The sequence below is a fragment of the Erinaceus europaeus genome, chromosome 3 (assembly GCF_950295315.1).
Source record: "Erinaceus europaeus chromosome 3, mEriEur2.1, whole genome shotgun sequence".
In the NCBI taxonomy this organism is placed as follows: domain Eukaryota; kingdom Metazoa; phylum Chordata; class Mammalia; order Eulipotyphla; family Erinaceidae; genus Erinaceus; species Erinaceus europaeus.
Genome location: NC_080164.1, coordinates 76,745,026 through 76,889,204, shown reverse-complemented (window position 1 = coordinate 76,889,204; position 144,179 = coordinate 76,745,026). Strand labels below are relative to the sequence as shown.

The 144,179-nt window shown below is 42.8% G+C and overlaps 1 protein-coding gene across 1 annotated transcript; it reads left to right on the top strand.

The window, feature by feature from the left end:
* Positions 1 to 49,582: 49,582 nt before the first annotated feature.
* EVA1A (eva-1 homolog A, regulator of programmed cell death) lies at positions 49,583 to 123,606 on the top strand. Its single transcript, XM_016194381.2, has 10 exons — positions 49,583 to 49,609; positions 50,797 to 50,888; positions 52,181 to 52,262; positions 57,278 to 57,339; positions 63,133 to 63,305; positions 64,445 to 64,718; positions 96,760 to 96,876; positions 99,191 to 99,305; positions 101,499 to 101,655; positions 122,358 to 123,606. The coding sequence occupies exons 1-10, from the start codon at positions 49,583 to 49,585 to the stop codon at positions 122,732 to 122,734; spliced, it is 1,476 nt and encodes a 491-aa protein (XP_016049867.2). The 3' UTR covers positions 122,735 to 123,606.
* The last annotated feature ends 20,573 nt before the right edge of the window (positions 123,607 to 144,179 follow it).

Sequence of the window (144,179 nt, the reverse complement as noted above, 5' to 3'; positions counted from 1 at the left end):
TACAGGGGAGAAGCTTCATAAATAGTGGGACAGTGCTGTAGGTCTTCTGTGCTCTCTCTCTCTCTGTTTCTTTCCCCCTCTTTTGCCCTATTTCTCCCTGTCTCTATCATAAAAACATAATAAAACAAACAAACAAATAAGTGTGGGTTTTGTGTGCTGAGACCTCAGAATCTTGCCTCATGGACTTCTGAGGGCCGGTGGCCATGGGCAGACACTAGACTTTTCATCTTCCTGAAGAGGAGCTCACTAGAGAGGTTAGATTCTGAAATGCAAGACATCCTTAGAAAAGGAAAAGACCACAGAACATTTCCACATTACCAATATTGCTTGGAAAAGGAAATTAAAAAATAATTATTTACAAAATGGAAATATTAACAAGGCCATAGGATAAAAGGGGTACACTTCCATACTATTCCCACCACCAGAACTCCATATCCCATCTCCTCCCCTGATAGCTCTCCTAGTCTTCATCCATCTGGGAGTCTGGACCCAGGGTTATATGGGGTACGGAAGATGGAAGGTCTGGCTTCTCTAATCGCTTCCCTGCTGAACATGGGCATTGGCAGGTCGATCCACACTTCCAGCCTGTCTCTTCTTTCCCTAGTGGGGTGGGGCTTTAGGGAAATGGGTCTCTAGGACTCATTGGTAGGGTCGTCTGCCCAGGGAAGTCAGGTTGGCATCATGATATCATCTGGAACCTGGTGGCTGAAAAAGAGTGAAGATACAAAGCAGAACAGATTGTTAACTAATCATGAGCCTAAAGCCAAGCATATTGCAGATGAAGATTTGGAGTCTTCGATTTGTAAACAGCTTGTAGATCTATTTTAGATATATATATTTTTTAAACTTTTTATTTAAGAAAGGATTAATGAACAAAAACATAAGGTAGGAGGGGTACAACTCCACACAATTCCCACCACCCAATCCCCATAACCCACCCCCTCCCATGATAGCTTTCCCATTCTCTAGCCCTCTGGGAGCATGGACCCAGGGTCGTTGAGGGTTGCAGAAGGTAGAAGGTCTGGCTTCTGTAATTGCTTCCCCGCTGAACATGGGCGTTGACTGGTCGGTCCATACTCCCAGTCTGCCTCTTTCTTTCCCTAGTAAGGTGTGTCTCTGGGGAAGCTGAGCTCCAGGACACATTGGTGGGGTCTTCAATCCAGGGAAGCCTATCCAGCATCCTGGTGGCATCTGGAACCTGGTGATTGAAAAGAGAGTTAACATATGAAGCCAAACAATTTGTTGAGCAATCATGGATCCCAAGCTTGGAATAGTGGAGAGGAAGTGTTAGGGAGGTACTCACTGCAAACTCTAGTGTACTTCTGCTTTCAGGTATATATTTTGCAGTAGTTTATGGATACGTGTGCACATAAGCTCTCTCTCACAGGAACTGGTGTATATCTAGGTTATGGGACTTTGTTAGAAAGTGAACTACCTGAGATGAAATTAGAGTGTACTATAAAAGAAAAGGTCTCACCTGAGTAATGAAGCTGAAGGGTTGTCATTCCACACGTGAAGTCTCTGGATACAGTCTGAGGTGAAGCATGTTGAGGTGGCAATCGTTGCGTTGGTTAGGTTGTGATCGGCGGATGCAATATTATTTGGTTTGGATTGGGAGGTGCATATGGGAAAGTGGGCCCTATCCAAGGGTTCCAGGACTGGGGGAAGTAGGGGCTCTATAGTGGAGATGTGAGGTTCCTGCTGTCTTAGGGTTCAAAAAGACAATCGATAGTTAATGTTATCATCACATTATTTGTTAATTGGGTTAACTTTGAAAAGTCCCTTTGTTATGGTTTGCTGTACAGTATCCGGTATCTTGTATATAGCTGTGCTATTGGATGCTTCTAATCTACTTGGTCTAGGCTTTTGAGAGAGTCCGCATATCAAATACATAGCCTATATATTAAAAAGATTCAGTTTGTCTTTTGAGAAACTTTGAGACATACAATTGATTTCCCCCCTCTCATATTAATTAACTACTGATTTATATGTCTACATTTTGCTAGGAGTGTACATAAACACCATTCCCACCACCAAAGGACTGTGACCCATCCCTCCCGCCCACTCCCACCCCCCACTGGCCCATGAAGCTGCATGTCTTCCCCTCACCACTGGGTTTTTACTTTGGTGCCCTACTTACAATTTGATCAGGTCCTGCTTTTAGTTTCCCTTTCAGATCTTCTTAGTCAGCTTCTGTTGATGAGTGGGATCATCCCATACTCATCTTTATCTTTCTGACTTAGTTCACTTAACATAATTCCTTCTAGCTCTGTCCAAGATGGGTCAGAGAAGGTGGGTTCATTGTTTTTGATAGCTGCATAGTTTAGATATATTCTAAGGGGGCCCATGACCCTACTAGTTTTTGCCTGAGCCTAACATCTGATATGCAGGTGACCTAAGTTATTGTCTGGGAAGATGGTGTCATAGTTGGAAAAAGGACTAGAAAGCTGGATATGGGAAGAGAGTAGCTTCCAAATCTGGAAAAAGTATATAAATATTGTTAACTGTAAACCCCATTGATTTGGTCTGGGCCCAAAGGAAATTTATGTAGTCCAAAAGATGGCACAGTGTATAAAGTGTTGAGACCCTCAAGAATGAGGGCCTGTGTTTGATCCCCAGCAAAAAGGAAAATAATTGTATATCCACAAAAGTACAATGCACATCAATCTTACTTACATCTGCTGTACTTAAATATCTGAATTGTAATGTGGAAATAAGCACAAATCCTAGATGTTGTGACATTGAAATGAACAAACCACGGGTGCTTCTTCCCTGCTCCTTTTTTCCTGCCCTCTCCACATTTTGAGCCCCCTTGGGAGATTGTTTCATAATCCTTCTCCTTTCTGCATTTGAGGACCCTAGGAACAGGATATTCGTTGTGTGAATTCTGCACCTGCTGATCTGGCCCACACTCAGCAGTGAGCACTCAGGCAAGACTGAATCAGGGAAGGGCTAGATGAAGGCATACCCAGTAGAATGGTTAGGTTATAGCGTCCAAGGACCCAGGTTCAAGCTCCTGATCCCCACCTTCTGGGGGAAAGCTATGTGAGCTGTGAAGTTGTGCTGCAGGTGTCACGCTCCCTCTCTATGCTCCCTTTTCATCTCAGTTTTTCTTTGTGTCTATCCAGAAACATATAATTGAAATAGAAATCTTTGAAAAATAGCAAGTTATACTGTTAAAAAAAAAACTGAGGTGAGGAAAGTTCCATCTAGCTGGTTTGTTAGTGGTGCGTGAGAACCCTGGAGCCAGGGATACAGAGATTCTCAGTTTACTCATTTGCTTACTCCCTCACTCACTCACCCACCCACCCACCCACTCACCCAGCACAGTATCACACACTCCACGGGGTGGCCAGCCCTTCTGTCTGAGAAGCCCCCATTCCATTCAGCTTGTATAGATAGTCTTTTAAGTCATCAGTTTTCAGATGAGACCACTATTCCCAGCTGTGAGCATCGACTGTGAGCTCAGACTGACAGGGACTCAGAGGTTACACAGGTTCCTGTGTTAAATATGAATAGATATAGGCCCTAGGTCAGATTAATGAAGTTTATAAGTAATGTTACTTAAATACTTTCCTCATATTTGGGAGCCACTTTCTGCCCTAAACCAGCATTTTAGTCCTATTTTCAACGCTGACACCACCATCTCCCCAGACAATACTTTTAGTCCACCTGCATGTTAGCTGTCAGGCTCAGGCAAATATTACTAGCCATGGGCCACAGGGAACATACTGAAAATAGACTTCTTAGCTTCTCTCCACCCTAAGACCCCTACTTTTATATACTCTATTCCTATCTCTGGGTTCCTGATTATTCAACAGTTTGTTTTGATTTATAGCTTACCACCTTTCAGCCACCAAGTTGCAGATGCTACTATGATGCCATCCTGACTTCCCTGGGCAGAAGACCTCACCACTGTGTCCTGGAACCCCACTTCCCCAGAGCCCTGCCCCATTAGGGAAAGATAGAAACAGGCTGGGAGTATGGATCGACATGCCAACACCCATGTCCAGTGGAAAAACAATTACAGAATCCAGAGCTTCCACCTTCTGCACCCCATAAAGAATTTTGGCCCATATTCCCAGAGGGATAAAGAATAGGGAAATTTCCAATGAAGGGGATGGGATATGGAACTTTGGTGGTAGGAATTGTATTCCAGTTATTTTACAATTTTGTTGATCATCATTAAATCACTAATAAAAAATTGGCAGAGTGTAAGGAGGGGTCCTGTTTGCTCCATAAACTTGGGTTCATATGTGGGTGGGCCCCTATCATGCCCTCAATGCATGGCAACCTACCTGTTAGCAGACAACGAGACCTGCCCTGGGAGATCTGCTGTGTCCATCGCTGCCTCTGCGGGCGCTACCACGCGGTGGCGCTGTTGAAGGCCCTGCGCTCCCACAAAGCGGCTTTTGTGCGCCAGCACAGCCGCTCAGGTTGTCCCCCAGGACGACCAGATTCCCTCTGCGGTAACCTCACCCAGGGGTGACCCCCCACTTGAGCTCACGAGGTCGCAGCTTAGCTGAGCTCTGCCGCCAGTTTTCTTTCAGAGCCTCCGTCCAGGTGCCAGTAGGTCCCAGGAGCCCCAGGGTAGCACAGGCTCCCAGAAGCCTTTGTTTCCCAGAAGTCTTTTGTTTCCAGCTCAGAACACAAAGCATCCTGTTATCACCTGCCCCTCCCTGGACAATGGGGCTTGCAAACCCTCTAGTCTTTGGAGGGCTTCACCCTCACCGACTCCCCGCGGGGATTCCAGGGTGCCCCACCTTAGGCAGGCAGGCTCCGCAGAAGCCAGGCCGGTTTTCTGTGGGAGTTTAAGGCCAGGAAGCGCTTGGCAGTTCACTCAGGAAAGAAAAGGGCGGGTTTAGTGGCTAGAGCACTGGATTTACATGCGAGAGGTCCTGAGTGCATTCCTAGCGTGTCATGTGGCAAAGAAATGCTTTGGGGCTGGCTCTCTGTCTGTCTCTCCTTAATCACACACACACACACACACACACACACACACACACACACACACACACACACACACACACACACAGAGAGAGAGAGAGAGAGAGAAACCAGAGCATGGCTCAGCTCTAACTTATGTTGGTGCTGGGGATTGAACATGGGACCTTACAGCCTTTTCACATAACTATTATGCTGTCTCCCCAGCCCCCTCCTCTGTGCTTGTGTGTGTGTGTGTGTGTTGTTAAAGAAAGGGACTACAAGGGGCTGAGTGGTGACACACTTACTTGAGCTCACATATTACCCTAATGTGCAAGAACCTGAGTTCAAGCCCCTGGTTCCCACTTGCAGGGGGAAGCTTCACCTGTCAGCGGTGAAAAAGTGTTATAGGTACTTCTCTTTCTCTGTTCCTTTCTGTCTTTGCCACCACTTCTCAAGTTCTCTCTGTCCTATTCAAAAAAAAAAAAAAAAAAAAGGCTTCTGGGAGTAGTGAATAAAAGCAAACAGCAGCTCTTGCCAGTGCTTCACTCCAGTGTTCAGACGCAGGAAAGGTTACTGCGTGAGGCGGCCATTTTTGCTACCTCCATGTGGCCCAACCTGCCTCTCTAGCACCCAACTCTGAGGTGCCAGCGCAAATAAAGATTTGTGTTTCTTCTTCGCTCCGGACCCCTCCTCTCTCTCTTCTCCACGGCCCGCACACAACAACAGGAGGGATGGGTCACAGTCTTTTGGTGGTGGGAATGGTGTTTATGTGCACTCCTAGTAAAGTGTAGTCATATAAATCACTAGTTAGTTAATATGAGAGGGGGAAAATTAATTTTATGTCTCAAAGTTTTTTAAAACACAGACTGAATCTTTTTAATATATAGGCTGTGTATTTGATAGGCGGACTCCCTCAAAAGCCTAGACCAAGTAGATCAGAAGCAACGAATAGCATAGCTATATACAAGATACTGGATACTGTACAGCAAACCATAACAAAAGGACTTTTCACAGTTAACCCAATTACCAGATAATGTGATGATAACATTAACTATTGATCGCCTTTTGAACCCTAAGACAGCAGGAACCTCACATCTCCACTATAGAGCCTCTACTTCCCCCAGTCCTGATACCCTTGGATAGGGCCCACTTTCCTGTATGCCTCTCCCAATCCATATAAAATAATATTGCATCTACCGATCACAACCTAATCAATGCAACGATGGCCACCTCAACATGCTTCACTTCAGACTGTAATAAAAAAAAAAAAAAGCAAACAGCAGCAACAAAAGAGGGGATGACAAGTTTAACTTTTTGACTACACCCTTTGGGTAAGTCACTCTCCAAAAAGAACAAAAATGTGCTTAGCATACTTTTAAGTTCTGGCATAGTCTATGGGTCTGACAGAGCTGGCCTCTGGGAATACAGTGGAAATGGCGTGACAGCTGGACACCTGACTGTAAGGCAATGCCTTGACATTCCCGGGGCTTGCTCATGCATGGCAATTAGTGTTTAAAGCTTCCAAGAGTAGAGAGGGTAGACTCTGACAAAAGTGAATGGGCAGCCCAGGGCTGTGTTGCAGAGATGGATGTGTTAGGGGGTGCTAGATGTTAGGACAAGCCTTACCTGTGCTGAGTGACCCAGGCACTAAGGGAGCAGGGATTCCTGAGCTGGGACCATACACCCACAGTTCAGGACAGCAATAGCTACCAACTCTGAACACAGGCTCCATGCAAAGAATTGGGGTGGGGTCACTCTTGCATAGACTTTTAAAAAAATCCAGATGACAGCTATGTGTGGTATATTTACACCCCCTTTTACATAGGAGAAACATGTGGCTCAGAGATGGTAAGTAACCAGTGTGGTGTAACACAGCTAGTGATGAATGGAATTGGAACTCAAACTCAGGTCTCAGGACACTACAGTTCATTCTCTTCCCATGAGTCTATACTGATTCTCAAGAATGATATCTGCCTTGGAAAAAGCTTGATAAAAAAGGTCAGTGGCTGGGAAAGGTTCTTATCGTATTGTGAGATTTTAGTCAAATGTATGAGTTCAGTCAAAAGACAGTATAAGTCCCCTGGGAAAAAGAGTGGGAGAAAAGAGCACAGAAACATTTTTCAATATATTTTAAAAGATTAGTGCTCCAATCTATTCTCAACACAAGTTTCAGAATAAACTTGTTTAAATGTTAAGTCATCATATCATTCAAAATATTCCAAAATTGTCTTCTAGAACTTATTACCGCTCTGCCTCCTTATATACTACTTTTTAATTTTCTTTATTCTCTTCTTTCTTTCTTTTTAAAAAATATTTTCAGCTTCTTTAGGTTTATATCTTTATTCTTCTTCTTCTAGCGTTTGCCCTTCTTCTGTAGCCAGTCAACAGCATCAGGTTGAGCCTGATGTAAAGTTTCGAGACCTCCTTTATTGAATATCTTTATTGAATATCTTTATTGAAAAGCAAAAACTAAAAACTGAAGTTCATGAGAAATCAATAAAATAATACATTCATGTCTTACATCTTTACTAGCAAATAATCTTGTTTTGGTTTCTTAACTTTATTCTTTTAAAATCACTTTTTAAAATATATATATATAATGAAAAAATTAGAGAGAGAGAGAGATTGAGAGAGGGAGAGAGATAAGGAGAGGAAAGGACACTGCTCAGTTCGGACTTATAGTGCTGGGATAACAACAGAGCCTCAGATATGAAGGTCCTTTTGCATAACCACTATGCTAGTTCCCCAGCCCTTAGTTTAATCTTTATTTTATGTTAAAAAAAAAAGAGCACAGAGTACATCTGGCTACTTCTTTTCTCTGGCCCTGGGATGGCCTACTCTCCACCTTCTCTGCCTTTGCTCCCTCCACTTCTGTGCCTAGAGTCTGTTTCACCCCCCAACCTGCTCCACTGGGGGTGGGAGTGTGAGTGTCCCCTCTGTAGAAGAAGCCTTTCTTTTCCTACTGGCTTCCCCACCACACAGGTGGTGGCAGGCACTTTCTCCTCTGGCTGCTGTTTTTCCAGGCACCAGCACAACAGGATTTGTTAAAGGCACAGTCATTGTTCAGTACTGGGGCTGCCTCCTGGGAGGGGAGTTCTCTCCAAACCAGGCCAAACACAGATGGAACCATCAGTGATGAGAGCCCCAACCACTCCAGAATTATGGTGGCGGTGGTGGTGGATCTCAAAGGAGTCTGCAGAACCCTAAGCCAAAGTGGGTCATGGCCTGGGGGGGAGGAGCCTGGGGCAGGGGCCAGGCACCTGGAGAGAAGCCTGGGAGAAAACACTAGCAAGTCAGACTTCAGGCGTGGCATGCAGTGTGGGGCCAGTGAATAAAAGTGTCCCCAGAAGTGGGTGAGGGGTGGAGGAGGCATGAACAGAGTCCAATAAACATCCCTTATTATACCAAACCTGAGGCAGTATTTGTCACCGGCAGTTACTCCAGGTTGGATCAAAGTAAGAATCCTGGAACCTTCCCCTTCTTCTTCTCCTCCTTCTCCTCCTCCTCCTCCTCCTCCTCCTCCTCCTCCTCCTCCTCCTCCTCCTTCTCCTTCTTCTTCTTCTTCTAGCATTTGCCCTTCTTCCGTAGCCAGTCAACAGCGTCAGGAACCTTCCCCTTATATTTCCCAACTTAATTCTCCAGGAATGTGACTGAAGACTTAGTCCACTTGAACCAGTCAATCACACAGACAGCCATCCACCATACTGAGCAGAGTTTTTCCTCTCCAGCCTCCCTCCCCAGCCTGTTTTGCAGAGCTGGGGACAACCCAGCCCTGCATGGTGTTACAGGATGACTCACCCCCTCATTTGGGGGCAGCCATTATTCCTGGCCAGGGATCTAACTGTGCTCAGCAACCCCTTGTTTTTCTAACTGGGTGTTGGGAATTTCCTTGGTTAAGCCGCCAGGTCTTCCCTTCTTCCGGATTTAATGAGCTCATTTATTTTTCTTCTTCACTTAGCAGATTTTTGGGGCTGCTTAATGAGTGGTGGGATTCTCTTTAGAAGCCAAGTTGGAATGGAGCTCATGGCACTTTCCTTGCTCTCAAGTCCCCAGCGCCTCTTGAAGTCTCTCCCCATCTCTGGCAGTCGCTCCCCTTGGTACACTTTCCATCTGTGGAAATTTCTGGACTACAATGACACAGAGGCCTCTGGGTTTTTGCTTTGTTTTTCACACATCTTCCCTGAGACAGTTGTTTTAATATGAGCTTGTGCATTCTAAAGAGAAGAAACATTTGTAGCACCAGGAAAAGAAATCCATTTCTTTTTCTTTTTCTTTTACTTTTTCAAATCCAACATTTCCTCTGTGGTTTTTGTCTGGAGATTTTGGTAGACTTCAGGATGGGGGCCCTGGTTGTGAATTCCAGGGAGATGTGCCAGAAACTGTTTGTCTCCTCTGTGTGAAGCTTGTTGCAAAGTGTTGCCAGGAGTTAGCACAAATAGGAGGGAACTTGGAAACCTCACTGCGGTGGTGGGTGCTTGGGAAATTTTCAGCCCAGACGGAATGAGAAAGAATGCAAGGTCCCCACCACAAGAACTGGGAATCTGTAGCTCACAAGAGCTGACTCAGTTCCTAGAAGTTCTGAGAGGTGATAACTTCATTGCTGCTTTGTTGAGTCATGCACTGTGGACAGGTCAGCCTAGAGAGTCTCCTTGTAATTTCTCCATCCATGTAGCCATTCAGTGTGCAGTAGAGGTTTCAACTTGCTGATTCCTGGTGGAGAGGTTTCCACCTGTGGCTCAAGTCAGTCATACACACTGATGATCTGATTTATAAGAGGAATTTACATTATAAGCACGGAACTTACATTAAAAGCATCTGCATTCAATGGTTGGTAAAAGGAAATACAAACCATTAAGGTGCAATTTATTTATTTTTTTAAATCTTTATTTGTTTTGGATAGACACAGAAAGAGATTGAGGGGAAGAAGGAAATTAAGAGGAGAGAGAAACAGAGAGACACATGTAGCTCTGTTTTACCACTTGTGAAGCTTTCCCCCTACCCACTCCCCCCTCATGTGGTGATAGGGGCTTGAACCTGGGCCCTTGTGCATTATAATGTGTTCATTCAACCAGGTGCACTACTGCTTGGCCCCAGGTGCAGTTTATATAGTCAGCAAAAGAGAAATTGTATTTAGGGGTTGGAAGTCCCATTGTTGGGAACTTCAGGTTTGTTTTTTTTTTTTTTTTTCAGAGCACTGCTCAGCTTTGGCTTGTGCTGGCACTGGGATTAAACCTGGGACCTTTGGTGTCTCAGGTATGAAAGTCTCTTTGCATAACCATTGTGCTGTCTCCTCAGGCTGGAAACTTCAGTTTGTTGGGGAGGGGAGTGGTAATGACAGATCTGGAGAAGGCTTCAGAAACCCCATCACACAGCACCCCCAGCATCTCAGACTGCCTTATTTCAGCTTCTGTATTCAGATTGCTTCAGAATATCAATGCAGTCAGATTTAAAATACAAAAAAGTATCCTTGCCTCAAATGTCTCTCTGACAAGGTCCTCACCAACAAGTGGCCACTCTCCTTCCAAATGTTTAGCACAGGTGTCTCTGTTTCAGTTATACTAATAATTACTAATACTGATAAGTGCATATTGAGCAATTCCTAATTGTATAGGACAAGTACTAACCTATACATGGCAGGAAAACGAATTGAACACATTCTAATGAATGACCACAGGTCATCGCTACAGACTTGGTAGAGGGTTGTGGGAGGTCTCAGACAATGGGAAGGCTGGAGAATGAATCACAAAAGCCCCGCACAGGAGAGTAGAGGACCTGGCCTGCAGAGTGGCTGTCAAAGCCCAGTTTTCATAGGTTTGTTCCCCACCATGATGCCATAGCCCTCCATCTGCCTCTGTAAGGGGGCCAGGCTGCGGGTGACAATGAGATCCTGATGTGCTTGCACCCTGTGTGAGAGTCCAGGCCCTCAGGGCCGTTTCTCTGCAGCCAATGCACACATGTAGGAGCTTGTCATGACCTGACTCCCTCCTCTACCCAGAGCAGGCCAAGAAAGGAGAGCTTGGCTGGGGGAGGCAGCCTGTCTCTCCTGCTGGGCTGCTGTGGGCAATATTTGGCAAGGCCACCATAACTCACTGCCACACACTGGGTGGCCCAGACATCAGATGTGTGTATCTCACAATTTGGGGGAGTGAACTTCCAAGACCAAAGCATCCTAGAGGTGGGCGCTTCTGAGGGAGAAGCTTTTTCTCACCTGGCTTCTGATGGTTGAAGCTGGAAACCCTTAGGCAGACACTGCTGCCCACTTCTGTCTTCACTTCCACCTCTCTCTCTCTCTTTCTTCCTGTGCGTATGTCTAGACTTTCCCTTTTTGAAGCATGTTGAGTCAGGGCTCAGCCCAATGATTTAACTCTGATTTAACACATTGGCAGCAACCTTATTTCTAAAAATCTGATGTATTTGGAGCTTAGACTCCAACACATGAATTTTAGAAGGAATCAGTTTAACCCATGGCCTGACGTTCCTAACTTTCTTCTTCTTCTCCTGACACTGGTAGTGTATAATGGAGAGGAGTCCAGAACCAATTCTGCCTCATGAGGGTCAGAGCTGGTGCCCAGGAGATATTGCCTGGCCTAGAAGCAGTCAGGCACCAAGGGAAGAAACAGGTAGCAGCTGGTGTGAGGAACAGCACAGCTTAGGAAAGCCTGGTGGTGGGGATGGGGGGAAGGTTGCAGAGACACAGAGCGCCAATTAAGGGTGCAGGGCCCTTCCCTCTATTCTCCTGTGCCAAGGGCATCTTGCTGGGAAGGAGACCCCTATGTAGGATGTGTTTGGAGGAAAGCAGGGTCCCCAGGATCTGGGAAAGTCCTTGAGGGAAAAGGGAGAAAAGCAATAGGGATGCAGAGCCCTGGGGAGTCTTGGAGCTTTCTGAAGGGCAGGAGACAGAGCATGAAGCTTCAGGGGGCACCTTCAGGGATGGGCTGTGGCAGTGACTTGGTTTCTCCAGTGGAGCCAGCCCGACTGCTCTGACAGGCTCTAAAACCATGGCTTCTTGGACATGTAGACAAATTTAATTAAAATACATAATTATTGTGGGGTGCTGTGATATGGTACAGTTTGGTAGATAATTTTAAAAAATAATGGAAAAAAGAACATTTGCTTCACCAAATATTAAAAATCCAGAATAAATTATCATCAGATACATACCATGTTTGGGCAGTTGAGTGAATAACTCTGTGAAATAGGCTAGTGTTTATGTAGTGTCATAGGCCAGTGGTGAACCAAGAAAATTATAGTAAATAAAGGGTGAAATAAAAATAAGGAAAAAAAAAGGTCCAAAAAGGATGACAGAGGACCTAGTGGGGGTTGTATTGTTATATGGAAAACTGGGAAATGTTATGCATGTACAAACTATTGTATTTACTGTCGAATGTAAAACATTAATTCCCCAGTAAAGAAACAAAAAAATAAGAAGAAAAAAAATGAGTAAGGCACTGAATTTGCAGGCATGAGGTCGCATGTTTGATCCCCAGCATCCCATGCACCAGGATGATGTCATCAATCTATCTATCTATCTATCTATCTATCTATCTATCTATCTATCAATCATCTATCTACCTATCATGTAATTATAAATGAAGAAATAATTATTTTAAACATAAAAGAAAAAAGGAAACATGTTAGATTTTAGAAATAGACTGCAATGCTTATAAAGGTGACAATCCAGTTCAGTGAGGGACGTTATGACAGATTCATAAGGTGGTGTTGACCTGACTGGTTTCCCCTCTGCTTTTTTTCAGGCTTGATCTGAAGCTCACTGGTTGCCCCCTTCAGTGGACACACCTCATTCTGTCACTCAAGCCAATTCATGCAATGGCAGTGTGATTTTTCTCAGGGCCAGTGAGAGAAGGTGTTCATATTACAATACCATCAAGTAATTTGATAAGTAGTAAAAGGTGGCAGAAGGAGTAGGAATCCCAGTGATGAAGAAGCCCTAGGAAAATGGTAGGCTTGAAGAGGCAGGTGGCCACTGAGCAGTCCCGAAAGGAGGATCTACTTATCGTGGATGAGGACCCTTGAAGAAGGCAACTTTGGCTGAAGGAGGCTCTGGGACGTGAGTGTAAGCCACAATGTGTCTCAGTCTTGGCCCAATCCACTGTCCAATTCTTTTTTTTATCAGATTTAAAAAAATTTTATTTTAATCTTTATTAGTGGTTTAATAATAATTAACAAAACTGTAAGATAACAGGGATACAATTCCACACAGTTCTTACTATCTGAGTACAGCTTAGAATGTTCTTTGCTATGATCACAGAATGAGAACCCAGACCTACATGGATGCAGAGGCTATGGGCTCCAGATCAAACTGTTGGGGCTTACAATTCATGGTATGTATATACTTTTCCCATATTTGGGAGTTTCTTTTTGCCCTGATCCAGCTTGTGACACCATCTCCCCCAAACAATACCTTTAGCCCACCTGCATGCTAGCTGTTGGGCTGAGACAAAAATTAGTAAAGTCATGGCCCCCTGGGGGAATATACCTAAAATAGACTTCCTAGATTTTTCCAAAATGGAGAACCTACGTCTCATCTACTATATGTTTACATTTAGGTTCCTGAATATTAAATGATTTGTTCTGCTTTATATATATGTATGTATATATATATTTAAAATATTTATTTATTTTTTTCCTTTTATTGCCCTTGTTGTTTTATTGTTGTAGTTATTGTTGGATAGGACAGAGAGAAATGGAGAGAGGAGGGGAAGACAGAGAGGGGGAGAGAAAGATAGACACTTGCAGACCTGCTTCACCGCTTGTGAAGCGACTCCCCTGCAGGTGGGGAGCCAGGGGCTCGAACCAGTGTCCTTCAGCCGGTCCCTGCGCTTTGTGCCACCTGCGCTTAACCTGCTGTGCTATCGCTGGACTCCCTCTGCTTTGTATCTTAATGCTTTTCAGCCACCAAGTTGCAGATGCTACCATGACACCAAACTGACTTACCTGGGAAGACAACCTCACCATTGTGTTCTGGAACCCCACCTCTCCAGAGCCCTGCCCCACTAGGGAAAGAAACAGGCTGGGGTTACAGATCAGCTTGCCAATGCCCATGTCCAGCAGGGAAGTAATTACAGAAGCCCCCGCTTTCTGCAACCCACAATGATTCTGGGGTTCATATTCCCAGAGGGATAAAGAATAGGAAAGCTTCCAATGGAGGGGAAAGGATACAGAACTCTGGTATCAACCCTTCATATCCTACAATCTTGTTAATCATTATTAAATCAATAACAAAAATGAAAGGAAAAAAAATCACCAGGACCTAAGAATATCCAGACAAGGGTGTTTATAGAAGCACTGTTTGTTGTGGCAGAATATTGAGCAACACAGGATTTTCCATCAATAACAAAGCATGGAACAACCACGATGCCTCCACACTGTGGGTATTGTGTAGTCATCACAAAGAAGATCGAATGACTTTGTGCTATCAGCATGGCCAATACTTATTAAATGTAAAAGCAAGCTGTGGAAAAATGGATATTATAATCCCCTCTCTCTCCCTCTCTCTTTTGGTAAAATATCAGCACACACATAAAATAAAATAAAATCTAACAAATCTAACACACATGCCTGTCCCATGTTTATGTGCGTGAAGCAGATGTGGCCTCAGGGTATAGGAATGAGGAGTGGTTTTCAACTTCCTTTTTCTATATCTTTGGCTGTTTTGCTTATTACAAGAATCACATTTTGGCTTTTACAACTAAAAATAATTATATACAGGCGATTTTAAAAGGGGGGATACAATGTACTTAACACACTGGTATGGCTCATTGGGTCCTCACAATATAGTACACTCTCTTTAGGGCTAATAAAATAGCTCATGAGTGCTGGTTTGCCATGTGCTCAACCCAAGCCACACTTGAGCCCAGCACCCACTGTATTAAAGAAAGCTGAGAATGTCAGGCACTAGAAATACAAAGAAGTGGGGGGTGGGAGGTTAGACTCAATGGGGAGAGGTTATTCCTTGAATGCATGAAGCCCTGGGTTCAGTCCTTAGCAGTGCCCCTGGCTAAGCAGTGCTCTGTTCTGTTTGTCTAGCCTGTCTCACAAAATAAGTCAATACATCATTTTAAAAAAAGAATAGGATATATACAGAAAACACAAACTCTGCCCTCAAATTGCATGGTTGAGAGATAGGCATGTAAACAGCCAGTTATAATAGCGAAAGATAATTATTGTTGTGGGGCAGAGCTACCCAAAATTGCCTGGGGGAAGCCTGGAAGTTTTCACAACTGAGGAAATATTTAGTTAAACATTTGAAGGGTGAACAGATATCTACCAGGAAACTAAGGATGGAGTGATGTTTTTGGCACAAGAACCATTCCCTTGCAAAGGCACTGAGGCGTGAAAGAACAGGACATAGTCTGCAAGCCTCAAGAGATTGAGTACTGCTTGAGCATAAAGTTCAAGGTTGAGGAGAGGAGGATGGATGATGACAAATGGAAGCTGTTATACCAGAACCAAACTGTGCAGGTAGGTCCCTGCAGGTCATAACCATGATTGGGGTGCTTATCTGGAAGGGTAAAGATGAAAAACTACCAAAGAAGACTTCTGGTCACATTGGCAGAGTGTGAAGGATGGGCATGGTAGCAGGAGATGAAATCAGGGGCTCGGGAGATTGCATAATGGTTCTGCAAAATGCTTTTATGCAGGAGGCTCTGAGGTCCCAGGTTCAATTCCTAATACCACCAGAAGCCCAAGTTGAGCAGTGTTCTCTCTCTTTCTCTTTTTCTCTGTCTTCATTAAAAATAAATAAATAAATGATTCAAAAAAGAGAGATGATATCAGATGAAGGGAGAATGATCAAAAGCACAGCAGAGAGGAAGTTAATGCAACCCTCCCCCCCCCCCCAAGAGCCCTCAGGGCTCAACAAGGAAGAGACTGGGTTCAAAGGAAGGCCCAGCTAACATGACTAGGTTCCTGAAGGGCTGGCCTGGACCTGTGGGAGAGGGGGAGTCAAAGCAGACTCTAAACTTCTGATCTGGCCACTTGCTTCATTTACTAAGATAGAAATGATGGATGAGAAGAGCCCTGCAGAACTTGCTCATTTCCTAGGGTTGCTGAGTCCCCACACACTGGCTTAACGACCACAGACATTTCTTCACCCAAGTCCTTGAGGCTGGAAGTTCACAATGGAAGTGACTGTAGGGCCAAACTCCTTGGGCAAGCTACAGGGGAGACATGTCTGGATATTCTGGGTACTTCTTGGCTTCTGCTGCAGGGCTTCAGTCTTTGCCTCTGATGTCACACGATCTGCTCCCTGGGACCTGTCTTCATATGGCTTTTTGAAAGGAAAGTGGTCATTCTGTAGGAAGGCCTACCCAAATGACTATATTTGGATATAAAGACTTTGCAGATGAACTTCAGTAACTTTTCTTTTTAAATGCTGCTGCTGGAGATGTGATTCAAAGCCTAACACTACATTTATGTTTTCTTTATAGATAAATAATTTTTTTAGTTGCTTCTAAGGTTATCAACTGGGGCTAGGTGCCTGCCAATGAGTTCACTGCTCCCAGTGGTCATCTTTTAAAGACATTTTTTAAATTTTATTTGATAGGACAGAGAGAAACTGTGAAGAGGATAGAGATATAGAGACAGAGAAACACCTGGAGCATTGTTTGACTATTTGTAAATCTCCCCTGGGGGCTTGAACAGGGGTCCCTGCACATGGTAATGTATGCACTCAGCTAAGTGCATAGCAGCCTTGCCTCTGAAACGGTAACATTGCATTTAAAGAGACATGGCACCAAGACGTCTCTGGATAGATAGTGTGAGGGCTCAGGAGCAGGTGTTGGCTGCTGTGTGTCATTATTTAGAATCTTACTAGCAAAGGGATAATGGCCAGGGATGCCTCTAGTAACCAACTGGCTTAAGAGGAAAGACTCTGGAGAAAGTTAATGAGTTGCAAGGGGCTAACTGAGAAGGAAGAGCCAGTCTGTGTCTTTCTGCAAAGGACACTGTAGGCATGGTGGGGCCTGAGCCAGCCTGAGCCCAGTTTTGCTGGGGGCTGATGGTCATCCATGTGCTTGCCAGACTGTGTGACTCCTGTGCAGCCTTTGTCCCATCTGAATCCTTGCTCCCTGCTTCTCATGGCTTTGCTTCCTTACACAGGAAGTGGTGGAGCCCTGCAGCCATCCCCCGGCTAAGAGTCAGCAGGGACATTAGAAGCTGGTGTGGGAGCAGCCACCTCCCTAGAGCCGGCACTACAGTACAGCATTGATGAAGCAAACAAGGGCAGCTTGTTTGTGTTTTGCAGCTCTTCAGAAATGAGCTGGCAGCTTTGTAATAACACTTTACTGCATCATCAAAACATTCCCATATGGCCATGAAAAGTGTGATCCAGGCCCTACATAGTCTTTCTTCTCAACAACACCCGCTCCCCCCCCACCCCCCTCCACAACACACACACACACACACACACACACACACACACACACACACACACACACACACACACACACCCTTTATGGAAGGCTACAGGTTTCCAGCTTTCAGGTGTCAGAGAAAGAGGCAGATTATTTCAAGCTGTGAAACTGAAGGTCATGGAGGACCAGAGTGACACAGGCAAAGGCCTCTGAAACATTTGCTTTTCAAATAGGGTTGGAAGTTTGGAGGGAGAGAAGGTGCTCTGCAGGAAGGCAGGGCCTTGGCTGGCCTTATCCTTGCTGTAACCTAGTATCTGGTAGGCCAAACACTCAGCAGATGTCTCCTGGCCTTGGGTGGCCTGGGATGCAAGACCTCTGTCCACAGGGGTTAGTAAATGACTCAGCCTGATGCTAAGTTAGCAGCAGTGAGCTTTTATTCTGTCCTGGGGTGTGTGTGTGGTGGTGAGGCTGGTGGTGAGCAGCCAGGCCTGCTGCACACGGATGGTTCTGAGCCTCACACTGCTTGTGCCCACAAGCGCTGCCTTCTCTGGTTCTGAAAAATTCATGACAAACAGTGGCAGAGTGGCATTTGACTTAATGAACATATGACTAGCATATATCAAGTGCCCAATAAAAAAGGGGAATCTGTCTTAACTGTTTTTCTTTCTTTCTCTCTTCCTTTCCTTCCTTATTCCTTCTTTCTTTCCTTTTCCTTTCTCTTTTTTCTTTATTTCAGTATTTATTTATTTAAATTTTTTAAAAAAATTATTTTAATTTACTTGTTGGATAGAGACAGTCAGAAATTGAGAGAGGAGGGGGAGATAAAGAGAAAGACAGAGAGACACCTGCAGCACTGCTTCACCACTCGCAAAGCTTTCCCCCTCCAGGTGGAGACCAGAGGCTAGAACCTGGGTCCTTGTGCATTGTAACATGTGCACTCAGCCAGGTGCGCCACAACCCAGGCCCTCTTTCAATATTTATTTATTTACTTTCATGGAAGAGAGAGAGAGAGAGAGAGAAGCTTAGACAGGGACACCAGAGCTTTGCTCAGCTCTGGTACTTGGTGGTGGTAGGAATTGAACCTGGGACCTCTGGGACTTCAGGCCTACAGGTCTAATGTCCTTCTATTACACTATGCCCTCAGCCCTAAGTGCTGAAAGTTAAGTGCTTTCTTTACATTATCTCAAGTTGAACTCCTGCCAAATCTCTATGAAGTAGGTACTATTGACACTACCTTAAAACAGGCAAATGACATTTAAAATAATGATGCCACTCTACCCAGGTCTCACAGCTTACAAGGGGGACTAGGGGTAATTGAACCTGGCCTGCCTGGCACTGAAGTCCACTCAATGAAGCCATTCATTGTGCTGTGAGCTTTGCCAATATCTCGGTGAGATTTCTTGTCTCCACCTTAGTGCATGCTTAGCTTATAAATCATCGCTCAAGAGATGGAACAAGAATGAAGTGGATGGTTAAAGCGCCCGAAGGGCAGCTTCTGTCAGCTTCTAGGAATTAGAATACAGCTTTGGCTTTGCGGAGAAAACCAGCTGTGAGTTAGTGGGAAATGCAGAGCAGTTAAGGTGCTCAGGGTCATCACTGCCCAGTGAGCTTTGCATGTCTGCTTGACTGAGCTCAGCTGTCATCTTGTGCAGACTTACTAAAGGCACAGACTGGCAGACTGGGCTTCTTTGTCAGTCAGCAAATTATTCATCAGAGCCTGTGACTCACAGCCCTTAAAGATAATCCAATTTGTGTTCCCGGAGGTGGTGCAGTGGTAAAGCTTTGGACTCTCAAGCGTGAGGTCGCGAGTTCAATCCCTGGCAGCATGTGTGCCAGAGTGATGTCTGGTTCTTTCTCTCTCCTCCTATCTTTCTCATAAATAAATAAAATCTTAAAAAAAAGATAATCCAATTTACCTCCTTGATTTCACAGGTGAGAAACCTGAGGCCCAAAAGGCAGATTAAAAGTGGTTGCAAATTCTTTGACATTTCTCCATTGCAAGTGAGCACGATAGCCTGCCCTTTGACTCTATCCTGATTTAAAGAACTGAAAGGTGCCTAACAGATAAGACCAGTTTCTGAACTCAGGTTCTAGGAACCTGAATTGCTGGTTGCTTCCACTTGTTATTCTGTGAACACAGGCTCTCAGGAGCCAGATACTGTGCTGTGAGGAAGCCCAAGTAACCACGCTGAGATGAAGTGGAGAGGAATTGAGGTTCCTGGTCAACAACTGCTGGAGATAGTCAACATTTTGTGATCAACATGGAAGTGGGCCCCTTGGTCCCAGTCAAGCGCCCCCTACTGGAAACACACAGATCAGGAATAGTCATATTCCAAATGCAAATTCAATGTTTGCTGTCATTTCAAGCCAAAACTATGTTTTGGAATGGTTTGCTAAGCAGCCATATTAAGAAAAGGACCAAGTAGTTAGTGTTGTAACCCTCAGCCACTGCTCCCTTTACCTCACTGCACTGGTGTTAGTGACTTCCTTTGTATGCTCTAGCTGACTCACTGGCGGCAGAGACCTGCCATGCTGAATGCCTTCAGCAAAAGTTACCACAGCTGAGGGTCATAAGAGCCTTAGCTGTGTGGGAGGTGAGTGTTAAGATTTCTGAGGGAGGTCCATCCCAGCTGTGTATTGAATTAGAATCCTTGGGAGAGAGACTCAGGCCTTTCTTCCTTCCTTTCTTTCTTTCTTTCTTTCTTTTTTCTTTTTCTTTTTTTTTTAGGGTTTCTCAGATTTCTCAGGTGATTTTAATGGTCATCCTCTTTAAGATGCTATTGATCATGGAGCAAGTGTGAGAAATGGGAGAAACGTTCTAGTGTGAATTGTGTGTATACAGCATCTTAAAGTAGGCAGTTAAGATTCCTGAGTAGGATGAGTTATTTCTACTCCTTGGCTAACTCTTAAGTTCTTAAAATAATTGCCCTTCATTTACCTTGGTATGGGCACAGGATACTCAGTGTAAATGTCTCCATTGACCCCTCGGCCAAGCTAATATGTGTGAATGATTAGTAAGAACCTAGCAGTCTTCAATGTTGCTTGATAAATATTTATATTTTTTTCCTCTTTTCAGCATAATAGGATTTGCATTTTCTGTCCATCCGCCTATGACATGGGATAATATAACTGGCTCTGGCTCATGAGCAGAAGTGATATGTGTCACTTCTGGGCCAGCACGTTGTATTACACACACAAAACATTCCAGCTCCTCTCTATTTCCATTTGCACCATGAGCAGCAATGTTCTAGAGAGGGGCTTTGCTGTCAGCACAGGTTCCTGTATGACAATGATGCCTGGCACTTCCTTGCTGGTCTGTATGATTTAGCAAGAGAGGAACTTCCATTGCTTGAAGTCACCCAGACTTGTATGTATGTTACAATACAATAACTCAGCCCAGCCTGACCAATGGAACCCTGAGCTATGGTACACTTTTTAAAAAAATATTTATTTATTTATTTATTTATTCCCTTTTGTTGCCCTTGTTGTTGTTTTTTTACTTTAGTTATTACTGTTGTTATTGATGTTGTTGTTGTTGGATAGGACAGAAAAAATGGAAATGGAGAGAGGAAGAAAAGACAGAGAGGGGGAGAGAAAGATAGATACTTGCAGACCTGCTTCACAGCTTGTGAAGCAACTCCCCTGCAGGTGGGGAGCGGGGGGGGGGGATTGAACTGGAGTCCTTATGCTGGTCCTTGCGCTTTGCACCACATGCACTTAACCTGCTGTGCTACCGCCCAACTCCCATGGTACACTTTTAACTTGGAAGTTTCCTCTCTCTTTTGTGTCTACTGAGTAGGAACATGTCTTACAACCAGTTTGAATTTGTACACGTTTCCACTTTAAAGAGTTGCTAATCAGTCTTCTTCTCATTCTTGCATGAGTGAACAACCCACCCCCGCGTGGCTGGTAGGGACCTGTCAGTATTCTCAGCACAGTCAGCAAGTGTTGAGAACATGATGTTATCAATTAGAAAACAATGACTTTTGTTGGCCTAGCATATGGGACTTTGATAATTATGAATGCTGGGGCATAAGCAGTTTTAAAGGACACTCTACTTAAATTCTTAAAATGTTCTGTGGAAGGGGTTAAGCACACTAGTATGAAGTGGAAGGTCTTGCTCAACGATCCTGGTTCAAGAACCTGGCTTTCCACCTACTGGGGGTGGGGTGGGGTGGTGGAGTCGCTTCAGAAGTAATGAAGCAGGTCTGCAGGTCTCTATCTTTCTCTCTCCCTGTCTCCCCTTCCTCTCTCAGTTTCTCTCTGTCTTATCAAATGGAAAAACAAATGGCAGCTAGGAGCAGTGGATCTGTAGTGCAGGCATCAAGCCCTAGCGATAACCTCGAAGGCAAATAAATAAATAAACATGTTCAGTGGAATACTATCTCTCTAAAGGGCTATCTTACAAGGCATGTTGCCCAACTTACCTGAACTATGAGTCAACTGCTCTATTGGTAAAATGAATGTGGGCTTCCTACACTAAACAAAGTTGTGGTCTGTAACTGGCAAATAGCTTACTTGGAGGGTGCACTGCTTTCCCATGTGTGTGACCCATGTTTGAACCTGGCCTCCACCACATAGAAGGAAACTTTGGTGTTGTGAAGCTTCTCTTTTTTGTCTTTGTCTCTATCTGAAAAAGTCATCCAGGAGTCGTGAAGTCCCAATGATGACAAAAAAATGTTTTGCTCTATATTGAACTTTATTTATTTATTTATTTATTTATTTATTTATTTATTTATTTACTATTTTAGTAAAGAATTTATTTGTCTATTCATGAGAAAGATAGGAGGAGAGCGAGAAAGAACCAGATATCACTCTGGTTCATGTGCTGCCAGGGAATGATCTCAGGACCTCATGCTTGAAAGTCCAATACTTTATAACCACTGTGCCACCTCCTGGACCACTATGTTGAACATTAATTTCAAAAATCATTTTCTCTGAAATGCCACAGCTACAGGATAGTGTGGCATAAAGCATTGAAATACATGAATCTTTGCACACCAAAGTAAAAGTCTCTGGAGTGGATGGGTGGGTGGGGGGAGAATACAGGTCCTGGAAAAGGATGACAGAGGACCTAGTGGGGGCTGTATTGTATTGTTATGTGGAAAAATGAGCGATGTTATGCATGTAAAAACTATTGTATTTATTGCTGAATATAAAACATTAATCCCCCAATGAAGGAAAAAATAAAAAATGACAAAAAGAAATACATGAATCTGTGAAAAATAAATTTAGTTAAACTGTTGCTAAGACATTGTGAAAACTATGATTGTTATCCTTGGAGTAGCTGGAAGAGTTTGGGGTGAGGGTAGGAGAAGAGCATAGAACTGGGTGCAGTGTGGGATTAAACTGTAATCATATTATCTTGTAAATCATTAGTTAAATTAATAGTAAAATAACAACAAACACATTATAGTTACAACCAAGATTTTGCTATTAAGAATGTGACCACAACATGAGAAACTAATTTGAAGGGATATAAACACACCTATACTTATAGGTGCTTTTGTTTATAGTAGCCAAGGAATGGAAGCAGGACAGAATGTCCATTAATAGACGACTGGATAAAGAAGTTGTAGGACATACACTCAACGGAATAGTTCTTGTAATTAAAAAAATTATATTGTGGGGGTACCAGTGGTGGCACCACTTGGTTGAGTGCACACATTACCATATGTAAGGACTAGGGTTTAAGCCCCTGCTCCCCATCTGCAGAAGAAAAGCTTCACAAGTGGTGAAGCAGGTCTGCAGGTGTCTTTCTCTCTCTTTATCTCCCTCCCCCTCTCAATTTCTCTCTGTCCTACCTAGTAAATAGAAAGAAAAAAAAAGGGGGGGGGGCTGCTGGGAGCAGTGGTTTCGAAATGCTTGCACTAAGCCCCAGCAGAAATCCTGGTGACAAAAATAAGATAAAAAATAAAGTTAAGGGTTAAGCGTCCCAGTGGTGCAAAGTGCAAGGACTGGCGTAAGGATCCCAGTTCGAGCCCCCACTTCCCCACCTGCAGGGGAGTCGCTTCACAGGCGGTGAAGCAGGTCTGCAAGTGTCTTTCTCTCCCCCCTCTGTCTTTCTCTCCTCTCACCATTTCCCTCTGTCCTATCCAACAATGACGATGACATCAATAACAACAATAGTAACTACAACAATAAAACAACCAGGGCAACAAAAGTTAATAAATAAATATTTAAAAAACTTAAAAAAATAAAATTAAAAATGACAATATTGTGTTGTTCAGGATAAAATGGATGGAACTGGAGGTGATTTTGCTTAATAAAGTATGGAAGTAAAAGAAAACTACTAAATAGTTTTGCTCATATGTGGAATACAGAGAAGTGAAACAAATGAACTTGCAAAGAAAGAAGGAGGAGGAGGAGGAATAGGAGAAGAAGAAGAAGGAGAAGAAGAAGAAGAAAAGAAGAAGAAGAAGAAGAAGAAGAAGAAGAAGAAGAAGAGGAGGAGGAGGAGGAGGAGGAGGAGGAGGAGGAGGAGGAGGTAGAAGGAGAAAAAGAAGAAGGAGGAGGAGAGAACTAACTAGCCAAAGTATCTCTAAGACTTTGTGAGAACATGATATTTATCACTGGGGCTATGGGGGACAGAAATTTGGTGGTAGGTGCAGTGTGAAACTATAACCCCCTTTTTTCTAATCTCATAAACAATTATTAAATCATTTATAAAATATAGCTTGAATTATATTATAATAAAATGTGACCACACACATTTTTTATAATACGACTTTGTGTACAGTAAACTTCTCCCTCTTTCCCTTTCTCTCTCTCTCTGTCCCTTGGTGGGCACGAACTACAATAAAGTTTTCTCTAGAGTTCATAGGGAAGTAGAGCAGCTTTGTCAAAGAATCTATGCTTTGATTTTAATAGATATTTCTCAATATTTCTCCAAAGTGATTGGGTTGTCATGTAAGACATTCATTTTCCCCCTATATTTTTGTCATCATTTTCTACTAAACTTCTACTCAGGAATTGAACACAAGACTTCATTTTCATTTCTCCAAATAGTCAGTTGGAGTTGTTTTATATTTACTTTTGTAAATTGTTTAGATTTTTTCTCAGTTTTCTGTTGAATTGGTTCTTTCCCCTATATTTATAGGAATTCCTTATATACTTTGCATTTGCTTTGTCTGTAGTATTTATTGCAATTCTTTGAGTATATCTCATTTATTTATGTATTTATTTGCTTGTTTTTGTAGCACAGAGGATGAACCCAGGTGAATGACCTCCCTGGAAGGTTTTTTTAAAATATATACTTTATTCTAGAGAGAGTAAGGGGGGAGGGTAGAAGTTGAATGCAAGAAGGGGAGAGATAAAAGCACTTCTCTCAGCACTGCTCCACCACCCAGGGACTTCCCCAAGTAGTATGTCTCTTTCAATTTAGTGACATCTTTTTTCCTGCTTACCTCATTACCTCTGTTTTTCATTCGCCACATATTACTCCTTGACTTTATTTATTTATATATTTTTAAAAAAGGAAACATTGACAAAACCATAGGATAAGAGGGGTACAACTCCACACAATTCCCACCACCAGAACTCCGTATCCCATCCCCTCCCCTGACAGCTTTCTTATTCTTTATCCCTCTGGGAGTATGGACCAAGAGAAATTATGGGATGCAAAAGGTGGAAGGTTTGGCTTCTGGAGTTGCTTCCCTGCTGAACATGGACATTGACAGGTCGATCCATACTCCCAGCCTGCCTCTCTCTGTTTCCCTAGTGGGGCATAGCCCTGGGGAAGTGGGGCTCCAGGACACATTGGTGAGGTTTTCTGCCCAGAGAAGTCCAGCTGGTATCATGGTAGCGTCTGGAACCTGGTGACTGAAAGAAGAGTTAACGTATATAGCTAAACAAATTGTTGACTAGTCATGAACCTAAAGGCTGGCGGTGGCTCACCTGGTTAAGCACTTACATTACTCCTTGACTTTAATCCTTCTTGGTAACGGTGTTAGCGGTGTTAGCTTTCCTTACACGTCTTTAACTTGTGGTTGATCCTTTATATTTGTTTTTCCTCTGTTAATTGCTAAGCATACATCCCCTGCTTCCAAAAGCTGTGTGGGCTGGAGGGAGCGGGAGAAGGACAGCCTTTAGATAGATGTGCTTGTATTGCGGAGTGGGGAGGGGCATATCTCTGCAGGTGTGTGACTTACCTAACTTGCAGGGGGCCATCAGCAGTGGATGGCAAGAGTCTGTTTCTCCATGCAAACCAGGTGCTCTCTGCTCACCAGTGAACATGGGCAGCCCTATTGCTTGCTGCCAGACCCAAATGGCTCACTCTACACAAGAAGAAGGGGTAGAGAGATGAGAGAATACAGGAAAAGAAGAAATCCACACACCCTGTAGCTCTGAAACTTCAGGTGCCTGCCCGTCCAGCTAGTAACCCCATGTGGTGGAATGCCACCACCCCCAGGCAATGTCTCTTCACTGACTAAATCAGCTTTTGTAATATCTTCCCCTGCAAGCATTTTGCTTATGCTTTTCTTTCTTTCTTTCTTTCTTTCTTTCTTTCTTTCTTTCTTTCTTTCTTTCTTTCTTTCTTTCTATTTTTTAAAATATTTATTTATTTTCCCTTTTGCTGCCCTTGTGGTTATTGATGTCATTGTTTTTGGATAGGACAGAGAGAAATGGAGAGAGGAGGGGAAGACAGAGAAGGGGAGAGAAAGGTAGACACCTGCAGACCTGCTTCACCGCTTGTGAAGCGACTCCCCTGCAGGTGGGGAGCCGGGGGCTCAAACAGGGATCCCTATGCGGGTCCTTGTGCTTTGAGCCACCTGTGCTTCACCCACTGCACCACCGCCTGACTCCCTCTTTTTTATTTCTTTATTTGGGGGGTGGGTTTAATAGCTTACAGTCGATAGTAAAATACAATGGTTTGTACATCTATAACATTTCCACACAACAATACAACCCCACTAGGCCCTCCTCCGTCATCATGTTCCAGGATCTGAACAACCCCCCACCCCTCGCCCCAGATTCTTTTACTTCGGTGCAGTAAACCAATATTACCCTTTTCTTTTTTCACCCAATCCTGCCAGTATTTCATGTTTCAGATTTTGTTCCCAATTTCTGGTCCACTGAGGGTACATCTTATTTCCCATAATGGATTAGCCTTTGCAAGAATTTGCAGTGAAGGGAGAAGCTGTCATTTGGAATTTGTCGAGTTTGAACCAAAAGATCAGAAGTCTTCCTGCCTGGTTTAGATTGCTCTATTTAGTCTGATACTATAAGAAAACATTATTTATCTTTATGAGAGAGAGAAATATGGAGGAAGGTAGGAGGAAGAAAGAGAGAGAGGGAATGAGAGAGAGAAATAAATATCAGAGTGCTACTCAGTGCTGACATATGGTGGTGCTGGGATTGAACCCAGATCCTCAGGCATGAGAGTCTGGTGTACTATGGTTACATATCCCCCTGGCCATCCTGATAAGTCTGATTCATTTAATGCCTCTCTTGAGCTCGAGAGGACAGAGGAGGATTGAAGAGTTTATCTTATTAATGGCAATGAGTTCATCTAGCCATAATTGGTGCTAAATTTATTATTTATATAAACTCAAGAGGTCAACTAAAATAAAGGAACCCAGAGAACATAACAACAACAACAAAAAAAAAACAACCCTCTGTTCAAGTTCTGTTCTCTGACGACATCATCTACTGAAATTTCCCTAAAAGCCCTTTCCTGACTTACGAGAAGCATGTGTCAGTTGTGTTTGAATATAATTTCCATATTCATATTCCAGTCATTTTTCTAGTTGCAACAAGCCTACAGCTCTCACTCACTAACAAGTCCTCTGGAAACACAACTGTCCTCTGACAAACTTGGCTGAGTTTAGTGGCAACAAATAGGCCATGCATCACATAGCAGCCTTTGCTTGTGGCACGTGGCTCGTGGCTCAGGGGCAATATTATTGTAAGTCAATCATGCCCATGAGATATGCGTGTCCCTGTCCCTTGCAGCTTCTCCTTGGCCAGCCTCTGCTGCAGGTGGACAGGGAGAAGCCTGTGCTTGAACTTGGGCCTGGGCAAGTCTTCTTTCTCTCTTCTTGGCTTTCAGAGCCCCTGGCTCTCTAGCACTTCTTCCTCATACCTCTGAGAAAGTTAAAGGATCCATCCACAGGACCAATTCTTCTCTGTGAGTTTCAGTCATAGTTACTTATGGGGAGGCAGAGGGTGACCTACTGGGTTATGCCCCCTCCCTACTTAATATAAATGATGACCTGGAGAAATCGGATTCAGGTGTCACACATGGGTCACTCATATTAAAACCAGAACTGGCATCTACATTTATGTTAAAGGGATGAAGCCCATTAATCTTCTACAGGACAATTTTTTCTCTAGTAAATTGTGTATTATAATTTTTTTTTTTTTTGCAACTGAGGTTATCAGTGGATCTCAGTGTCTATAAGGTGAATCCACTCTCTTGGTGGCCTTTTTTTTTTTTTTTTTAAAAAAACTACATTTTTTTAAATAGGTACACAGAGAAATTGAGAGGAAAGAGGACGTTAGAGGGAGAGAGAAGAGAGAGAGAGAGAAAGAAAGACATTTGCAACATTGCTCCACCGTTAGTGAAGCTTTCCTCCTGCAGGTGGGAAATGAGGCCTTGAACCCAGTTCAAAACTATAATGTATGCTCTCAACTCAGTGCACCACCATCTAGCCCCTATTATTTTTCCCTTCTTCTTTCTTTTTTCCTTTAGTTTCCCTTCCTTTTCCCCTCTTTCCTTCCTTCCTTCCTTTCTTTTTTTTTTTTTGCTCCATTATCACACACCCATGATTTTACTATTCTAGCTTCACTGATCCATTCATTGATTCATTCATTCATGCCATAGCACAGGAGCACCTAACTAGGGGCTCAAAGCAGTGCTACTTGTTTGACAAGGCAAACACAATGAGCTATTTTTCCTCTAGGCCCACACCAGCGTTCTCACATAATGGGAAAGAGAAAGTGAGCAAGGCTGAGGTTTCCTCAGGATATAACCTTGAGAGACATTTGAATAAGTTGTAGCAGAGAACACAATTTTTCCTTCTTTTTTCTATTTTGCCTTGTCAAATTTTTTTTTTTTTAATTTTGTTCTCAGGTCCAGAATTTGAGAAAAATCAATATAACCTAAGAGTCTCCATTATTAGGCTTCCAATGGCTCAAATAATTTTATTTTTGGTGAAAAGACTATTGGACACATTTCCCTTGAAACTGTGAGAAGAAAAATCAATAATCTCTTCAATTCCTTGAATTGAATGCAGACACTCAAATTCCAACAGGACACAATTCACTTTATCAGGCTGCACCAAGTTCAGCAGGAATATATATACATTTGCAGAAATTGTTGATACTTAATGAAAATGAATTCAGTGTTAGGAGAAAATTGTGTGTTAATTATTATTTATTTATTACCAACTTTTAAAATTTACTTATTTATTGCTAAAGCACTGATCTGCTCTGGCTTGTAGTGGTGTGGTAGATTGAACTTGCCACCCTTGGTGCCTCAGGCATTAAAATCCTTTATGCTATGTCCCCAGCCAGAGTCCATGGCATTTTAATGCATATGAATAATTTTCAAGTTCCTGTAGCTACTCTTAGAGGTAAGACCTCATGATACTCAGAATTGCCAAAACTTAGCTCTGACAGTATGACTGTCTGGGTTAAAAATGACAAAAAAAAAAAAAAAAATCATCCAACAGGAAGAATTCACAATGCCCAAGCTTGGAGACAGGGGTGTGATCACTATACTAAATTGTAAATATGTGCCACAGGTTTGACAACAGCATGCTGGGACCAGTTCTATCATTAACAGGGACAAATTGAACTGAGAATAACAACAGGAGAATGAAATGTCAATTCACCAGGAACAAAAATCCCTCATCAGATTAAAATATGTTTTGATTTGCCTTGAGATTAAGAAAATACAAACTCTTATTTATTTATTTATTGTGCATGTACAGTATTACTGAGTGTACCCCACACCCAGTCCAATTTTCCTCTTTGGCAGCAAATCATATTATTGAAGAAAATAATGATCTACAAGATAGTTGTTTTCACATGTGCACAGTTTCTTTTTTTATTTTTTAATTTCTTTATTGGGGAATTAATGTTTTACATTTGACAGTAAATACAATAGTTTGTACATGCATAACATCTCCCAGTTTTCCATATAACAATACAACCCCCACTAAGTCCTTTGTCATCCTCTTTGGACCTGTATTCCCCCCACCCCCACCCCCACCCCAGAGTCTTTTACTTTGGTGCAACATGCCAATTCCAGGTCAGGTTCTACTTGTGTTTTCTCTTCTGATCTTGTTTTTCAACTTCTGCCAGAGAGTGAGATCATCCCATATTCATTCTTCTGTTTCTGACTTATTTCACTTAACATGAATTTTTCAAGGTCCATCCAAGACCGGCTGAAAACGGTGAAGTCACCTTTTTTAAAAAAAATTTCTTTATTGGGGAATTAATGTTTTACATTTGACAGTAAATACAATAGTTTGTACATGCATAACATCTCCCAGTTTTCCATATAACAATGCAACCCCCACTAGGTCCTTTGTCATCCTCTTTGGACCTGTATTCCCCCCACCCCCACCCCCACTCCAGAGTCTTTTACTTTGGTGCAACATGCCAATTCCAGGTCAGGTTCTACTTGTGTTTTCTCTTCTGATCTTGTTTTTCAACTTCTACCAAAGAGTGAGATCATCCTATATTCATCAGAGGATACTGACCTCATTATTTTGTGCTTCAGCCTTTGGGGGCTTTTAGCTGCACTCTTGTCCTGGTTCATTTGTCCAATATTTCTTTTTGTTGGTTTAACCATTTTATATAGTATGTTATGAAGTCCCTCTCTCAGGACCTCTCAAATTACTGATCACTCTTGCCAGGATTGACTTGTGTCTAAGTAAGGTAATTAAAGGGTACACAGTTGTGGAAATTGACAGTTGTTTCAATATTATTTTAATTCTTGAGTTGGAGCTCAGTGGCTTAAAAGCCTCTTTTATTCTTTTTCTTCCCTGTAGGCTATGGGAACCTGAGGGTTTTTAAACTATAAGTAGGCTTCTTAGCTTAATCATTGACTCCTGACCAAGAGATAAAGCAGGGTGGGGCAGAGATAATCCAATGGTTATGCAAAGAGACTCTTAAGTTCCATTGCTAGGCACGGAGGTATAGATCTTTTCCTGAGTTTCCTGGTTAGTTCTCTGTCCCCTGGTGTCAGCACAGGGCCTCCCCACGACTTCTCCAAATTCTGAGAACAGTAGCAATGGAGACTCACAGTTGCATTTGGTGAGTCTTAGGGGAGTCTTCTGCTCCCTTCAGCCATCTTTTTGTTGGTGAAACAGACTGGTGGTGGTGTCTCAACTGTAAACTGCCGGACCGTTAACAGCCACTTAATCTCTCTCTCTAGCCTCCTCTCTGTCCATGAGCCACAGGTGTTTGCACTCACTGGTGATTTGCTGGGTTCCTGAAGTCGTTCTAGTCCTGTCTGTCCCAGGTAATCTCCTTTGGAATTCCTAGTTGACCTGGGAAAGGAGAGAAGAGAAACACAGCTGCTGCTGCTCCATAGCCCCGCCTCTGGAAGTCTAAACTCCTATTTCTATCTAGCACACAGGCATTAAGCAAAGCTTATTTATATACAGTTTGCAGACATACTAGGCCCATTGCTAGAAAATCAAGAGGTATAGCAGATGGGAAGCCTTTAGAGGATTTCTGACTCATGGATGGTCTCTGTAACAGCTATAGGGCTTCTAAATATTTGCAGATGGTGGTGCAGGATGGACACAAGTGGAAGTTTGGGAAGTGGCTCCCTCAGAAGCATGCATACTTTGCCTTGCAGAGAACCCAGGTTCAAAGCCCAGACTACCAAAAGGGAATACTTGCACAGGGGACATTTCACGAGAGGTGAAGCAGTGCTGTACTGGTTCCCTTCTCTGTCTCTTTCACCTCTACCTCTCTCTTTATCTTTCATTCTCTAAAAAGAAATCTCTTAGGAGCAGAGGAATCAAAGTAAAATCCCAGCAATAATTCTGGTGGTAAAAAACAAGACACACAAGAGTTGTTATCATTTGGTCAGACTATTTCCCCCCAGATAACTGGGGTGATCACATTTGTGTCTAAGATTTTGTTTAATTCATCCTTCTGCAAGGCGCTGCCCCAGGGGAGGGAATGACAGCTCATCAGACAAAGGCTCCCCATGACACAATGCCATCTTGTATGTATGCTCTGTGTTCCCTGTTTTGCCATGGCATTTCAGCTCTCTCTCTTGGATTGTCTCTTTTCTGTATCTGACTGTTGCATGGAATATTTTTGGTAACAAGGCTTTAATCTTTGTTCTGGATAAATGCCATCCTTAAGTATATGCTTTCCAGCTTGGATTATTGCCACACTTATTTTTTTTTTTACAAACATTTGTCTGCAATGTGATGTAATTTTGGGTTTTTGTCCAGGGTCGGTGACAGACTAATCCCTCCCCCTCTGGCATTGTTTTCTGTCTTCCTATGAGGGACACTCATCTCTAGTCAGGCTTTCTCTGGCACAGCACACTCTTCTGTCTTGCAGGCCCTTTTGCCTCTAAGCTATTTGTGACTGATTAGAAGCACATAGACAATCCCCCTCCCCCACCCAGCAATAATGGATTTAGGTGTAGTTCATGAATTTTTTTTTTTTAAATCCTTGTGAGTTGTTTTACGCTATGCAATTTTCAGACTTTCATTCTCAGTCTTTCAACATTCTGTAATCTGCCAAGGCCTGGGGCAGACTGGAGAGAGACTGACCTCTAAACTGTTTACATAATGAAACTAGCTCAAATATTTACATAGATTTTTTTTATTACTATAGAACTAACCTGTAACTATTCAAGAAAATTAGAAAATAGAGAAAAAAGAGCCCAGTATCCAGAGAAAGTTTGTATTAGTTTTGAGTGTCTTTTTTTTCCCTCCATTTGCTTAAATTGAATAGTAATTAGGGCTACAATTCAGCTTTTAAAATTTTGTATTGCACCATAAGCATTTCCTTATGTTAATACCAACTCTGTAAACTTTTTTATGCGATGGCTTCAGTGCATTTGATCATAGAGATGTACTATAATTGAACGACACTTATGTTTTGGAACATTTTGTCCCTAAAATTTTTTCTTTTTTTTTTCTCTCTTTCTCTCTTTCTTTCTCTCTTTCTTTATCCCTTTCTTTTTATTTTAAAATGTTTTTAAATATTTATTTATTTCCTTTTTGTTGCCCTTGTTGCTTTTTTATTGTTGTTGTAGTTATTATTGTTGTTATTGATGTTGGATAGGACAGAGAGAAATGGAGAGAGGAGGGGAAGACAGAGAGGAAGAGAGAAAGATAGACGTCTGAAGACCTGCTTCACTGCTTGTGAAGTGACCTCCAGCAGGTAGGGCTCCGGGGGCTTAAACAAGGATCCTTATGCTGGTCCTTGAGCTTTGCGCCACGTGTGCTTAACCCGCTGCTCTACCACCCGACTCTCTCAAAATTTCTTAAGTCTACATAACAGCCTACTGATCACCTTTGTGCACATGGCTTTTAAAAGTATTTTCCTAGGCTAGACCCACAACAAGTGTTAGTGACATAAAGCTGAAATAATTAAAGATAAAACACAGGGAAGTCTAAATAAGATCTTACATAATTATGCTACATTTAAGACATCTAAGAAACTGATGAAGCCTCCATGCGTTGACAAAAACATATGCTTTTCCTAGATTTCCCTAGGTTTTTTTTTTTTTTTTTTTTCTTGCCTCCAGGGTTGTCGCTGGGGCTCAGTGCCTGCACTAGGAATCCACTGCTCCTGGAGGCCATTTTTCCCATTTTGTTGCCCTTGTTGCACTGGTTGCAGTTGTTATTGTTGTCATAGCTGTTGTTGTTGGATAAGACAGAGAGAAATCAAGAGAGGAGGGGAAGACAGAGAGGAAGAGAGGAAGACAGACACCTGCAGACCTGCTATACCGCTTGAGGAGCAAAGTGGGCTTGCCTAGTTTTTTTTTTTTTTTGACTTCTCTAGTTTTTTACTGACATCTTTTTTTATCTGTTAGAATGCAATCTAGAATAATGTTTACATCTCTGTCTCTATTTTTATCCCAATCTAATTTTTAGTGAGGTAAAATTGTTTTGCAAGGCTGTATGTTTTAGGGTATAATTCCACACTCTTGCTTACCATATCTTAGTAACACCTTGTTACCATATCATCCCCATCACAAATATACCTTTCACCAAAGTCTACTGCATCTCCTTCACTGTTACAGCCTCTCCTCTCGTCTTTAGTGACCTCAATTCTGCACTCAGTATCTATGAACTTAAAAAAAAAACTTTATTGGGGGATTAATGGTTTTTAAAAATATTTTATTTACTAATGAGAAAGGAGGAGAGAGAGAAAGAACCAGACATCACTCTGGCACATGTGCTGCCAGGGACTGAACTCAGGACCTCATGCTTGAGAGTCCACTGCTTTATGCAGTATGCCACCTCCTGGACCACAGGATTAATGGTTTATGGTCAACAGTAAATACAATAGTTTGTACATGCAGAACATTCCCTGGTTTTCCACATAACAATTCAACCCCCACTAGGTCCTCCTCTGCCATCATGCTCCAGGACCTAAACCTTCCTCGACACTCCAGAGTCTTTTACTTTGGTGCAGTACACCAGCTCCAAACATGGACTTGTTTTTCTTTGCCTCTGTTCCCTTGCTTTATCTTTCTCTATCCCACATACAGGTGAGATCATCCAGCTGGATACTGTATTTATTATTTTTTTTACCCAAATCACTCAATTAAGGGAAATACTGTTTTACATGACAGTTGCAGACACATGGGTATGGTTCTTATTTTATTTGTGAATTACAAAACTACAAAATAAATCCCCACACCTGTGGACATCTAATCTTTGATAAGGGGGCCCAAAGGATTAAATGGAAAAAGGAGGCTCTCTTCAATAAATGGTGCTGGGAAAACTGGGTTGTAACATGCAGAAGAATGAAATTGAACCACTTTATCTCACCAGAAACAAAAATCAACTCCAAATGGATCAAAGACCTGGATGTTAGACCAGAAACAATCAAATACTTAGAGGAAAACATTGGTAAAACAGTTTCCCACCTACATCGACATCTTTGATGAATCAAACCCAATTGCAAGGAAGACTAAAGCAGAAACAAACCAATGGGACTACATCAAATTGAAAAGCTTCTGCACATCCAAAGAAACTATTAAACAAACAAAGAGACCCCTCACAGAATGGGAGAAGATCTTCACATGCCATACATCAGACAAGAGAGTAATCACCAAAATATACAAACAGCTCAGCAAACTTAGCAACAAAATAGCTAAATGACCCCATTCAAAAATGGGCAGAGGATATGAACAAAACATTCACCTCAGAGGAGATCCAAAAGGCTAACAAACATATGAAAAACTGCTCCAGGTCACTGATTGTCAGAGAAATGCAAATTAAGACAACACTAAGATACCACCTCACTCCTGTAAGAATGGCATACATGAAAAAGGACAGCAGCAACAAATGCTGGAGAGGTTGTGGGGACAGAGGAACCCTTTTACATTGCTGGTGGGAATGTAAATTGGTCCAGCCTCTGTGGAGAGCAGTCTGGAAAACTCTCAGAAGGCTAGACATGGACCTTCCATATGATCCAGTAATTCCTCTCCTGGGCTTATACCCCAAGGACTCCATAACACCCAACCAAAAAGAGGTGTGTACTCCTATGTTCATAGCAGCACAATTCATAATAGCTAAAACCTGGAGGCAACCCAGGTGCCCAACAACAGATGAGTGGCTGAGAAAGCTGTGGTATATATACACAATGGAATACTATGCAGCTATCAAGAACAATGAACCCACCTTCTCTGACCCATCTTGGACAGAGCTAGAAGGAATTATGTTAAGTGAGCTAAGTCAGAAAGATAAAGATGAGTATGGGATGATCCCACTCATCAACAGAAGTTGAGTAAGAAGATCTGAAAGGGAAACTAAAAGCAGGACCTGACCAAATTGTAAGTAGGGCACCAAAGTAAAAGCCCTGTGGTGAGGGGTAGACATGCAGCTTCCTGGACCAGTGGGGGGTGGGAGTGGGTGGGAGGGATGTGTCACAGTCTTTTGGTGGTGGGAATGGTGTTTATGTACACTCCTAGTAAAATGTAGTCATATAAATCACTAGTTAATTAATATGAGAGGGGGAAAATTAATTGTATGTCTCGAAGTTTTTCAAAACACAAACTGAATCTTTTTAATATATAGGCTGTGTAATTGATATGCAGACTCTCTCAAAAGCCTAGACCAAGTAGATCAGAAGCAACCAATAGCACAGCTATATACAAGATACTGGGTACTGTACAGCAAACCCTAACAAAAGGACTTTTCAAAAGTTAACCCAATTACCAAATAATGTGATGATAACATTAACTATCAATTGTCTTTTTGAACCCTAAGACAGCAGGAACCTCACATCTCCACTATAGAGCCTCTACTTCCCCCAGTCCTGGAACCCTTGGATAGGGCCCACTTTCCCGTATGCCTCTCCCAATCCATATCAAATAATATTGCATCTGCCGATCACAACCTAACCAACACAACGATTCCCACCTCAACATGCTTCACTTCAGACTGTGTCCAGAGACTTCACATGTGGAATGACAACCCTTCAGCTTAATTACTCGGGTGAGACCTTTCCATCATCTCAGGTGGTTCAATTTCTAACAAAGTCCCAAAACCTAGATATACACCAGTTTCTGTGTGACAGAGCATATGTTCACATGTATCTGTAAACTACTGCAAAATATATACCTGAAAGCAGAAGTACACTAGAATTTGCAGTGAGTACTCCCCTAACACTTCCTCTCCACTATTCCAAGCTTTGGGTCCATGATTGCTCAACAATTTGTTTGGCTTTGTATGTTAACTCTCTTTTCAGTCACCAGGTTCCAGATGTCATCAGGATGCCGGCCAGGCTTCCCTATACTGAAGACCCCACCAATGTGTCCTGGAGCTCCGCTTCCCCAGAGACCCACCCTACTAGGGAAAGAGAGAGGCAGACTGGGAGTATGGACCAACCAGTCAACGCCCATGTTCAGCAGGGAAGCAATTACAGAAGCCAGACCTTCTACCTTCTACAACCCACAATGACCCTGGGTGCATGCTCCCAGAGGAATAGAGAATGGGAAAGCTATCAGGGGAGGGGGTGGTATATGGAGATTGGGTGGTGGGAATTGTGTGGAGTTGTACCCCTCCTACCCTATAGTTTTGTTAATTAATACTTTCTTAAATAATTAAAAAAAAAAGACAAAATAAGAGGGTTTCACATTGTTCCCGCCACCAGAGTTCTGTGTCCCCATTCCCTCTATTGTAAACTGCGGCAGTGACATATGAAGGTAGTAATATTGTCATGAGTGGTTTGGAGGGGAAGAAAGGATTGGATAAGGGAAAAAATGGGGGCAATTATGTATAAATGTGGACAGATAGTTGTAGAGATGATGGCTGGCCCATATCTACAACCTTTCGGGAACTTTGGTGGATTGCAGTGGGGTGAATGAATTCAGAACTCTAGTGGTGGGAATGGTGTGGATTTAAACCCATGTTGACATGTAATTTGGTAAAATAAAAAAATAATAATAACAAAAGAAAACTGCAGTAGTCCTCTTAAGGTCACAGATGTGGATTGACTATATTTTTATATGTATGTATGTATGTATGTATGTATGTATGTATGTATCTATCTATCTATCTATCTACCTACCTACCTATTTTTTGGTCATTTTACCTATGGTTTGCTCTCTTTCTTTTCAAGTCACACCTACACCTGTTACTACATCTCAACGTCCTTCCTTTATTCATCTTCTTTCTCAAGGTCCCGATAGAACCAGGTCTCAGAGCCCCTTGTTATCTTCCCCTAACATATCCTCCCCCCAACATAGTTCCCCCTCTATGAGTATGGATCAAAATTCCTTTTTGGGGTGCAGAAGGTGGGAGTTCTGATATCTGTAATTGCTTCTCTCTGGACATGGCCATTGGTTGATCCATACCCCCATCCTCTTTCTATCTTTCCCTAGTGGGGTAGAGCTCTGGAGAGGTGAGGTTCGAGGATGCATTAGTGAGGTCTTCTGCCTATGGAGTTCAGGATGGAATCATAGTAGCATCTACAACTTGGTGTCTGAAAGGCAGTAAGTTATGAAATAGGACAAAATGTTTAATAAATAGGAACCAGAAAGTAGGAATAGAGTGAGATTAGGAATTTTTTGATTGTTATGGGAAATATTCATTGTTTATTATATTCATATATAAGTATTAAATTGAATGCCATAATCCTTAAAACAATCAAATTTGTAAAATACATCTTTTAAAAATCATTTTATTGGAGAAATAATGGCTTACAGGACAGTGGTTGATATATCAGTGAATCTTTTGTTTTTTTTTAAAATAATTTTTATTTATCAAATGGAAACACTGATAGGACCATAGGATAAGAGGAGTACGATTCTGCATAATTCCCATCACCAGAACTATGTATCCCATATTCTCCCCTGATAGTTTTCCTATTCTTTATCGCTCTGAGAGCATGGACCCAGGATCATTATGGGGTGCAGAAGGTGGAAAGTCTGGCTTCTGGAATTGCTTCCCTGCTGAACATGGGTGTTGACAGGTCAATCCATACTCCCAGCCTGTCTCTCTCTTGCCCTAGTGGGGAAAGTAGGATTTTAAGGTTGTAAGAAGCTAGGAAGTCTAGTATAGGTATGTTCTTAGGGGCCCCTGACTTTAATGATTTTTGCCTGAGCAACATGGGAGTGGGCTAAAAATATTGTCTGGAAAGTTGTAGTCAGGATTGAGAATAGACCTTGAAAACTGGATTAGCTCCTAATCCTAAAGAAAATATATAGGTAGTTAACTGTTTACCCCATCGATCTGACCCAGGGCCCATATATATTCATTCATATGTTTCACAGGAGCCTGTGTAACCTCTAAGTCCCCTTCAGTCTGAATTCATAGTCTGTGGTCACAGCTGGGAATTTTCCAGGTTGCACTCATTTTAAGACCAGTCATCCTTGAGTGGCAGAACTGGCTGACCCAGACTCCATTCGAAAAGTGGAACAGTCCAAATTGATACTTTATAGTGAGGGCAAGGTCTTGAAGTAGCCTACAAGAGAGCTTATGATGACATTCCTGATGGAAGTGAGTAGTGATGGAGGAGAGAGGGGTTTGTTAGAGGTCTAGGCCCATTGTATTTATGGTGGAAGCCTAGGATTTCTTGCAGGCTTCAAATGATGGGGTGGCCTGGTACTGACCAAAGAGGCCACCATTAAGTGAGCCAGTCTCTTGTCCTTTTCCAGTTTTTGTAGTTCCTTCTTTATCTGACTAGCTTCGATTTTCTCCCAGATGCTAAAGCACTGTCATTTGTTGTATTCAAGTCAGTCTATAGGGTTTGGCCTCAAGTTAGGGAGGAAATACACTTAGGATTTTAGTTTGAGCCCAAGTTAGCCTTGAGTTTTAGTGCATTTACTTGTTTGATGATTCTGCTAAAGGTTGTCATAGGGAGAATTATCTCTTAGTTGATATATTTTTTTTTTGCCAGTTGACGTGAATTCAAGGGAAATACATATATTAAATCCATTGCATCTCTTCTTCTTCTTATTATTATTGGTATTTAAAAAAATTACTAGATAACAGGTGTACAACTCCACACTGTTCCCACCTCCAGAATTCTGGATCCTCAACCCTTCAGTTGTAAGCTACTCTCAAGAAGTTCTCTCAAGGTTGTATATAGTGGGTTGACTATTATTTCTATAACTATCTGTCTATATTTGTATATGTTTGCCTACTTTTTAAAGTTCTCATCTCCTCTTCTTTTCCAGGTCACATATACATCTCTGATATCCAAATGTCCCTCTATTTTCGTCCTCTCTCTGGTTCCTAATGGAATTGGAGTTTAAAGCCATCTGGTCTGCTTCTCCCTGCCATTTCTCCCCCATTGAGAGTATAGATCAAAATGATTTTTGGGGTGCAGAAGGTTGAAGGTCTGGATTCTGTAATTGCTTTTCTGCTGAACATGGACATTGGCAGGTTGATCCACACTCCCAGTCTGTTTCTAACTTTCCCTAGTGGGGTAGAGTTCTGGAGAGGTGAAGTTCCAAGACACATTGGTGGGGTTGTCTGCCCAGGGAGGTCAGGATGGAATCATGATAGTGTCTGCAACTTGGTGGCTGGAAGACAGCAAGATATAAGGCAGGACAAAGTGATTAATAAACAGGAAACAAAAAAGTAGGAGTAGAGCAGATAAGAGCAGGTGGAAGAAAGCTAGGAAATCTATTTTAGCCATGTTCCTAGGGACCCATGACTATTGTATTTTTTCTTTATTGGGGAATTAATGTTTTACATTCAACAGTAAATACAATAGTTTGTACATGCATAACATCCCCCAGTTTCCCATATAACAATACAACACCCACTAGGTCCTCTGTCATCCTTCTTGGACCTGTATTCTCCCCACCCCACCCCCCCACACCAGAGTCTTTTACTTTGGTGTGATATACCAATTCCATTTCAGGTTCTACTTGTGTCTTTTTTTCTAATCTTTTTTTTCAAGACTATTGTATTTTTTGCTAGAGTTTGATAGCTCACATGCTGTTGGACAAAAATATTGCCTGAGAAGATGGTGTCAGAGTAGAGAAAAGGGTTAGAAAGCTGAATTAGGGCAGAGAATAGCTCCGAATCTTGCAAAAAAAAAAATCTAAGAATAAAATTAACTGATTATCCCATCCACTTGACCCAGGGCCTGTACATTAATATATAGGGACTCTGAGTCACTAATGGTCTGAGCTCGCAGTTCATGGCCAAAGCTGGGAACGTTGCAGGCTGTGCTCATTTTAGGGCTTGTCTTCCTAAAGTGGCAGGGCAGGATTATCCAGCTTCTTTTCCGAGACTGGGGTAGTCCCTACTGTGCTGCTTTATGGTGAGGGCAAGGTCCTGGAAAGGCTCACAAGAGAGTCCATTGCATCTCTCCAGGAGCAGAATTTCTGCCTTCTCTCTGTCCCTTTCTGGATCCATAGGCTCATTGTTTAGTTCCTGTTATTGTCATCTCATTCATGGATGTGCTTATCTTGGGAGTATACTTTATTTGACTGATTTTGTTTTTCAACAACTGTGTGAATAATCTTTAGGTCAGAAGAATTTCAAACCAAATAGCACAGTATTAGGTGTGATACATTGACTAAAAATCTTTCACATCCTGTGTTGGGTTATATATGATCAGCTCAACACCAATACCCTTTGCTTCCATGCAGTCCCTGCGTCTCTCAGGAAAGGTCAAGAATGAATTTCTTGGGAGTGGGGTGGTAGCACAGTGGCTTAAGCGCATAAGGATCCCGGTTCCAGCCCCCGGCTCCTCACCTGCAGGGGAGTCGCTTTACAGGTGGTGAAGCAGGTCTGCAGGTGTCTATCTTTCTCTCCTCCTCTGTCTTCCCCTCCTCTCTCCATTTCTCTCTGTCCTATCTAACAATGACGACATCAATAACAATAATAATAACTACAACAATGAAAATCAACAAGGCCAACAAGAGGGAAAATAAATAAAAACAACAACAAGGGCAACAAAAGGGAAAAAAATATATATATAATGAATTCTCTCTTCCTTATGATCCTTGGGTAGTGTCAATAAATGGGAAGCATTTGATTGTGACTGGAGAACAGAGGAGGAGGAGAAGCCAAACCTCCTTTTCTGGAAGCAGATGGGAGATCTCAGCAGCGTCAGGGGATGATGTGTGAATGATCCTCTTTCTAGACAGCTTGGCTGATGTTAGGCTGATCTCAGCAGTAGGCTAAACTGAGCCAGTTTATCTTCACAGAAATCTCCCACTACAAAGTTTCTGGCTAAATTGTAGGAATTTCTTGAAGTTTTCTGATAGTTGAAGTAGCTTCCAAGTAAACTCTCCAGAACCTCTTAAGATGGTGATACAGAGGTAATCACAAATGGCCTTCTTGACTTGTGCTCTCCAGTCCTGTCAATAGCTTTGGAAGCCCCAGATACCTTATTTTAGAGTTGTCAGCTCTTGGAAAAGCTCAAAGACCATGGCAGCCAGTCTTGACTGGGTGACTGTTTTTTTTTTTTTCCCCCTGGTATTCATGACTTTGTTGAGATCCCCTCAGACTTAATCACCTATGGATTTGAATAATCTACATAATTAGACAGAAAGTACTGGGCATGACTTCCAAGCCAGATAATAAACGGAGACCCCACATCTTCATCTGCAATATTCCTGCCTTTAGGTTCATAATTAGTCAGCAATTTGTTTGGCTTTATATGTTAACTCTTCCTTCAGCCACCAGGTTCCACATGCTACCGTGATACCAACTGGACTTCCCTAGGCAGACAACCCCACCAATGTGTCCTGGAGCCCCACTTCCCCAGAGCCCTACCCCACTAGGGAAAGAGAGACAGGCTGAGAGTATGGATCGACCAGTCAACACCCATGTTGAGTGGGGAAGCAATTCTAGAAGCCAGACCTCCCACCTCCTGCACCCTATAATGACCCTGGGTCCATACTCACAGAAGGATAAAGAATAGGAAAGCTATCAGGGAATTTGATTTGGAGTTCTGGTGGTGGGAATTGTGTAGAGTTGTACCCCTTTTAGCCTATTGCTTTTGTCAGTGTTTCCTTTTTATAAATAAAAATTAAAAAGGAAAAAAAAAGACTTGCTCAGGAAAAAGCCATTTTCAATTCAAAAGGACTTTCTGGGGAAACTCACCTGATAAGGAACTGAGGCCTCCCACCCAAAACCACTAACAAATTGTTACAGTGTGAAGGAGCACTCTAGGGGGCTCTCCTGTCCTAGTCAAGCCTTCAGACGATTTAAATCCCATCAAACTCCCAAAGGGGCTCTCAGATTTTCCCAGTTGAATCACTTTCAAACTCTTGATCTATAGAAACCATGACAAGCAATACATTATTATTTCTGTTATAAGAATCTAAACGTAGGAGGGTGGTTATGCAGAAATAGTTAACTGATACAGGTAGTTTCTATTTTAATAATCCAATTCCTCTTTAAATTATTATTATTATTATTATTATTTGCCTTCAGAGTTGTTGTTGGGATTCAGTGATTGCATGATGAATCAACTGCTCCTAGTGGCCAATATTTCCCCTTTCTTTTTCTTAGAGACAGGGAGGGAGGGAGGGACAGAGGGAGAGAGAGAGAGAGAGAGAGAGAGAGAGAGAGACAGAGGGAGAGAGAGAGAGAGAGCAATAGAGATACCTTGAGTACTCTCAGCCACTTGGAAAGCCTCCTTCCCCGCCACTGGGGACCAGGGGTTTGAACCTGGGTCCTAGTACATGATACCATGTGTGCCACTACTTGGTCCCTAAACAGCTTTTAATATTTACTATTCCCAAATTGTTTTGTGCATCTGCATAGTCATTGAAGAGTGGAACTAGACCCTTTGCCATTTTCTAGCCTGGAATAGTTTGACAAGCCCAGGCCATTTGTATATTTCAGGCTGGCTGCCAACTTCCAACTGGCAGACTTGCTAGTATTCCTCACAATGATCACTATGCCCATGGCTTGCACTTCCTACAGAAAATCAGATGGTGGGTTAGAGAGAGGTCAGAATACAACTGACTGAATCCCACCTCTACAATTTTCTGGCTGTATAATCTTAAGACACACTTCTGAGATTTTCTATACTTTAGTTTTCATGACAATTAAATGTGAATACCAAACAAGTATCCACTAAACAAGTCCATCAGCAGATTAAAATTTAAGCATATAGAAAACCTATAACAGTTACTAAGGGGAATTGTAACCACCACACGGGCATAGTGATGATTAATGGTTTTTGGTGATTAATGGTTTTTGGTGAAGCGGTCATTTTGGCACTCAGGATTTCCCCAAAGTTCCTTTCTCTTTCAATTGTCTATTTTACATAAGACACCACTTTCCAGATCTGTGCTTATCAGCAGAACAGTTTCACAAGCTCAGAATTCTGTGGGTTGACTGGGATTAGCTGGTGGGTCTTCTGCTCCATGTGGCGTCAACTAGAGTAACCTGTAAGTTTGATTGGGTTGGAATATTTAAGATGAATTGTTCAAATGACTGGTCTTAATACTCTGGTGACTGGGAGCTTGGCTGAGGCTTTGATCATAGAGCTAATGCATGGCTTCTTCATGTGTTTCTGATTTCTCATAGCATGGTGGCTGTGTTATAAAAGACAGTTCCGGGACAAAAATTCTAAGAAGCAGAAAGTGAAAGCTACTGATTTTTTCTAAAGTTTAGCTCCAAAAATTGGTGCAGATGATCTCTGTTTTGTTAGTCAGCCACAGAACTAGTCTAGATTTAAGACTAGGAAAAGTGGGTCAGTGAGATAATATATGGCTATGTAAAAGACTTTCATAGAGGTTATGTAAAAGACTTTTAGAAGCTCTGATGCCCCAGGTTCAATCTCTAGCACCACCATAAACCACAGCTAAACAGTTCTTTGTCCCCCCTCATTAAAATAAAACAAATAAAAAAATTTAAAAAAGAGAAATATTCTGTACACACAAAGTAATACATTTTCTTTCTTTTCCTTCTCCTCCCCCTCCTCCTTCTTCTTTTTAAAAAAATATTTTATTTATTTATTTTATTTTTGAGAGAGATGCAGAGAAAGACACAGAGAGAAACACCAGAGCACTGCTCAGCTCTGGCTTATGGTGGTGCGGGGGATTGAACCTAGGACTTAGGAGCCTCAGGCATGAGTCCTCCTTCTTCTTGAGACTAGAAGAAGCAACATTTACCTCTCTCTATGGAGATGGTGAGAAATAATTTACCATCATCTTTAATCTACAACATTTCCCAATTTCTTCCACATACATATCAAATATCCTCTTAAGGAGATCATTGGCTATTCTTTACCTCTGTGTTCAGGGCATGTCTATACCCTTCTCTCTCTCTCTTTCTCTGTCTGCCAAGGTAATTGCTAGGACTAAGTGCCTATATGACTCCACTGGTCACAGAGGCCATTCTTTTCCTTTTTCCTAGAAAGAGGCTGAAAGACAGAGAGTGATAGACAGGGAGAGCTAAATAGAGAGAGGTGAGACACTGCAGCACTTCCTGTAGTGCAGGCACTCCCACGTGTGGCCTGAGGCTCAAGCCTAGGTCCCCACACATGGTAACATGTGTGGTCTAATGGGTGAGTTACCTATGAGCCTTCTCTCCATTTTATGAGCCAGAATTTTACTTGGGGTCACTTTTTCATTCAGGTAGAGATAGAAAAGAAAAAGTGGAAGGAGATACGACACAGTGTCCTGGCACTTCAGAATGTGGGAACTTAAACCTGGACACATACACGTCAAGTCAGGCACTCTACCAGTTGGGCTATTCCTCCACCACCAAACCCACCTCTTTTCATACAGATTTCCCTTAGATATACTTACTCTCTGGGGAGCCCTGAGGACTGAGTATCAGGACTGGCCACTGAGTGGTGCCTCTTGTGCAAGTTTATGACAACACATGTACTTGTTACTTGACACTTTCCAGACATGAACACTCATTTTATGTGTAGTTTTTCACTGAGTGGGTTTTTATATGTCTTGGCTTTGTTCAAAATACATGTACAGATCTTATATAAGCCAGTGCTTTGGAAATCTGTCCTGAATGCCGTACTGAGGTGAGGCATTTGGGGGAAGGAATTGACCTTTATTGAACATATAGAACCAAGTATTATGCTGAGTTTACACTTGCCATTTCATATATTTCTCATAATCATCCTATAAGAGGAGGAGGATTCTTCCTCTCTGTTGGGTGAGGAAACTGTGTCCTTATCTTGCCTACATTCACAAACAGTAAGGAGAAGATCCAGAACTGAATATGCCCCAAATCATTCTCTTTCGTTGCTTTTATCACATCTACAACTACATTGAAATGAAACTATCTTGGGAAAGAGGGGAAAACTTAATAACTATATGACTTCATGGTTCCTGGTGGCCATTTTTCCTTCCTCTAGATGGCGGGGGACAGAGACAGACAGAGAGAAAGAGAGAGAGAGAGAGAGAGGCAGAAACTGCAGAAAGTCGAGTTTCTGGAGCATTTGAACCATAAACTCCTCATGATGAGGGCACGTTCTTCAGCCTTCTTGCATGCAGGCATTTGCCGCCACAAGGTACCAGAGCTAACGATTAACCCAGCCCAGCTCTGTTTTTGATTTTTGGTTTTCAAATTCATGACTCCCAGTGGCTTTGGTCACAGAACCTCCCTGCTATAATCTGCTTTCAAACAGCTTCTGGGTATCATGAGGACATTTTTGGAAACACCATGGCATATCTGTGGTAATTAAACTTTCCCGAAGCTACTGGTTCTGCTGCTTCCACAGGTCCCCTGGTTCCAGCATCACTGGGGAGCCCTGCTTAGGCCTTCATTTGAGGATTCTCAGGAGAGTACTTATGGCTCTTTCCCCCCAGCTTCACATGAGAGAAAAATTGCTGGCCAAGCATTTCCAGAGGGTTTCAAGGGGATCAAAGAGAGAAAAGCAAACACTGAGAGAAAATGTGCTATTTATTCTTGAAACAAAGTTCCACTGGCAGCTTTCTCTTCTACAGTAATGCTTGTTTTCCTGAAAGGATTACACACACATTTGCTTCCTCCCATAGGAATTAACTACCACTCAGCTCCCAACCTGCAGCTTCTATCTCCTGCCACCTCCCAATCAGGCTTTCAGTTTTCTCACAGGCTGGGCAGAAATGAGAGAGATTAAAATCATCCATGAGAGAAAGTGGGTTAGTGCAGCTGCTGTGAATGGCCATGTCAGCAATCCAAGTCAGCAGTTCCAGTGAACTCGGCCATGTGAGAGGTATTTCTGGGCCAAAAGTTAGGAGGATCCCAGAGATTTTATTCCTTCCTTGGGGGGAAGGAATGAGGAGGCTTGGGCTGAGTGTGGAAGGCTGCCAGGTGGAGGTGTCCTTTTTTTGGGAGAGCAAAAGAAAGAGTGTCTTTCTTTCTTTCTGCCACCGGTGTTATCACCAGGGCTTCAGGGCTTAGTACCTGCATGGCTCTACCACTCTCAGTGACCATTTATTTTTATTTCCTCTAGATAGATAGACAGGGAGAGGGAGAGGGAGAGGGAGAGGTAGAGGGAGAGGGAGAGGGAGAGGGAGAGGGAGAGGGAGAGGGAGAGGGAGAGACTGAAGCACTGCTCCACTGCTCATGAAGTTTTCTTCTTAAAGGCACTCCCATGTGGTAGCCAGAAGTTGAACCCAGGTTCCTGTGCATGGTCATGTGTTCATTCTACTGAGTGAGCCACCTGCTGGCTCTGAATATTTGTTTTTAATGAAGTAACTAGACAAAAATCTGTGTTGGTCTTGTGGCAGAATAATTTATGAAGCTATCCTGTCCTCTGCCTTGCTCTCTGCTATAGGTCTTCTTTTTACCAATCTACCTCCAGAAGGCCAGGAGATCCTGGCATGACCTTATCTGTGTGTGTGTGTGTGTGTGTGTGTGTGTGTGTGTGTGTGTGTGTGTGTGTAAGAGGCTTTTGCTGAGAAGACACTGCCATCCCTGTTTTAGGTCTGGCTGCCTGTGCTCAGTGTTCAGTGAGGGGACAAGACACCACCATTCCTGTTTTAGGTCTGGCTGCCTGTGCTCAGTGTTCAGTGAGGGGACAGTACCAGTCTGGGCAGGGATGGGTTAGTGCACAACTTGGTGGGAAGCTAACACAGTCCCTGAAAAGGAATGAAACAAAGGCTCTCTGGGAGGCTCATGAAGTGTGAGCACCTAGATCTTGTCTACATGGGGTGGGGAGGAGGAAGGTTGCTGCTGAGGGAGAAGATGGGGCTGGGGACAGACAGGAACACACAGTGAGGGGCCCTGACTGTGAGAACCTTCTAGGAAAAAAAAATCTCCAGATGCAACTTCCTGGTTCTGGGTGCCATGGCTAGTATAGATGGAGTCTGAAATTGCAAGTTCTGCTCTTCTAAGTCACCAAAGATCTCCACCCTCTGCCTCTCTGGGAGGAGGGCATGTACTCACAATGACCAAGGTTAAAGTTCCCTCTGGAGGGAGGAAAGAGTTCAGAGTAAATTCAATTAGAGAAGGAAAAGAAGTATGGAATTTCTTGAACCCATTGGCAGTAGCCTCTATGCCCATCTCTGGAGACATAATGTCAAATAAGTTCTCACCATCTTCAAAGGGCTCAGCCCCAGCTGAGACAACATAGAGCACAGCTCACTGTGAAGCCATGCCACAGACACCAGGGATCTGGAAGGAAGCATCCCCTTGGGAGGAGGGGGTAGGAAGACTTCTCAGAATGGTTTACCTTTGTTTTGAGTCTTCAACCTCTCCCCACCATATTGGGCAATTTATGGGTTACTGTACAGTTGTTGACACAGGTATAACCTCTCATCTTCTCCATGATAGATGTCTGCAAGACACTCTCTTCCCCAAACTGAGATCCTTTTCCACCACTGTGAACCAGGATCCCTGAGCTCCTCCATCCCCCTTTTTCCCCTCCTTCCCCAGAATCCTTTGCTTTGGTGCAATACACCATGTTCTAAGTCTTTAAAGATGATCTGGAACTCCTCAAGGAGGAGGTGAATGAGAGTGGATTTGTGATCCTTCTGACATGTTTGGGAGTCTAAAGAGGGTGCTGGGGCAGATCATAGGCTGTCACTGGATGGGATGCCCAGGGGCCCATCGAGGTTCTGCATCCCATGCTGAGGAGTCTGGACTCCATTCTATAAGAGGTGACCATCCCTGCAAAATCTGAGTGGTGGGAACAGATGTTTGTCGTGAAGTAAAGCCAGTTAAGGAAGGTCGCAAAGTCAGGGTGATCACAGGGGCAGGAGGTGGTCTGTGTAGATGGGGAAGAGTGGAGTGGAGAGTGCAGAGTTGTGTGGAGAAGGAAGTGACCAGTGCCATAGGGATGTCATCAGCTCAGGGTCAGCCACTGGATTATAAAATTTGGAAGCTACTGTTCAATGAGGGCAGTGCATGGTGTACTAGAGACAGAAACCAGACTACTATAGCAAGTTTAGGATTAAACAGACAGTGGTGGTCATAAACTACCACTGGTGGTAGTGGTGGTCAAGTAGTTTGGCCATGAGAAAGAGATAGAGATATGGAAGAAATATTTGCATTATGTCATTTAGAAGGAGAATTTCATCCTCATCCTCATCATAACTATCATCATCTATCAGTTTCAAATAAGAGGGCACATTCAAGCTCCTTCAAGGTCGAGAGGGGAAGCAGATGGTAAAATCACAGACAAGGGAAAAGGAAGTAGAACTGGGGAAGAAAGTTGACAGTAAGGACTCTGAAGCACAAAGAAGTCCCTTAATCTGATAAAAATCCCCCTGTGTTTGAAGTGGGGTGGGGAGTGGGGGTGTGTGGAGGTGGTGGTGGTTAGAAGTTATACACTGCAAGTTTTGTCTCCCTGAGCATCTTCTTACAAGCAAACCCCAGGGGGGGATTATTTAAATATTTTTGAAAATGAAAAAGTATTAGTGATTTAATAGTGATTTACAAGGTTATAAAGTAATAGGGGGTGTAGTTTCACATCACTCCCATCACCAAAATTTCTGTGCCACCACCAATAACCACTGTAGTTCTCCCAAGGTCTTTGAGACAAAGCTCTATGTTTTTCAAAAAGCAAAGGAAACCATTAAAAATCAATCATATTAGGATTCTATGAACATAAGTATGCATAGAGCTCTTTGGATGGGTGTTTGTTTCCTTGGGATATATCCATAGGAGAGGAATTTCTAGGTCATAAGGTAGGTCCATTTATAGTGTTCTGAGAGTTCTCCAGACTGTTCTTCACAGGAGTTGGACAAATATGCATTCCTACCAGAAGTGCAGGAGGGTTCCTTTACACATTGCCACTTCCCCAGCATTTGTTGTTACTATCCTTTCTGATGTATGACATTCTTACAGGAGTGAATTGGTATCTCATTGTTGTCTTTATTTGCATTTATCTGATAATCAGAGCCCAAACATAGAAGCAGCCTAGTTGTCCAACAACAGATGAGTGGCTGAGTAAGTTGTGGTATATATACACTATGGAATATTGCTCAGCTATGAAGAATGATGAATTCATCTTCACTTCTTCTTGGATAGAGCTTGAAGGAATCAGGTTAAGTAAGATAAGCCAGAAGGATAATGATGAATATAGGATAACCTTACTTATGGATTAAGAACTTAAGAAAAGAGAACAGCAAGGGGAAACATAGTAAAACTCCAACTAGTTTATTTATTGTGCCAAAGCAAGGGACTTAGGAGAAGGATGGAATGGAAGGAGTTGGGGGAGGGTAGTCTGAGGTCCTGGGCAAGATGGTGGAAAAGAAGCTAAGATGGAAGGTGAGAGTGTTTTATAGGCACACCTATCACTGTGAGATGCAAAATCATACCCATGTGTCAACAACTGCACTGTAAACCACTAACCCTCCAACAAAAAACATATCATACTAATCTGGGAGTTGGGCGGGTAGCAAAGTGGGTTAAGTGCACGTGGCACAAAGCTCAAGGATGGGCATAAGGATTCCGGTGGAGCCCCCGGCTCCCCACCTGCAGAGGAGTCGCTTCACAAGTGGTGAAGCAGGTCTGCAGGTGTCTATCTTTCTCTCTCCCTCTCTGTCTTCCCCTACTCTCTCCATTTCTCTCTGTCCTATCCAACAACAACGGCTTCAATAACAATAACAACAACTACAACAATAAAACAACAAGGTCAGCAAAAGGAAATAAATAAAATCATACTAATCCAACTTGCCAATATAAAGGATTCCTACCATGGACTCTTTTCTAAATATTGTCATTTATTTATTACTGGGTAGAGACAGAGAGAAATTGTGGGGAAGGTAGAGAGGGAGAGAGACAGAGACAGAGCTGCAGCTCTGCTTCACCACTCATGAAGCCTCCCCCTACAGGTGGGGACCCTACTATGGACTCTTTGGTGAAGCAAACAGGTTAGCTTTTCATTTACTATCTGTTCTATCTGTTCTACTGGTACCATAATCTCATACTCTTTGTTCATACTCAAATCAGACACAAAGAGTGGGGGAAACAGTATAATGGTCATGCCAACAGACTCTTAATGCCTGAGGCTCCGAGGTTATGGGATTAACTTCCAATACTCTGGCAATACTATAATTCAGAACTGAGCAGTGCTTTGGTATAAAAACAAACAAACAAACAAACAAACAAGCAAAACAAAGCAGATACCAAGCTTCATCAGTTGAGTTCAGCCACAGGAGGCTGATTGACCTATAGTTTCAGATACCAGTTTACAAATGGAAATGACTCCAATCTAGGTACCAAGGTAAAGAACACCATCTACTTACTGCCACACCTGTGCATAAAGACATCATATTTCAGGACTTGCTGTCATGAACCTTCTGAATCAGAACTGAGTAAATAGGCACACTGTAGGGGCTTTCAGAACTATCAAGCCCCCTCAACCCTCTGTTCTGGTTAGTGTTCATTACCCAAGGAAATGCATACGCTGTATTGTTTACTCTCAGTCCTGTGTTTGCCCATTTATCTTTTAGACCAAATCACTCTATTCATCTCTCAAATTCACACTTTTTACAATCACAGGGGATAAGCCCAGGAAGAATCTGAAAGTACTTCAGGCAGACTTGTAAAGGAACACTGAAATAGTTCACTGTTTATTAGTACTGTTAGGCTGAGCTAATTGAATTCAAATTTTATACCTTTTTGATCTTTATTATTTATTTTCTCTCTGAAGTTTTGACTTTTGATACTTTGCTACCAGGGAAGTGTGCATTTTTAATAGGCAATGGGACTAAAATTATGTGAAGTATTAATTTTATAAAGAGTATCAATGGCTTTTCCAGTATGAAAGAATGTATCTCTCTCTCCTTCTGTAAGGCAGAAGGCAGAGAGAGAGAGTGAAAGAGATCACAGCACTGAAGCTTAGTTCAGCATGGTAGGAATGAGGTTTGAACCTGGGTTGCCACATGGAAAAGAAAGATATTTCTCATATAGACAAGTTTTTTTTATGTATTTTTGGTAGGGTTCAAACTTGTATTAACACACTTTGTGATTGGTGACAGTGGGACTGAGAGGGAGAGGCCTAGGCCATCACTCTAAGATATGCAAAGCTAGAGAGTGGGAGGGGAAGATAGAGAGGGGGAGAGAAAGATAGACACCTGCAGACCTGCTTCACTGCCTGTGAAGCAACTCCCCTGCAGGTGGGGAACCAGGGGCTCGAACTGGGATCCTTACGCTGGTCCTTGCGCTTTGTGCCACATGCGCTTAACCCGCTGAGTTACTGCCCGACTCTCTACATGTCACTTTTAAAAAAATATTATATTTATTTATTAATGAGAAAGATAGGAGAAGAGACAGAACCAGACTGGAATATGTGGTATATATATCACTCTGGTATATGTACTTCTGGGGATTGAATTCAGGACCTCATGCTTGTGAGTCCAATACTTTGTCCGTTGCACTACCTCCCAGGCTGGAACTTGCATTTTTTCGGAAAGAACACATATAGGAAGTTTTAATAGGTATATTTGGTAATTCCATTGTCTGATGTTTAATAACTGACATCTCTCATTTTTTATAGTGGCTTTTGTTGCTTAGAGAGTTCTGCTGGTGGGAATGTAGATTGATCTAACATCTATGGAAACCAATTTGGATATTCCTCAGAACACTGAAAATGGACCTACCCTATGATCTGACAATTAATCTTCTAGGAATGTACTCAAAAACACATATGCAAAGTATGTACACCCATGCCCATAGCAGCACAGTTTATAATAGCTCAAACTTGGAAATAATCCAGATGTTCAATGACAGATGAGTTGCTAGGAAAGCTGTAGTATATATACATGATGGAGTACTACTCAGCTGTAAAAATGATGACATTATTTTCCTTTTCCTCATTTTGTGTGAAACTTAAAGGAATCATGTTAATGCAGATACATCAGAAGGAGAAGAACAAATACAGGGTGATCTCACTTATAGATGGCACTTAGGAAGTGAGGTAAGAAAGGGGAAACATAGGTTGAAACTTGAACTGGGTGTAGTATATTGCAGAAAAGCAAAAGACAGGGAGAGGTATAGAGGGCAGTGAGGTTCTAGTGCATGATGATAAGGAAAGATTTAAGTTGGCCACCTATGTCCAGTGGAAAAGCTATTACAGAAGCCATATCCTTCCACCTTCTGCACCCCCAAAAGGATTTTGGTCCATACTCCTAGTGGGAGAAAAATGATGCGAAAGATGACCAGAGTGCTCTGAGCTCCAACTCCAACAGGACCTGGAGATAGAAGAGGAAAAAAGGAAGGACATTCAGAAGTAGTAGTAGGTGTAGGTGTGACTTGGAAAGGAAGAGAAGATGGGACCATGCGAAGAAATGTGCACATATATATAAATATAGACATACAATTGTAGAAATAATAGTTAACCCACATCTGGAACCTTGGGAGAACAGGTGTAGCTTCCAAAGGAGGGAGTGGGGGGAGGGGAGATACAGGACTCTGGTGGTGGGAACAGTGTGGAATTATACCCCTGTTATCTTATAATTTTGGAAATCAATATTAAATCACTAATAAAATTGAAATAAAAATTTGAAAAAAGATTTAAGTTGGAGGGAGTACTGTGTAGATACTTGTCATGGGGACATGACATGTGCCAGTAACTGTTCAGTAGACTATTAATTCCCCCAATACAATGATTTGTGAAAGGAAGAAAAAAAAAGAAGTAAGGAGGAAAGGAAATAGAAAGAAAAGGCAGTATTTTTCAAAGCTGATTTCTTGAAATTCTGTTCATGTTTATTTAACCTTACTGGCAAGAGACACAAAAAAAGGGGAGGAGGTGTTAGCCTGAGCATATGGATCCCCAGTAGAAAATGGAACAGAAATACGGAAGCAAAATTTCTAACAAGCTATGTTTATGGTTTAACTGGTGAGTCTGTCTTGATTTTAAAACCAACCTCTACTAGAGGATTTGCTGTATTGAGCAGAATATGGCTAAAGAAATATTTAGATTTCTACTCTCTTACACCAAGAAAGAGCAGATGGTTGAGCCAGGAGTATTTAGCTCTATGCTCCCTGACTGGGGCCCATTAAGAGGTAATTTAGTAAGAGTTAAGTCTTTAATTCACAGTAAAATAAAGTCATGCTAAGTAATGTGTGTTTCTTCATCGCTTTTGTGGAACATTTTAAGAAAATTGGGGAAAGTAGCTGGGGGAGATAGAATAATGATTATGCAAAAGACTTTCATGTCTGAGACACCAGAGGTCCCAGGTTTAAGCCCCTATACTACCATAAGCCAGGATTGAGCTGTGCTCTGGTTAAAAATGGGGGGAAGTATGAAACATACCTAAAAGAGACTTATTAGCTTATTTTCACCCCAAGAATACCTAATTTCATCTGCTTTATTCCTATCTTTGGGTTCCTGTTCAAAAACAGTTTGCCCTGCTTTATATCGTAATGCCTTTTAGCCACCAAGTTGTAGATGCTACTAGGATTCCATCATGACCTCCCTGGGCTGATAACCTCACCAATATGACCCAAAATCTCACCTCTCCAGAGCCCTACCCCACTAGGGAAAGATAGAAACAGGCTGGGGGTATGGATTGACCTTCCAGTGCCCATGACCAGCAGAGAAGCAATTACACAAGGCAGAATGCCCACCTTCTGTAACCTAAAAGGAATTTTGGTCCATATTCCCAGAGGGATAAAGAATTTGAAAACTTCCAATGGAGGGAATGGGATGTGGAACTCTGATGTTGGAAACTGTATGGAATCATACCCCTATTATCTTTCAACCTTGTAAATCAATATTAAATCAATAATAACAAAAGTTGGGAAAGAGACAAGAACACAGGAGGACTCTGCTAGGCAGCTGTTTTTCTTTGAGATTTTTCGGTTCTATGGCTATTTCTTTAAAACGGCAGGATAGTAGGGATTGAGTGGTGGTGCACTTGGTTGAATATACATGTTACCTTGAGGATGGATCCTAGTTCAAGCACCTGATCCCTACCTGCAGTGAGGAATCTTCACAAGTGGCAAAGCAATGCTTCAGGTGTCTCTTTTTCTCCATCTCTGTCTTCCCTTTGCTCTCAATTTTTCTTTGACCTATCAAGTAAAAAAAGAAAGAAGGGAAAAAAAAGGGAAACATGGCCACCAGAAGTGGTAGTTTCTTTGTAGAGGCCCCAAGTCCCAGCAATAACCCTGGTGGGAGAAAAAAACAAAAAAGAGAGATGGTTTTCCCAACTCACTTTCCCCTGTGCAGGTAAACTTCTTAAAAGGGAGAGAGTTTTGGGGAAAATGGAATTCTGGGTTGTCTACAACTAGAAACTACAACTACAGAGGGAGCAGAACTGTCAACACTGATTTATTTGGTGGATAAAAGCAGGCACCATTACATTAGTTCCTGCAGAAAGTTGGTGAAAGGTTGGACTGTAAATGTGTGGTATCACATTCTTTGATCTTTGTTGGATGTGAGGGTAGCTAGCATTATTCAGTCAGTAGTTTTATTTCAGCAAGTTACTGTAGAATGAAAGAATTTAAATGCTACATGGTTAATAACTACTCACAGGCCTTAACAGAGATCCCATAGCTGTACCAGGCAATGTACAAAAATGGTACAAAAAGTACCAGGCAATGTACAAAAGTATACAGTGTCTCCTTCTTTTCTTTGTAGAAAAGAAGGAGAGAGAGAGAGAGAGAGAGAGAGTAAAAGGGAGAGAGAGAGAGAGAGAGAGAGCGAGAGAAGAGGGAGAGGGAGAGAGGGAGAGAGAGAAAGAGAGAAAGAGCGAGCGAGCGAGCGAGAGAAATAGGAAAAGAAAGGGAAAGAAAGGGAAAGGAAAAAAAGAGAGAAAGCTAAAAGAAGGAAAAGGTCATTTTGCTTCTCTGAGCCAATATTTTAAGCAATCATACATTTTCTTCTGAACCTGACTTTTTGCTAAGAATAAATGTGAGATGACTGTAGGGCAAAGCACTGTAAAGCAAATACGGTTCCCTGATTTTCTTAAAGTGACATCATTAACGGTGACACATTGGTGTCTCTGTCTGCACATCCATTAACCACTCATCCGGGTCATGAGGCAATTTCCTTTGTCTTTCATTGTTTAGTTTATATGACCACCTCACTCAGAAGCTCCTGGAGACCATTTACTTCTGGAATTCATAAGCGCTGGATGTTTGAAGGCTTCTTGTAAATAGCAGTGCTGTAGAAGAAGGGGCAGGGATTCTGGTTTCAATCATTTATGCTTTCTTGGATAGAACTAGGTTTCCTACCCAGGAACATATGGGAATGACCTCACCCACTCTGGGCTGAAATTCAAGTTCAGGAACTTTTTGTAGTCTGGCATTGTTTTAATATGCATTGGACAAGGGAATGATTTTGATAGCCTCATTTGCTTGATGGTTTGCTCAGTATTTGACTGAGTTCCTTACTGTTCTTTTTAAATGCATATATTTTTAATGATCTAGATACACAGAGAAAGGTAGATAGAAAGGGGAAGAGATGGAGACAGAGAGAAGAGCATCCATTCAGCTCTGGCTTATGGTGATGCCAGAGATTGAACTTGGGACTTTAGAGCCTCTGGGATGAGTCTTTTTGCATAACAGTTATGCTGTCTCCCCTGTCCCCCTTACTGTTTTTTTAATCTTGTTTTTAAATATTTATTTATTTATTTCCTTTTTGTTGCCTTTGTTGTTTTTATTGTTGTTGTAGTTATTATTGCTGTTGATGTCGTCGTTGTTGAATAGGACAGAGAGAAATCAAGAGAGGAGGGGAAGACAGAGAGGAGGAGAGAAAGATAGGCACCTGCAGACCTGCTTCACCGCCTGTGAAGTGACTCCTTTGCAGGTGGGGAGTCCCCTGTAGGTGGGGAGCCAGGGGCTCCAATCAGTATTCTCACACTGTTCCTTGCACTTCGCACCACGTGCGCTTAGCCGTTGTGCTACCACATAACTCCCCTCCTTACTGTTATATAAACTGATCATATTGGTTTGAAGTTTTGTTTCTTCATTTCTTACAGAACTGGTTCTTAATCCTAACTGCACATTTTGATTACCTGCAGAGGTTACAAAAATAAATAAATAAATAAATAAATAAATAAAATGGGACTGAGCAGTGGTGTACTTGGTAAGGTCCACATATTACTTTGCAAAAAGATCTGGATTGAAGCACCCCTTCTTGACCTTCAGGGGAAGCTCTTCATGGAAGGTGAAGCAGTTCAGCCAGTGTCTCTAGTTCTCTCTCCCTCTATTTCTCCCATCTCCTCTCAATTTCTCTCTAATATATATGTTAAGTGGCCACTGAGAGCAGTGGATTTACTGTGCAGGCTCTGAGCCCATGATGACTCTAGTGGCAGTAAAAGAAAAAGAGGGAAGAAAGAAAAGTCCTGTGGCCTGGAAGGTGGTATAGTGGATCAAATATTGTATTCTCAAGTATGAGGTCTTGAGTTCGATTCCCAGCATTGCAAGTGCCAAGGTGATGATGCTATAGCTCTCTCTGCCTTCTTCTCTAATTAATTTAAAAAAAAACCTCATTTCCAGAAACTCTGATTTGGTAGGTTTGGCCCGGAGTCTAATTTGTAATTTCCAAATACTCCTCAGGTGAGGCTTGAGTGTGGCGTGCATGTTGCTTATGACCAAAGACAATTCCTTGAGAAGGGCAGGCGAGTTGCGGGAGGGGGTGGTTAAACTGAGCTGTGTTGGTAGAAAAAGCAGATTGCACTGAGAGCTGCTCGCACAGCAGATCCAGACCTGGAGTGAGGAGATATCTACAACTTGATGTCCTGGCAGCAGCTCGAGGAACCTTCAGGTGGGGAGGGTGTGGGGGATAAAACCACAGAGGTCTGAATGTCTCACCCTACTGCAGGAGAAGGCTTTGCTTTATTGTCCCCTTTGGGTGATGTGCTTTAGTTTTCTTATCAGTAAGCAGGGGTCATCAAAGTCTGAGGTCCTGCTGCTGTTTGAGGTTAAAACTGGCACCGGTAAGAATTTGCCATAACTGCTTTTTGTGTCAAACTGCTCTCTTGCCAGCACAAATCAGAGCTTGGGAAGAGGAGAATCAAGGATGCCTTGGGGGTCCTTGCACAGGGATGGTATGGATGTGGGCTCCCCTCAGCTAGTCCTCGTACTACGAGGCTGGCTGAGGTCTCAACCCTGCTCTCCCAAGCACTAACTGAAGGGACCTTTTCTAGGACCTGGCTGTGCTACTGATCAGGCCACCTGCGCCTCGTGAACCCTGAACACTCTTCAGGGAGACTAAGGCCTGCTGGTATTCTCCTTGCCAGGCCACTCAGGAGCCTGGGTCTGGAGGCAGGAATGTAGTGGTTCCTTTAGCACTTGGTCTCCTGAGCTGAATTCCACTCTTCTTTTACCACCCCCTGCCAACCCTGGCCTGCCTCTCTCTGCCTCTGTGGGCTCTTCTTGGAGCTTTCAGACCTGGTCTGTGACCCTGCCCATCTCCACACTTCCCACCAGGCCAGCAGAGCCTGTTAGAACAGGGGGAGTGTCACAGTCACTCCCCTCTGACCTCCCCCCACCAGCACAGCAGTTTAATGTCCCTTCCCCACATCTGCCTAGAGTCAGAATAACTAGGTGACACTTCCCTTTAATTATGTCCCCTCTACAGTTGGAGAATGAAGACACCCCCCTCCACACACACACTTTTTTTTAAGTACATGCACTTTGGGATGAATCACCCCAGTATTTTTAGCTTTTCTTAACAGTTCACAGGGTACCTTCCCTCACTTTCTCTCAGACTATGGAGGATTAAGCCACAGGCATAGCCTGAGCAAGAGGGCATGGGAGGACAGCTCATCCTGTGGGCAAGAAGAGGCATAGAGGGTATTGTTGCTCAAAGACCATAACAACCCAATGTGACTTGATGTAGAAGGTTTTTTTAAATTATTATCTTTATTTATTTATTGGATAGAGACAGCCAGAAATTGAGAGGAAGGGGTGTGTGTGTGTGTGTGTGTGTGTATTGAGAGAGAGAGAGAGAGAGTGAGACCTGCAGCACTGCTTCACTATTCATGAAGCTTTTCCCCTGCATGTGGCGAACGAAGACTTGAATTCTGGTCCTTGCACATTATAACACATCCGCTCAACCAGGTGCACCACAACTCAGCCCCTTTCCAGTGAGACTTGAAATGAGGATTCTTCTCTCCATGAAATGTATGGCCACAGTGGCAGAAGAGTGTGTCACTTTAAGAAACTTGGGCTCTTTACGCAGCTTTATGCCATGTGCTCTGGCAGTGAAGCAGGTCTGCAGGTGTCTATCTTTCTCTCCCCCTCTCTGTCTTCCAGTCCTCTCTTGATTTCTCTTTGTCTTATCCAACAGTGAAGACAGCAACAACGACAACAATAATAACAAGGGCAACAGAAGGGGGAAAATAGCCTTCAGGAGCAGTGGATTCATAGTGCAAGCACCTAGTCCCAGCGATAACCCTGGAACTTAGGCTGCAAGGAAAAACTGGTTTGTACTTCACACCTCAGCGTTCTCATTCATAATATTGAAAGAAACAAAACAAAAAACAGACAAAAAAGAAGAAGAAGAAGGAGAAGAAGAAAACAACCTAAGTGTGCTTAATAACCAAGAGGAGAGGATTAAATGAAATATACTGAAATACATATCTTGGTGCATGGTTTGACACCTAGGAGGCTCTAGTGATGAGGCAGCATGCACATAAGTATGCATACATGCACACGCATACACACTCGAGCACAGACACACACAATTTATTTCTCGGAGAAATACAGTTAATGGTATTTATATACTTTCCTCATATTTGGGAGCTTCTCTGTTCCTTGATCCAGTTTTCTATTTCTATTTACAACAGTGACACCATCTCCTTAGACAATACATTTGGCCTACCTGCATGTTAGCTATCAGGCTCAGGCAAAAATTAGTAAAATCATGGGCTTCTTAGAATATAATTAAAACGTAATTCCTAGGTTTTCCCAAAATGGAGACCTCAAAGCTCATCTGCTATATTCTTGCCTTTAGGTTACTGATTATTAAACAATTGTTCTGCTTTTTATTTATTTATTTATTTATTTATTCCCTTTTGTCACCCTTGTTGTTTTATTGTAGTTATTGTTGTTATTGATGTCGCCGTTGCTGGATAGGATAGAGAGAAATGGAGGAGGGGAAGACAGAGATGGGGAGAGAAAGATAGACACCTGCAGACCTACTTCACCACCTGTGAAGCGACTTTCCTGCAGGGGGGGAGCCGGGGGCTCTAACCGGGATCCTTATGCCAGTCCTTGTGCTTTGCACCACGTGCGCTTAACCCACTGCGCTACTGCCCGACTCCCAATTGTTCTGCTTTCTATCTTAATGCTTTTTCAGCCACCAAGCTGCAGATGCTACCATGATGCCAAACTGACTTCCCTGGGCAGATGACCTCACCAATGTGTTCTGAAACCCCACCTCTCTAGAGCCCTGCTACACTAAGGAAAGACAGAAAAAGCTGGGGGCTATTGATAGACCTGCCAGTACCCATGTCTGTTGGAGAAGCAATTGCAGAGGCCAGACCTTCTACCTTCTCCACCCCATGATGATCCTGGGTCCATGCTCCCAGAGGACTAAGAATAGGAAAAATTCCAATGAAGGGGATGGTATGTAGAACTCTGGTGGTGGGAATATTATATCCCTCTTATCCTATGGTAGCGTCAATCATTATTAAATCAATTATAAAAAATAACAAAGAAAAAAAAAGAAATAGTTCTCTGGAAACATCTGTGTCTGCAGTATCCAAGAGCACTCCCTCAAGAGCCCTTCCCTCCAGGGTAGTCTCTGTGCAAGGGTGCATACTAAGAGAATGAGCTAGAAAAGCCCCCAAAGGGCTTCCTGGTTGTCTGTGTTCAGTTGCACAACCAGAGGCAACCCTAGATGGCACACCACACTCTCCATTGCAGTGATTCCTGAAACAGTTAAAGGCAGGGGTCTGACTGTATCTTTAACATAATGAAAACAGGCATTCCTAACAACGCCATCAATAACAATAATAATAATAACCACAACAATGATAAAACAACAAGGACAACAAAAGGGGGAAAAAAAGTGTTGTATGCTTTACATTGGGTTCTAGTTCTCCCCCGCCAAGAGAATTGGATCAGTTCTGCTAATTTCGTGGGCCCGCTTGGCCCCACCCCAAGGAACCCCGAGAGAGGGTTCCTGAGTTCCAGAGAGAGAGTAAGAGAGTTACAGAGTTTCAGAGTTGCAGAGTTGGAGAGTTCCAGAGTGAGAGAGAGTGCTTGCGCCACCGCAAAGAGACAGCAGAGTTCTGTTTGGTGATTAGTTTGTCTTAGTTTATGAATCATTGTTCTTGAATAAAGAAATACAGCTTCCCTGCCCAGCCGTATGTCTCCGCGTCTCTGTTACCCGCCCGTGAAGCTAGCCCGGCAAAAGCCTCCGAATTTTAACAACAAAAAAGCCTCCAGGAGCAGTGGATTCATGGTGCAGGCACTGAGCTCCAGCAATAATGCTGGAGGCAAAAAAAAAAAAAAAAAAGAAAAAGAAAAAAAAAGAAGAAGAAAACAGGCATTCCTAATCAGCATGGATAGCACAAGGCCTGGTGCACTAGGCATTCACTAAATGGTAACAGTTATCAATAAGTTTTAATCAAAGTAGTTTCATGCATCAGGGTGCTTCCTAAAGCCCTTCCTACAGCTTAGGGAGCAAAAGAATAGGCTCTTTGAATATGGACATACACACACACACACACACACACACACACACGGCTATGCCACTTGCTGGCATGTATCTTTATTTTTAATTTTAATTTATTTATAAAAAGGAAACACTAACAAAACCATAGGACTAGAATGGTACAACTCCACATAATTCCCACCACCAGAACTCTGTATCCCATCCACTCCCCCAATAGTTTTCCTATTCTTTAACCCTCTGGGAGTATGGACCCAAGGTCATTGTGGGATGCAGAAGGTGGAAGGTCTGGCTTCTGTAATTGCTTCCCTGCTGAACATGGACATTGACAGGTAGATCCATACTCCCAGCCTGCCTCTCTCTTTCCCTAGTGGGGTGGTTTTATAGGGAATCAGAACCCCAGGACACTTTGATGGGGCTGTCTGTCCAGGAAAGTCTGGTTGGCATCATGTTAGCATCTGGAACCTGGTGGCTGAAAAGAGAGTTAACATATACAGCTAAACAAGTTGTTGACTAGTCGTGAACCTAAAGGCTGAAGTAGTGCAGATGAAGAGTTGGGGGGGGGGGTCTCCATTCTATAGATAGCTAGTAGGCATATTTTAGTTATATTCCAAAGGGCCTGTGGCTATACTAGTTTTTTTTTTTTCCCTAAGCCTGAAATCAGATATGCAGGTGGATCCAAGTTATTGTCTGGGGAAATGACTTCATGGCTGGAAAAAGGACCAGAAAGCTGTATCTGGGAAGAGAGTAGCTCCCAAATATGAGAAAGGTGTATAAATATTATTGACTGTAAACCTCATCTATTTGATGTGGTCTGGGGCCCATATTCATCTTAGAAGCCTATGTGACTTCTACATCCCTGTAGATCTGAGCTCATATTCTGTGGTCATGAGTAGAAACGTTCCAAGCTGCCCCAATAGCAGGACCCATCTTCCTCAGGTGTAGGCTGGCATGTTTCTTAGTCATTCAACTTAGTGGCCATTTACTGAGCAGCAATCATGAGGGGTAGCACTGTGCTCAGCACACAGTGCTTTGATCTCTGGCAATTCTGTATGGGTTAATTAATTTTTGCCTTCAGAGTTTTTGCTGGGGCATAGTGGTGGTACTCCAAATCCATGGATCCTGGTGGACATACTTTTCCTTTTATTTTTATTTATTTCTTATTTATTTATTCCCTTTTGTTGCCCTTTTTGTTGTACTGTTGTAGTTATTATTGTTGTCATTGATGTCGTTGTTGTTGGATAGGATAGACAGAAATGGAGAGAGGAGGGCAAGACAGAGAGGGAGAAAGATAAACACCTGCAGTCCTGCTTCACCGCTTGTGAGGTGACTCCCCTGAAGGTGGGGAGCTAGGGGCTCCAACTGGGATTCTTATGCCAGTCCTTGTGCTTTGAACCACTTGCGCTTAACCCACTGTGCTACTGCCTAACTCCAATTTTTTATTTATTTCTTTTTTATTGGATAGGACAGAGAGAAATTGAGAAGGGAGGGGGGAGTCGGAAAGGGAGAAAGGCACCTGCAGACCAGTTTAACCACTTGTGAGGTGACCCCCCCACACACACACACAGGTGGGGAGTTGGGGCTCGAACCAGGTTCCTTACCCAGATTCTTGCTTCACTGCACCCTCCCCCATCTCATGTGTATATTTTGTAGGTAAGGAAACTGAAGCCTGTGAAGCATGTTCTTGCTCAGGTTCAAGGAGCTATCACTTAGTGGTTCTCTGCAGCTAGATAGAATCTTGTTCCCAGATTAGTTTAGGAGAAAAAAAGTCATTTCACAGGGCCAGGCGGTGGTACATTTGGTTGAGGTTCAAGTCACGAGAGGTGAAAAAGTGCTGCAGGTGTCTCTCTTTCCTGCTCTCCCGATCTTCCCCCCTTCCCTCTTGATTTCTATTTATCCAATTAATAATAAATAAAATACGAAAAAAAGATCATTTCTAGCAGAGCCAGTTGTCTCTGTAGAGATAACCAGTCTTCATGATTTCATCCACACATCGATGCTTTTTTATTTTCTGAAGAGCTGCACTTCAAGATTAAATTAAGTAGCTCCTGAGTAAGTCTAGAACAGTGGTTCTGAGCTCTGACTGTATTAGGTCATTTGGAAAGCATTTCAAAAGTACTTATGTTGGAGCCCCACCCCAGGCCAATTAAATATGCATTTGTGGTGGAGGAGGGGTCTCACACTGGTTGTATAAGCTTTCCAGGTGTTCCTTTTTCAGGGCTTCAATGTCAAATATACAGTCAGTGCTGCAGAGAACAATGCTTCCAAATTCAAATGTACAGTTATCTGGGGATCTTGTTAAAATGAAGATTCATTGCAAAGTTCACATTTCTAAGTTTCCAGCTGATGTGAATCCTGCCAGTTGTGAGTCAAGAGTAGCGGCTTCCAAAGGTGCCCTGGTCCAGCTCATGGCCTGGGATCACCTCTAGCATCCATCCTCTCTGATCACCACCTCCAGGTGTCCTACTCATCAGGTCATGGCAGTTTCATCCTATCGCTGCCTGCAGCTCTTAGTTTCTTTTTTTCTTTCTCCCCCCCCCCCTTTTGTTGTTGTTATAGCCTTGTGGTTATTATTGTTGTTGATGATGTCGTCTGTTGTTGGATAGGACAGAGAAAAATGGAGAGAGGACGGGAAGACAGAGGGGAGAGAGAAAGATAGACACCCGCAGACCTGTTTCACCGCCTGTGAAGCGACTCCCCAGCAGGTGGGGAGCCAGAGTTTCGAACCGGGATCCTTATGCTCGTCCTTGCGCTCCGTGCCACATGCGCTTAACCCACTGCGCTACCGCCCGACCCCCTCTTAGAGTTTCTTGAAGGGCAAGTCCAACTATTTCTTCCCTATTTGTTGGCCGTCATTCCCCTGCTTTCTCACCCCCTCTTTCTCACTGGCTCTGTTTGTGCCGTTTCCACTCCATATACAGTTATTCACTGCAGCCCCGACCTCGCTCCCGAGGCCACAGCATCCTGGGACCTCCTCTATGCCCGCCCCGAACACCTATGACGATGGCTTATTAAACATTACGGCAACATGCCTTTCTGGCTCCTTTCAGTTTCCAACTTCTAGCTCGGCGCCTATCAGGCTCTCAATAAACAGTTGTTGAGCTTTAACAAACAAGCAAGCAAACAAAATTCCTGACTCTAAACGAGCCAAAACCCTACAGGGAGCTCAACTTCTCGCTCCTCGAGCCAAAAAAAAAAAAAAAAAAAAACCCGAAAAAAGCATTCCTCGGAGATGACCCATCGGGCTGTGCACTGGGGAAAGAGAGTTGGGCGCACTTAACAAAGTAAGTACTGATTTCCTGCCGGGGCTGGGAGTTGTACGAAGGCTCCACACGGGAAGTGGAGGATGGATGGCGGTGGAGTTCTGCAGGTTCGCGTTCCGAAGCCGGGGCAGTGCAGGGCCCCGGGGGCGGCGGGGAGGGCGGCGAGTTGCTGCCCCTCAGCCTCCGCGTCTCAGCGCCCGCAGGGGCCGCGCGCGGGAAAGGGGCGGGGAGCGGGAGGGCAGGTCCCGAGCGGAGCGGAGCGGCGCTGACGGGCAGGCAGGGGTGCGGGGGAGACCGAAGGAGAGGAGACAACCTCCCTTTCCGCTGATTCGGGCTCCTCCAGCTGCTGCGGGCCTCGGCGCGGCCACCCGGGAGCGCCCAGATGGAGACCCCGCGCCCCCCTAGCTGGGGTCATTCTGTGCAGTGACCGGAGCTCCGCTGGGCCGCCTCTTGCCCTCAGACTCGGGCCCCGGCTCCTCCTTCCCTGGCTCGGTCCCACAGTGCAGCCCCCCGGAAGTGTGCGCCCGCACCCCGGGCCAAGGTAAGCTGCGCCCCAAGAGCGCCCGCAGCCCCGGGGCGCCCGCGCTGCAGATGCCCGCACCGGGCGCTTCCGGCCCGCGGTTCTTGCTGCGGGCGGGCCCCAAGCGGAGCTCAGAGCCCCAGAGCCGTTTCTCCGCGTCCTCATGCTTTCCTGTTGCTTCTCCACCTTGCCCACTTCTGTTTTTGGCTCCTGGCCGCCCTCAGCGCCCCCCCCCCCCCCCCCGCGCTCTGCAGCGCGACTTGGGAAGTGGGTCCTCCCCGCAGGTCTCGGCATCTCCGGCCGCCGCCTCCCGGGGCAGGGCCGGCCCAGGGCGCGCTGGCTCAGCTCAGGCTCCTTCCCGCCGCCCAGGCTCAGGGCAGTCGAGGGGATCGGGCAGGGAAAAGGCGCCCCTGAAAGCCTCGCTGGGGCGCTCTGTTGATGGCGAGGGGCTCCAGGGGGAAAGGCTGGGGTCGGGGGGTCAAGCAGATGGGACTGGGGGACGAAGAAAAGCGCATGAGATACACTTGGAACTTGGAGATAACTAACACATGAGTGTGAATGGGAAGGAGAGGAGCCCTAGCCTATCTTGCAAACTTGTCATTTTGCTCTTAGTCATGAACTTGGTTCTTCTATCAAGCCTCCCGGTAGGGACTCCCAGCCTTGTTCTGTAAATGGGTAAAATGAAATGCAGAGAGATTGAGTGTCTAGACCAAGTCCACACAGCCTGGAAGAGTAGATTTGGGGACCAGCATATTTGGGCCACATATTCCACATGCAGCTCTGGAGAGACTTCCTCTGTGTGGTCTGGGAAGGAACTCATGACTTAGAGCTCAGCAGATTGGGTTCTTCTTTACTAAGCCCATGCATCTTAATTCTTATTTATTTATTGATACCAAGGTCATCTGGGGTTTGAGGATTGCTGCCTGCCTGATAGTTCCACCATTTCTGTGGATTCCTTCCTTCCTTCCTTCCTTCCTTCCTTCCTTCCACCCCCCCCATATGTAGAGACAGATATTGAGAGGGAAGGGGAAGATTGCGGGGTGCAGAGGAGGGAGTGACTTACAGCACTGCCTCACCACTTGTGAAATTTCCCCTATAGGTGGGGGACTGGGGGCTTGAACCCAGATCCTTTTACATGATACTGTGTGGGCTCTACTGGCTGCTCTACTACCCCTAATTACATCTTAATTCTACTTAAAGCCTAACTATCCATTTAGTATACATTGTAGAACAAAGGCAAGGACTAAGGTTTTATCTTTGAGCATCAGTCTTTGAGTCATTCAGTTTGTTAAAAAAGAAAAATCTAGAATTCTATTTCAGAAGGCAGAAGGCTGTTTTGAGCATCTCTCCTCCCTCTCTCTCCAGCACCCCCCGCCCCCCCAAAAAAGTTAAAGACAGTGGCTAAAGCCAAGGTTAGAGACAGACCACCAGCCTTGGAGTCCTGACTGAAGCCTCTGTAATGGAGGGATGGCAGGACTTAAAGCAGTGCTTCTCAGTGCCCCCAAGTGATGTGTGCCTGTGTTTGGGAACACTTTTAGTTGTCTGAGGGTAAGTGGGGGAAGATGCTGTTCATCTGATGTGCCAAGACCAGGGACACTGTGAACTGCCCTGTGGGGCACAGGACCTCCCCCCCAATAAGTATTATCTGGCCTCAAATGTTAACAGTTTGAGAACCCTGGTATAGTGTATCACTTGGTGAAAAGTGCTATTATTCCCAGCTCCCATACTCTTTCTTTTTTAGCTCCCATCCTCTTATCTGCTCCAGTTTGACTGACTGTGCCAGCTTGTCCCCAAACCTCCCCTCACCCCAGAGTGATGATTCTTATGTTGAAAACTCAGCAGAGCGTGCTACCACACACTGCTTAATAGCCTCATTGGCACCTTCAGTGCTCACAGGAGGAACAGGGATCTGCATGTTTTATAGATGCTGAAGGCGACTCTACTCAGATTAATCACTGTCCTGTAGAATGCAATCTAACCTCCGTACCACTGTACCAGTGACTGGCCTCAGTTTACTGTCCCAGACTCAGCTTCTGTTATGTGCCTACCATCCTCTCCTACCCACTCACTATTCTAAGTCCTGAGTTGTTTTGTTTTGTTTTGTTTTGCATACTCCCCTTGGTTGGCAAGTCATTCTTCAATATTCACTGAGACTGGAGCCTAGGTTCCCTTCTGGCTAGAGGATTCTTCAGTTCCTTGGGACAGTCTTTCCCAGCTCCTTCCCCCTCTTCTGCTTCAGTTGTCTTTTTTCTCCAGTGTTGGTTGCGCTGTGTGGGGACCCCCTTGTTCATCTAGGGATCTGTGTCCCTAGAACATAACCCCAGCTGTGGTCCTGGTGGTGGTTATACATACAGGTTGTGGAGGCAGAGTGCCTGCATTCAAACTGGAGTTCTGCTACTTATTAACTTTGTGACCTTGAACAAGTGGACTCAGTCTCCCAAAGCCTAATTGGTAAAATAGGAAGACACAGTTTGCCTTTTCTGCAGGCTCATGGGACAAACTAATGGGATAATAATTGTTCATATTCATTGTGTGTGTTTATGTGTGTGTGTTACGTGTGTGTGTGTGTGTGTGTGTGTAGGGGGGGTGGTGAGGGCAGGATCTTGTTTATGTGTAATTTCACTGCTCCAGAGGAGCTATCTATCATTCTTTGCTTCTTTATTTCTTTCTTAGGTGGAGACAGAGGCTGAGAAAGAGTGAAAGAAACCACAGCACCACAGTTCCTTTCAGTGCAGTGGGGGTCAGGTCAAACCTGGGTGATGCACATGGCTAAGCAACATATTATCAAACTGAGCTACTTTGCTGGCCCTAGAGTGCCTTTTTCATGTGGATAGAAAAAGAGAAGAGAGGGAGTGATCCCATAACACTGGAGCTTCTTAGTACATCTTAGTAATTTATCTTAGTACCTTCTGTATGGTGCCTGGATTTTAGCTTAAGCCAAGTACATGGCAACTCATGCACTCTTCCCAGTGCTACATCTCCAGTTCTGTTGTCTTTAATACCACGTTTGTACTCTATATCTCAGCACATATATGTTCACGTCCATCACTTTATGATTTTACTCATTTCATTCTCATAATGCCCCTTCAGAGTTAGTACTGATACTTCCCTGTTGCCCAGAGGAGGCACAGGCAGGCTAGGCAGTTTGTCCAAAGTCACACAACCATGGGCGGTAAGGCCAGGACTCACAGTCACCTGGACTGCATGACCCACTCCACACTGTGCAGGTAGATGGCTCAGTTGAGTACTGGGCATATAATTAGTATGCACTCAATAAACAGCAGCTGAATTTTGTGTGTATTGAGAAAAGCCGAAGTCCACTGGGTTCCCCATCTGCACCACACACATGAGCGAAGACTGTGCCATCGTTTTTTTGAAATTAATTAATTTATTTAAGAAAGGAGACATTAACAAGATCATAGGATGGGGGGAGGTACAACTCCACACAATTCCCGCCACCCAATCTCCAAATCCCATCCTCTCCCCAATAGCTTTCCCATTCTCTATCCCTCTGGGAGCATGGACCCAGGGTCGTTGTGGGTTGCAGAAGGTGGGAGGTCTGGCTTCTGTAATTGCTTCCCTGCTGAATATGGGCGTTGACTGGTCGATCCATACTCCCAGTCTGCCTCTCTCTTTCCCTAGTAGGGTGAGTCTCTGGGGAAGCAGAGCTCCAGGACGCATTGGTGGGGTCTTCAGTCCAGGGAAGCCTGGCTGGCATCCTGATGGCATCTGGAACCTGGTGGCTGAAGAGAGTTAACGTACAAAGCCAAACAAATTGTTGAAGAATCATGGACCCAAAGGTTGGAATATTGGAGAAGAAGTGTTGGGGAGTACTCACTGCAAACTCTGTGCCATTGTTTTAACATTCCTCATCCATTCTCTCCTCATCCCTGTCTACAGGGGGCAGAGCATTGGGGTCAGCATCAATGACTGGGTGCCGAGTGGCATGATAAATGTCCCCAGTCAAGGTCAGGCTAGCAGTGAACTCTTAGGGGGCTGGTAGCTAGCACACCTGCCTGGAGAAGAGGGTGCACCCTCAGGCTTAGGGATGCCTGTTTCCAACCTTTCTTTCCCAGGGTATGAGACCTTCACAGCAGGCACCCAGCACATGACTGTTGCTGAAGTCACTCAGTGGGAGTGGGAAGGATGGGGGAATACCAGCTGGGTCTTTCATCTTAAACTCATCCAGATGCAAACTGCTTTCTCTCCAAGTGTTATGGGTAGCATTTACATATTAAAGGGAAAACTTGTAATGAGAATTTAATGACCCCTATCAGGTTTTACAGAACCTGGTCTAGAACTGGTCATCGATCCTCCCTCCTCCCCCACCCCCGTGTGAGTTGTGTGTGAGACACCGGATACCAGGTCACAGCTGATCACTTCACCAACTTGGAAGATTTTATTTCCCTGAGTGCAGCCGTGGCCTTGAAAGCCGAGCCCTCTTTTTGCTGGCCCCTTAGTCGCTGGTTCTATAGGCTCCACCGCCTTGTGCACAGATACCTCTGCACATTGGTGAACTCTGGCTTCTCCTAGAGCTACCTGGCACAGCTGTGATCTCCATGAATTTGCCTATTTTGGCAAGCTCTTCCCCAGACTTCAGGGCAGTGAGTTAAATGGGGAACACCCAGCTTTGTAGTCTTGTTAGGTGTTTCAGAAATACTCCAGTATGACTGCTTTTGAGACTGGAGTGGGGTGGGCACTTGCCTACCCATGCAGCTCCCTCTGCCATCTCCCTGCAGACACCCTTCTGGCCTCATCACAGTCAAAGTGAGTGCCAAGATCTTTGGGACATCACTTACACCTTCATGGAAGCAAGCCTGGTCCAGAAGAGACAACAGCGCTGGTGGTGGTGGTGGTGGTGGTGGTGTGTGTATGTGTGTAGAGTTGTCAGGCCTGGGGTTGGGTTTCCTGGCCTCTGAAGAGCCTGTTGGCCACCATCTTGCCCAGCAGGCAGGTAACTGATAAAGCTGGTACTTGCTTATGTGTCTGGTTCTAGGGAGAAGCAGCATATAGATGTCATTTATAGATGTGACATTTATAGATGTCACAGCATGCCTTTTTGAGATGTCAGAACACATTCCCTGGAAGAGGTGCTTCTGTTTTTTTAATGAACTCCATTGAGGGCCTTTTGTTCTTCACTAGACTCAAGTGGTAACCAGGTCCTGAGGGGTTAGTGTGGGTTGGCAACTGGGATGAGTTACTTTGTGTCAGGTGCCAGAGATGGAAACTTGAGAGAGATGCAGTTTTTGTCACCAGGGTCACAGTCCATGTCATGGAGTGTGCACACAGGTCATTGGGGGTACATTAGATGGGATAAGAGTGATTAGAAAGGGGGTTGGGCAGTAGTGCAGTGGGTTAAGCGCATGTGGTGCAAAGCACAAGGACCGGTGTAAGGATACCAGTTCAAGCCTTGGCTCCCCACCTGCAGGGGAGTCGCTTCACAGGTGGTGAAGCAGGTCTGCAGGTGTCTATCTTTCTCTCCCCCTCTTGTCTTCCCCTCCTCTCTCCATTTTTCTCCGTCCTATCTAACAATGATGATATCATCATCAACAACAACAACAACAACTGCAACAACAATAAAAAATAAGGGCAACAAAAAGGGAAAATAAATAATAATAATTTAAAAAAGTGATTAGAATAAAACTGCTGTATAATTACACTTAAAAAAAAGTGATCAGAGTAGACAGCTGAGGGTGAGCACAAGGAACACTTTCTGGTAGAGGAATATTGGAGCTTTCAGAGGGAAGAAAATGCTTGAACTGGGGTGGGGGTGTCCTCAATGGTGAAGTAGGAGACTGCTGTGTTGAGGGGGATTGGTAGTCTTCATGTACAAGGTGCAGAGCCAAGAAAGGACCTGGCAAATGCATGGGTACATGTTGGGGCTGGAGGGCTGGAAATGAGCTGGGGTGTGGGGGTGGGAACACGTACAGCTGGACTTTTTTTTTTTTTTTTTTAAATCTCCAGGGTTATTGCTGGGGCTTAGTGCCTGCAATACTGGAGGTATTTTTTCCCAATTTGTTGCCCTTGTTGTTTATCATTGCTGTTATTATTATTATTGTTGTTAGTATTATCATTGTTATTGCTGTCAGATAGGACAGAGAGAAATTGAGAGAGGAGGGGAAGGCAGAGAGGATGAGAGACAGATAGACACCTGCAGACCTGCTTCACCACTTGTGAAGTGACCCCCCCCCCCCACAGGTGGGGAACCAGAGGCTCTAACCAGGATCCTTATGCCGGTCCTTGCACTTCACACCATGTGCACTTAACCCGTCATGCCACCACCTGGCATCCTGATTTGGACTTTAAAAAAATTTTTTTTCTCTTTTTTTAATATTTATTTATTTATTTATTGCCTTTTGTTGCCCTTTTTGTTGTCGTCGTTGTTGGACAGGAAAGAGAGAAATGGAGAGAGGAGGGGAAGACAGAGGGGGAGAGAAAGACAGACACCTGCAGACCTGCTTCACCGCCTGTGAAGCAACTCCCCTGCAGGTGGGGAGCTGGGGGCTCGAACCAGGATCCTTACGCTGGTCCTTGTGCTTTGTGCCACATGCACTTACATTGCTGCACTACCACCGGACTCACTGCAATTTGGACTTTTTACAGCCCAGAAGTCTTTTTCTGCTTGTTGGGAGACATGGTAGTAAACATTCCCAGCTCAGGCCTGCTGAACTCTTTGAATGGCAGCTCTGCCTTCCGTGTCCTGAGGCTATGGGACCTGCCTGGGGGCCTGGGGAGCGGCAATGTCTCCAGAAAGCAAAGAAACCCCAGACAAAAAGCATAGCTCAGCTCTACAGGGTGGGCGGTAATTTTGTTTTCTTTCTAGAGTCCTGGCTGATGCACTATGTGCACATTCCACTTCTGAGCCTGGGCTCTTGAATGTTACACCTTAGACCCTCCAAAAAAAAAAAAGTCTTCCCCTATTCTCAAGGGTACATTTTCCCTACTATCCAAAAGGAGAGTTTTCCTGACCTCATGTAATGCAACACCACGAAGCACCTGCCACAAATTTCTATGGAAAGTTCTTTGTAAGTGGTCTCAGCACAGCCCCTCACCCCACCCCATCCCAAATCACCTACCAAATCATATACTACAGGACACAAAACCCAAAGTCACCCTAACAGTAGGTAACATCAGAAACACTGAAAAATTACCAGCCAGCATTTAGTAGAAATAATACACACAGCATAGCCTGACTTACCAGTAATGGAAGATAGCGGATGTCTAGGAGGCACCCAGGAAGTGCTGGTGATGGTGTCAGGGATGGTGATCTGCTAGGTTGGACCCCTTGGAAGGAGTGGTGGAACACTGGAGTCTGGGCTTTAGGAGAGACAGAGAGCATCCTGTGTAACATCTCATCAGAATCTGAACTCATCAGTGGCCACTCATATCTGCCAACCTCTGTGTGTTGCGTCAGTGACCCAGCTCAAGGCCTGTCGCCAGCTGTGGCTGACCCCACGAGAAGCCTAAAATACAACATGTGCTTGACTGACTAGCTTTGGGCTTTTTCTCTATAAGACCATTTGCTGCAGGTACTCAAAGCACCCTGCAAACATGTCCTAAACCTACTCTCTTTTGAAATTAAAGTCACACTTTCTGTGATCACGGCAGCACTACCAGTTGCATGCAGACATCTCCAGTGAGGACTTGGTGTTCAGTTCACCCTGATCAGGAAGGCTTGTTCACATCCAGGTTGACACACTAGGTATAATCTCCTTCTAGGCTCTCTTAGGCTTTTGTGATACTTGAGGACAGAGTTGCTCACAGCTGCATGAAACCAATGGTGCTCAAGCACAGGGGCTCACAGGCCTGCTGTGCAGTGCTGGAGGCCTGGTGCTGAGACAGGGAGTGTAGGTCCTGACAAAAGAACCAGATGGGGTTCCTTTTGCTGGGCCCTCACACTGGCTCTGTAACTGCTGCATAGCAAATGCTCTGTGCTCTTCTGGCACTTCATCTTCTGCTGTAGCGGAACAACTCACCTTCAATTTCTTTTGGTTAGTGAATACAGGTAATGTTGTGTGTACTTTGCTTTGTAAATGTGAAGTGTTGTAAAGTGGACATTAGAAAAGGGCAGCATATCTGCAATCGCTAAGTTTCCCTGGACCTAAAGTGGAACTTGGAGGGAAGGGAGTGGGAGAAAGAGAGGTGAGAGAGTGCATGGGAAAGAGAGGGCTGTTTTACATAAAGTGCAACTTATTACATAGCAATTTAAATAACAAAACTGACACCTTCCTGAATCACTCACATATGCAGTTCTCTTTGAGCCCAATGCCTCTTTAAAAAAGACTTATCTCTCTCTCTCTCTGTGTGTGTGTGTGTGTGTGTGTGTGTGTGTGAGAGAGGGAGAGAGAGAGAGAGAAAGAGAGAGAGAGAGAGAGTTAGAGGATTACTCTGACACCTGAAACCAGGAATCAAACTCAGGACCTCATACTTGAGAGTCCAAATGCATTATCCACTTCACCACCTCCCATGACTTTCTCACAGGGCTCTCAATCATGCCAGTGCGTATGTGTGTTGTGTGTGTGTGTGTATGTGTGTGTGTGTACATATACTTGCTTTATAGACACTTGATGTAGGTACTTCTCAGCCTGCCCCAATCTGAACTCATTTATTCACCCTCTGGCACACAGGAGGCTCTTAGTAAGTGGTAAGTGAGTGAATGACAGTCTGTTTAAGCATATGAATCACATCTTAGCTCTCCAGATACTCATCACCTGAGTGGGGAGATAATGAAAAGAACTGACCAGCACAGCACAGTGAGCTAGTGCTGTGGCCCAGGAGAAACAGGGAAAAAGAAGTTTAAATTTTTAAACTATTTTTATTTATTTATTGGATAGAGACAGTTATAAATTGAGAGGAAATGAGAGGATGGAGAGGGAGAGAGACAGAGAGACACCTGCAACCCTGCTTCACCATTTTCAAAGCTTTCCCCCTGCACGTGGGTACGGGGCTCAACCCCCCATCGTTGTGCATTGTAATGTGTGCTCAACCAGGTGTGCCACCATCCAGCCCTGAAAAGGAAGATTTAAGGCAGCCAGGAATCAGGGAACAGAGGCAGAAGGAGGGGTGGGCTCTTATAGGACCATCGTCCCTCTAGGGAAAATGGCCTCCTATGTGGTTGCTTGTAATAAATGATAATAGTGCCCCCTGGGATAGACACTATGCCTCACAGTCGAGGCCTTCTCTTGCATCTACTGCTCTGGTCTTCACAGCTGCCCACTGCAGCTGGTGTGAGAGGAGGACAAATGTTTTCACCCACAACTCAAAGGCAGACTGGGTGGGGGTCAACCCCAGGCTACGGGCTCCTGAGCCCTTCATCAGACCCAGACAGTCTCTGGATGGTCAAAGTATCTTCAAAGGTGCTTGTGGGAAATCTGATTTTCACTAGGCATGGCAGGTATATGGGCTGCTGTGATTGGGGTGGAACTAGTCATTTCCTTGGGCTTCACACCACGTGCACTTAACCCACTGCGCTACCGCCTGACTCCCTGAACTAGTCATTTCCTCCCTGGTCTCTCCCCCCCCCCCCCCTGCTTTCCCCACTGTTAACTGCTCTCTGCTCTAGGCTTCAGCCCCTCTCTGATCACCTGGGCAGTTTGTACTTTGCCCTTCAAGGTGAGTGGAGGTGGGAATGCAGCCACAAACTGACAAGGAAGAGCATGCTTTTTACAAATACCTGTTGTCATTCAAGCCTCTCCCCCTATGCCCTCTGCCCCCCTCCCTCTGCCACTCAGATGTTTGGTGGCTGCAGGGAACAGACTTCAGGGGATCTGGTTTCTGCCCTGGGACCCCTGATCAAAAGGGCTGCCTCCTCCTGTCATTCCATGGGCACCTGCACAAACCTAGCTGGCTTGTCTTTTCCCTCACTTGTCTTGTCAGGACACGATGGGCCACAGGGCCTGTGTAAAATGATGGGTGGGGCCTCTTTCAGAAGCCACAAGCTTTACACTACATTCCTGAGGCTCCTTCTGCCTGCCCTTGGCTGAGCTGCTCCTGACTGTGGTCCTTTCTCTGCTGTTGTATGGTTGTGAGAGTAGAGGTGAACATGGAGGTGGTAAGAGCTAGGAGGGGAGTGGGCATAGCTACTTGTCTGCTTTGGAGACCCAGCTTCTGGACTTCTCAGAGGGTCAGTTCATCAGGTGGTGGGGTGGGCCTGCAGACTTACCTGATTTAGGCCTAGCAGCAAATCACAGCAGAATGCACTTTGAGTACCTGGTGGAAACACAGAAAACAAGAGACTGGACTTGAGGAACTTGGAAAAATGAAAACAAAGAGTGTTCCTGTGAGTGGGCCTGTGTGCACAGAGAGAGAGCCCCGTGACCTGTAACACTGAGGTCTGATCAGTTCAAGCTGTCAGAGTTTCATGATGGTGTGGCAAGCACTGTTCTGGGTCCCAGGGACAGAGTAGAACAAAACACTCTTGCTGTCCAAGGACTTAAGCAGTGTACCAGGGAGGTGGGGAGCAGATGTCACATGGTGATATTGTTCTTCTGCTTTTGTGAACGTATGTTTTTTTTTCTTTAAGAAGCATTCTTTATTTAGCATTCTTTATTTTTTATAAACGTTTATTTATTCATCAAACAGAGACAGAGAGAAACTGAGAAGGGAGGGGGAGACAGAGAGGGAAAGAGACAGAGAGACACCTGCAGCCCTACTTCACCACTTGGGAAGCTTTCCCCCTGCAGCTAGGGACCAGGGGCTTGAACCCAGGTCCTTGCACACTGTAATGTGAGCACTTAACTAGGAGCACCACCTCCTGGCCTCCATTAAAGTATGTTCTCCAAGAGCAGCACATAGCTCTCGCTGATCCCCAATGACTAGAGCTGGCTGGGGAGCCTGGAAGTAGTAGGTGCTCAGTCAGTGTAGATCACTGAGCTGGAAGCAATCACAGAGTGCCTTGGGCACCAAGAGAGGGACACAGAAAGTCAGCATAGACAGTAAAGAGCTCTGAGGAAGACATCATTTAGATGGCCATGATGGAGGCTGACAGGAGGTGAGACACCCGAGGCTGAGGAGTTAGTGAGGGGTGCAGGTGGCTGTGTGAGCATCAGGAAAGGAAAGATGGTGGCAGGCAGATCCATAAAGGGGCAAAACAACTTTCTCAGGAAGGACCTTACTAAAGAATTTTGATCTAAAGGTATTGAGTGGGGGTGGGGAGGAAACACTCCTGAAGGATGTCACACAGAAAAGAATTTTGTGAAGGCACTGCAGACCTTTTCTGTGACTGTTGGAGAGGAGCAGACAGGTGGCAAGAAGAACAGTTAGGACAACACTGCAGTTTCTAGAGTGGCAAGGCTTGGGGACTGGAGTCAGATCACAGTCTGCATCCCTGCCCCACCTGTCTGTGTGTAGCATGCCCTGCTGGCTAAATGTCTCTGAGCCTCCGTATTTTCCTGTGAAAATGAACTCTGATTCCTCCTTCGTAAATGGCAAGGCCAGTGGCGAGGATTAGATTATATGTCTGCTGCAGTGGCTGGTTCATTAAGAGCAGGAATGTTATTAGTTCTATTGGTTAGTGCCATTCAGGTAAAAATAATGAAGCTTTATGTAAAACACAGGCAGTGAGGGTAGAGAATTGGGCACAGAGTCAAGATGTGCTTTGGTAATAATAAAGGCAACGTGATTTGTGACTGACTGGTCGGGGCAGTGAGAGAAGGATGGGAGTCTAGGATAGCTCTGGGGTTTGGACCTGGATTACCAAAGGAAGGGTAGTGAGTGGGGCCAGTCATAAGGAGGAGAAAAGAGGGGGAGGGAAAAGAGGAGAAGGAAGAGGGGGCAGAGGGAGCAGTATTGTGAAGAGAAGATGGTGTCCTCAGTTTCAGACAAGTTGAAGCTGAAGCGTCTCAGGGCCAGTTGGGAGACATAGCAGTGAGCTCATGGTTTTATGGATTTGACATTTAGGAGGAGAGAGGTTTCAAAGAGGACTCCTGTGCAAACTTTGAGCAAGGGGTAGTGAAGTTATGGCATGCTGCAGGTAGAAGTATCTCTATCTTCATTATCCCTTTCCACACAGAGCTGAAATCTTTCTCTCGGCCTGTACAACTTCCTTCTGATGGGTGAAAATCATTAAAAAAGATGCCTGATAGGTATTACACGTTTTCACTTAAAATTTTTTTTTAAATTTTTTTTATCAGAGCAGTGCTTAGCTCTGGTTGATGGTGGTGCGAGGGATAGAACCTGGGACTTTGGAGCGTTTTTTGCATAACCATTATGCTATCAACCTCCCACCACCACCACCAAAGGTTTTTCACTTTCTTACACGGAAAAGAGGAAATTTTCTGTACAGTGTACAGTGTACAGTGGTGAATCATCGCATGTTGTAAATTTCAGACCATCTGAGGGTCACATCTGGTACATTATCCAAAGAAGTTGTCTTTGAGATAGCTTCTGAGAAATCAGAATGTGATGGGGTTCCATGGTAAGCAGGAGAAATTGCCTGTCCTCTCAACACCAGGCTTGCCATGATCATGAGCTGCACAAAGTCTGGAGAAAAAGGGGGAACAGAGGAGAGGACACTGACTAAGACGAGAGGCACCCAATTCTCAGATCAGGCTGAGAGGTGGTTGGAGATGGATGCCAATCTGCGGTGTGAGAGTGGCTTGGAACTCAACAGTACATGGAGAGAGGACACATGATAAGAATGTGTTGGGGCAACAGCTCTCTGCTTAGAGTGACCTGAGAGGATTTGGCTGCTGCCATTTGAGTTTGTTATGATGGAAAAGTCTGACATTTCCTATGAGAGTATTGCTGGACACAGGAACCAGGGCCAACAAACTTTGAGAAGATGTATTTACCTGGAGCCAAAGACAGTCTCTTTGTTTTCACACACAGGATCCTTTTATTGTTCAAAGGAGAAGCACAGATCACAGAGGGTTAAACATTCTTCTTAAACAAGAAATGCAGCTTTGCTTTGGTTCATGGCACCAACATCTCTGAGGCTCAGGGTTAGAATTAGGATTTGGCTGCCAATTTCATGAATGTGTCACTAATGTACTATGTGTACTGGGGGGAAGTAGCGCTACCTACACTTTCCTTTCCCACACAGTCCCAGAGTACTTCTCCACACACTCTGGATAGCTTGGGTTAAGATGCCACCTTTGCTCTTTGTGGAGACCTGTTCGTGAAATGCGCACGTCTCCACAGAGGGCCTTTGTGAATGGGTGACATCTCTGGGGTCACTGTCCAGAATCAGAAAGGCAACATGGGAAATAGCCTGGGGAGGTTTTCTTCTTCCACTCTGAGCAGTGACTCAGCTGAATTACTTGCTTGATCTGAAGCTAAAGGGAACAGTATATCTTTCAAGAGTCATTTCTCAAGATCAGAGGTGCCTTCTGCTCTGAAGAGTATTGCATGAGATTGGGGGTATGGATCGACCTGCTAATGCCCATGTCCAGTGGAGAAGCAATCACAGAAGCCAGAACTTCTACCTTCTTCGTCCCTAAAACAACTTTGATTCATACTCCCAGTAGGGGAGAAGTGATAGGATGAAGGTCAGAGGACTCTGAGCTCCAGCTCCATCAGCACCCAGAGAGAGAGAAGGAAAAGGAGAGGGACATATGGAGGTAATAACGTTGTCATGAGTGGCTTGGAGGGGAAGAGAGGATTGAATCAGGAAGAAAAAGGGGGCAGTTATGTATAAATATGGACAGATAGATGTAGAGATGATGGCTGGCCCATGGCTACAACCTTAGGAGAACTGTGGTGGCTTGCAGTGGAGACACTAAAGATTCAGAACCGTGGTGGTGGGAATGAAGTGGATTTATACCCCTGTTGACATGTAATTTTGTAAATCAATATTAAATCACTAATAAAATTTAAAAAAATGTTAAAAAAGTAAAAAAAAAAGAAAAATGAGAAATGTTAAATATGTACAAATGACTATATTTTACTGTCGACTGTAAACCATTAATCCCCGAAGAAAGAAAAAAAGGAGAAAAAAGAATACTTTATGAGGCAAGGAAGGCTGATGCCTGGCTCTGCTGTTGCCCATCTCTGTCAGACCTGCATGTGGACCTGGTGTAGAGTGACTTTGACTTGTGGTGACGGCCAGGAATTGCTCCTTAGGGCTGGAGGGAAGAAATTCCAGGTGTCTTGCCTGCCTCACCACAGCTGCTACGTGGAATATGCCCTTCACTGGTTGTGGCCACGACATTGTATGGTGCATGCAGACACAGACTTGGTGATACACCCTTTTTAAAAAATTGGTGATTTTGTAGTGACTTACACAATTATAAGATAATAGAGGTATAGTTTCACACTATGCCCACCACCAAAGTTCTGTGCCCCTGTCCCACACCCAATAATACAATTCTCCTGTAGTCTTAGAGATGGGTTAATACCCCCCCACCCGCATGTTCATGTGTTACATTTATTGCATAGAGTCTGGACTTGCCCTAACAGGGAAAGGCTATGCCAGTGTTCCACACAGATTCCAGAATGAATGAATAGACTGCACAGGTGCTCCAAATAGGCTGTTCACAGCCATGTTACCAGAGGAATGTATGTCAACCTAGACCGTGGGCTTTCCAGAAAGACTAGAAAGACAGTGCTTACTTAGCATGCTTAGAAAAGGATATGATAGCTTCAGTTCTCTCATTTGTGCTTGGTTTACTAGTAAAGTCCTGTTTTTTCATTCATCCAGCCATCTAATTATTCAACAAACAAACAAACAAACAAACCCCAAAATGAGCAGCTAGTATGTGGATGGGTGCAGGCCAGATAATGGTAGTGTGGTGGCAAACCAAGAGCCTTAGGTCCTGCCTTCTTCTTGGAATTCATGGATGTGAGGGGACAGGTATTAAATAAATTAATAAAAGGGCCAGGTGGTGACACAGCTGGTTGAACGCACATGTTCCGGTGTGCAAGGACCTAGGTTTGAACCCCCAGTCCCCAACTGCAGGGAGAAAGCTTTGCAAGTGGTGAAGCAGGGCTACAGGTATCTCTGTCTCTCTCCCTTTCTATCTCCCCCTTTCCTCTTGATTTCTAACTGTCTCTATCCAATAAATAAATAAAGATTTAAAAGAAAGAAATACAGGGGATTAGGCAATGGTGCACCCAGTTAAGTACACATAGTACCAAGCAAGTGTAAGGACCCAGGTTTGAGCCCTTACTCCCTTCTTGCAGGAGGGCTACTTCACGAGGGTGGAAGCATGGCTGCAGGTGTCTGTCTTTCTCTCTCCCTATCACCTCCTTCCCTTCTCAATTTCTCTCAGTCCTAATAGAAATTAGGAAGAATACAAAGGGGGGCATCAGAAGCTGTGGATTCATAGTGCTGGCACTGAGCCCCAGCAATCACCCTAGTGGTAGTAAAAATAAATAAATAAATACACAAAGAAATTCATGGTTACAAACTGCTTAAGTGTGGTGCTGGGAAAGAACAGGGTGTTCTAGGAGGGGATGAGAGTGAGCACAGATTAGATTAGGGTGGCCTGGTGAGAAAGGCAGAGAATAGACCCACACTTGCCATGTAAGATATGTCATTTAATGTGGGACACCACTTCCAAGGAAGGAGGGCCAGATCCTTGGATAGGGTTGAGGGGACAACCCTGAAAGGCTTTATAAAGACGAGTCTTGGGAGAACAGAGGGGAGCTTTCTATGTGGAAAAGGGGAGATGTTGTTGGTGAAGGGAACCTGCTGTGACTGTCCTTTAATGAGATGGAGTCCGGTCTGCAGTTCAGGGCAGGTTCAAGATAACACAACGCAGGTGTGACTTAAATACAAATCACCAGACGGAGTGCTGAGCTGCCAGGGAGAGTGTTCTAGAAGAAGTTTTTAAGGGCCCAGCAAACTTTTTCTTTATTATAATGATAAATTCAGAGAGTCATAGGGCAACAGAGGAGGGGAGAGGCGGTGAGAGTCACCCGTAGCCTGTTCCACCGCTCGTGAGGCTTCTCCACTGCAGGTGGGTACCAAGGGCTCCATCCTGGGTTCTTACATGTGTTATCTTGTGTGCTTTACTGGTTGCACTATGGCCCACCCCCTAAAACTTTCTCTAAAGGAGAATACACACACACACACACACACTCACACACACACACTCACACACACACACACACACACACACACACACACACACACACCTACCAGGGTTATTGCTGGGGCTTGGTGCCAGTACTATTAATCTACCACTCCTTGCAGACATTTTCCCATTTGTTTTGTTTTATTCCATTTTATTTGATAGGTCAGAGAGAAATTGAGAGGGCAGGAGGAGGGAGAGAGGGAAACAGAAAAAAAACGGCTGCAGCACAGCTTCACCACTTGTGAAACGTCCCCGTTGCAAGTAGGGAGCAGGGGTCTCAGACCTAGGTCCTTGTTCACAGTACTATGTGTGTTTACCCAGGTGTGCCACTGCCTGGTCCCTGCTATTAAATATTTTAAGGTTTGTTAGCCCATAGTCTCTACCACAGCTGCTCAGCTTAGCCATTGAAGTGTGAGACAGCCATAGTATCATAGTGAATGGATGTGCTCTGCTCTAAGAAATAAAATTAAAATTTCTAGATGCAGAAACAGGCAGCTGAGTTTACCCTTCAGCTGCAGTTTACTAGCCAGTACTCTAGAATAATTGTGGTAACTCTAGAGTCGGTGAGATTGGAGGATGGGGAGAGAATGAAGACTGGGAGACCAGCTAGGTGCCACTGCTTTAACTCAAGGGGGATAAGGAAGGAGGGGGGGGAGCAATGGGATGAAATGCTTTTCTCACCTTATTTCAAGATAAAAATAATAGTACTAATGGTAGGGAAAAAGTAATAGTCCTATGAAGCCCATTTGATCAGAACATATCTAGCTGTGCCTTTCTTGCTCGATAGACTGATTTCTCCAGTGAAGAAAAACAGAAATCATGGCTGCTCCGGGCATGTAATGTCCAACCAGGCGCACATCCCAGAAGGTCACCTGCTTGTCACAAGACACTGTGTCTGGTGCCTCACACAGAGGATCTCATTATTAAGTATCATTATTAAGGATACTTTAGAACAGTAGGCTATTCCTCATGTGTAAGCTAAAGTGTAGAAATGCAAAAGATCATTAGCCCAACTGGGGTAGATTGGTGAATGGTGTAGCTGGAATTGAACTTGGCCCTGGAAACAGCCTGTGCTAATCTGCAAAAGTAGTCTTTTCCCCTCTAGCTGGGAGCCAGCACAGTTTACTCCACTCCCTCTTCTCTATTCCTGCTAATTGCTCTCAATTTGCCTCTCACATAGCAAGACTGGACTTAGGTTTTTAGCTGCAAAAACTGTCAGGTCAGAAATTATACTTTTGGGGGCCAGGTAGTGGTGCACCTAGTTAATTGGACACATGATAGTGTGTGAGGAGCTGGGTTCAAGCCCCCTGGTCCATACCTGCAGGGGGGAAATTGCATGAGTGGTGAAGCAGGGCTACAGGTATCTCTCTGTCTCTCTCCCTCACTATCTCCCCTTCTTCTCTTGATTCTTGGCTGTTTCTAAACAAAAATAAAGGCAATAAAAAATAAATGCTTGTCAAACCAAGATATAAGCATCAGATATTTGAAACATGTAGGCTTCAACCTTGGAGGTCAAGGTGAGCATGTAAAAAACAAACAAACAAACAAATTTGACAAGTATCAAGAAATCAATTGAGTTTCCATTTACCAAAAAGTGGTGGAGTAGCTAGATCATGAACTTAGTGTTTATCCAGGTTCAGCCAGAGGCTGTCTCTGTACAAATTATAGTAAAATGGGGTTTCATAGACAGAGAAACATCCAAAAACAAGTGAACTGTATCATAGATATAGTAGTTCTTTTAGTGAGACCAACTGACTATGGTTGGGTCACTTGGCAAGAGAACCTCCATGATTGACATGCCATAATCACAAGACCCACTCATTGGGCAAAGACCACACACACACACACACACACACACACACACACACACACACACACACACGGGACTTCTTAGCAAGAAGGAGGGTGGGTTGTGTGTTAGGGAGTTAAGGTCTGTGTCTGCCACAGTTACTGACTCATCTTGGCCTCTGGCCTTTATTAGCTCACCAGGGCTGTCTTGACAATGACCACACTCTGGGTGATTTAGCACAGCAGCCGTGTCTCATCTCAATGTTGGCAACCAGCAAAGGTCAGCAGGGCCATGCTCACTCAGAAGCACTAGGAAACACAGTTTTCTCATGGCCTTGGTCAGCCTTTCCACCATTTTTAAATAGCTGAGTAGTATTCCATTGTGTATATAGACCACAACTTACTCAGCCACTCATTTGTTGTTGGACACCTGGGTTGCTTCCAGGTTTGGGCTATTACAAATTGGCTGCCATGAACATAGTATAGACAGGTCTTGGATGGGTGTGTTTGGTTCCTTAGGATATATCCCCAGAAGAGGAATTGCAGAATCATAGGGTAGGTCCATTTCTAGCCTTATGAGAGTTTTCCAGATTGCTCTTCACAGGGGCCCAAATAACTCATTGATTGCATTACATTAATATTTATGGACCCTGGTTGCCCACAGATAACAGACACTGGGAACACCGCTGCGATGCAATGCCTATATTGGTAGGTGTGTAAAGAAATGATTGCTTGAATGAACGAATGATTCTTGTCTGGACTTTGCTTCTCTTCTCCAGACTGAGATTTTCCTGTGGCTCCTCCCCACCAAAGCATTTGTCTGGTTACCATACATGCCTTTCTCCCATAAGTCCAGAGGCCTCGCACACCTGCCATTCTTTCCATCATGCTGACTCCTCAGCCCTGCTGGCCCGGGCATCAACAGCCACCTGTGTCCACCCAGTGACTATCCTTTCTTCACTCTGCTCTGCTTCCCACAACGAAAGGCCTGCTTATTGGTTGACGACAAAACTTCCTCTGTGGACTGTCCTGTTTCTCCAGCTCCAAAGTTCCTCCCACTCTTAGTTCTAGCAGAAGTGGACACACCATTTCTGCAACACTGACTAATCTGATAAGCATTTTTTTTTTTTTTAGCCCAAGTCTATGCTTGGGGCTGTGCTTGAAGCTCACTAACTTCACATCTAGTTTCTGCCTTTCTAACAAAAAACATGTTTCTCTAACCACTTCCTGCTTAACGGATTAATTTTCTTCTCTGTATTAGAAGACACAATAGTTAAAAATAAGTTTTAAAAGTCTTTCAGTGGTACCAGAAGATAGATGGCCTAGTATGGTGTGTGTCTTGCCATGCAAATGGCCTGGGTGCCATCACAACAGGGGGAGCTCTGGTATTATGGTGTCACTTCTTCTTGCTCTATTTCTTTCTTACTATCTGAAATAAAAAAAAGTCAGCCTGGGAGCAGTGAAATCATGCATGGGTAGGGCCCCAGAATTGAATGCATGCATAAATATATAAATTCCTTCCAGTGAAATTGTATATGGAATATCTGAGTAAAACAGATGGAATTAGTATTTTGGTATCTATGTTATTGTCTTTAGAATATAAATTTATATCATATGCTTAATGAAAATAATGTGACCTATCTTGATAAATGTTAAATCTGAACTTGAGGTCTGGGGGTATCAATGACACCCTCTTAACATCCTCTCTGTTAACATGTCCTTGATTGTTATTATTATTAGTAGTATTATTTTATTTATAAAATGGAAACATTGACAACACCAAAGGATAAGAGGGGTACATTTCCACACATTGCCCTCCCCCAGAGCTCCATAGCCAATCCCCTCCCTTGATAGCTTCCTTATTCTTTATCACTCTGAGAGTATGGACCCAGGATCATTATGGGGTGCAGAGGGTGGAAGGTCTGGCTTCTTTCTGTAACTGCTTCTCTGCTGAACATGAACGTTGACAGGTCGATCCATACTCCCAGCCTCTCTCTTTCCCTACTGGGACAGGGATCTGGGGAGGCAGGGCTCCAAGACACATGGTAGGGTCCTCTGCCCAAGGCAGTTGGGTTGGCATCATGGTATCATTTGGAACCTGGTGGCTGAAAAAGAGTTAAGGTATAATGAAGAAAAAATTGTTGACTAATCATGAACCTAAAGGCATGAATATTGCAGATGGAAGATTGTTGTCTCCATTTTGGAAAAAGCTAGTAGGCCTGTTTTAGGTATATTCCAGAGGGCCCATGACTTTACTAGTTTTTGCCTGAGCAAAAACTTGGGTTTCATATCACCTCAACAGTCTTGAGAAAGTGGTGGAAGCCAAGTATTGGAAGTAATGATGCTTTTAAACAGGATACCGCACATATTCAAATTACTCTGATTAAAATTATCCAGGAACTTAAATGAGAAATATAAGACTTGGCTTTAATCTTGACTCACTCACTCTATATAACAATGGTTTGCATTCCTTTACTATAAAAATGTGATTGAAAGAAATAGATGACCAGATTTTTCAAGGGTTCTATATCTTTGCTAAAAAAAAAAAAAGCAGTTTCTCAAATTACATTGCGTTATTATGAGGTATTAATTAGGTCATTAAAAGGACTTTCAGAAGGTCAGTGCCTGTTTCTTTTTAGTAGTCACTTAAAAGCTTGAACACAACAAAAAACTTCATTTAGCTTTGAGTTCAGGCCGTTCAGTTGTCTTTTATCTGATTCATTTGCTGTAGAAGGGATGATCCACTGCTGAGTTGGTCTTGTTTGGAGTTGAAAAGTCTGCTAAGTCATTGGAGATTAAAATGAGTATGAAAGCTGCCAATAATATTTGCCGTGGTGTAGCATGTTCTGTGGCCACATACTACTGTGCAGTGATGTGATATTTTCATGAGAGCATGTACTCAGTGGATAACCCTAAGCCTGCCTGGCATTCTCCTGAGCTGACACACAGCAGCTAGGGTGGTGGTAGCTTACTTGCTCAGACAATCTGACAGCATGAGAAGACTTGCCTAAAGATGGCTGTGAAAAGCCGTTTATGGTTTGCAGTTGAAGAATGTGATTCCCCCGTTCTAGTCTAACTCTTTCATACCATGCATGAAAGTGAACTCAACATGGATCTAACATTTGGAGGTTAGACTTGAAATCATGAACTACACTGAAAGACAATTTAAGTAAAAACACTCTATGATATTGACTTCAGGAGTTTATTTATAAACTTAACTTCAATGGCAAGGGAAACAAAACCAAACATGATTATATCCAACTAAAAAGCTTCTGCACCATGAAAATATCACTGAAACAAAAAGGCATCCTACCAAACGTGAGAAGATATTTGCACAGCACGCATATGACAAGGGACAAAGGACTGATATCTAACATAGGCAAAGGACTTGCAAGATGTAAGGACAAAAATCAAATGACCCCATTAGAAATGGGGAGAAGAATCCGGGAGGCAACACCATAGTGGAGTAATTGCTAGTAAACTGTATTCCCTGGAAACAACTACATATGGACAATAAACTGCACATAAACAGCTCTCCAGAGCACAGGCTTGCCCAGAAGACATGCCATTCTCTGGATTCGGGCAGGTGGACATGGATGGTTCTGCTGGAGGGGGAGAGAGTAGGCAGTGCATGGGCTTAGCAGCCATGAGTGGGGCTAGCAGCACACAGTGGTGCAGCCTGGGAACAGAGGAGAGACCTTAGGGTTTTACATTTACTCACAGGGAATTCCCTGAGGGGTCCAGGACTGAGCTGCCCATAAAAGCACACTTCACAGGAAGAAAAGGAAGCCATCTGGAAATGTAACTGAATCCAGTAGAGACAACCTGGTTAAGTCCCCTTGGCTCCCAAAGAGAACTGTTTGGGCAAGAGCAGACTTAGGCAGTGCTTAGGTCTGCTACTGAGACTGTTCTAGAGAATGTGTGGTGAGGCTAGAAGAGCAGCACTGATGGCATGAGGGATCTGGAGAAGCCAGAGGACATGTGAAACCCTCCCTGTGGACTGTGCATTCTGCCACTCCCCATTATCCCCAGACAACTCCAGGTGCCATTTCAATTTTTCCTTTCTCCATCACTCTCCTTCCTTCTGTCACTCCTCATAAACAAAGAGAATTCCATCACTGTCACTGCAGTGGCATCTGCTGTAAGCTACAAAAAAAATATCCTATTGCAATAGAGAGAAAAGTGTCAGGAAACTCATCTACAAATAACTTGGAATTGCAGGAATAGATAACAATAGTTATGCAAAGAAACTTTCATGTCTGAAGTTCCAAAGTCCCAGGTTCAATCCCCTGCACCACCATAAACAAATGCTGATCAGTGCTCTGGTAAACAAAAAGCAAAATTAATAACTTGGAATTCCTTTAGAGAACTGAATCCATACCAGACATCCCTTAGAATTAAGAACAGGGAGACTTACCAGAGAAAGAATTTAGAATAATCATCTTAAGGAAAATAAAAAAATTAGACACTCTCAGCACAGAAGTACAGGCTCAAGATAAAAATTAGTCATAGGAACTCAAGAGAATCCCCACCAAAAAAATTGAAGAACAAGTGCTATAATTTCTAGTCAGAACAGTCAGTCAGAATATATATCCAGAGGATGTATGTTCATAATTGCACATTACCTAAATATGGAAACAACCCAAATGCTTATCAACAGGTGATATAAAGGGAATCCAAACTGGAAGAGTAATTAAGCCATCATGATTTGCTGATGTCATGACACTATACATAGAAAACCCCAAAGACCCCACGAAAACCTAATAATAACTAATGAATTCAGTAAGGTTGCAAGTTACAGAAACATTATATATAAACCTATTGTATTTTTGTTAAATGGAGGCAGGGAGACAAGGGAAGAGAAAGAATGAGAGGAAGAGAGAGGGAGATAGCAAGAGAGAGGAAGAAAGAGAGATATAGAGATTAGGCTTGTGGGGAGGTTAAGCAGTGGTATACCAGGTTAAATACAGATGGGTAAAAAGCAAAAGGACCCATGCAAGGATCCTGGCTTACCAAAGACATCCCAATGGTAAACAGATACTTTAAAAAGTAGTGTGTCATAATATATTATCAGGGAAATGCAAATTATCAAACAAAATTGAAATGCCTCTCCAGCCATGTAGGAATGGCCTTGATCAAAAAGTCAGAAATAACAGTTGCCAACCAGGGTGCAAAGAACAGGAAATATTTATATGCCCTTTCTTTCTTTCTTTCTTTCTTTCTTTCTTTCTTTCTTTCTTTCTTTTTTCTATCTTTCTTTCTTCTTTTTAATTTTTATTTATAAAAAGGAAACACTGAAAAAAACCATAGGGTAGGAGGGGTACAACTCCACACAATTCCCACCACCAGAACTCCATATCCCATCCCCTCCCCTGATAGCTTTCCTATTCTTTATCCCTCTGGGAGTATGGACCCAGGGTCATTATGGGGTTCAGAAGGTGGAAGGTCTGGCTTCTGTAATTGCTTCCCTGCTGAGCATGGGCATTGACAGGTCAATCCATACCATGTCTCTCTCTTTCCCTGATGGGACAGGGCTCTGGGGAAGCGGGGCTCCAGGTCACATTGGTGTGGTTGTCTGCCCAGGGAAGTCCGGTTGGTATCATGTTAGCATCTGGAACATGGTGGCTGAAAAGAGAAGTAGTTGGCATCATGTTAGGATCTGGAACCTAGTGGCTGAAAAGAGAGTTAGCATACAAAGCCAGACAAATTCTTGACTAATCATGAACCTAAAGGCTGGAATAGTTCAGATGAAGAGTTGGGGGTCTTTTTTGGAGGCCTATTTTAGGTATATTCCAAAGGGCCTTTGACTATACTAGTTTTTTTTAAATATGCTTTCTTGCTGTTGTTTTATTTGCTTGTTTTTGTTTTTGCCCACCCCCTGTGAAGACAGTATGTAGAGTTCTCAAAACAGTAAAAATTGAATGAGCCTGGAGTCTACTCATTCCCAGATTCCAAAAGCACATATCTGAAAATCTATATGTGTACCTATGTTCATTGCACTATAATTTACAGTTGCCAAGATTTGGATACAGCTGAAGTTCCAACAACAGGTGAGTGGATAAGGAAGTTATGGCATATCTATGCTATGGAATGTTACTCAGCTAGAAAATGAAATCTTGCCATTTGCTACAACATGGCTGGAAAGGGACCGGTTGATGCAAAATAAGCCCTACTGGGAAAGGCAGCTATCAAATGATTTCACTCATATTGAGATATAAAGAAAGAAGGCAAGCGAATTGACACCAATGTATCATGGAGCCTCAGCCCTCCAGAGCCCTACCCCACTGGGGAAAGATAGAAACAGGCTAGGGGTATGGATCAACCTGCCAACACCCATGGCCAGCAGAGAAGCAATTACAGAAGCCAGACCTTCTACCTTCTGCACCCCATAAAAATCTTTGGTCCATTCTTCCAGAAGGATAAAGAATAGGGAAGCCTCCAATGGAGGATGGGATATGGCACTATGGTGGTGGGGATTGTATGAATTCTTATCCCACAATCTTGTAGATCATTATTAAATTACTAACAGTAATCATATTTAAAAGAAGTTGAAAAAATAATTTTGGCCCATACTCTGAGAGGGGGAGAAATGTTGGGAGAAGATAGGCAGAGGGCTCTGAATTCCAACTCCATCAGGACCTGGGGACAGAAGAGGGAAAAAGGAAGGACAATTGGAAGTAGTAATAAGTGTAGGTGTGACTTAAGAAGATATTTTCACGCCATTTTTATAGATTTTTAGAGTGTTCTGATAGATGGCATATTTATGGTGGTCTGACTGTTTATAGGAGACCTTTCAGAACTTCTTTCAGGGCAAGCTTGGTGATAGTTGATACTTTCAACTGTTACTTGTCTGGGAAGGTTTTTATGCATCCATCTAGTCTGAATGACAGTCTAGCAGGATACAGTAGTCTTGGTTGAAAACCTTTCTTATTGTGCACTTGATAGATATCTTGCCATTCTCTTCTGGCCTGTAGTGTTTGTGTGGAGATGTCTGCTGCTAATATTATAGGTTTTCCTCTGTAGGTGGCTCTTTGTTTTTCTCTTGCAGCCTTCAGGATCCTTTCTTTATCCTTATTCATTTCCATTCTAAATATGATGTGTCTTGATGTGTTTAAGTCTGGGTTGATTCTGTTTGGGGCCCTCTGGGCTTCTCGAATCGTTTTGTCTTTGATGTTGTCTAGACTAGAGAAGTTTTCAGCTATTACGTCCTGAAGAATGCTTTCTTCCCCTCCCTCTCTTTCTTCCTCTGGTAAACCAATAATGTGTATATTATTTCTTTTGGAGTCATCCAATATGTCTCTGTTGTTGTTTTCAGAATCTCTTAATCTGTTTTTGAGATCTCTTACTTCTTTTTTAGTTGTCTCTAATTCATCCTCGATTTTGCTAATTCTGTCTTCAGCCTCATTGATTCTATTCTCTCTCCCCAATACTTTTTTATGTAGTTCATCTATTTTGTTATCCTGTTCTGATACTGTTTTAGTTTGTTCAGCTAGTTGTGTTCTTAGCTCAGCTATTTCAGCTTTCAGTTCTCTAATAACCTTGAGATAGTGTTTTCTTCCAGAGTCTTATTTGTTGTTTCTGCATTTCTGATGACAATTCTTTTTTTTTAAATTTTTTATATTTATTTATTCCCTTTTTGTTGCCTTTGTTTTATTGTTGTAGTTATTATTGTTATTGTTATTGATGTCATCATTGTTAGGACAGAGCGAAATGGAGAGAGGAGGGGAAGACAGAGAAGGGGAGAGAAAGAAACCTGCAGACCTGCTTCACCACTTGTGAAGTGACTTCCCTGTAGGTGGGGAGCCGGGGGCTTGAACCAGGATTCTTAGGCCGGTCCTTGCACTTTGCGCCACGTGCACTCAACCCACTGTGCTGCCGCCTGACTCCCAACAATTCTTTTAAACTCTTTACTTACTCCTGTGATTATTTTCTTAACTAGTGTTTAGATGTTGACCTCATTATTTTGTGCTTCAACCTTTGGGGGGCTTTTAGATGAACTCTTGTCCTGATTCATTTCTCCAATATTTCTTCTTGCTAGTTTGACCATTCTGTATAGTATGTTATGAGGTCCCTTTCTCAGTACTTTTCAAATTACTGATCACTCTTGCCTGGATTGACTTGTGTCTAAGTAAGGTACTTAAAGGGTTCACAGCTGTGGAAATTGACAATTGTTTCAATATTATTTTAATCCCTGAGTTGGAGCACAGTGGCTTTAAAAACCTCTTTTGTTCTTTTTCTTCCCTGTAGGCTATGGGAGCCTGAGGACTTTTAAATTATAAGTAGGCTTCTTAGCTTAATCCCTCACTCCTGACCAAGAGATAAAGCAGGGTGGGGGAGAGATAATCCAGTGGTTATGCAAAGAGACCCTCACACCCCAAGATCCAAAGCTCCAGGCTCAATTCAGCTTCTCTGCCAAGCCAGATAGCACTGCTGGGCTCTGTGAATTTCTAAACAAGTCCTGTTTATGGTCTGTAGGTTCTGAGGCAACTATTCACTATGTTCTCATCAGGAAACCAACATGGAAAGGCTCCCACCACATAGCTCCACTGCTAGGCCACCAAGGTATAGCTCTTCTCCTGAGTTTCCTGGTCAGTTCTCTGTTCCCCGGTGTCAGCCCAGGGCCTCCCCCTGCTGCTACAGCCTCTGAGGGCAGTAGCAATGGAGATTCAGTTGCATTTGGTGAGTTTTAGGGTAGTTTTTTCCTCCCTTCAGTGTTCTTTTTGTTGGTAAAACAGACTGGAGGTGGTGCCTCAACCAGTAAACTGCTGGACTGTTGCCAGCCACTCAATCTCTCCCTAGGCTCCTCTCTGTCCATAAGCCACACATATTTGCACTCACCAGTGATTTTTTGGGTTCCTGAAGTCATTCTAATCCTGCCTTGTTGTGGCCCCAGATGATCTCCTTTGATATTCCTAGTTTCGGTGTGACTTAAGGAGAGAAGGCAGGACCACAGAAAAAATAGTCAAGTATGTATAAATATAGACATATAGTTATAGAAATCAACCCATATCTGTGACGTTGGGAGAACTGCTGATGTTTCCAGTGGAGGGAACAGGGACACAGAACTCTGTTGGTTAGAATGGTGGGATACTATACCCCTGCCATCACATAGTTTTGTAAATCAGTATCGTCACTGATAAAAAAGAGAACATACCACCAGTGCTAGACTGGGGTATTTCTTCTGTGACTTCCTTCCCTTTTGCACTAGCAGACAGCTCAGCAATACTGGGCTTGGAAGACCTTGTTGCAGTATACTGAAGCCTTTACTTGAGAAATACTGATTGGGGCTTGGGGGCTGGATGTTAGTGCGTCTGCTTGAGTGCACATGTTATAATGTGCAAGGACCTGGGTTCAAGTCCCTGGTCCCTACTTGCAGGGGGAAAGCTTTGCAGAGTGGTGAAGCAGGGCTTCAGGTGTTTGTTTTTCTCCCTTTCTATCTCCCCCTTCCTCTGTATTATTGGCTGTCTCTATCCAGTATATAACAAAGATAATAAAAAAAAAACTGATTGGGAGTAAAATGGTGAGTGAATTACCTTTTTTTAATTGTCTGGATATGGACTCATGAGTCTGTCAGCACAGTTTACCCAACTTAGAATTCTAGTGAAAAAGCCATAAAGGATCCAGTCAGAGTTACCTTAGCACACATTGGTGTGGTGACCAACAGGGCTGGGACTCTTCATGCTCTGTGTGGTATTAATGTTGATATCTGTCCAGCCACATCCTGCCAACCTCCCCAAGTGCTTTATTCTCCAGCTGACTGTGGAGAATCTGTGGGCTGATTTTTCTCTCGGCTTCAGCCCCAGGCCTTTTCCTTGGCATCTGATCTTCTCTGTCAGCTTACCTCATCTATTTTATACACTTCAGCCTCTGACTCCCAAATGCCTTTGATTATCACTCCAGGACCACCACATGACCCAGTCTTCCTTTCCAAACGTATTCTCCACACTTCTTTACATTTCTGACATGACGGCCAAACTCAATATTCTTGAGTCCCCCCCTCTTACCTCTTCCACAAAAGACAATGCAGTGTAAATCCCTGATCTCTCAGAGCTTCCAGCCTCATATGGAAATCTAAAAAGCACTTAACTTTTACTGTTTGCAAAAGAGAGGCACATCAGGCTATGAGGTTCCAAAAGTGGAAGCAATTATGTAGACAGGGAGAGGATCAGGACATTCTTGAAGGGAGGAAAGTGAAACAGACCATCTTAGAAATGCAATCATACAAAGAATTGCATTCAGCAGAGCAAAACCCAGAGATGGAACTTGAAGGGAAGTGTATGGAGAAGAGTTTCTCCATTTGCCTGGAAAGGCAGATTGGGAATCCTCCATGAGGAGCCTTGATGTCCAGATTTACATCTGAGTGAAGCTCTGTAGGTGATGCAAGTCCATTGATGATTTAATTAATTAATTTGTGATTTAATGGTGATTTACAAGATTTTAAGACAATAGGAGTAGCATTTCACATCATTCCCATTGCTCCCTCCCACAGTAACCACCATAGTTCTCTCCAGGTCATAGATACTGGTTGAATATGTATATGTATATATACATACACAGATTTTTTTTTCTTTTTTCAAGTTCATGTGATTCAGTTCTCTGTATTTCACATATGAGTGAAATCATTTTGTAGTTGTCCTTCACTTACTTCACTAAGCATAGTCATTGCCAATTCCATCCATTTAATCTCAAAGGACACAGTATGGTCTTTTTTTTTTTTTTTTTAACTGCTGAGTTAACTCCATTGAGTATATGACTTATGATACCTTCTTCTTCTCCCTCTTCCCTTTCCCTCTCCCTCTCCCTTCCATCTCCTTCTCCCCTCCCCCTTCCCCCTCCTCCTTCTTCCTCTTCTCCTCCTTCTCCGTATTCTTCTTTGTATTTATAAGGATCCATTCATGATCTTAGGACTGGGGAGTGGCATCATCAGAACACTGTGTGCCAAAACCAGCCTGACTCCCAGTAAATAGTATTCAGGGTTGGGGGGAGAAGAAGAGGGGAGCACCCCTGAGTTAGGTGAGTGAGATGGAAGATTAGAGATGAGATGAGGCAGAATTTTCAGGGTGAGGGAGAAGAGTTGGTGATAACCATAACCCCCAGTTTTGAAACCTGAGTGATTAGAAATTTTGAAATATTATGAATACTTTAGAGCAGGAGTGTTGAACTTTTTTTTTTCTTCCTGCCAAGGGCCATTTGGATATTTATAACATCATTAAAAGGCCACATATGATTATCAACTTAAAAATTAGTACTTAATATTGGATGGAAAACACCTGTGATCACCTTGTTTGGGTCAAGCTAAATGTTTCGAGGGCCTTATAGGGCCTGTGGGCTGGATGCCCTTCATCCATGGTATAGAGACAAGAGGAAGAGGCTGGGTGGAACTTGCACAGTGGACTTGCAGAGATCTCTGGTGAATTCAGGTGCAGACTCTGGTTCTCCTTGCCTATCCTCAATGTCCCGGCAACTTGGCCTGCTCCTCCTAGCTGGGACCAGCCTTGCCTTCATGTGTTGGCTTCTCTGACTTGAGGTAAACACTCCATAAAAGGATTCCCTGGTCCATTAGGTATAGACTTGAGGGCCTTGTCGATATGAGCCCTCATAGGGGTGAACTTAAGAATCCTGTTGCCTATCACTGCCTCCTGTGCTCTGCCTCACAGAGCCTTTCCTTGTCCAGACTCCTCTCCATGTCAAATTTTGTCACCTTCCCAGTATTCTTTTCATATAGGCTTTCCTGAGACAGAAGTCCCTGTCCCCAGGATGGTCCCAGGACCCTTGTATCCATAGGCAGAATCCAGAGTTTGAAAGGTAGCCTTTAAAGATGCCTTTCTGGGCTTCCTTCATACCACTCACCTAGGGGACACTTTGTGGTTTCTGGTTGTGGAGAGTTTATATGGTCCATAGGGGATTCTTCTGTCTATAAGACCCAGTCCCTAGTGCCTGTGTCAATGTTTGGTGCCATTATATGCCCCCCATGCGACACCTCACCTGGGCATCACTGGGGCCTTTCCACTCTCCTGGACCTTTTCCTGTGAGAGTTTTGGATCGTGCCTTCCAGGTTTGAACCTTCTGAATTCTCCCCTCTCTCTGCTTCTACCCTGGTCATCTTCCTCCAGTTAACTCTTATGCCAGAGGCCTCTGACTTGCTGGTGCTGCTGTCACCTGTGTTGGCTGGTTTTACTGCTGGTGGCACCTTGGTCCTGGAAATGCCCACATCCAATTCCATGACAGCATTTTTTGCTTTAATGGTTTGGGGACTGAAGACATATACAGGGAGGCCGGGTGGCACACCTGATGCAATGCACAAGGACCCAGGTTCGAGTCCCGGGTCCCCATCTTCAGGGGAAAAGCTTCAAGAGTGGTGAAGCAGTGCTGCAGGTGTCCCTCTGTCTCTCTTCCTCTCTGTCTCCCCCTTCTATCTTGATTTCTGGCTGTCTCTATCCAATAAACAAATAAAGATAATAAAACAAAAAGTTTATTTTAAAAAAAAGACATGTGGAAACTGGAGAGAGATTTGAAAGTGTCTGGATTTAGTCACACCTCTCTAATTGCTTTCCTCTTATTCTTTTTTATTTTTAAAAATATTTTATTTGTCTTTCCTCTTATTCTTAAGACATCAATCACCCAATGAAAGCCATTCCTGGCAAACACTAAATAAATTCTGCACATGCTGCTTGGATTACTGTGCAATCTTGCCTCAGCCTTGCTTTCTCAGAGGTGAATAGTCATTGAAACTGTGGCCAGCAGCTGTAGAAGATCAATATTTACTTCATACAACAAAATCTTAGGACAGAGCTGCTTTCCACATTTCCAAGATATGCTGCTCCTTTTGGGGGAGGGGAAAGCATTCTTGGCAAGCATCTGTGTGTCATGCGCCAAATACCCCAGCCTGTGCTTCTGTATATTCAGAAAGAAAGTTATGAGAAAATGTGGTTCTAAAGCCCATCAGGTAAACTGATGCATAAAAAATTAGAATTGCAGGACCACGTAGTGGCACACTCAGTCAAGTGTGCATGTTACCCCACCCCCTACCCCCAGTGTGGGTCCTCATACTCGGTATCACGTGCACTCCAGTGGATGAAACCAACTTCCGAGGTTGGGTGTATACATTTCTAAGCAACTTTCTTCACTGGTAAACTCCTTGTGCTTCAACTTTCCTTTTTCTTTCTTACTATCCTACTCCCCCCCCCCCCCATTCTTTTTAAAGCCAGTCTATAGAGACAGGAAAAGCCTAAAATCCTTTGTGAGGCAGAGGCAGTTGGGATAAGCATCTGTGAGGATGTGAGTCACTGAGTTCCTACTGGAAGCTGTAGGAGCTACAGGAAGCGGTGATGTGTGAATGGACATGGGATGCCCTGTGATGGATTTCACTCCTTGTGCTCACATCTAGATGAAGCTCACAACAGAAGGGAGCTGTGAGGAGCCCAGGCCTTTCAGGGACCTCCACAGGCTTCCCAAGCAGTGTTTTGAGTGTAGGTCTTAAGATGTTTTGATAGAAGAGACAGGCTGTGAGAATCCACATATCAGCATCTCTTTTTAATTATTATTATTGTTATTATTATTATTATTATTATTACTTTACATTTAATTGGGGGTTAGTGGATTTCAATACAGTTGTTGACACATAGGTACAATTTCTCATTTCCCCATGAGAGGTGTCTGTAAAACAATTTCACCCCCCAACTTAGGTCCTTTTCCACCCTCATGCACAAGGACCCCAAAGCTCTCTCAGCCCCTTCCCTTTCCTCCTTCCCCAGAGTCCTTTGCTTTGTTGTAATATACCACACCCAGTTCAAGTTTTACTTTTGTGTTTGTGGGACTTTTTTTCATGATCTGAATGGGCAAGACTATCTGGGAACACAATCCCCTCCTTTCCTGTTTCTGAGAGCCTAGCCTGTACCTCGCTGAAGAGAGCCACGAGGACACCTCCCTGGTGAGCTGTGTTTTAGGAAGGGTTGCCGAGAGGGAAGGGGAAGCACAGGGCTTGGATCTTTCACCCCTTGAAGAAAGGGAACTTTCTGCTATGGCCCTGGCAGGTTGGCCATTCTGTCTGCCTAATTCAAGTTCCAGATTAACCCCAGCAAGCAGGCTCTAACCTCCCAGGGGACACTATTCCATCTCTCTGAGTCCAGACAAACTACCAGAAGTTTCTTGCTGAACAGTTTCTAAGGACCCCAGTGCAAATGCATGGTGCAATCTCCTAGGCATGTGATGGCTCTTTGATGCTTTTTCTTTTGTGTGCTGTTTTTCTTGCCTTTTAGAGCCTGGGAAGCCACAGGTCAGCCTCGATTCAGACCTCCTCTGCCCAACAGTGATGCTGTCACAGATACACCATTCTTACCAAATTCTCTTCCTCTCCTGAAAGCACCTCTTTCCAGGTAACTAAGGAGATAACGGAATTCATTTGACCACCCTCTGCATACGACTTAATGAATCAGTCACTCGCAGGGTTTGGGGAGGCTCCCTGCTGCTGTTGAATTATATTACACCCTGCATGACCACCAGGCACATTTCATTTGATGCCTGGGGTGATCATACCTGGTGTAAATTGATAGACTCAAGGTTCCAGATAATACACATCTGCTACACTGGGAATAAGTCGGTCTCTAAAATGAAAGCCAGTGCAACAAATCATATGATTTGTTGGTGGGTGTAGGTGGTGGCTCTCGGCAGACAGGTTGACATCTTCTTTAGGAGACTAGGGTGTGCCCAGGTGAGACAAAGGGATGGAGAGGGGCTGTTTTCAAGTGTGCAGGAGTTTGTCAGTAACTGGGTGGAGGAGCTTTGTGCCCAGGAAGAAGCGGAGCTTATGGGAAGTAACACGTGTGGAAGGTGTGCCTAGAGGCAGTGCTCAGTGGTGCTTGCTGAAAGGCTCTAGAGTATTCTCTAGACTTGAGCCTCTCCTCTCAAACAAGGTGTAGTCATCTCAGTGGGCTAGTACTGGAAGAGAGCTGTGACTTTGAAAATATACTCGTCCTTAGTTGCAATTTTTTCTTTGCTCAGAAAACACTCAGGAATGACTTCTAGAAGGCCTGAGCTTGATCTTGTACAAGCGGCTCTCTAGTTCTGAATGAATAGATTAGTATAGGTTGGTTCTATGATCCTTTTTTTTTTAATTATCAGTTTATTATTATGCCAAGCATTTAACTTTTTAATATTTTTAACTTAGATATTATTGGATAGAAATAGGGAAATTGAGAAGGGAGGGGGATATAGAGAGGGTAAAAGACAGAGAGATACCTGCGTCCCTGCTTCGCCACTTGTGAGCTTTCACACCTGTAGGTGGGGACCAGAGGCTTGAACTTGGGTCCTTGTGCACTGTTATGTGTGCATTTAACCAGGTGTGCCACTACTTGGTGCCCAGGTATTTATTTCTTAATCTCCATTTTACTTTTGTGTGAGTTGGTTTCATTTACAGAAAGCTTTCTTAGCAACCTCACCACTTCACAGTATATTACTTTGGGGCAGGTGTTACTATCCTATTTTAGAGATGGGGAAACTCAGGTCCTGAGAGGTCAAGAATCTGGCCCAGGTTACACCAACAGCAAGGATGGGTCTAAGGGAAGCCTTCCTCCCACACCTTTTCTATCCAAATCCGGTGTTACTTCCACCATACAACCTTCATGTAGGGTGTCACATGGAACATCCTTCTTTTGATGACATGGTTAATGAGAGCTATTCTCCCAGAGTACATTGACTTCCAGTTCCTAGAAACCCCATACCGCTATCTCAGACTTGAACCTGTGGCGTTCCCATCAAGGGCATGCAGCCCTGCTGACAGCTCTCTGACTATACTGATAATGTATCCTTCATAGACACTGAAAACAGCTTATGCTGGTCAACAAAGTAGTAATATTTGTTCTAGAATTGGGCTTCTGAATCTTGATGAATTAACATTTGGGCCAGATAGTGTGTGTGTGTTGTGTGTGTGTTGTGTGTGTGTGTGTGTGTGTGTGTGTGTGTGTGTGTGTGTGTATGAGAGAGAGAGAGAGAGAGAGAGAGAGAGAGAGATATGAGGCCTGGTCTAAGCATTGTAGACTTGCCAGCTGCTCACCTGATGCCAACATCAGCCCTTACTGCACTTGGAGTAGCCCAGACTGTCTCCAGACACTGAAGAATGTCCCCTGTGAGGGCTGGGCAGTGGTGCACCAGGATAAGCGCACAGAGTACTTAAGTGTAAGGATTTGCACAAAGATCCTGGTTCGAGCCCCCTGGTTCCTCACCTACAGGGGTGGGGGAAAGGGGACGTCTGTTTCACAAGCAGTGAAGCAAATCTTCAGGTGTCTAGCTTTCTTTCACCCTCTCTATCTTCCCCTCCTCTCTCAATTTCCCTCTGTCCTACCAGAAAAAAAAATGGCCATAGGCATAGTGGATTTGTAGTGCAGGCACCAAGCCCCAGAGATAACCCTGGAGGGAGAAAACAAAAGATAGAAAGAAAGAAAGAAAAATGTTCCCTGTGAGGCCAGTTCCCCTGAGGTAAGCATCATTGTTCCAGGATCTAGCTGGTGATAAGTGATTTCCCTGAGGAACAGAGCATAAAACTGTACTTGGGAGGGGGTAGGGTGGGGTAGGCATATGAGCTCTTTAGGCTTATTACTTTTAGCTACATAGGCAGCTAGATAGATTTTGTGAAGAACTGACACATCTGATTCTGGCTACTGAGAAGTGCCAACATTTGCCATCTGCCGACAGGAGACCCAGAAATGTTGGTGGTGTAGTTCAGTCTGTGTCTGAAGGCCTGAGGACCAAGAGTAGAAATCCTCATGTGAGAACTGCAAAGGAAAGAAGTCCCAGCTTAAACAATGTGGTAGGAAAATGAACGAATTCATCCTTCTACCATATTTTGTTCTATTTGGGCCCTCAGTGCATCATATGGCATTTATGTATGTCGAGCTGGCAAGACACTTCAGTGAGTCCATGACTCAGAATGGGTGTTAGTTAGAGTTGAGGAAGGTGCTGGCAGAATAGGTAAGGTCTAAGATGGTTGCTAAATTTCCAGAAGTGATGAGGCTCGGGCTATGGTAGAATGAGTGGGAGTAGACAGGAGGCAATGGCTCTGAAATAGCCTTGTCCTGCTACACACTCAAGACATTTTGGTATGGCTTCACTGTCTCCCTGGACCCTGAATTCCTCTGACCTGCACAACAGCCTCTGAACTCAGAGTAGTAGTTCCAGGTTTTCCTGTGTACCGGCAAGCTGCCATGTTTTAGAAGCTCAGATGCCTGTTGCAGGAGGCCCCTGTGCTGTGGCTCAGAGATGCAGGGGCCTATTGGCAGCAGCCAGCCCAGCCCCTTCTCAGAGCCCATGAAGTTCACCCCACTGCTCTCAGAGCTTCTGGCTGCTCCAGGAATCTTGTCTTCATTTCTGTCTGCTAGTGAACTGTACTATCTTCCCTGCTTTGACCTTTCCTGATTACATAGGACTATGCCAGAGTCAGACATATCTTTTGTTGCTGTTATGACCCATTTCATATTTTCATGGTAGACTCATTCTCTAGGTTCTCTCTCTTAATCTCTTCCACTTTTCTTTTTATGTCTTTTTTTTTCCTCCAGTGTTATCACTGGGGCTTGGTGCCTGCACTATGAATCCACTGCTCATGGCAGCCATCTTTTTGCCATTGTTGTTGTTGTTGGATAGGACACAGAGAAATTGAGAGAGGAGGGGAAGACAGAAAAGGAGAGAGAAAGATAGACACCTGCAGACCTTCCCTGTAGGTGGGGAGCCAGGGGTTCGAACCGGGATCTTTGCACTGGTCCTTGTGCTTCTCACTATGTGCACTTAACCCAGTATACCACCACCTGGCCCCTTCTCTCCCACTTGTTACTGCCTAGACTTCAGTGCTCTGGGGCAAATTTTCACATAAAGAGTCAGAGATAAAGAGACAGAGGGAGAGAGAAAAATATCACAGCACCTAAGCTTCCCCCCATGCAGTGGAGACTAGGTTTGAACCTGGGTCATGTGCACTGCAGACCAGACCCCTCACCAAGTGAACTGGCTTACTGATGTCTATGACCCAGTTGTAAAACTGTTCTTGCTCCAGGGATCAGAAACTTTATGCTTCTCCAGCTTTCCCCAAGCTTGAAATTCCTCCAAACTGGGTCACTTTGTTCCCCGCCCTCAGTCCCGAAGAAGAGTAAGGGGTCTGTGCCATTCTCTGGGGTCCTATGTGAGGAGTTCACTGAGTGAACTGACCTGTGATCATACTGCCTGGATTGCAGGAGCAGCTGCTGGAGACAGGAGTGGGGAGGTGATCTGTGGGCCATTAATACCCTGCTTTCAGTGGTCCCTGTTCTGAATACTGATGGGTTGTTCTGACTGGGGTACTGGGGGAAGCCTATGGCAGTGTGTGTGTGTGTGTGTGTGTGTGTGTGTGTGTGTGTGTGTGTGTGTGTGTGTAAGATTGTTGGCTGATCACAGTCACAGTCATGGTCACACATCACAGAGCTGGGGTCAGGAAGCCAACCTGAGCTTCCAGGTCCTTGTGGGCATGCGAGTGCTAGAATTGCACCAGCAGTTCTGGAATGACTAGCTCTGACCCATTGCCAAGGATGCCCTCTAGGTCATCGGTGGCTAAGGCTGAGGAGTCAAAGTCCATGGGTGCTGTCAGTGCAGGGGAAAGCAGAGCCAGGCAAGGAGCAGAGGTGCTGTGGGGATGACACTGTGGTGATTAACATAACGTTGGCCTGGGCCTTTAAGGCCAGCCAGGGAGAATGCAGTAACAGGTGTCAGGAAAGGCAGTGAGAGAGGAGTAGCACAGTGGGAGAGAGGGAGGTGAGGAAGAGAAAGGCCAGTGGGGGATAAGGAGTCATGGTCTCTGTGGAGGCCAAGGAGTTTGCTTGAGAGGACAGTAGCCTGGCTTTCCATGGGCTCTGGATCGGGAGGCTGGCTGGCATTTAGGAGACTAAGTCTGTTCTGTCTGCAGCAACTGAGCCCTGGCTGCCTACTGCCCATCCCAGGAGAGCAACATGTCTTCTCACTACACACTTTGTGTTCCCTACAGAGGAGAAGAGAGGGAGGGTGGCCACCCTGTCCCAGTGGAGCATCGCCAGGAGGCCTCCTCTGGATGCCACGCCACGGCCGCAGCTCAGCAGGGGATCCCGGGCGCCAGGAGATGGCTGTGCTCAGTAATATCCTAGCGGCCTATTCCTTTGTCTCAGGTAGTTGTCCCACCTTGGCTGGGCCAGGGTTGAGGCTTGGGGCTGTGCGTGTGTGCATGTGCGAGTGTCGGGGCGGGGGAGGAGGCAGGGGGTCAAGGCACTCTGTAGAAAAAGGCTGTGTCATTTTAGCTCACAGCCCACTGAGCTGGGAGATGAAAGGTCTTCTGGTTTGAGAGTTAAGCTTGACATTTGCTAATTTGGCAAATGAGGGGGGTTCTGAGAGCTTCGTTTTGCTGCAAATGTTGGGTTTCCTTTGGCTTTAGTGAGGGAAAGAAGTAGCCCGGGGCTGCTGTCTGCTTCTGTCATTATGTATTTAACTTTGATGTTAGAGGGGCCCTGGAGTAACACAGCCTGATTATTTCCATGTGGTTTTCAACCCTGCTGCACTCTTTTTCTGTGTTGTATGTGTTTGGGGTGTGTGTGTAAAAAAGTGTTTGACAACTTTCTGGGAGACATGAAGACAGGAGGTATGTGATAATCTTTTGTTGTTGTTGTTCTCCCTTGGTTTAATGTTGCCTCCCTTTTTCTATGCTATACTGATGATTGAACCCAGAACCTTAAGTATAGGCATTACCACTAAGCCACCTCTCTGGACCAATGTTTTTCTTATTTTCTCTCTCTTTTTATGGAAAAGTGGTGGTGGTGGGGGTGAGAATGAGAGTGGAGTAGAGAGAAAGAAATTACTCAGTTATCCCTGTCCTTGTACTGCAGGATGGCTGACTCTCCAAAATTATTTCTTGAGAATACATATATTCATATACAAGGGTATTCATATACAAGAAACAATTTTTAAAGTACACATAATAAAACTATAGTTGTTTGAATGACCAAACTTATGTTCTGCTGCTTGGATGACTTATTATTATTTTGTTAGTCAACTTTTACTTTATTTGATCTTGCCCGATATGTCTGGATGCTATATTGAAAGAAGTGGGCTGAGATTCTAATTGGGTTTCCTCTAGAGAAAACCCAATTTTACTATGTCCAGCCTGGATTAACATGTAGTGAACTAAAAAGTTCATATGCAAAACCTGACATTTTTCTGTGCAATGGCAAATCTGAGTCATGGCTAAGAGTGAGGGGAGCTCATGGATTCTCTTTGTGAGAGGCTTATGGATGACATGCAACCTGGTTTGGGACAAGAGCACTTCTCTGGGCTTACCTGTTTGCTTCTTTGTGGTTCACAAGCTGCAGTGTGCATGCATCTCAAGACCAGAGTTCTCCCTTTCCACAGTAGCTAAGACCCAGGCCACCTGTCAGCTCCTCAGCTTCTAGGAAAGTCTGGCATCTGGGTCTCTTTCCCCTGAAATGCATGTAGAGAAGAATCTAAGTTTTGCTTGTTCTTCAAGCCTGCACAGGTGAGAAAAGACATTACACCTGAGAAAGAGCAATTACACCTGAGAAAGAGCAGTTTGGGTAGCATAGTTTCAAACAACTGGATGATGACATCCTTCAACTTTGTTGAGGAGACAGCCCCCCAAATGAAATGGAGGAGGCAGAGAGACTCTAGACTGCCCATTTGTAAGTCAGCAGCTGTAACACCACCTCTCTGAACAGAACAAACAGTGTGCTGGACTTTGGCATTCTGTTCAGCACAGGAGGTACCTGGCAGTTTTCCCTTCTGGTGAAAATGACCCTGAGTTGTGACCACTGAACTTGGTAACTCACTGAATAGCTGGTGTTTACCATTTTTCTTATGATACTGTTTAGTCTGAAAGGCTGCATGGCCTTGCTTTTTTTTTTTTAATTTTTTATATCTCCTTCCCATCTCATATTCTGGAGTTAAATGTTATTTAGGACACAGAAAGACAGTGCTTCTGTTAAGATAGTATGAACTAAGATAAAAAAGAGAACTCAAGGAGACTGAATGTAGAATGGTTAAAATAAAATGTGTTTGCTCCAGTAAGTAGACTTGATGGCACGAAACTGATTGAGTGTGATGGGAGGTCACTGCCTGACTACAAGAAACGAATAAAGAAAACTTTAGACTTGGAAGTAAACATAGTAGATACAAATCATCATTGCTTTAAAGAAGAAAGCATAAAATGAATCAGGTGCAATAATGAAGTGATAGGAGAGAGGAGTAGACGATTCCCTCTTCTGGGGGCTGGGCAGTGGTGCACTTGGTTGAGCATACACATCACCGTTCACAAGGACCCAGGTTCAGGCCTCCAGTCTCCACCTGCAGTGGGGGAGCTTTATGAGGGGTGAAAGTGCTGCAGGTGTCTCTCTTCATCTCTGTCTCCCTCTTCCATCTCAATTTCTCTATGTGTTTCCAAGTAAGCATCTATCATGTATCTATCTACCTGTCTATCTTTCTAGGATTCAATAATTATTTATTTACTTGTTTTATTAGTGATTTAATAATGATTAATAAGACTGTAGGATAAGAGGGGTACTATTCCATATGATTCCCATCACCAAAGTTCTGTATCCCATTCCCTACATTGTAAGGTTCCCTATTCTTTATCCCTCTTCTAGGAGTATGGGCCAGAATCCTTTATGTAATTGCTTCTCTGCTGAGCATAGATGTTGGCAGGTTGATCCATACCCCTAGCCTGTTTCTGTTTTCCCCTAGTGGGGTAGGGCTCTGTGGTTCCAGGAAAACATTGGTGAAGTGGTCTGCTCAGGGAAGTCAGGATGGCATCATGATAATGTCTGCAACTTGGTGGCTAAAAAGTGGCAAGATATAAAGCAGGAAAATAGTTTAATAATCAGGAACCTAAAAGTAAGAATAGAGCAGATGGAACTAAGGATTTTCATGTGGGAAGAAGCTAGAAAGTCTACTTTAGGTATATTCTTAGGGGCCAAGCTCAAGCAGTTTTTGCTTGAGCCTGATAACTAACATGCAGGTAGGCTAAAAGTATTGTCTGGGAAGATGGTTTCAGAGTTGAGAATAGGCTTACAAAGTTGGATCAGAGCAGAGAGTAGCTCCCAAATATGAGGAAAGTATATAAACACCATTAACTGTAAACCCCATTTATCTGACCTAGGACTCATATGTATTTCATATTTAGCACAAGAGCCTATATAACCTCTGCATTCCTGTCAGTCTGAGTTCACAGTCCATGGTCACAGCTAGAAACATTCTAGGCTGCACTCATTTCAGGGCTAGTCCTCCTTGAGTGGCAGTGTGTGTTGACCCAGCCTTCATTCAGAGTGTGGGGCAGGCCTTACCATTGTTGTTCTACATTGCCAAGGTCGTATAGAGGCCTGTAAGCGGGCTTGTGATGATGTTCCTGATGGAAGTTACCAGTCATAGTGGAGAGAGGGATCTATATATTAGAGGGCTAGGCCCATCATATCTATGTGGAAATACAAGGATTTCATGACTAGAACCCCAGGTCATGGGGTGGCCTGGTAATGAAGACCACAGAGGCCTTCATTAAAGTATACTGGTCTCTTGCCTTTATTCAGCTTTCATAGTCCTTACTTTATCTGACAAGGTAAAACTTAGAGTGATTGAGGGACTTTAAGTAGTGGGTAGGAGAGGAGAATATCTAGGCCTAAGTAGAGAATATTTGATTAAATGCTTTACGGTATCTTTTTTTTTTTTTTTATGTCTTTCTACTTGCTTACTGCACTTACTGAGTCTAATTCTGCTCACTGCAGACTATTGCATACTTTTACTTTAAAGTTTATATTTTCTCTAACTTATGGATGCCTGTGGACATGTGACCTATCTCTTGTGCCCTGGTGTATATCTAGGTTCTGTAGTTTTGTTAGGAGGTGTGCCACCTGAAATGGAACTAGGGAGTCCTATGAGCTAGGAAAGGTCTCACCCAACTATTGGAGCTGGAGGGTAGGCATCCCAGGTTTGGTGTCTCTGGATACAGACTGATGTGAAACATGTTGAGGTGACACTGATTTCATTGATTTGGTTGACACAAGCAGATGCAGTATCGAATGGTATGGATCAAGAGAAGAATGAAGAAAAATAAGCAAAGTTCCAGAGGTTATAGGACTGGGAGAAACACAGGTTTTAAAGAGAATGAGGAAGGTTCTTTGTTGTCTTAGAGTTTAAGAAGGCAATAGATTACTATTATAACCAAGTTATTTGGGAACTTGGTTTACTTTGAAAATCCTATGGTCAGGATTTACTGTACCATATAAGACCTTACCATGATTTATGTCATTTAATGTTATTTACAAATAGCTATATCTTAGATAGTAGTAGGACCAGTTGCATCTGGTCTCCCTGGTCAAAGATTATAGGTAATTTAATATTTCAAAAAAGTTATTATTAGAAATGCATTAACAATTTAAGTCCATTGTTAGAATTCAATCAGTTTACAAACTTGAAACATTAAGTGCTTAGCTTAAAGGAATATATACTCAGAACTAAAAGTGATGCATTTGAAGAGCTTAAGACATTCAATCTATTTTCCCTTTCTCATATTGAATAAATAGTGATGTGTAAGACTCTAAGTTCATAGGAGTATATATTAACACCATTCCCACCACCAAAGGTTTATATCCCTACCTCCAACCCCCTACAGTGGAGCTGAATCCCACCCCTCCATTACCACCCCCAGAGTCATTTACTTTGGTGCAGTAGTCCAAACCTAGTCAAATTCTGTTTTGTGCTTCCCTTTCTGTTCTTCTTTCTCAACTTCTGTTTATAAAGAGTGAGATCTTCCCATACTCATCTTTCTCTTTCTGGCATTTCTCACTTATTTCCTTTAAGCTCCATCCAAATGGGTTGAAAAAGGTGGATTCATTATTTTTTTTAAAAGATTTTATTTATTTATTAATGAGAAAGATAGGAGGAGGAGAGAGAAAGAACCAGACATCATTCTGGCACATGTGCTGCTGCCAGGGAATGAATTTAGGACCTCATGTTTGAGAGTCTAATGCTTTGTCTACTGTGCCACCTCATGGATCACTAGATTCATTAATCTTAATAGCTGAGTAGTATTCCATTGTGTATGTAGACCACAACTTTCTCAGCTACTCATCTGTTGTTGGACACCTGGGTTGCTTCCAGGTTTTGGCTATTATGAATTGTGCTGTTATGAATGTAGGTGTACACTTATCTTTTTGGATGGGCGTGTTTGACTCCTTAGGATATATCCCTAGGAGAGAAATTACTGGGTCATAAAGATGGTCCATTTCTATCCTTTTGAGGGTTCTCCAGACTGCTCTCCACGTGGGTTGGACCAATTTACATTCCCACCAGCAGTTCAGGAGATTGTCCTCATAATCTCTTCAACATTTGCTGTTGCTGTCATTTCTGATACATAACATTCTCACAGGTGTGTAGTGGTTATCTCATCATTGACTTTATTTTCACTGCACAGTTCTGGTTTTTGGTGTTGTCGGGGACTGAACCTGGGATGAGAGTCTCTTTGCATAACCATTATACTATTCTCCCCCACACCCTAGGACTCCTTAATCTTACAGCTCTCGTGTTCTCTCTTATCTATATCTGATCTTCAACTATATTGGGTTCCTGAACCTTCTGATTTTTCCCAGCTTATCAGTTACATCTTACCTTGTCCATGTTGTTCATAAATTTAGCTACAGACTTCCTAGTACATCAGCTCTCTTATTCCTTAGCCCAGTGTCTGATTAAACCAACAGACTAAAGCCTAACTATGTAAATCCTCCTCCCCATTTCCAGCATCCAGGTAATCAAATGCTGCTACATCTTGATTGAAGGCATTTGAAAGTCATGGTATTCAACCTCAGATGAGCCTTCCAAACAGTACCTCATTCTCTTTGTTTACCTTTGGATACATCTTATTCCCAGTCTTCTTAATAGCCATTTCAAACCTTGACCATTGTAATCCTTTCAGATTTCTGTTTATGAGCATGTACTTACAGTACCCTTAACATTAAGTGGTAAATGTAGACTGAGGAAAGATGTAATAATAATGAAGAAAGGTTACATTTTAAACACACAAAACTATTGTCTTACAAATAAATAAGTGCCCTCCCCAAAGGATAAGAGTCACAGTAGTTTGCCAAAAACAAAACAAAAAGCAAACAAAACAAAGAAGCAAACAAAAATCAAACTGGTTAAATACAAGCAGCTCAAATTCTAGCAATTAGGTAAATGTAAAATTAAAACAATAATGAAGTTACTTTTATTATATAAGTTTTTAAAGATTTTAGTGACTATATAAATCCAGTTTTTGAGAGAATAGAGAGTGAGATATTTGAATATGTATTCTAGTACTTATAAAGGATTGCAAATTGCTACAATCTCATTTAGAGAATGATTTAGGAATACCTAATGGCTACAAAGTAGCTGTTGTTGTTCTTGTCCTCTTTCAAGATCCAAAGAAGGCAGAGAAAGGAAGAAAGTTCCAAGAAAGCTCTCATACCTCATTGACTAGAACTGTGTCACATCACTATCTTTAGCAGGGATAAGTAAGGTGCAGTAAAAATAAAAATTTCAGCTCTTTCATCTTCCATAATCAGAGGTGATTCTGCCTATTGAGGGATTTCTGGAAATATCTGGGACTATTTTTGGTTGCCACAAATGAGATAGTAGGACTTCTGCACTGGCATCTAGCGGGTAGAGAAACATCCTAGAATGCATAGGACAGATACCTACTAGAAAAGAATTAAATGGCTCAAGATAACAGTACTGATGAGATAACATGCTAAAAGTTGAGACAAGCAAAGGAGAAGGGACTTGGGGGTGGTTTGAGGTCCTCCAATCTGCAGTTTCTTCTGAGATCAGACAAGATCGGGCGTTTTTAGTGTGGTATGGCCGTAGACCAATTGGCAGTTTCTTAGATATGTTCACAGGGCTTTTGGTGTCTGATCTTAGCGAACTGGTCTTCAAGTTTTTTATTTAGTTAGAGCCCTCACTCCAGTTACTCTAAAGTACTTGCAGAACTTATCTTAACCAACCTACTTTTGCACAGCCATTTTCCTTTTACAAGAATTCTTACCATCAGCCCCAGGGTTCATAACTAACTTAGTACCATCTTCTTCCTGCCTCCTCTAGGTGTCCATCCACCTAAAAGCTATCCATGTGTTCTCTTCACATATGCTTTGTTTTGTTTCTTTCTACCACAACACTTGGGTTGGAGTTATTTTTTATTTTAACTTTCAAACAACCTCTTAGACTCATTATATCATTCTCTATACAATGATAATAATCTCATCAATAATAAGGAGCTTATAAAAGTTCTCTATACAATGAGGATAATAATCTCATTAGTAATAAAAAGCTTATAAATGACTTCTCATTGGGTTGTTAGAAAGGTTAAATGAAATGATTGCTTCTCTAAATTTGATGTTTTAATTGATAATGAACTCTCCAGGCTTTATTTCCTTTATGTTTTTTCTTAAAATGACTTCCTTTTTAATTATTGTATTTTTCTTATTAGGGGAAAAATGGTTTACTATAAGTAAAGTGGTTGATATATGTGTAAAATTTCTCAATTTTCTGCAACACACTCTCACTCCAAGCCTAGAGCCTCCTTTGAAATCATGCATCAGGACCTGAAAACCCCCATTGCTCCCCCCCCACTGTCCTATACTTGGTGCAATACACCAAGCCCAGTCCAAGTTCTGCTTTGTGAGAAAGGTGTGTTATATATACACAATGGACTACTACACAGCTATTACGAATGATGAATTCACCTTCTTCACCTCATCTTGGATGGAGCTTGAAGGAATCATGTTAAGTGAGATAGCCAGAAGACAAAGGATAAATATGAGATGATCTCACTCATGGGCAGAAGTTGAAAAATAACCTTCGTAGTGAGGTTTTTTCTAGTCACTCTCTATGCCTCTTTCCTTCCAGAACAAGTTAACAGTTTATATATTTGTTTTGTTTTCTTCTTTTCACTTTATCATCAACCAATATTCCACTTATTTTATTAATCTTGCTTATTACCTATCTCCCTGCCAGAATTAAGCTCCATGGAGAGCATAGCTATTGACTTCTCTTTTGGATTGCTCTATGTTCAATATCTAGAATAGTTCTGGTAACTGTTATATGCTCATCAAATCAGTGGATGAATATGACTCAATGATCAAACAATATTAAAAGCTACACAGTAAGAAATCTTACTTCAGGCTTGCTCCCTTTGCCCAGCCCCCATGTTAGACCTATCACTGGACATCTGTATCCTTTGTGAGGTCTTTGTGCAGGGGTAAGGAAATATGAATAGCCAGTCTAATCCTATTACATGCAGGTAGCATATCACAGTGCTGTTAAGTACATTGCTTTTGTCACTAAAGTGTGTTATGAAGATTGTCATATCAGCCCACAGAGAACTTCCTCATTCTTCCCCTACTTCTAGACAACTGCATACCATTCTATTGTATAGATGAATGGTAGTTAAACCAGTTGCCCATTCATGACCAGTGGGGATGGTCTACGAATTTTCAAGCAGGGTAACAGAGCTGCAACAACCCCCTATGGCATAGACGCATATTCAAGTGCATTTACAGGATAATTTCCCAAAGAGGAGTTGCTGGATCAAAGTATAGATATACTATTACAAAATGTTACTAGATTGCCCTTAAAGAGTTTTATCAATTTTTTAAAAATATGTTTTATTTATTTGTTTATTGGATAGACACATAGAGAAATCAAAAGGGATGGGGGAAGATAGCAAGGAAGAGAGACGAAGAGACACCTGCAGTACCAATTCACCACTTGTGGAGCTTTCTTCCTGCAGAGGTGACCAGGGGCTTGAACCTTGGTCCTTGCACATTATTACATGTTCGCTCAACCAGATGCATCACCACCCAGCCTCCAACTGATTTTTTTTTTTTAAAGATAGAAACAGAGTGAGAGAGAGGAAGAGGGAGAGGAAAGAAACCACAGCATTAAAGCTTCCTTCAGTGTGGTGGCATCAGGCTTGAACCTGGGCTGAGCACAAGGCAGAACAGCACACTATCCAAGTGAGCTATTTTGCCAACCCTTCAATTCATTATCAGAAGGCCCCACTATAGAAAATTCAGACTTTGGGTCCAAGCAGTAGCACAATAGGTTAAGTGCACATGGCGCAAAGCTCAAGGGCAGGCGTAAGGATCCCAGTTTGAGCCCCCATCTCCCCAACTGTAGGGGGGGCGTTATTTCACAAGTGGTGAATCAGGTCTGTTTTTCTCTCCCCTTCTCTGTCTTCCCCTCTTCTCTTGATTTCTCTCTGTCCTATCCAATAATAACAACAATAATGATAAACAACAAGGGCAACAAAAGAGGAAAAAGAAAAGATTAAAAATATTTTTTAAAAATCAGACTTTTAGATTTTTGATGACCTAAAAGATCATTTAATATCTGCCATTGTAGGGCATGGGCCAGCAAGTGTTTTCTGTGAAAGACTGGATAGTAAATATTTTAACTTTGTGGGTCATACGATCTCTATCCTAACTACTCAGTTCTGTGAGGGAACATGAGATCAGGAAGGCACAGACAAAATGAAGGGGCATGACTGTGTGCCAATAACAAAAAAGGTGTCAGGCATCCAGATGTGGCAAGTGAGCCACAGCACGCCAATCTCTGCTTTAGGTGGGTGTCTTTTCATATCTTTGAGTTATCTGTATTTCTTTACCTGGAAGTTGCTCATATCTTACACCCATTGCTATTTTATTAGAATTTTAATAATGATTAACAAGATTTTAAGATAACAGGGGTACAATTCCACACAGTTCCCAACACCAGAGTGCCATATCCCATCCCCTTCATTGGAAGTGTCCCTATTCTTTATCCCTCTGGGAGTATGGACCCAGGATCATTATGGGGTGCAGAACATGGAAGGTCTGGCTTCTATAGTTGCTTCTTCACTGGACATGGGCATTGGCAGGTGGATTCATACCCCCAGCCCATTTCTGCCTTTCCCTAGTAGGGTAGGGTTCTGGGAAGGTGGGGTTCTAGGATACATTGGTGAGGTCATCTGCCCAGGAAAGTCAAGTTGGCAACATGGTAGCATCTGCAACTTGGTGGTGGAAAGGCGGCAAGATATAAAGCAGGACAAATTGTTTAATAAACAGGAACCCAAAGGTAGAAATAGAGCAGATGAAACTAGGGGGTCTCCGTGTGGGGATCCATTACTTTTTTTTTTTTTTTTAACCATAGCACTATTCAGCTCTGGCTTATGGTGGTGTGGAAGATTGAACCTGGGACTTTGGCGCCTCAGGCATGAGAGTCTGTTTGCATAAACATTATGCTATCTACCCTCCGCCCCAGCATCCATTACTTTTATTGGTTGTTGACCATTTAGATACTCTTGATATTTTGCCCTTGGTCTGTGTTTCATATCATCAATAATTTTCTTAATTTTGCATTTATCTTTTGACTCTACTTCAAGTAATTTTTTTTCTAATGTAAAAAAAATTGAAGGATTTTTAAAAGGTTATTTAACCAATATCCTTTGAACATGTAAACTGCAAGCACAGTCATGTGGACTGTATAATATTCTATCAGAGTGACATTAGATGAGGTTTGGGGGTCTCTACAGTGAATGAGTCTAACCTACTGCAACTCAACCAATAGTCTTGAAATTGAAGATTTGAGAAAGTACTGTAGATTCTGTGCATTATTATTCACTTTTATATTGGAATCTCCTGAGGGTTGAGAACCTTCCTATATCAGTCTTAAAGGCATTGTAGACTTGGTAAATTTGCAGAATAAAGTATCTATTGATTGATTTTTAAATTTTGGAGAAATAATTAATAGTTGGAATGTCACCTTCTGGACAGAGTTTGGTGAGAGTATTACATGAATGCACAGCTATGAGTTATTACTGTACCTGCAGCTATTAGTGGACCATTTTTGAAAATCCACTTGGTAATGTGTACCAAGAGGTAAAAAATATATATTTCTATTTAGGCAAAGCTTCTGTGAGCAGCCATTAAAGGGAGCAGTACATTAAATAAGCAAATAAGAAAATAAAGGAAGTTGTGAAGTATAAAATAATATTCCTCTACCATTACTTTTCTTTTTCACCAGAGCACTGCTCAACTCTGGTTTATGGTGGTACCAGGGACTGAAACCTGGAACATCTGAGCCTCAGGCACTGCTGATGCTATCCCCCTGACCCTTTTTCATGACTTGTAATTAAAACATTTTCAAAATTCTAAATACATAAGGGTAGGAATACAGTTTTTTAATATGTGATGTAGGTATTATATACATTAGTTATGTAGCCATTATTAGGTGTGATGAACTTATATTGGGTTGTCAGGAAAGTCATGATGCATTCTTGCACAGAAAAATATAGAAAAAATTGTCATGATTTTGCTGAGAAAACAATGTAACAATGAAGAAATAGGCTATATGTTGTATGAAATATATGTCATGGGGGGTAAGAAAAAGGAGAAGCACAGAGGTCTTTTATTTTTCTATTAGTGACTTAATATTGGCTTACAAAATTACATGATAACAGAAGAACAATTCTACACCATCCCCACCACCAGAGTTCTGTGTCCCTATTCCCTCCATTGGAAACTGTGGTAGTTCTACCAAGGCCACAGATATGGGCTGACTATTTTGCTATAATGATCTGTTCGTCTGTCTGTCTGTCTGTCTGTCTGTCTGTATATCTATCTGTCTGTCTGTCTGTCTGTCTGTCTACCTACCTACCTACCTACCTACCTCCCTCTATTTTTGCTCATTTTTTCTATTGTCCTGTTTTCTAAGTCATACCTACACCTATTAATACCTCAGAATGTCCTTCTTCCTCTTCTCTCTCCAGGTCCTGACAGAGTTGGAGTTTAGAATCCTCTAGTCACCCTCCCCTAACATCTCTCCCCCTCTGGGGGCATGGACCAAAATTCTTTTTAGGGTGCAGGTGAGATTTCTGGCTTTTGTAATTGCTTTTTTACTAGACATGGTGGTTGGCAGGTCTATCCATCCCCCCAGCCTGTTGCACAGAGGACTTTTGCAAACTTCTCTGTTGATAACAGAATAATAGATGCAAGTTTAATAAAAAACCAACCAACAAACAAATACTTTCCCTTCCTAGCAATAAGCAGATTCAGACAAAGAAGGGACAGCTGGGGTACCCACTGGGACAGCTGAGGTCCCTTGCTGGGCTGCTCAGCTTGGCTTTTTGCTCCTGCAGAGGCCCTGGGCCTGCTCTGCCCTCTGAAGGTGCAAATGAGATTAGCCCTGTTCCTCCTCCAACCCCAGAAGGCCTCTTCCTGCCCCTGAGCACAATGGCCCTGCAGGAAACAAGATATAGCAATACACTTATTTTTATTTATTAAAGGAAAACAACTGGACTTTAGTCCTCCCCCACATTGTTTCCTGGGCAATGAGAAGCTGTCTGAGTCTGGTTAGAAGCAGTGTGGATCAAGAGGATCCAATGCCAAGAGGAAGTGACCTAGAGCAGACCAGAACAGAGCAAAAACAACCACATGGAACTCCAGGTTTGACTTTTGCAGAGTGAAGAAGATAAGCCAAACAGATCATATCAGTGGTAAAAGTCAGCCCTGAGTTACTGCTTAGGAACCAGCGTGGCCCTGGGAATCTGTGCCTGAGACTGCTACAGGCAGAAGAGGGTATCTCTAATCTGGGCAGCAAGACAGGATGTACTAGTTAAGCTTGAGGGAGAATAGTGGCTTCCTAGATTTAGTTCAGAAACTGTCTTCAAAATTAACATATATAGGAACTGAGAGAAAGCTCACTTGGTAGGTTGCCTGCCTTGTCATGTGCGTGCATAGCCCAGGTCTGAGATATGACACCACACATCTGTCAATGCTGCAGTACTGGAGGAAGCTCTGATGCAGTGGTGTCTTCCTCTCTCTGTCTCTAGCCGAATAAAAAGTTGGCTCAGGAGTGATAATATCACACGATCAGGAGGCCCTTTCTCCACTAGAAAGCAGGAAGGTAGGAAGAACAGAAGGAAGGGAAGAAGGAAGGATGAAAGAAAAAGTTAACATATGTTAAGGTAGGATAGGAATGAGATAGACATACATTCACAGGGAAGGGAAGGTGGAATGAAAAGGGAAGGAAATGGGTGGGAGTAGATAGCATAATAGTTATGCAAAAAAACTATCATGCCCGAGGCTCCAGAACTCCTAAGTTCTATTCCCCACACCACCATTAACCAGAGCTGAGTAGTACTCTGGTTAAAAGGGGGGGGGAGAGTGATTGAGACAGAGAGAGAATGAGAGAAGGAGGAGGAGGAAAGGGGAGGGAAGAGGAGGGAAGAAGGGAGAAAAGGGAAAAGAAAAGAAATAAGAAAATAGATTAAATGGATAGATGGATGGATGGGAGAAGTAAATAAGAATGAGTTATCATTTATTGAGTGCCTCTCTGCCAGGATCTGGGGCAATCCATTTATGGCAGTCATCCATAATACCTTTAATTTTTATCAGTTCAGAGGGAGGTAAGTAGTGTTATTTTTGCTTGAAAGATAAATCTAAAGTGAGGCTGCAAATGTTCGTCTGTCCGATGTTCAGACAAACATACATTTGTAGGAGAGAGGAAGTAGAATCGGGTTGTCCTGTTAGGAAGCAATATGATAATACTGGTTTGGAAAGGAGATAACAAAGAGATTCAAGGGTTATAGAAATGATATATGAGATGGAGCAAAAGAATTAATGATGATCTTGGGTTTGGGGCATAAGTAACTAGTCCAGTGAGGGGCATCTTAGGTAGGAAGGAGGGTTTGAGAGGAAGGAAAAGAGTGAGGCAGAACAAAAGAGGAAGAAAGTCCTTTTGTCAATCATCTGTGTATTGAATATTTATGTAAGTGAAGTTTCTAAACACCCACATCTATAAAAGTAAGGAATAGAATTTCCACTGGGGGTGGGGGTCGGGTGGTAGCGCAGCGGGTAAACGCACATGGCACGAAGCTCAAGGACCAGCGAAAGGATTCTGATTCAAAACTCCAGCATTCCACCTGTAGGGGGGTTGCTTCACAGGTGATGAAGCAGGTCTGCAGGTGTCTGCCTTTCTCTCCCTCTCTCTCTCTCCCCCCCTCTCTCGATTTCTCTCTGTCCTATCCAACAACAACAGCAGCAGTGACAACAATAATAATTACAACAAGGGTAACAGTGGCCTCTAGGAGCAGTGGATTCATAATGCAGATACTGAACCCCAGCTTGGTGCTGGAGGCAAAAACAAACAAACAAAAAATAAAAACAAAAAAAAGTTTCCACTGAATGATACTTCATTCTTCTAATAAGTGGCACTCTTTCATGAAGATATAAGCTACTGTAGTGAAAAAAGAAATGGATTCCATCTACCTCTTCAAGAGTTGTATTTCCTATAAATTTAAATTTTAGGTTTATGCTGTCCAACTTCATAAATATCTTGTCCAATACTAACATATCTCATACAACAGACTGTGGATATGAATTGATCTGCCATTGCCCATGTCCAGTGAAGAAGCAATAGCAGAAGCCAGAACTCCCACCTTCTGTACTCCCAAAACAATTTTGATCCACACTCCCAATGGGGGAGAAGTGATAGGAGGAAGAAGATGAGAGGGTTCTGAACTCAAGCTCTATTGGGAACAGGAGAGAGAGGAGGGAAAAGGGATGTAGTAATAGGGTCATGAGTAGCTTGGAGGGGAAGAGAGGACAGGACCTGGAAGAAAAAAGGGACGATTATGTACAAATATAGACAGATAGTTGTAGAGATGATGGTTGGCCTATGCAGTGAAGCAGGTCTGCAGGTGTCTAGTTCTCTCTCTCTCACTGTATCTTCCCCTCCCCCTCTCAGTTTCTCTTTGTACTATCCCCCCCAAAAAAAAATTGAAAAAATGGCCACAGGAGCAGTGGATTTGTAGTGTAGGCATCAAGCCCCAGCAATAACCCTGGAAGCAAAAAAAAAAAAAAAAAAAAGTATTCCAGGCCCCAAATAAGAGTGACCTCAACAGAAATTATTCTTTAAAGATTTATTTAATTATCGGGAGTCGGGTGGTAGTGCAACAGGTTAAGCACAGGTAGCGCAAAGCGCAAGGACAGGTGTAAGGATCCTGGTTCGAGCCCTCGGCTCCCCACCTACAGAGGAGTCGCTTCACAAATGGTGAAACAGGTCTGCAGGTGTCTATCTTTCTCTCCCCCTCTCTGTCTCCCCTCCTCTCTCAATTTCTCTCTGTCCTACCCAACAACAACAACATCAGTAACAACAACTACAACAATAAAACAACAAGTTCAACAAAAGGAAACAAATATTTAAAAAAAGATTTATTTAATTATCTATGAGAGACAGGAGAAATGTGAGTGAGAGAGGGAGATATAGAGAACCAGAGCACCTCTCTGGCACATGTGACGCTGGGAATATAACTCAGACCTCCTGCATGGGAGTCCAGTGCTTATCCATGGCACCATCTCCTAGGCCGCTGAACAGGAATTATTTTTAGTAAACTCAGCTGAGAATGTCATTATATCTTTGTTACATTGAACATCAAGCATTGCCAATTGGCTTGGAAAAAGATGTGTGGCCCACTCATTAGAAGCATTCGTTCTACATGCTAAATCCTCAGTGAACTGTGGTTTATAGCAGTGGATCTGAAGATCACCTCCTCAGCACTGACCTCAGTGTTCTGAATCATTCCCCCACCCCTAGTCCTCAGCAACCACCATTCTACTCTCTTCTTACTAGTTTAGTTTTAAAAATATTATCCATACTAGTGACACCATGCTGTATTTGACTTTTTCTGTCTGACATCTAAATTAGCACAGTGTCTGTAATGTTTATCCACGATGTTGCAGATGGTAAGCTTCCTCTCTCTCTGTCTCTGTTTCTCACTCTCTCTGGATATTTATATAGCCAACTTTCAAGCATATAATACAAAATATTTTTTCTAATTTTTATTTATAAAAAGGAAACACTGACAAAAAACATAGGATAAGACAGGTGAAACTCCACACAATTCCCACCAGCAGAAATCCATGTCCCATCCCCTTCCCTGATAGCTTTCCTATTCTTTATCCCTCTGGGAGTATGGACCCAGGATCATTATGGGGTGTAGAAGGTGGAAGGTCTGGCTTCTGTAATTGTTTCTCTGCTGAACATGGGCATTGGCAGTCGATCCATACTGCCAGCCTGTCTCTCTCTTTCCCTAGTGGAGCAGGGCTCTGGGGAAGCAGGGTTCCAGGACACATTGGTAGGGCTGTCTGTCCAGAGAAGTCCTGTTGACATCATGTTAGCATCTGGATCCTGGTGGCTGAAAAAAGAGTTAACATATAAAGCCAAGCAAATTGTTGACTATTCATGAACTTAAAGGTTGGAATATTGCAGATGAAGATTTGGGAATCTCTGTTTTGTAGATAGCTAGGCCTATTTTAGGTATATTCCAAAGGGCTTATGACTATACTAGTTTTTTTTTTTTCCCTGAGCCTGAAATCTGATATGCAGTGGATATGCAGTGGACCCAAGTTATTGTCTGGGGAGATGATGTCATGACTGGAAAGAAGGGCTAGGAAGCTGGATCAGGGAAGAGAGTAGCTCCCAAATATGGGAAAGGTGTATAAATATTGTTAACTGTGAACCCCATTGATTTGATTTGATCTGGGGCCCGTATTCAGCTTAGGAGCCTATGTGACCCTCTGTAGATCTGAGCTCATATTCTGTAGTCATGAGTAGGAATGTTCTATAATACAATATTGTTAACTATTATTAACATATTTTTGTATGTTTTCTCTATGCAAAAATATGTCATGACTTTCCTGACAACCCAATAAAATCATATAGTCATGTTCCATTAAACCTTTGGAATTTATTCACCATATACAGAGTCTTTTTTTTTTTTTTTTGCCCTTGAGTATTCATCCACAAGGAGCAGTGGATCTGTAGTACTGGCACTGAGCCCCAGCAATAACCCTGGAGGCAAAAAAAAATTATATTCCAGGCCCCAAATAAGAGTGGCTTAAACATAAATTATTCTTTAAAGATTTATTTAATTATCTATGAGAGAGAGGAGGAGTGTGAGTGAAAGAGGGAGAAAGAGAGAGAACCAGAATATCACTCTGGCACATGTGATGCGGGGACTATAACTCAGACCTTCTGTGTGTGCACTGCTGGTTCTCCCCCACCAGTCTTATTGAGAGTTGTTCTGGCAAGTCAGCTGACTCCCCTGGTCCCCTTACACAGCTCAGGATGCCCATGTCCAGATTCACTGGTGGGTGAATGAATGCATCCTGGCACAGTGGCATTAGTTGTTGGCCTTCCACAGAAGCTTTTCTGTTTGTGGGTGGATGCTCAGTTAATTGATTAAAGAGACAAAAAGAAAGAAAAAAGGGGGGGGGGAATCGGATGGTAGCACAGTGAGTTAAGTGTGGGTAGTACAAAGCGCAAGGACCAGTAGAAGGATCCCTGGATCCCCACCTGCTGTGGAGTCACTTCCCAAGTGGTAAAGCAGGTCTGCAGGTGTCTCTCTCTCCCCCTCTCTGTCTTCCCCTTCTCTCTCCATTTCTCTCTGTCCTATCCGACAACAATGACATCAATACTAACTACAACAATAAAATAATAAGGGCAACAAAAGGGAATAAATAAATAAATCTTTTAAAAAAGAGAGAGAAAAAACAAACAAATAAACAAAGAAAAAACAAAACGGGGCCACAAAGTGTTACATCTGGTAGAGTGCACCAAGGACCCAAGTTCAAGAGCATTGTCCCAACCTGCAGGGGGAAGCTTCTCAAGCAGTGAAAGGAGTGCTGCAGATATTTCTCCTTCTCTCTCCATCTCAATAGCCTCCTTTCCTCTCAATATCTCTCTGTCTCTATCCAAAAACAAAAAAGAAAAAGAAAGAAAGACAGACAGACATACAGACAGACAGAAAGAAAGAGATAAAAGGGGGAAAATAGCATTCAGCCCCAGCAATAAGTCCTAGTGGCACATACACACACAGCAGAAGGCAAGAAGCAGGCATCTCTTATACTCCCATGATGTTGATGTCACTCCCCCCATTGTTATATTTGCATGGTTGGTTGACTACTCTTGAATTGACGACTTGTATTTTCTATTTTGTTCTCTACTTTTCCTTTTGTACCTAAACATGTCTGTTTTATTCTTACACCCTATCATTTCTGTGGGGTTTCAGAGAGGAAAAATCATAAATTCTTGCAATCAGTGTTTTTTTTTAGACTGACAGAGATTTTTATTGATACAATTTATAACTTCACAATGCCTTGGCCCTTTGTTGAGGCTGTTTTAGTCCTAGCAAAGTAATTTACAGAAATATTTTTGTATGAGATGACATGATAATATACATAAAAACTCTAAAGATGCCATCAATATATTACTAGAAACTACCAATAAATTCAGTAAAGTGGCAAGATACAAAATAAGTACACATAAACCTGTGTATGGGCTGGGGAAACTTTCATGCCTGAAGCTCTGAGGTCCCAGGTTCAACTCCCAGCACCACCATAAACAAGAGCTGAACAGTGTTCTGTTATCTCTCTCTTTCTCTCTCTCTCAATACATATTGAGGCATATAATTGCCCCTAACTTTATACACCTGCTATCTTATAATTTTTTAATTCGATATTAAATCACTAGTAAAAGAAGAGAAACTTGAACAAATGGGAATTATTACAGTGGTAAAAAGATATATTAATACATGCTAGAAAAAGTATTAAAATTAATAATGCTAACTAAGCTACACTACAAAATTATGTGTTCATTTCTAGAGATGTAGAAGTGGCCTACAGTAAAACTCAACAAAGTCCAAAGCCCTCAGTAAGGTCCAGCAAAATAGTTCAGTTGGATAGCTTGCTGCTTTTTCTTGTGTGCAACCCAAATTTGAGGAAGTTTCAGTGTGGTCTCTTTCACACTCTCTACTTTTTTGTTTTCTCTTACTCAATCTACAGAAATCAATCAGTCAAGCAAATTAAAACACTCAATAAAATGAAACTCATTACTTAAAAAAAAAGCCAACCAAATACACATAAATCTGTGGCATTTATATTATACAATCAGTGAGTTAGAGGAAAAAGAAATTAAGGAATCAATCCCACTTATAATTGAATTAAAAAAAGAGAGAAAATACCTTATACAGTAAATCTAACAAAAGAAGTGAAAGATCTCAGGTTAAAAAGCTCCTATATATTAAAAGGAACTTCAACAAGGATAAAAAGACAGTCTGACAATTGGGAGAATATGCATATCACACATCTGACAAGGGATTCTGTGAAAAATTGGAAACAGTTTACATCTTAGAATTGTTCATCAAACCAGAAGTCCAATGACAGATGATTAATGATGTGATATGATGTGTGTGTGTGTATGAATATTACTCAGCTGTTAAAATGATAAAGTTATCTCCTTTGCCTCCTTTATCACCTTGGGTGGAGCTTGAAGAAATACTGTTAATTGAGATAAGCCCAAAAGAGAAGGACAAATACTGGATGATCTCAGTCTCAGGCAGAATTTAATAAACAAGGACAGAAAGGGAAAACAAAATAAATCTTGGGCAGGTTTTGGTATATTGCATCCTGAAAAAGAGCTGTGGGGAAGGAGGACAGGAATAGGGCTTGGGGAAGGGGACTTTGGGGTCCCAGTAGATAATGGAAGAAAGGGACGTAAACTGGGGGTGAGTGTGTTTTTCAGACACCTATCACAGGGAGTTGAGAAATTCTATTCATGTATCAACAACTATACTGTAAGCCATTATCCCCTCAATACACTGATTTAAAAAGAATTACTCATCATCTTTTGCCACATTCTGCTTATTAGAAGTAAGCCACTAGGTCCAGGCCACTAAATTCATCTCTCAAAGGGACTGAATAAAGCTCTGAACACTAAAGAAGTGGGGCTCATGTTAGCAGTTACCTACACCTATGATTCAAAAACAACTCATGAGGTTTACAGGATCAAATGCCAGAGCAGAGATTTCTTGGTTGAAGGGAAAAAAAATGTCTCTAGACAAATGTACCTCTTTTTTTTTTTTTTTTTTACAAATGTACCTCTTAAATGAATGCTGCTTGCTCATACTAGGTGCTAAATAATATTTTTTTCTTTAGCTTTGCATCGCAAAATGATTTTAAGTTGCAAGTATAGAAGAACAGCCTCACAGGCTATGCAAAAGGCTTCCGTGCCTGAGGCCCAGAGGTCCCAGAGGTCCCAGGTTCAATCCCAGCACCACTATAAGTCAGAGCTGAGCAGTGCTCTGGTATCTCTCTCTGTGTCTCCCTCTCATTAAAATAAAATAAAATAAAATAGGAAAAAAAAAAAACCTTATTCACTCTTTGTCAAGATTTGTTGATTTTATCTTGATTGTTACATGGGACGGCGGTGTCTATAAGCCATTACAGTTCTGAAGTCCTGTTAGAAAGGTGTATTGCAATGAAGTAAAGTACTCTGGGTGGGGTTGGGAGTGCTCAGTTCCTAAAGCATGATGGTGGGAGGGGGGCCAGTCGGTGGGTACATCTGGTTAATCACTCACATTACAATGCACACAGACTCAGCCCCTGGTCCCTATTGGCAGGGGAAAGTTTCACAAGTAGTGTCTCCCTTTCTGCCTCCTCCCCGTCTTAATTTCTCTCTGTCTCTATCCAACAATAAACACATATAAAAAATAAGAAGATAAACATAAATTCATTAATTTAAAAAAAAAGATGGTTGAGGAGGACCTAAATGGGGGATTATTGTACTATGCAGAAAACTGAGAAATGTTTCACATGTACCAACTATTGCACTTACTGTTGACTGTAAACCATTAATTTTTTTTTTTTTTTTTTTTAATTGTGGTGTAGGAGCTGGAGCCACATTGGCTCTGGGTATGTGGAAGGCTCACAGCTCCAAATGGCTCTTGTCCCTCTTCCTCCTGCAGAGAACCCGGAGAGGGCGGCCCTGTACTTCGTCTCGGGAGTGTGCATCGGGCTGCTGCTCACCTTGGCAGCCCTGGTGATGAGGATCTCCTGCCACACTGACTGCAGCCGCCGGCGGCCCAGGAACAAGTTCCTGCAAGCAGGCGAGAGCAGCAGCGACAGCAGTGACAGCGAGGACTGCAGCTCAGAAACGGCATCTGACATCTCGGTGCGGAGGCACAGGCGCTTCGAGAGGACTTTGAACAAGAACGTCTTCACCTCTGCGGAAGAGCTGGAGCGTGCACAGCGACTGGAGGAGCGCGAGCGCATCATCAGGGAGATCTGGATGAACGGGCAGCCCGAGGGGCCCGGGACCCGGAGCCTTAACCGCTACTACTAGGCAGGTGCAGCACCTCCTCCTACTGGGTCCTCAGCTCAGTTCCCGCCTGCTGGCTCCGGGGCAGCAGATGAGAAGCAGGGCATGGTCATTTTAGCCAGGAGGACTCAAGGCATCCTTTGTGACTACAGATTTGCAGATGGAGAAAAAACTCAGTCTGCACATGAGTCTTTCCGGGTCTTGGGGCTGGGCTGGTGCTGACAACAACCCCTCTCCAAGAAGTGGCTGGATGGAGGTTGAGAGAAATGCCACTCTGGTTTCTGAGGATCACAGAAGTGACCGCAGACTTCCTTGTTGCTATGTTATTCCTTTACAAAAGGAAAGATTTTATTTTATTTTGTAGCCCAAGGGCTACGAATAGCAGGGTGAATTAAACCTAGAAGATGCAATGTTTTGAACGACTCCATGTTAATGGAAAAATTCTGATCCAGATAGCATGATCTGTGCTTATTATTTAAGGCTTTTTTTTTTTTTAAATCTTGGGTTGCAATGGCAACCTTATCCATTTTAACTGACACCTCAGGGATTAAAATCCTACTTTTTTTTTTTGGTTATAGTTCCTCATTCAAGAAAACGAACAGAATTATTGTATAATGGGAGATGTGTCAGTCAACTAGAAAATGTCGATGATCTCGAAGGATGAAGGGTTTTATTTTAAGTAGTCTATAAAATATATATTAACACACATATATTTGAAAATACTGTATGAGAATAAAAGCTGTGGCTTCCCCCCCCTTTGGAGAGAAGAAACTTGTGACTTTTGATAATCACAATTCTAAATACTTTTTTTAAAATTTGGATTTCCATACAAAGAATAGGAGAAAAAGAATAAGGTCAAAATTAGGATGGGACAAAAATAAATACTAAGTAAAATGCGTTGTTGTTGTTTGGAGTCACTGATTTAAACAGAATTGTTATTTGCCAGTAAAGTCCACGAAAATGATATACACAGGCTGGTCATAAAGGCTTTCAGACAAGCTGTGTAACCCCATTGGCAGAGATTCAGGACTACTGCTAAGGACAGTAACCTAGTCCTTGTCAGAGATTTCACTGGGAAAGTGAAATTTTTTTTCTCTCTTTTTCTTTATTTATAAAAAGGAAACACTGACAAAACCATAGGATAAGAGGTGTACAACTCCACACAATTTCCATCATCAGAGCTCTGTATCCCATGCCCTCTCTTGATAGATTTCCTATTCTTTATACCTCTGGGAGTATGGACTCAAGGTCATTGTGGGATGCAGGAGGTGGAAGGTCTGGCTTCTGAAATTGCTTCCCCGCTGAACATGGACATTGACAGGTTGATTCATACTCCCAGTTTGCCTCTCTCTTTCCCTAGTGGGGTAGGGTTCTGTGGAACTGGCGCTCCAATACACATTGGTGGAGTTGTCCAGGGAAGTCTGGTTGGCATCCTGCTAGCATCTGGAACCTGGTGGCTGAAAACAGAGTTAACATACAAAACCAAACAAATTGTTGACCAATCATGAACCTAAAGGCTGGAATAGTGCAGATGAAGAGTTGGGGTGGGGGGAATCTCTGTTTTGTAGATAGCTAGTAGGCATATTTTAGTTATATTCCAAAGGGCCTGTGGCAATACTTGTTTTTTTTTTGTGATTTTTTTTCCCTTGAGCCTGAAATCTGATATGCAGGTGGATCCAAGTTATTGCCTGGGGAAATGACTCTTGACCATCCTCAGGTGCACAGATGAAGCTAATGGACAGGTGACATTTGTGTGGTAGGAAGACTGCAACATCCCACAAAGGCTGACCAAGGAATTCCTTTTATAGCAAGAGAGGGGAGCAACAGTCAGCCAAAGCTCATGATCTTATGTCTCCCAGTCTAAAGAACGCTTCTTCTCACACTTCTGTAGCTCACTTCTAAGTGTGAGACAGCCTTGCTTCTCTACCAGTTCTCCCTGTCCAGATGAGGCCACCATCTTCTTTCTAGCTGGCATTAAATCTCTATTCCTCTGTCTGCTTGACATTAATTTCATCATTCCATAACCATAACACATAAGATGGGGCAAGGGTTCCTTTGATACATAGAAGCCAGTTTCTCCATTTCTCCCCACTCTTCAGTTTTTTAAGGACGAACTGGGTTATACCTGCCTCAATGAGAGTGTGCCCTCAGAGATACACATGAAACAACATAACACCTCTGCTCTAGAGAGAGGGTAAGGGGTAGAGTGAGACGAGAGAGGGAGAAAGAGACACAGAGAGGACAGAGATCACAACCCTGCTCCAGTGCTCCTGCAGGCAGGCTCTCCCATATGGTGGCCTGGGTCTCAAACCTGGGTTCCTGCTCGTGATAATGTGTACTCTAGCAGGAAGGCTACATGCTGGCCCCACTTTACATTTTCTAGATAGAATTAAATTTTCTTGCATGAATTTACGGTTACTTGCCAGGACACACTGTGTGTCTCATGCTGTACTTGCCCTTGTGCCCTAGTGTGTGAGCCCCTGGCAAGTGTGTCCTTCTCATCCTGGTGTTCTCAGTGCACACGTAGAATCTGCCTCACAGTATCTTCTCTTTAAATATTCTTGAACTAATAAAGTCACACACAGAATCTCAAAAAATGTGGCATAGGACTTACTACATAATGCTACTCAGATGGGAGTAGATAGCATAATGACTTTCATGCCTGAGGCCCCGGAATCCCAGGTTCAGTTTCCTGTACCACTGTAAACCAAAGCTGAGCAGTACCCTGGTTAAAAAAATATATATATTACTCTACAAAGTCCTAAAACCTTGTATATGACAAAGGTGATTTTCTCAAGTTTATGAATATATATATATATGTTTTTTCTTGGTAAGGAAAACAAAAAATATCAAAAAGAAAAAGAAAAAACTATTGTCCAATGGGGTAAAAGGAGATACACTTCTTAAATTTTTTCCTCCAATGGAGTAAAAGGAGATACACTTCTTAAATTTTTCCTCCCACCCTCCTTGTCTTTCCCAATTATTAGACATTTCTTTGGGACTGAGGCCAGACCCATCTTTTACTATATATATGTATATTTATATGTATGTGTATATGTTTATTATATATATTTATTTATTAGTTACTTACAAATTTACAAAATGACAGAGGTACAATTCCACACCATTCCCACCACTAGAGTTCTGTGTCCCCATTCCCTCCACTGGAAACTGCAGTAGTTCTTTCACCATCACAGATATGGGTTGACTATTATTTCTATAACTCTATCTATCTATCTATCTATCTCTATTTTTTCACTATGGTCTTGCCTTCTTTTTCACTTTAAGTCACAGCTATACTTACTACTACTTCCAAATGTCTTTCTTTTTTTTTCTTCTTCTCTCTCAATGTCCTGATGGAATTGAGTTTCAGAGCCCTCTAGTCATCTTCTCCTAAGATTCCCCCCCCCCCCCCCGAGAGTATGCACCGAGATTCTTTTTGGAGTGTAGAGGGTAGAAGTTCTGACTTCTGTACTTGCTTCTCTGCTGGAAATGGGCATTGGCAGGTCGATCCGCACCCCCACCGTGTTTATAAAGGTATATTTTATCTGCCCTCATTTATTCTCTCTACTAGTAACTATTTCTCTATTTAAACTTTAGAGTCTCTCTGATCTTTATGTGAATTGAGATATGATAGGACTGTTAGTATGTTTTTCAAGCTCTATTCAGTATTGAGTCTTAAAATTCTTACAGGTTTATAAAGCCTGGATATTGCTTCTGGAACTCACAATGTTTTTGTTTTTGTTTCTCAGAGCTTTTTTTGTTCAGCTCTGGCTTATGGTGATTCAGGGTATTGAACTCAACCTGATGCTGTTGACTGGCTACAGAAGAAGGGCAAATGCTAGAAGAAGAAGAAGGGTATTGAACCAGGGACTTCAGGGCCCCAGGCATGAGAGTCTTTTTGCATATCATTATGCTACCCCCACATTCCTCCACTTCCTGCACAATGGTTGTTCTTATCCTCATTGATGACCAATTTTTCAGTACCTCAGGATAGAGCAAATACTGGGAAACCTTTAAAGCTTAACTATTGGGAAGCTGTTTTTTGGGCCTTCAAAAAAAAAAAAAAAGGAGATCCAGTATTATTCCTATTTTCAAGGTCATCTTGGTCTTACTTATCTGAGCACTTAACCTTCAAATGCATTTATAAATCTCCTTTCTACTTGAAAACCCCTTTCAGATACAGAGAGAAGGGACTGTTGTGATAAAGTCTCTATTTTTGCCTAGTTTCTCTTCTGTTTTCTTTCTTTCAGCAGTAGGCAGAGAGCTTGCATGAGAGGTAGTGGCAACGAAATTAAAAACAACCTGCACATCTAGCTCCCACTGGAAGAACATAAGCCTGAGTCTCTGAGAAGAAACATTTCTTTGGCACTGAGACCAGACCCATCTTTGGGAGTCCATTTAGACTCGTAAGTGCCACAGCTCCACAGTGCAAAATGACCAGGTGATTAGCTTTGTAGTTGCAATGATGATTTGTGGTTTTTGCTATAGTTTCTGGTCTTTTATTTTTCTTCAAATAATCTGATACCTTATACTGTGCCATGATGCTATGTCAGGCATAGGTCTCAGGAATGAGAAACAAAACAAAAACATTGACACTCAGTGCAATATGTAGTAATTCACAAATGTAATCCTTGAACAAGAAGATCAAATTTCTGAATCAGGAACTTTTGATAGCAAGGAGAGATGCATGAGCAGATACCACTTTTCTCTTTGTGATGTGACCATTACTATGCACATTGAGGCCTTTGCATATGCAGGGTTCAAGGGGGCTCTTCCTGCCTTCTGGGATACTTTTCCAGGTGGGTGACCCATTCTTAGTATATATTGATGAATGACCAGAATATCTATAAATGACAGTCAAGAGAAAATACAGGCATGATATTCTCAGGCAGGAATATAGAAGAGACTGTTGGACATAATTTTGTAAGTTGCAGTCCATCCACTAAATCCAGATCACTACCTGATTATATGCCATTTGCAGACTAAGAAAAATAATAGTCATTGCTAGGGCTTCACCAATCTGGGGAAACTTCTTTTTAAAAAATTTTTTATTAGTGATTTATAATAATTAACAAGATTGTAAGATAACAGGGATACAATTTCTACCATCAGAGTTCCATATCCCATCCCTTCCATTGGAAGTTTCCCTATTCTTTCTCCTTATCCTTTATCCCCAAATTCTTTATGATGTGCAGAAAGTGGGAGGTCTGGCTTCTGTAGTTGCCTCTCTGCAGGACATGTACATTGGCAAGTCCAGCCTGTTTCTATCTTTTGCTATTGGGGTAGGGCTTTGGAGAGGCCAGGTTCTGGGATATACTGGTGAGGTTGTCTGTGGGGCAACTTTTTCAGATACATAGATTGACTGACAGATAGGTAGATTTTAGTTTGTCAGAAAAGTCATAATGTATTTTTTTCTATGAGAAAATGAGTCTTGAGTTTTCCAGCAACCCAGTGGATAGCTAGAAACCACAACTCCCCCCAGTGCAGTGAGGGCCCAGTTGGAACTGGGCACACTCCCAGGTGAGCTCCTGTGCTGAAATAAGGATGCCAAGAATGACATTTACATTTTAAGTAGTTGCATTTATAAATAGCTATGTAAGTGCCTATATAAATAACATCCTTGACTTTGTCTCTTGACTCACAAAGCCTAAAAATTGCACTATTTGGTCATTTCTAGGTCATGTCTTTTGATATATGTTATAGAGTAAAGGTTTGGAAATATCAGTAGGAAGTAGGGTTTATGATGAACTCTGTTTCCTTCCCATTCAGGTAGGTGGACAATGCCCCTCTCTTAGGCCAAGATACTTCCTTGAGGTCTGTGGATAAGTCTCCATAGGAAAAGAGACTTTAAAAATATGATTACATTGATGATCTGGAGATGGAAATTTATCCTGGATAATATAAGTAGCCCCAGTGTAGTCACAAGGGTCAGAATATGTGATGACAGAAGCTGAAGTTGCAGAGATGTGGTCACATGCCATTTCTGAAAACAAGGAATCACAGTCTCCCCCTAGAGTGTCCAGGTGGAATCAGTTCTGCCAGCTCTTTGGTTTTACCACCAGAAGACCAATTTTAGATTTCTGAACTTGTCTACAGCCATACAAGTCTGAACACTCCTGAGCTGATTTCTGAACTCCAGAGCTCTAAGACAATAAATATTATTTCAAGCCCCTAAAGTTACGGTAAGGCCTGACAGTAGTGATAGGACACCAAGAAATTTATCAACCTTGTGCTCCTTAGGCTGAAGAAGAATCAAATCCTAGCCTTCCCTATAGAGCTGCACAGAACCCAGTGTTCCTACAGGCAAGCTGCGTCCAAGGAAGAGGCACTGTTGTGAGAGGAGTTGAGTGTAGGGCATAGAGCTGACAGCAGATCAATGGTTTTCTGGAGCATTTCATAAAGAAGGAAGGACAGCAGAGGGGTTGTGGCCAAAAGTCAAGGGGGATAATATGTAGAAGGTTCTGGGAGATGAGACACAGTTATAGCAGACACAGACTTCCAATGGCCTTCACCTACAGATCTATCTGAATCTCATAATATGTCCATTGGCAGAAGTATAAAAAGGAGGAAGACCCTTATGACTATAAAGGTTTATTTTTACGTCAGCCATATAAATCCTGGGACTTTTTTTTACAACCCAAATATTTTTTTCTACCTGTCTCTTAAGTTCAGATGAATTTTCTTTCTTCTGACTCAGAATCCATCTGTTCATTGTGTTTTCTCTCGTTTGCAAACAATGGCATCCAATTGTTTGTTGCAGGCCCAGTCCTTAGAGTTCAAAGTTATATTCCTATTCCAGAAACTACTCACTAAACAGACCAAGATCTCTTAAGAACACATTTCTCAAATCAAATATAGATTACCAACTACCATGCTGTGGCATTATGGGCTTGGGAAGCATTTCTTAAATCACTGAATGTAAATTCACAGTACAAATTAAAATGGAGATTTGGAGTAAGTTTCTGCTTGTATTTAGATTTTGGAATAGATAATGTGGAATTGCTAAAGTTTTCTCAGAAATTAGGCTCCAAACTGAAAGATGCCCTACAATTAAAAACTATGAGTATTGGTGAATATAGAAGCATGAAAAATCCAGATACTTTTTTTATTGATTTAATAATGATTGACAAGACTGTAGTGCCGGGCTGAGCTTCACTTCTTCTTCTAGCGTTTGCCCTTCTTCCGTAGCCAGTCAACAGGTTAGGTTGAAAGCTGTCAGGAGCTGCTTGTTGCTGGCTTTGAAAGTGACTGGGATCCATGTGGATTCAGTCAGCTAGGAAGGATCGTCAGTTTCCCCAATGAATGGGTACTCACGGAACGTACCACAAGAAGGTCGATCCAATGCATCCCACTGAGCTTCACTGATGGGAGACATATGACCAGGGACTCATGGCTGAGCTGTACACAGTATCTCTTTATTCATGCAGAACTCAGCACAATCTAAACCAAGCTAAGCTAAACTAAACTAAACTAATATATATATACTTTCCTTATATATACTTTCCTTATATATACTTGCCAAGTAGGGTGTAAACAGGATGTGACGTAGAGAGGGTGGAGCAAAAAGAGATTGGTGAAAATCAGGGTGTGACAAGGAGAGGGGGCAGAGCAGGCAAGAATTCTACCACTGAACCACCAATGCCCTGGAGGGAGAGTGGTGCTTAATTAACAGTGGTTTATGTAAATAGACTGCAGCTTTAAGTGGGATCAAACCAATGCCATGCAGGCAGGCTGGTGCTTAGTTAACAGTGGTTATGTAAATAGAATACAGTGTTAAGCAGGGGGGATTAAACCAAATGAAACAGAAGGGGTTTTTAGAAGCAGAATTAGAAGCATACCAACACTATAGGATAAGAGAGATATAATTCCACACAATTCCCATCACCAGAGTTTCACATCCTATCCCCTCCATTGGAAGCTTTCCTATTCTTCATCCTTCTGGGAGTATGGACTCAGGATCATTATGGGGTACAGCAGGTAGAAGGTCTGGCTTCTGTAATTGCTTCTCCACTGGACATGGGCATTGGTAGGCTGACCCATACTTCAAGCCTGTTTCTGTCTTTCCCTAGTGGGGTAGGGCTCTGGAGAGTTGGGATTCCAGGACTCATTGGTGAAGTCATCTGCCCAGGGAAGTCAGGTTGGTGTCATAGTAGAATCTGCAACTGAAAAAAGCATTAAGATATAAGGCAGAACAAATTGTTCAATAATCAGGAACCTAAAAGTAACAATAAAGCAGATGAGCTTTGGGGCCTTCATTATAGAAAAAGCTAGGAAGTTTTAGGTATATTCCAAAGGGCCCGTAACTTTACTAATTTTTGCCTGAGCCCAACAGCTAACATGCAGTTGGGCTAAATGTATTGTCTGAGGTGATGGTGTCTGAGTTGGAAATAGAACTAGAAAGCTGGATAAGGGCAGAGAGTGGCTCCCAAATTACTTTCAAGGGTTCCCACCAAAGATCTGAATATTTTTAACTTTTGGAACAACTTGCATATTGTTGTAATGATCCACCATATCTCCTTTTCTAAAATTTCTGTAATACACATCCACTAGTTACTTGGGGACAATAAATAAGTAAGACTTCTCTAAAGGCTAGGAGGCAACTGGCACTGCTTAAGACCTTCTTGACATACAGGCCTTCTAACTCCTCCCCTTTGCCTAAGTCAGAAAGTGAGAAAGACTGAAAGAATGATATTTCCTGACTGGATGTAAAGCAGAGAACTGAGCCTCAGCCTTGAGGTTGAGGTTACAAATAGAGGCAGGCAATTTGTTCACTGAGTTCAACAGTTCATATATCCCAATGCTTAAAGGGGGGCTGTCAAGCAATTTCTTAAATATCTACCTCCTGCAATTGATTCTAAATTCTATGTGGATAATACTTATATTATAGTACTCCTAACATGATGCCTTATCTTAGTATGTGTTTGGTAAATGTGCAGTGAGGATGATTTTAATGTTAAGTTTTAGCATCCAAAAGATTTTCTTTGGGGGGGGATGGTGGTTCATTGGCAATTCTGATGTTGTTGCTATGAGACTATAACATTAATTATGTTATTCAATTATTTTCTTCCAGGTCACTTGAACTATCAATGGTAGGAAAATGTCTTGGTGAAAATGAACAAACAGGGGCCCTCAAGAGAGCTTACTCGGAGATTGTGCCTTTTCTGTTAAGTCCATGACCCAGGTTTGAGCCCAGTTCCCATGGCACTGAAGGGAGTTTCAGTGTTGTCATATCGTTCCTTCTCTCCCTTTGTCTTTCTCTTACTCTTTTTTTTTCTATTTGAAAAAGTCAGACCAGTGATAAAAAAGAACAAATGAAATCAATATGGCTATATGTGAAGACTATTGTCTAATACAGGAAAAAATACTACATGGCAGAAAATTTATACAGAACACATTTCCACCCCTGAAATTTCTTGGCATAGATATTGGAATTTCCACTGAGATCATTTTATTTCTTTCTTCATTTTTTATTTAAGAAAGGATTAATTAACAAAACCATAGGGTAGGAGGGGTACAACTCCACACAATTCCCACCACCCAATCTCTATATCCCACCCCCTCCCCTGATAGCTTTCCCATTCTCTATCCCTCTGGGAGCATGGACTCAGGGTCATTGTGGGTTGCAGAAGGTGGAAGGTCTGGCTTCTGTAATTGCTTCCCCACTGAACATGGGCATTGACTGGTCGGTCCATACTTCCAGTCTGCCTCTCTCTTTCCCTAGTAGGGTGTGTCTCTGGGGAAGCGGAGCTCCAGGACACATTGGTGGGGTCTTCAGTCCAGGGAAGCCTGGCTGGCATCCTGATGACATCTGGAACCTGGTGACTGAAAAGAGAGTTAACATACGAAGTCAAACAAATTGTTGAGCAATCATGGACCCAAAGCTTGGAATAGTGGAGAGGAAGTGTTAGGGGGGGTACTCACTGCAAACTCTAGTGTACTTCTGCTTTCAGGTATATATTTTGCAGTAGTTTACGGATACGTGTGAACATATGCTCTCTCTCACAGAAACTGGTGTATATCTAGGTTTTGGGACTTTGTTAGAAATTGAACCACCTGAGATGGAATTAGAGTATACTATGAAAGGAAAGGTCTCACCTGAGTAATGAAGCTGAAGGGTTGTCATTCTACACGTGAAGTCTCTGGACACAGTCTGAAGTGAGCATGTTGAGGTGGCAATCATGTTGAGGTTGGTTAGGTTGTGATCAGCAGATGCAATATTATTTGATATGGATTGGGGGAGGCATATGGGAAAGTGGGCCCTATCCAAGGGTTCCAGGACTGGGGGAAGTAGAGGCTCTATAGTGGAGATGTGAGGTTCCTGCTGTCTTAGGGTTCAAAAAGACAATTGATAGTTAATGTTATCATCACATTAATTGGTAATTGGGTTAACTTTGAAAAGTCCTTTTGTTAGGGTTTGCTGTACAGTACCCAGTATCTTGTATATAGCTATGCTATTGGTTGCTTCTGATCTACTTGGTCTAGGCTTTTGAGAGAGTCTGCATATCAATTACACAGCCTATATATTAAAAAGATTCAGTTTGTGTTTTGAAAAACTTCGAGACATATAATTAATTTTCCCCCTCTCATATTAATTAACTAGTGATTTATATGACTACATTTTACTAGGAGTGTACGTAAATACCATTCCCACCACCAAAAGACTGTGACACATCCCTCCCACCCACTCCCACCCCCCACTGGCCCAGGAAGCTGCATGTCTACCCCTCACCACAGGGTTTTTACTTTGGTGCCCTACTTACAATTTGGTCAGGTCCTGCTTTTAGTTTCCCTTTCAGATCTTACTCAACTTCTGTTGATGAGTGGGATCATCCCATACTCATCTTTATCTTTCTCACTTAGTTCACTTAACATAATTCCTTCTAGCTCTGTCCAAGAGGGGTCAGAGAAGGTGGGTTCATTGTTCTTGATAGCTGCATAGTATTCCATTGTGTATATAGACCACAGCTTTCTCAGCCACTCATCTGTTGTTGGGCACCTGGGTTGCTTCCAGGTTTTAGCTATTATGAATTGTGCTGCTATGAATATAGGAGTACAAGCGTCTTTTTGGTTGGGTGTTATGGAGTCCTTGGGATATAACCCCAGGAGACGAATTACTGGATCATATGGAAGGTCCATGTCTAGCCTTCTGAGAGTTTTCCAGACTGCTCTCCACAGAGGCTGTACCAATTTACATTCCCACCAGCAATGTAAAAGGGTTCCTCTGTCCCCACAACCTCTCCAGCATTTGTTGCTGCTGTCCTTTTTCATGTATGCTATTCTTACAGGAGTGAGGTGGTATCTTAGTGTTGTCTTAATTTGCATTTCTTTAACAATCAGTGACCTAGAGCAGTTTTTCATATGTTTGTTAGCCTTTTGGATCTCCTCTATAGTGAATGTTTTGTTCATATCTTCTGCCCATTTTTGGATGGGGTCATTTGCTTTTTTGGTGCTAAGTTTGCTGAGCTCTTTATATATTTTGGTGGTTAGTTACTTGTCTGATGTATGGCATGTGAAGTTCTTCTCCCATTCTGTGAGGGGTCTATTTGTTTGTTTAATAGTTTCTTTGGATGTGCAGAAGCTTTTCAATTTGATGTAGTCCCATTGGTTTGTTTCTGCTTTAGTCTTCCTTGCAATTGGGTTTGATTCATCAAAGATGTCCTTGAGGTGTAGGTGGGAAACTGTTTTACCAATGTTTTCCTCTAAGTATTTGATTGTTTCTGGTCTGACATCTAGGTCTCTGATCCATTTGGAGTTGATTTTTGTTTCTGGTGAGATAAAGTGGTTCAATTTCATTCCTCTGCATGTTACAACCAGTTTTCCCAGCACCATTTATTGAAGAGAGCCTCTTTCTTCCATTTAATCCTTTGGGCCCCCTTATCAAAGATTAGATGCCCATAGGTGTGGGGATTTATTTCTGGGCTTTCAATTCTGCTCCACTGGTCTGTGTGCCTATTTTTGTTCCAGTACCATGCTGTTTTGATGATGATGGCTTTATAATATAGTTTAAGGTCTGGGAGTGTGATGCTTCCATTTCTGTTTCTTTTCCTCAAGATGGTTTTGGCAATTCTAGGTGTTTTCAGGTTCCAGATAAATGATTGTAGTATTTGTTCTATTCTCTTAAAGAAGCTTGGTGCAACTTTGATGGATATTGCATTAAATTTGTATATGGCTCTGGGGAGAATATTCATTTTGATGATATTTATTCTTCCAATCCATGAGCATGGGGTGTCTTTCCATTTCTTGGTATCATTTTCTATTTCCTTGAATAGTGACTCATAGTTTTCAGTATACAAGTCTTTCACTTCTTTGGTCAACTTTATTCCTAGGTATTTGATTGATTTTGCTGAAACAGTAAATGGGAGTGATTTCTGGATATCTTCTTCTTCTTCAGATTTAGTGTTTGCATAAAGAAGTGGCAATGATTTTTGTACATTGATTTTGTAGCCTGATACCTTGCTATATTGCCTAATAACTTCCTGTAGTTTTCTGCTGGGTTCTTTAGGTTTTTCTATGTATACTTTCATATCATCTGCAAATAGTGAGAGCTTGACTTCTTCCCTTCCAATCTGTATTCCTTTGATTTCTTTCTCTTGCCTGATTGCTATGGCAAGAACTTCCAATACTATGTTGAAGAGTAACGGTGACAGTGGACAGCCCTGTCTAGTCCCCAATCTGAGGGGGCATGCTTTTAGCGTCTGTCCATTGAGTATGATGTTGGCTGTAGGTTGCTATATTTAGACTCCACTATCTTGAGGAATTTCCTATATAGTCCCATTTTTGTAGAGTTTTGAGCATGAATGGGTGTTAGATTTTGTCAAAGGCTTTCTCTGCATCTATTGAGATAATCATGTGGTTTTTGGCTTTGCTCTTATTGATGTGGTGAATGACATTGATTGACTTATGGATGTTGAACCAGCCTTGCATTCCTGGGATGAATCCCACTTGGTCGTGATGAACAATCTTTTTGATATGTTGCTGTATCCGGTTGGCCAAGATCTTGTTTCATATTTTGGCATCTGTGTTCATCAGAGATATTGGTCTGTAGTTTTCCTTTTTTGTTCTGTCCCTATCAGCTTTTGGTATCAGGGTGATGTTGGCTTCATAGAAGTTGGAAGGGAGTATTCCTGTTTCTTCAATCTTATGGAAAAGCTTAAGAAGTATGGGTACTAACTGTTTCCTGAAAGTTTTGTAGAATTCGTTTGTGAAGCTATCTTTCCAGGACTTTTGTTGTTGGGGAGATTCTTAATAACGGTTTCAATTTCTTTGTCTGTGATTGGTGCATTTAGATTTTGTAGTTCTTCTTGGTTCATGAGATCATTTTCAATGAGTATATATTCAAGACAGCAAGAGAATTGTTCTCTACCTCAATCTGTCAAACGAGTTAAGAAAGCACATAGTGGCTGCTTTGCAAAATACAATATAAAGGTAAGGCAGAAAGATAAGAAGTGCTAGAACTTCTGAGGATGAGCAGTACACTGGAAGCTGAGAAAACAGTCGTGGAACTGCCTTGATTTCACTCAAGTGTTGAGTCTTAGAGAGAATAAAGAGACCATATACCACATAGGAAAGCCAAATAAAGACACCCAGAGTAAATATACATCCAATAACCATCTTAAAGCAGCATACCTCTTGCATTATGACACATTGTCATAATACATGTTTTCTTCTGGGGAGAGTGAGAGAGGGAGAGAGAGAGAGAGAGAGAGAGAGAGAGGAGAGAGAGAGTCCTTTCATCTGTGCATTCTAGTCACCAATAATGCTCAGATCCGTGTCTTATTAGTTGTTCCAGATCCATGTCTTATTAGTTGTTCCATGTACCTGCACACTGAGTTCTTTCATGTTTACTAAAATCATTTGTGGGCGAATGAAGTGTTTCCCCATATATGAGAATGCCAGAGAGAAAGCTATGTCACAAGATTATTACAAATGTCCATATGACCCAGGCTTTCTGTGCACTCAAAATCATGTTAAATGATGGTGAAATAGTCCTTCTATATGATGTATACAGAGATCCTGTAGTGGGGCCCAGAAAGGTCTGAGGATACTGAGAGGGAAGTGGAGGGATTCATTATGCTTAGAGAACAGTCAGGGAATATTTGAGAGACAGAGTTCAATGATTTCTGTTAGCTAGAAGAATCAGACATATCTAGGGGAGCACAGGGATTGGATCAGGGAAAGTAGATTAGATATAGTTTCTAGAGTAAACTGAGAACTCTGACAACTGGCTAAAAAAGACTAGCCATTTGTCCCTAGACATTGGAAAGCAAGAAAAGATCTATGAACCAGAAAGCTATATGATTTAATGCCATGCTTCAGAAAAAGTTTCTCTGGAATGGAATGGGTAGAGAATCTTCAGGAAAACAGTTAATGAGGAAATCTTTGAAATAGAATTAAGGTTATCTGACAACTGATTCAGTTTTGGTGGTAACAGAAAGAGAGAGGAGAGGGAAAGGGAAAGGGAAAGTCAAAGAGTGCTCTGGGAGTTGAAGTTTGAATTGTCTACATTTATTTTTTAATTTTTAAATTATTACTATTATTATTATTTGCCTCCAGGGTTATTGCTGGAGTTCGGTGCCTGCACTATGAATCCACTGCTCCAGGAGGCTATTCCCCCCCTTTTTTTTTGCCCTTGTTGTTTATCATTGTTGTTGTTATTGCAGTTGTTGTTGTTGGATAGGACAGAGAAAAATCAAGAGAGGAGGAAAAGACAGAGAGGGTGAGAGAAAGATAGACACCGGCAGACCTGCTTCACTGTGCTGGTCCTTGTGTTTTGCGCCATGCACACTTAATCCATTGCACTACCACCCAGCCCCTAGTTGTCTACATTAATACCATTAAACTGTTACTAGTAACAACAATAATATCTGAAGAATATAGTTTAGGTAATATAGTGTTTTAAAATATTATTTATTTATTTATTTTGGATAGAAACAGAAATAAATTGAGGGGAAGGAGGAGAAAGAGAAAAACCTGGAACACTGCTTCACCATTAGGGAAGCCTCCTTGTCAGTTGGAATCGGGGGGCTGGAACTGGGGTCCTTGTGCACTGTAATGTTTGAGTTCAATCAGGTATGCCACCATTTGGCCCCTATATTTTACATGGATTACCTCATTTAACAGAAACAAGAAAGTCAGCTGTGGAGATTGTTTCTGGGGGTGGATTATAGTTGGCACCTCCTATTTCTTCCTAGCTGATATTCTTTTTTCTTTTCTAAATTTTTCTCTTTTTCTTTTCCTAAATTTTTCTGTTGAGACTTTGCATGACAGAAACTAATCCATAGCTTCTAAGTACTTGGATCATAATTAGCATTTTTTTGATGCCCCAAGATATATTTGTTTATTCAAAGTTCATCTGATAGCGCAACCTCCAAACTCTTCAGGGAGGGGGCTAAATGTCAACGTTAATGATGCATGTATTTTTTGCATTATCTCAAGGCCTGTGGGCTGATAGTTAATTCTTGACACTCTCCATAACTATCCCTTGGCATGGAAGTTGTGACAAAAGAGTGCCTGAAGCCTTTCTTTTCTTTCCTTTTCTTTTCTTTTCTTTTCTTTTCTTTTCTTTTCTTTTCTTTTCTTTTCTTTTCTTTTCTTTTCTTTTCTTTCTTTTCTTTTCTTTTCTTTCCTTTTTTTATTTAAGAAAGGAGACATTAACAAATTCGTAGGATAGGAGGGGTACAACTCCACACAATTCCCACCACCTGATCTCCATATCCCATTCCCTCCCCTGATAGCTTTTTTTTCTGATATCCTTCTGGGAATATGGACCCAAGGTCCTTGTGGGTTGCAGAAGGTGAAAGGTCTGGCTTCTGTAATTGCTTCCTCTCTGAACATGGGCATTGACTGGTCGATCCATACTCCCAGTCTGCCTCTCTCTTTCCCTAATAGGGTTGGTCTCTGGGGAAGCAGAGCTCCAGGACACATTGGTGGGGTCATCAGTCCAGGGAAGTCTGGTTGGCATCATGCTGGCATCCGGAACCTGGTGGCTGAAAAGAGAGTTAACATACAAAGCCAAACAAATTGTTGAACAATCATGGACCTAAAGGCTGGAATAGTGCAGATGAAGTGTTGGGGGGTTATTCACTGCAGACTCTTGTGTACTTCTGCTTTCAGGTGTATATTTTTCCCTGGTTTATGGCTATGTGTGAACATATGTGCTATCTCAGGGGACCTGGTCTATATCTAGGTTTGGGGACTTTATTGGGGAGTGGACCACCTGGAATGGAATTAGAGAATACTATGAAAGTAAAGGTCTCACCTGAGTGATGAAGCTGAAGGGTTGTCATTCCACACCTGAAGTCTCTGGACACAGTCTGAGCTGAAGCATGTTGAGGTGGCACTTGTTGCGTTCATTAGGTTGCAATTGACAGATGCAATATTATTTGATATGGATTGAGAGAAGCATGCAGGAAAGGGGGCCCCACCCTAAGTTTCCAGGACTGGGGGAAATATAGGCTCTATAGTAGAAATGTGAGGTTCCTGCTGTCATAGGGCTCCAGAAGACAATGGATAGTTATTGTTATCATCACATTATTTGGTAATTGGGTTAATTTTGAAAAGTCCCTTTGTTAGGGTTTGCTGTATAACACCCAGCATCTTGTATATAGCTGTAATTAGCATATTTCTATAACTCAGTTATATGATTGCTTACAGTAGGATCAGAAGTCCCAAGTTGGCTGCCCAGTGGAATTTATTTATATGAATTATTGAAAAAGAAGAGTTCTTTCAGTGGAGATAAGTCTGATGCTATGACAGCTATGATATGAACATCGAATAATAAGGAGAACATGATTTAGATAAAAGGAAGCCTACACTGTATACACAAACAATTGAGAAGAGAAAGGGGTGAGGAGTTGGGGAGGAGTAATGGGAGGAGTTAGGGAGTGATGCACCCAGTTGAGTACAGTCATAGCCATGCACAAGAACCTGGGTTCAAGTCCTTGGTTCCCACCTACAGGGAGAAACTTAAAGAACAATGGAGTACTATTGCAGATATCTCTTTTGCTCTCTCTCTGCTCTGCTCCCCTCTAATTTTTCCTCTGTCCTATCAAATTAAATAAAAAAAAAATTACAAAAAAATGGCCATGAAGAGGTAGGTACAAATTGATTGTGCAGACACCAGCAAAAACCTTGGTTGGGAAAAAAAAAAAAAAGGAGGAGCTAGTGAAGGAGAAGGAAAGAGAAAGAAGAAAAAAAAAGCTGAGAAGGAAAGAGAAGCAAAAAGATTCAGTTTTTGGACAACATTTTTAGATTTATCTTTCTAGATCTAGCCCAGAACTATTGGGATTACACAGGGAAATTTATTTCTTATTTCTCCCATTTAAGATATATTTGTCATTTGCAGCACAAAAGGTTCTCATTAATACTGACAATGTATTTGATTTGAAACAAAATATTTCAGGTTCCAGAATGATACTTTAGTGGACTGTAAGTCAGAAGTTTCATAGGGGTACACATATTTGAGACTTACCTGCATGAAAGTGATATTAAGTTTCAATGAGAGGGCAACTAAGATTGCTCAAGGGGCAAATGTTACAAAAGATAGAAAGAAACAAACAAGGTGTTGATTTAGTTATAGTAACAGGCTATTGAATGGGAGAAAGAAATGGCTTTCGGGGCTAATTAGAAGTCAAGTAGATGAAGGTTGTCACTGAGTTACTAACTGTGAGGCATTAGTTATTGTTAAGTTAGTTATTTGTAAGGTAATGGGTCCTAACATGATTCTATGAAGAAAAGATTTGGATCTCCACTAGCTGGTATTTTGCTTTGTTCGCCACAGGCATTTGTATAAGACTTGGGTAGGACATTATGCATAGAATCCATTTTCAATACTGCCTGACACCCAGTAGACACTCAAAAATGAATGAATAAAAACATAATTGGTCAACATATGTACATCATTTGTAAAAGTAGATTTTGTCATGGACAATATGCTGTTTGTAATGTGCTTCAAAATGAAATATGGGAATATGTTTCTCACACAACGGTATCTAGGTTTTCAGGCTAGTAGTTGGGATGAATCAGATTTAGTAACTACAGAGCCTCATGACTCTGAAGGTTAGAAAAACACCCCAGAGCTAAGTTGTTAACTCAGACATACAAAGTCAATATTAAATAAATATAAAAAATAGAAAAGAATATAAAAAAATAAAGTGATAAAGCTATCTTGTGTTTATAAAAAGAGATAGGAGAAGACAGATCTACATCATGAAATTTTTAATGATGGATAAAAGCTTGTCCCCATATTTTGTATTTTCTTCCTTGTTTTAGAAAGGTATATATAAATAAATACATATATATATAGTATATAAAAGGTATAAATATATATTTTGCCTTCAGGGTTATTGCTGGGGCTTGGTGCCTGCTCTATGAATCCACTGCTCCTGGAGGCTATATTTTCCCTTTGGTTGCCCTTGTTGTTTATCGTTGTTGTTATTTTTGTCCTTGTTGGATAGGACAGAGAGAAATAAAGAAAGGAGGGGAAGACAGAGAGGGGGAGAGAAAGACAGACACCGGCAGACCTACTTCATCACCTGTAAAGCGACCCCCATGCAGGTAGGGAGCCGGGGGCTTGAACTATGATCCTTACGCTGGATCTTATGCTGAGAAAGGATTTTATGGTTCCACAGAAAGGAACTGATGGCTCTGATTGCTTATTGCTACTTGCCATAGGCATGGGAATAAAGGAAGTTCTCTCGTTCCATTCAGATCTCTGATCAAATGAAACCTTTTCAAAAAGGCCTTTCTTGATCATTCTCTATAAAGTTATCTAGTTATCTTATTTCATTTATAACATTTGACATAATCCAATATTTTGTCATGGATACATTTTGCTGTTGCCACTAGGTTTTTTTTTTTTTCTGAGCAGACTTTTTTTTTTTTTTTTTTTGACAAAAAGAGAAAGAAAGAGGAGAGTAAGAAGAAACATAATCCAGTGCAGTAAAAGCCAGGTTAGAATGTGGATCTGATAAGTTATTTTACCTGACCCATGTCTACATGTTTTATTGTCTGTTTTCTCTTCACTGGGATGTAAGTTCCAAGAGAAGTTTACAAGAAGACTTTCTTAACAAGAATTTGCTGAAGAAATTAAGGCTTTCCATGCTATGGGATAAGATATAGTTTACCTTTGAGACCAGGTAACTCAGAGAGATGATTGTGTGTGTGTTTTTTTTTTTTTTCCAGTCTTTTAGTGAAAGGAAAAGTTCCCACTAACCCATGAGTACAAGTACCAATATTCAGTAAGAATTGATTTTTAGGAAAGGAAAACAAGCATAACTTCCTTTCCTTCCTTTCCTGGGACTGGATTTGGAGCACAATGCTGGGACCACCCACAGGACTAGAGGGTTGGTGCTGACATATGTGTGTATTCTTTTTTTTTTTCTTCCGTGTGTATTCTATGCTAGCTTTCCCACCTTAATGGAAGAGCTGCTTAAAAGAAACAACCACAGTCTCAAGAGAAAGCCAGTTAGAACAATGAATCACAATATTGTAGTGACACTAATTTAAGATTCAAAGGGTTTGGGAGGCAGAACTGTCAAACAGCAGAATGAGCAATGCGGGGCTTGAAAGCCTTAGTTCTGAATGAGTGAACATACATTTACCAAGCACTGGGACCAGAATACACAAAGGAAGACCTTGGTTAAGTGTATTTCCTTGCTTGATGTTTAGAGCAAGGGTGTAAAAATCCCTGAATGACGTCCAGCTCTGGTCAGCCCTAAGTGAATGTTCAGTTTCCCAGAGAAAATACACTGTGGGAAGAAAAGTGACTTCAAATTCACACAAATGGGATATGTATCTTAGTAGCCAAGATCTGGGAGTCAGAAGGAGCTACCCGAGCCAAGGAAAAATGACAAAGCTAGATTTAGGGGTCAGAGCACAAGTGGGAACCAGAAGCAATAATAGCAAGTGGAAGTTAAGGAGAGAATGAAGGCGATGGAAAGGTTCTACCAAGAGTGAGTGCCTGCAATGAGTCAGAACAAAGGGACATTATGTAGACTGGGGAAAGAGCTTGGACACATGTGGTGTCAAGGCATGGTGAGTTCAGTCAAGGCAAGGGCAGAGGCACTGCTTGGAAGGAGGAAAATGGGCATATGTTTCATTTATTTATAAATTGTTTTTACATAAAGCTTCTAAAAAATTTTAAGGCAGCTTTCAAGAATAGAAACAATTGCAAAGCAGTGGTTTAGATAGGAATGAAAAGTTTAAACAAGGAGAAAGAACAGGAAACAGTCACTAAATGCCTAGGGAAATATGATCATTTCTTACTCACTGACTAAAAAAGGCATTATTACACAGTATCCATAAAAAAGAAAGAAAAAATGAAAGGAAGGAAGGAAGAAAGAAAGTAAGAAAGAAAGAAAGAGAAAAAGAAAGAACAAGTTTGATAGTAGGCAACCAGGATTAAAATAAAACTTTAAATCCTAGTTTTCATTTTTATTCAAAATATTGAGAACTGCATCTTCTAATAAGAAGAGTTGGAAAAAAAAGTCTGACAGTGTTGAAGGTAAACAGAAGCCTTGAGTGTTGAGTGGGATAGGACTCTATTACATCTCTTTCTTGTTCTTCTGATTTTTTGCCATAAAGCTTTTACCCACTCTCTGTGTTTTCTCCTCCTGTCTGCAGTGCAGGAAGGTCAACTACTTATAGACCTTGAATTCTGGACAATCCTAACCCACCCTTCTCCTTTCTGTCCTCTACTGTTGGTTACTTTGGGGGAGGTTTCAGATGCCACAGATACTGGGGAGGCCTGGCAATTTCTATTGATTTTCAATGCCAAGGCCATGCCTGTCCTCACCTCCTCATTTTACTGAAGATGTAGAGCTATTTAATGTGAGGCTGGACTCCTCATTTGTTCCTGGGGGAGCCTCCTGGCTCATTCCCCTTCCCTGTCCTCTAAATCTTCTTGGGTCTGATGGCTGCATGGGCCCACACACAGCTGCACTAGGAGGCGGGGGGGGGGGGTATCTCCCTTTCCCACACTCCCATGGCCTCCTGAATCACATCAACCCTGATGCCTGACATTTTCTTTGTTACATTTATCCTCATGCTTCTTACACTTTATTTTTAATTATTTTTATTAGCTATTTAATAGTGATTTACAAGGTTACAAGATAGTAGGGTTATAATTCCACACCATGTCCACCACCAAAGTTCTATGCCTTTTGCTCTACAAGATGACCACCAGAGAGCTCCCAAGGTTTTAGAGACAGGTTGACTACTACTTTCCCTCTGTTTTTTCAAGTTCAAAATTTTTCAATATCAAATTCTCTATATTCTACATTGGTATTTGTCTTTCACTTCCTTACTGTAGCATAATAACCCCCCAGTTCTATCCATTTTGTCTCAAGGGACACAATATCATCTTTTTACATTGCTGAGCAGTAATCCATTGAGTAATTGTCTCAGACGTCCTTTTAAAAAAATAATTAAAAATATTATTTATTTTTTATTTTGGACAGAGACAGAG

What these genes read in the sequence shown, in the direction of transcription:
- EVA1A (XM_016194381.2), top strand. Translation starts at nt 49,583, where the DNA reads ATGGTGGAAAAGAAGCTAAGATGGAAG. An exon ending in GATGGCACTTAGGAAGTGAG is followed by an intron (nt 52,263 to 57,277) that starts GTAAGAAAGGGG and finishes CTCTCTTGCCAG; the next exon opens with CACAAATCAGAGCTTGGGAA. An exon ending in CTGAAAGCACCTCTTTCCAG is followed by an intron (nt 96,877 to 99,190) that starts GTAACTAAGGAG and finishes ATCTGCCGACAG; the next exon opens with GAGACCCAGAAATGTTGGTG.